The sequence below is a fragment of the Leuciscus leuciscus genome (genome assembly GCF_965113295.1).
Source record: "Leuciscus leuciscus genome assembly, chromosome: 5".
Classification (NCBI taxonomy): Eukaryota; Metazoa; Chordata; class Actinopteri; order Cypriniformes; family Leuciscidae; genus Leuciscus; species Leuciscus leuciscus.
Window position 1 is genome coordinate 47,233,472 of NC_138729.1, and position 144,179 is coordinate 47,377,650.

The following is a 144,179-nucleotide window of genomic DNA, read 5'->3' on the forward strand; positions in this document are numbered from 1 at the left end:
ACCACACACATTTGACAGCGGAAACTACAAAATATATCATGTGAAGCCGCAAAGAAAGCATTGAACCTGAAGCTTTTTTCAAAATAAAAGTCCCAATGCTCCACATTAAAGGCCCACTGAAGTGCCTTGAAACGCGCAGCATTATTCACTGTGTTGACATAATTTCTACTGAAACAGGAAGAAAGGGCGGGAAATATCGAACAGCCCCTCCCCTTTTTAAAATAGCCAATAGTGTTTTGTTTCACAGTTCGGTCAGAGCCGTTGAGCTCGTTATAGCCGCAGTTTCCTCCTAATCTCTTATCGTTTCTCCTCCTAATCTCCATACCACTTTAAAATATATCATTCTGAGCAGAATTCAAATGGGTCCGGTATGTTTTCTGATCCGCTCTGCATATCAGACTGTGTGTGCGCTGCAGCGGTTCACTACACTAACGCGAAACCAGACTTCATTCGCCCCAATGGACAGCATATTTAGACTGTCTGAATTGTTCCCTATTCCCTATATAGTGCACTTGGTGCCACTCACCATGTAGGAAATAGTAAATGTGTGAACAAGTGAACAATTAATAATATATAATCAGCATCTATTTATAATGTAGGGGGCGGAGCTTAAGATTCAAGAGAGCTTTTGATTGGACAGAAAATCTGATGAGAAGCTGAAGTGCAGAGAGATGTCATCAAAATCAATTATCCATATTTTTGGAAGTTTTGAATGCTTAAGAATTTTTTCATTGTTTTGGATCACACTTGCTTATAGATAACAGTAAGGCTAAAATATTCATACTAAAAGCCCCCCAAAAAACGTCCATTTTGATTTTATGGGGACTTTAAATTAGGGAGTTGACATGACCTCAAATAGTTACAGTCATATAGAGTTATCCAGTGTGACATATTTTTACAACATTTACAATCATAATATATCATAATATGTGTTTGATATATATATATATATATATATGTGTGTGTGTGTGTGTGTGTGTGTGTGTGTGTGTGTGTGTGTGTGTGTGTACATAACTGTACGTCTCTATATTGCATATCTGTTTACATCGTATACATGTAATTCTAATTTGTATAATTATCATTATTTTTTAACTGTACTGTATTATTTTTAATTGTATTTATTTTTATTGTAGTTTTATATTCATTTGTATCACCCTAATCCCTATGTATTTATCAAGATGTTGATAAATCAAGAACTCTTTAATGTTTCTTTACATGATGTCCTTGTTTTGAAATATCATGAATATTAATAGTGATGCAATTGCATGAGAAGGTTACAAAAACTACACGAATGGCTTTGCACACGATAGGGGGCTTTTATTTTGCCGGAAACTGAGTGAGTCTCGCCACATCAAGGATTTTCGTCGCTTGTTGTCGCTGTGTCCATGGAAAGTTTGTGTGTGTGTGTGTGTGTGTTTTTTTTTTTTCCTTCCTGAAAGTTTACGCAGGACTGTTGTTGCGCGCATCCAACATGACAGAGAAAGTAACGGACACCACGGCTGGCAGGCAAGTCATGTTTAATCATTACCATAGCTCTCTCTTCTTGTAAGTTAAGATGTTTAATAGGATTCTGCAAATGATTAACAGTTCGTGCTATATATCCTGACATTTTTGGCCAGAAGTTTCTTGGTCAGTGCAGATAACGCAGAACGTGAGAGTTTGAGTCGAGAGGGGGGGGGGGGGTCTCCCGTTTCTGCTCTCCGACAGTTATGACACCGCAGTAATTATTATGAAAGTTTCATATAACCCATATATTGGCTATTGAGGTTTTGCGATGCTATCTTCCCTTTCAAAGTTTATTGCAAAGTTATAATGAACTTGTCACGCGCAGAAGAAAGTTTAAAGGGATCACGCAGTTTCACAGCGCGTGCCTGGCTCGGTCCGAAAGATACGTGAATTACGTACGGATTCTTAGAATTTGCGTCATTTCGAACTGGCAATTAAAGAAAGCAGCGCAAAATTATTACGATAATTTGACAAGATTAAACTGCTCGTGCTCATGCGTTCACACCCGCTTCCAAGTTTCTTAATGGCATCGAATTAAGTCCAGTGATTACGTAATTTTTGTTACACAACATATACATTATTATTACTAATTATAAGAATGTGGCACGAGCTAATTTCCATATTCAGGATCGTGTATACAAATGTATTTTTGGAAACACCGCTTTTACTTTAGTTATGATGTATTTTATTATTATTATTATTATTAATAATAATAATATGCCATGGTCATTTGCATATACATGTGAAATGGGCTCGTGAACATGTGTATGCAAATGAGTGTATGCCAGATGTGCTTTTCATTATCTAGAACAAGCGACCGGAAATCCTGCCTGTACTTTAGTTTATAATGTATTTTTAATAATAATAATAATGTGCCATGCATACACATGTAAAATGAGCTCGTAAACATGTGTATACAAATGTAAAATATGCAATATGCAATATTATTTTGTATATATAAATACACACACACATTTAAGAAATATTTGCATGTATATACAAATATATATATATATATATATATATATATATATATATATATATAATTTATATTATATATTTTCTTATTATTATTTTTTTTTTTATTATTATATATAAATATTTGATATAAAAAAAAAATTCTACATGCATGTGTATGTATTTATATATACAAAATAATTATACACTGTACACACGCATATATTATGTAAACACAAACTTTTATTTTGGATACGATTAATCATCTCACACCCCTAGGCCTAGAACATTTATTTTGACCAATATTTTTTTTTAAAGATGCACACACACACACATATATACATGAACATATATATATACAATATTGTGCATTATCTATTAACACTGTCCGTAGATGCAAAATGTTTTGATGCAAAATGTAAATATGTGTTTCATTAGCTGATTATTTAGTACTTTTTAATTTACTTCTTTATATTTTATTGGTGTGATCAGGGTCTAAAACTAACTGTTGGCCTGTATTAACTGGCTGAAAATATTTCTTACAGCCCACGAAACTGTATTTTGCATATATTTGTAACCTTGTGACAGTGAAGCCATTGAGCTTCCTTAAAAAGAGCTGGTTGTGTCAAGCAGCAGATAAATAAATAACCAAATTAAAGTGTATATGGGATTATATTTTCGAATGTTTATTTCTATCAAATGCTTATTACTCTCGTATGGACTTTGGTGAGTGTTAAATATTTACCTTGGGTGTGATATTTATAACATGCATCAGTTCAGTTGTGGTTTTCTGTGCATCTCTGTGTATTATATTGATACGAATTTCACACATAGCTCAGAGCACATTCGAAAACTTTTCAATGTATGAGTATAGAGAAGCGCTGATGCCAACATGTGCATGTTCATGTATAGAACAGGAGATTCTGTTGCATCATGCGTTCGTCTCAAGCTGTAAGAATCCCCGTTCCCACACTCGCTGGCCCCTGAACTCCTACCCTTACATGGGGGAACAGTGTGTCGAGATGTGACTGCGTGATATGGTCGAAGGAGCCTTAAACACTCAAAGCAGCGTGCTACTTGTGCATGTGTGTGTGTGTGTGTGCACACGTGTGTGTACATGCACTTCCTTTTGATCAACCTCCTTCAGGTTCTGCAGCCTCATAAAAGGGCGCAAAGCCATACTTTAATGCATGTTTTCTGCCCCGCATCAGCGCTTCTGTCTGTTTTTTGTGCATGCTAGTGTCAGGGAGGGATAGAACGACTATTGAATGGGCTTGTGCAAACAGGACAGGGGAGAATTACAAGGTTGCATTGTATCTTGCTTGCGGTCGAGTCAAGAATGCTGTCATTGTGTGTTCTGAGACACTGAATATTTGTCTGGCAGATGCACAGACATCGTTGAGTGCCATTGAGGTGTTGAAATGTGTTTTTGCTTATTTGAAGACATACTTTTGGAATGACCCCCACAAAGCATGCATTATTATTAGTGCTCTGTGCTAATGCACCCCTGCCCCCCTAGCACTATAGGTCACACTTAGAATTAGGGGTTTGTTCAAAAAATTTGGTGTGTAACTTATGGGAGTTTGTGCTATGAACCTCAACTCAATTCTAAGCAATCAGAATCACAAGTTTTATATGGTGGATGATAAAACTTACATGGAAGGAGGAAGCTGAGGCATATCTAGGGACCAAGGGCCGGATTCATGAAAGTCTTTTTAAGATTCTTAAGAAATCTTCTTAAATATTTTGTTAAGATTGTCTTATTTGTTGAATATGCAATATTCTTAAAAGTAGATTAGGCAGTTTCAGAGAGGCTAGCAATAGCAAGCTAGCTTTGAAAGCATAGATCCCACCCTCCCTTCTGAGCGTCTCCAAAGCCACGCCTCCTTCAAAACACAGACAGCAGAGTCAAGTTAAATGACCTAATGTCTCAAAGCACATAACATTACAATAATAATACACATAAACAACTTACAGAGCTCTAGTTGTACCACCTGACTGCTGCAGATTCATTTCGGTGTTGATAGTGTTGACCAAGCATGTCGCACAAGTGCTGAAAAGTGAAGCCAAAGCGTCTCGATGCCCCCCAGTTATATGCCCACATTGTTATTTGATGCTATAAAAATGGGAATGTGACGTCATGATTGACAGCTGTGTGATTGACAGCTTTTCTAAACGAAGTAGTCACCAAGGCAACAACGGACTTTATTTTTTTATTTTTTTTGGTCGGAGATTAGAGCTTCAACGTTAATTTCTACATGTCCATTACTGTTTATTTCACACAGTAAACTTTGTACTAACCGTTTCTGTGGGAGTGAGGACGGGACCTTTATATCGCGGCTTTACTTCCGGCTCACTTCTGCGCAGAATCAGGTCTCGCGTTCACTACTGTGCCATATATGTGCCATATTAGGACTTTGGTGGCTTCACTTTTCACCAATGGAAGAGAGTGAAGGGGCATCGTCCATGTTTTTTTACAGTCTATGGTGTTGACATTGAAACGCATAAATCAGAGTCTGAGGACGTGAACAGCTCTGGGTAGAATGTCACGGGTTGCCATCTTGTAATTACGGTTACGGCACGGCGTAAACGCAGCATAAGCTCATTGTTCTGGTTCACGTCGAGATGTAAAAGGTGGCTGCTGCTTGTTTTTGGTGCTCGGTGCCTCTAGAGACTTGGGGTTGGGCACTTTTGATTTGGGCCTACAAGCAACCATTCACATCACCCTAGTAACCACCTAGCAACTTGCATGGCAACAATCTAGCATTGTGTCTGTGACTTTTTCACAGGCAAACTTCACATATTCTATTAGAAAATGTAATATTTTGCTGTTTAGAGCGGGTTTCAAGGATAATCCTCAATGTTTGTCGATGCCAGAGAGAGATGTCAGAGAGAATGCTCAGAAGTCCAGTATTTAAGTCTTAGTCTTTAAGTTTAGCTATATCAAGCAATTCTCAGAAAAAAAGCAGAATTGCGAGTTTATATCACGCAATTCTCAGAATGAAATCTGAATTGCACGTTTGTCATGCAATTCTGAGAAAAAAGTTTTTATTCAGTGGCGGTAATAAGCCTTCATAGAGCTGCATCATGTTGGGCAGACGTGTGATTGTGTAAAGCTCGAAATCTTACGCAAGGCCTCCGTTTTATGAGTGGCTTTCTGATTTAGGGCAGGTGGCAGTCCTTGAAGAACTCTCCTATAGTCTGCAAGGTAAGATTGATATTTATTTTGATAAATGGTGAATTGTTTTTGCATTTCTGTAATCCACAGTAGTAGCAACATGTGGCGAGACAAAAATAATGGTCATGGTCAATATGATATAGTTCCTAGTATTCCTTATGGTGTTGGCAACACCCCTGCCCTTCTTTTTTATTTTACTTACTTATTTATAACCAGTTTATTGACTAACTCTTTTGATTTATGTATGCTTTTGTTTTAGTGGTTTGTTTATGTCAAGTACATGATTTTTTTTATTTTTTTTTTATTCTTGTTTGCGAATAAGAAAATCAATGAAGTACAAATAATTTTTTTAAGTAATATTTTTATTTAAATTAAGCTACTCTGAAATGTAAAATTGTAAAAAAGATATATTCAAATATATATCATAATATATAATTAATATATTAAAAAATATATAATATGTATTTTTCTGTATTTCAGAGCACAATATGTGTGAGAATGCATGAAATGGTCGGCATAAACAATGTCTTGACCATGTGGCCAGCTAGGTCAACGGAAATGTGACATGAATGCACACATACGCAATGGAGGGGAAAACAATCCCAAGAGCCCCTTCTTTTTTGTATCCTGCTGCTCTGGCTGTTTGCAAACCATTCCTTCCTTGTGGATTACTTTGATTTAAATGGTAAAAAAGCTAATTAAATGAATGAATTAATCAAATAAATCGCAATTAATCGCATATATCAACATTTACTAACGATTAATCGACTACTCTGCGATTATTTGATCGATTATTCAGCTTTTGCAGTTGTTTGCAATATCTATTTATACATATTCTAACTATCAAATAAAACAAGGAAATCAATTCAAATGAATAGACCAATCTCCTTCAGGTTTTCTGTCCTTCTCTGAAGTCATCAATAGTTCAACTGCAACAATGACTGGTACTTTGTTTTTATTAAGGTAGTCCATTGACACAAGTTTTCTATTCATAAGCTTGCGACTCAATTCCGGTTCAGTATCGATTAATTTGGATGTATATCAAATATCAGTAAGTTGTACTGTATCTTTCAACATACCTTCTGATGGTCATTCATGTTTATTTCGTGCTATAACTAGTAGTAAAGAGGAAGAAGAGATGATCATTTATTGTTTGAATTTCATAGTAAAATGGACAGAATTTAAAAGCTGAAACTTTTTTTCATATCAAAAGTACCTTGCTTTGCACAAAAATGTGTCTCGCTCTGTTGGATTTGGTTTTATTCCGGTATTTTCATTTGCAAGAATGTGGCGATACCCGTTTTAAGTTTGGTGAGGTTAGTTGTGTGAGGACTCGCAAAAAGATGAAGTTGGTAGTACTTCAAACGTGAATTGCTCAGATGGTCAGTTTTGGAAGGGATATTCTTTATTATGGAGTAATGTATGAATCGGGGGGGGGGGGCATTATTAATTGAGTAAATGTTGTATTGTTGTTATTTCTTGTAATAATTTATCTGCATTAAATTAATGTGTTAAATTGAAAGCCGTGATTCAAAAGTAAGCATATGTCCTTTTTCTTTAGTAATTTCGTCACGTGACATCGTCCCCTCCTTGACATCTTAAGTTTTGCTTTAGCTACCATACCTTTCACGCCTAAAACTTTGAAGTCAAAGTTCATATCTGCATGTGAACGGTGTGTGTGTGTGTGTGTGTGTGTGTGTGTGTGTGTGTGTGTGTGTGTGTGTGTGTGTGTGTGTGTGTGTGTGTGTGTGTGTGTGTGTGAATAAGTAAGTGGTCACCAAGGCAGGGCAGGGTTTCCTGTCTCTGTGAATAAGCCCACTGCCTGTCTGCTTCCCGCACTCTTTATTTTTGTGTCTCATTATAAAGAAGTTCTCATGCTTGCGCGAAGTGTTTGTTCCGTGTTGTTTGCACGCTCGTCAAATCATAAGGAGGAAGCTGGCACGAGGTTTGCGATTTCTCTGATTCAGCAAAATTACGTGTATGAAATCAGTTTCTGAGAGTCGGTATCATCTGGGCACTGCTTTTATTATCATGACCCTACACTACAGGAAACTCTCTGTGTGTGTCGAGCTTCCAAAGACCCCAGCCGGGGAATTAGAGGTTGCAAATGTAATGGACTTAAAGTCGCATTGGAAAACAAAGCTCGGAAATTACACCAGAGCACCAAGTGTTTGGCTTGAATGATGATTCTGAGCTGTGTGTGTTTGATTTGGTTAATGTTAATGGAGCAGTTGATTTGTAGCGGTTCATAATATCTGTTAAACTAAACTTACACAGTCATCAACTCAGATTTAATATTTCATATTAGCAGCTTGAATCAAAATGTAACCAATTTTTGATTTAAAATGTGTTTTTCATCAGAAATGTCAAAACAATGTAGTTTTGTGAAATGATTACAGTGGAATTGATACGGTTGTTTATTAATATTTTCTCCACATTATAAGAGTAATGTTACAAATCTTGGTAAATTCATGATTTTTCATTCACTTAAACTAATTATCCCCATGTTTTCTTTTGTGCTGGAAAGTTGTTTATGAAATACCAGCAAGTACTTTTAGGTAACGTTAACGGTAGTAGGCGTTGCATGATTAGATTTAACCTAACAAGGCCCTTTAAAACACCATAGCAACTATTGCAACAACTAAAAACAATCAGGACACCATAGCAACCACATAGCAATGCCATGGCAACCAACCACAAAAGCCAATCATGGTTGTGACTCTCACCGTTCACAGCGTAACTGTTTGTTAGATAGTATATATTGATTTTTGAAGGCTGTTTTTTTATTTGAACTCAAGCCTTGTATAGTGTGAAGACACATTTGTACATATGCAAGACATATTGACTGTTCACCCATAACACGTTTTTGCATTCCACTGCACTGCTTTTCCATTGTTTTTCTATGTAAACAACACTACATGGGCGTCTTTGAATGTTGTACTTGCATCTTTTGCAGCCTCTTATGACGCAGCGTTCTAAAAATGTGGCGCTTAAGTTACAAGTTCAACTTTTTTAGCCTTTTTAAACGCATTTTGTGTGAACAGCCCTGCTCGTTTGCTCTGAATAATCTTGTCTTTTGGGTATGCATCCATTGAGTTCCAAATACAAATGGAAAATAACCAAATGAATTGTCATTTTTATTTGTAAAATATTTAATTCAATGGATTATCAGAAATAATAATAATTGGCTTTACTACATGGCTATTTAATAATAAAAAACAACAACTGTACTGTCATTTTATTAAATATACGCACACACACCGGCCACTTTATTAGGTACACCTTGCTAGCACCGGTTTGGACCCCTTTTGCCTTCAGAACTTCTTTTTGGCCTAGATTCAACAAGGTGCTGGAAACATGCTGGTTCATATTGACATGATAGCATCACACAGTTGCTGCAGATTGGTCGGCTGCACATCCATGATGCAAATCTCCTATTCCACCACTTCCGAAAGCTGCTCTACTGGATTGAGATCTGGTGACTGTGTAGGCCGTTTGAGTTTAGTGAACTCATTGTAATGTTGAAGAAACCAGTTTGAGATGATTTGAGCTTTGTGACATGGTGCATTATCCTGCTGGAAGTATCCATCAGAAGATGGTTCACTGCGGTCATAAAGGGATGGACATAGTCAGCAACAATACTCAGGTAGACTGTGGCATTATATCCCACACACCATTACACCACCAGCACTGCCTGAACCGTTGATGCAAGGCAGGATGAATACATGCTTTTATGTTGTTTACGCCAAATTCTGACCCGACCATCTGAATGTCGCAGCAGAAATCGAGACTCATCAGGCCAAGCAGTGTTTTTCCAATCTTCTATTGTCCAGTTCTGGTGAGCCAGTGTGAATTGTAGCCTGCTGTAGCCCATCTGCTTCAAGGTTGGACGTGCGTTATTTAGACATATCTAGGTTGTAGCGAGTGGTTATTTGAGTTACTGTTGCCTTTTTATCAGTTGGAACCAGTCTGGCCATTCTCCTCTGACCTCTGGCATCAGCAAGGCATTTTTGCCCACAGAACTGTCGCTCATTGGATATTTTCCATTATTGGCCATTATCTATAAACCCTGAAGATGGTTGTGTGTGAAAATCCCAGTAGATCAGCAGTTTCTGGAATACTCAGACCAGCCCGAACATGGCATAGCACCAATAACCATGCCAGAATCAATGTCACTTAAAACACCTTTCTTCCCCATTCTGATGCTCAGTTTGAACTTCAGCAGATCATCTCGACTATGTCTAAATACCTAAATGCATAGAGTTGCTGCCATGTGATTGGCTGAATAGATATTTGTGTGTATGTATGTAATTTTTTTGTTAAATAATATTTGTAAACAAATAAAATCATACTGTGATTTAAGACTTTGGGCTTACCGCCCAACTCTAATGCCAGAAAGAGCGTTATCACGCTAGTAAAGGCTACAAAGTGCATGCAAAGTATATGGAGAGGGGAAAGACAAGTGAGGATAAATAATAAGAATAATAAGAAGTGAGGAAAATGAATAAGCTTATGGTGAGAAACAGGAAATGGGTTAAAGTGAGAAAACAATGAAGTGGCTGTTTGGTTATGTCGAGGTTTAAAGATGGAGAAATAGGGCAGTTAGGATGAAAAGAAACACGAGGGATGTATTGCAAGAACGGGAATTTAACATGCATGCATGTGAAGGATGAGGAAGGAGAGAATAATGTGGAGAGAGAGACGGCCAGAGAGGAAATGATGTTAGTTTGTTTGGAGGTTGCTGAGTCATGAGTGGGCCGGATGATCACTGATAGAACGAACACCCGGGGGCCAGCGCAGGGGGCGGGACTACGTCACACGGCATGCGCTCTGATGCACGGGCCATGGTGTAAACACGACATATGCACTCACACCGATGACTTTCCTGGCTGGTTAGGTGCTAGTCTGGTGCTGGTTGACCAAGAACGTCTTGCTGGTTGTAGAATTGGTTCACCCTATAAACATTATTGCATGACTTTCCAAACCTCTATGACTGACTTTCTTCTGTGGAACACAAAAGTGGCTTTTTTAATATGATGAAAGAAAACCATACAGGTTTGAAGAGACGAGGGTAGGAGATTATGCCAAAATCTTCTTAAGAAAAAACGTTTTTTCCATTACACTGCCCCGTGTCTGGCGTTTTTGTAAATGCAAAAATGTGTTTTTGTGTGAACAGCCCCGCTCATTTGCTCTGAATAATCTTGTTTTATGGTTTGCATATGGAAAATAACCAAATGAACTGTAATTTTCATTTATAAAATATTTAATTTGATAGATTATCAAACGAAATTGGTTTTGCCTCATGGTTATTTAACAGAATAAAACAATTTGGGTTTGATTTCCATCAGAAATATCCAATGGACCCTTTTCAACTTTCCCACAGTTATTTCCATTGTAAATCTATCACAAAAATCGTGACTCTTGTAAAGTCACAAATTAAAATGCGATTTGTAAATTAAATAAAAACATACTGTGATTTAAAACTTTGTCCATGATACCAAAATTAGCATTTTTGAGCAAACAACTTCTTTATGCAAATTAGGAAGCCTTGTGTGCAAACCACCAAACCAGCAACACATCTTAAAGACGTTTGTGACCAGCTTTGCTCGTCTTTTTAGAAAGGACTTTGCACACCAAAGAAAACAGCTATACGTGTGATGGGTGTTCCTCTCCCTATGTAGGTTAATGCTTCCTGTCACCCAATAAAAGAGCAGAGTGCATGATGCCGTCTTATAGAATGCCCCCCTTCTCTTTTTTTCTCCTTTACCATGCGAGTGTTGTGGTTTTTCTGATCTGTTGCTTTCTTCATGTATTAAACCTTCATTTTGTCATGCTTCAGGGCTTCCAACGGAACTTTAAGAACAGCCCTTTACTTCTCACGCAGAGTTAAACGTTCACAGGCGTCCGAGAGGGCTAGTGCGCTCGTGAATGAGGATGTGGGGAAGAGAATGGGGAGATTGGCTCCAGTTGTGTCGCAACATGTCTGGTGCAGCGCAGCACCCATGTGCAGATTTTTTTTTTAGCCTCAAAAGAAAAATTCCCCAGCTGCAAATGGCGACTGTGATCTGATTCCGAAGGTGGTTTGCACCACGTGTTGAGGGACTGCGCACATTCATGAGCAAATTCGGCATCGAGAACCGTGGGCCCATCAGTGACTGGTATCAGATGCTTCTGACACTTTCAACTTCCTCAGTCTTCCTCTTCACATCAACAATGGTCTCACAGATATTTCTGTGTTTGACCTATGGTGTATTATAAAGTTGCATGAGCGATATTAGTCACTCTCTTCCTGTACTGGAGAGCTGAGTGAGGGAGTGAGTAAAAGTGAAGAATCTGTATTGTACCAGCTGAGTTCAGAAGACTGCGTCAGCCATGCAGTGATGAGCTAAACTGATACACTTTGTTAGCGTTCATAGAAAGCTTGATTCATTGAAGAGTTTCGGTACAGAGATTGCTAAGTCAGTAGATGCGCAGCGTGAACAAAGAGATCAATTGTTCACGCACACTAGAATACCTTTAATAATACCTTATATAATATGGTATTAAAACACAATCTCGCAAAACTATTGAAAAGACTAAATTTAGGATGGGACTTGGTTCAATTTATTGGGTGTTGGTTGAATGCTTGTGTGAATTGTAGCCTCAGTTTTCTGTTCTCAGCTGACAGGAGTGTCACCGGTGTGTCTTCTGCTGCTGTTGTCCGTCTGCTTCAAGGTTCAGTCCATTCAGAGATGCTCTTCTGCAGAGCTTGGTTGTAACAAGTGGTTATTTGAGTTACTATTGCCTTTTTATCAGCTGGAATTAGTCTGGCCATTCACCTCTGACCTCTGGCATCATCAAGGCATTTTCGCCCACAGAACTGCATATTTCCTCTTTTTCTGGCCATTATCTGTAAACCCTAGAGATGGTTTGTGTTTGAAAATCCCTGTAGATCAGCAGTTTCTGTAATACTCAAACCAGCCTGTCCGGCACCAACAACCATGCCACGTTCAATGTCACTTAAATCACCTTTCTTTCCCATTCTGATGCTCAGTTTGAACTTCAGCGGCTCGTAAATGCCTAAATGCATGGATATTTGAATTAGCAAGCAGTTGAACAGGTATACCAGACTTGCAGTCGATTGTAAGAAAGGGGTGGCATGCATCACCAGAGAGAGGTCTGTCATCAAATTACAAGGTCAAAATAAATAAATAAATACATAAAATTAAACATGCATGGATGGATCATTCACAATAAGATCAATAACATGCATTTTGAAAAAGATTGGGATTTCATGCCGACTTTGAGCGATCACGCTGACGCTTATGAAATCGCTGTCAAAACTCTCATTAGTAGTCCGGACATGTTGTTGTTGCTTATTTGCATAAAGTTGCACTCTGCTCAACTTTGTTGAATTGTGTTCAACCATATTTGCCGCTCGAGTCAGTGGAGATCAGCAGTTCTTATTAGGTGTGTTTATGTGCACTTTTTTTTTCCGAAGACCATAAACTTGAGACCGTAAACATCCGCATATTTGTTTACGTGTGCATTACATCTGTTCTGAGCAAAATTGCAGCCGTAAGCACAGTGCCCCAGTCGCCACATAAAAAACAAACAAAAAAAAACGGAACAAGGTTGTCACCAGAGCTACTGTGAGCATAAATAAACATGCACATTCGCTAGACGTAATATGTATATAAACATACACATCAAGACACTACACATGTGCACAACACATTTGAGAAAGTAGTTGGATTCAAAATTTACAAGGCTAAAACTTTCCTGTTAAACAGATTATTTAAGATCTTTACCACCTCTCAATTGATTCAAAATTTCATTTGAAATTCGAGCTCTTTTGAATTGTTTGAGGCATTTACATAAGACTTTTCAGTCCAATTTAGCCATCAGTCCAATTATAAATGGATTATTCATTTGCATTTAAATGTAGCTTATGAAAATTAATCATGTTGGTTGCCTTGTTGCTGCAAATTACTTTCTATATTAAGTCTGGTAACCTTAGCTTACATGTACTGAAGTAGCTTCACAAAATAAAGCTTAAATAAAATGTGTACTTGATATTTTTCATTATGCAGTAAGCGTTTTAAAAAAGCAACTTGAGTCATTGTTACATTGCAAATCCAGTCATACAGACTTTAATGTGCAATTTTGTGATGTTGTTCATCTGTTTTTCGCAGTGATTTCCTGCTGTGCTGGTTACTGCAATGAATGGTAACACTGTCCAGCAGACCACAAGCACTGCACTATCCATAGCACCCCCCTGTGGATGGAGGGAGTTCTGCGAGTTGCATGCCAGCACCACGGCCCGAGAACTTGCCCAGCACTACCGGCGCTTCATCAAAGAGCGTCCGGTACAGGATGTGGTCCCGCCGGAAAATTTCTCCAAGCAATTCAGTGCACTGTTCCAGCACCACTTCAGCTGTGAGGTGGCTAAAGATGCAGAAACCCCCCTGCGGCCACCGCCATTACTACCCATGACTAGCCGCTTACGCATCACTTCCTTCTCAGGGGTGCTGGATTACCGGGTGACCGTGCGGCCAGGAGCGTCTCCGCTAGTCGCCGCGTTTGCGCCCAAACCAGATGCCGTTGGCATCCCTAGGGAACAGGAGCAGTTGCAACGCTGCTCTCCTACAGACACTACACGCAGAACGCGGCCGCATAGCCAGGAAGATGAACACCCGGAGCGGAGGCCCGGGTCAGAACGATACACGCACCCTGCGTTTCCCTTCCCTTCCCGTAGTGAGGTAACTCACATTTCCGTCAGACGCATCAGAGAAAGCGTATGCCAACTCTTTAAGAAATCTCCGCAACTTGATGAATCTTCAAGTGGTTGCCCTAGGGACGATTCACTCCAGGTGGGCGGACCATCTGCGACTGTTGAATGCACATCTCAAACCCCACCTCAGACTGTGCAGGTAACCGCCCATCGCACCTCAAAGAAGGTTGCACTGTGGGAACGTTGGAATCCATTGCGAACTGTGAGACGCCGGCCAGAGACAGGAAGTGTTTGTAAAGAGGGGCAGCTGCGGTACCTGGAGGTGGATGACACTATCTCAGACACACCCCCGCATTGGCTGCGCTGCCGCCTGCAGGTCAGGAGGACCAATGACCACACAGCTAGCGAGAGGTACCAGCTAGAGCTCTATGACCCACCGAAGGTAAGGCGACCGGTTGAAAACCTAATGCATTTTTCAAGAGTGACTACTGTCATGTGTTTATTTTTTTTCCCTAATTTGTTAATTGTATCTCTCAGAGTTTGTAGTTGTTTCTGACTTACTCTAACTTGATATATTGGTCAGATCTATTTGATTAGATCAGTATCAGTAGAAGAAATGCTAAGGTATATTTCATGGAAATCTGGAAAATTGTCATCATTTACTTATTTTTACAGTATGTTGCTCAAAACGCATGAATTTCTTCCATGAACAAAAAAAGAGTTGTTTAGCAGAATCTCATTTGCGTTCTTGTATCTTCAAATATGGCACATCGGAATGTGTTGTACAAAATTTGATGTCAACCTGATGTGAATTGAATCACCTTAAGGCGTTATATTTAAATATATGCAAACGTGAATGAGATTTAAGAGCGAAGTCGTGCTTTAGTTAATAAAAATGTAAATTTCATTCACGTATATTTAAATATGACATATCATGATGAAGGTTGAAGGCATGAAGGTTGATGTCAATGACAAATCACACAAGAACCAATAGCATTGGTAAATTTTTCCATGAATTCTGGTGTGATTTGTCTTGATGCGTTACATTTAAATATATGCAATTGTAAATGAGATTTGAACGACGTATCATGTTTTAGTTAATAAAAATGTACATTTTATCCACAATTAGTCAAATATGGCACATCAAGATGTGTTGCACCAGTTTTGTCGTCAATAACACGTGAGAACCAAGCGTTATGTTTAAATGCATGCAAATGTGATTGAGATTTAAGAGCTATGTCATGTTTTAGGTAATAAAAATTAACATTTGATTCACCTATATGCAAATATGATGCATTAAGATGTGATTTGATGTCAATGAAACATGAGAACCAATTGGATTTGATGTTAAACATGGTGTGAACGATCTTGAAGCCTTACATTTTCATAATCGCGAATACAAATGAGATTTAAAGGAGCCGTATGTAAGATTGTGGCCAAAACTGGTACTGCAATCACTTTCAAATTACTGTAGAGTGGTGTATCCCCTCCCCCTCCCCCCTGACTCGAGGTTGCCAGATAGGCTGCAGGATCCAGCAGGAACGTATGCTGCTACGTAGCTGTGGTAACTAGAGCAGAGCTGGCAACCCCGATGCCGAAACACTACTGACTTCGTGATTGGTAGATAGGTGGCGGGTGGCGCTTCAGGCCAAAACACAAGATGACAACATCAACATCAGTTGAGGGCTGCAACTTCACTTTTGAAATGACAATATCCTGGCCGGACTACTGTTGTCAGTGATATAAGTATTTGCAATGAACATGATTTCTTAATGTCTAGTGGTGACATATCAGGGCCATTTTATGATTAATTGAAATACATTTCTTACACACAGCTCCTTTAAGAGCTATATGGTGGAGGGGAGGAATTTCAGTAAATAACAACTTAAAGTTTAAAACTTGTAGCCCTTACATTCTGCTAGATTTATCCGGCTCCATGGAGGAAAGAAATTCAGATGGGTTCGAAACATCACAAGGGTGTGTAAATGATGCTTTTTTTTTTTCTTTGCTTTAAATCAAAACCAACGATAGGCGTGATTCACCTAGTAAGTGATATGTTCACAGTAACTCTCATTTAACCTAACTATCCACCCACATGCAAGACAAACAGCCCATTTGAAACATAGTATGATTGATACTATCGTATGTAATGAAACTAATAAGGACACAATTACTGTTTTGTCTGCATTTATCTCCGCCTCGCTCCATTTCTCTGGCTGACACAGCATGATAGCCTAATTGGTGGTTTTGTTAGTTCATTCAGACAGCAAATGACGTCTGCTCACTTGAGGGGTTACGGTACGGCTATATCAAGGCACTGATTGGCTGCTGAGGAATCTTGGCAGAGATGTGAGAACTTGCTCTGAATGTCTATATAAGGGAACGGCAACGTAGACCAAGAAAGTTCAAACACTTAAAGTTTATAGACTCCAATAAATGTCAGAAGCATGCACACACATTTTAGCTTCAAATTAGCAACGCATTCATTGGGTTTTTTTTTCTTTGTTGACATTTTATTAGATTCATAATTTTAAAAGGAGAGAAATAGAAATGCATTTTCTGAGCATGCATCATACTTTATTTCACAGTATCTTATGTACTTGCATTGGTGTGTGAGCGTGGAGGCTTCATCGTAGAGTACACACACTAGTCCGTGCCTTGATTCTGTAACTGTGCGCTCTCTATGTTTGGTGTGTTCACTACAATAGCAGCAGCGAGGGCAGCTATGCTAAGAGAGGAAGCTGCAGGGTGGCTGATAATTTCTTTGCGTGAGAAACTTTGTTTCAGGGAAGTCCTAACTTTAAAACCAGCCTGTGCACAGCAGATAAATTAGTTTGATTATCTGCTTTCAGAACTCACAGAAGTGTTTTATTATTATCATGTTAAAAATGACTAGATAGGCCAGAGACAAAAGTGTTAGAATGTATGTATAGATATTAGATATACGTTTAACTTGTGTATCCAGGGCTCAACATCAAGCTTTTCGAGGTACAGTTTTTCAGCAATTCATCTTAAGTGCATGACATTTTAAAATCATGACCCATGAAGTTGCTAGATGATTCATAATTGCTGGATCTTCATGAAGTAGGCTAAGCTAGTTGTGTGTCTATCTATCTATCTATCTATCTATCTATCTAGATCATTCCGATTCAATTTCAGCGAGTGAAGGACAAATGCATACTCGCGTGCGTTATGTAGGCTATTAGGTACATTATCGCCTCAGACTTACAGTAAGTTGAAACTGCTCAGTCCACCATTTTCTCCCTCTTCTCTGAAAGCAAGCGATGACACAGTCAAAATATCCGGTAGTGTGTGTTTTCCAAGTAATGCGTGAACTCTCGCTGGACCTACTGGTAAATACTACAGAGTATTGTGCATGTTATTTTTTGACAGACATCGATGTCGTGATGTTCAAACGATGTGGATTTGAACACAGATGGATCGTACGGTATTAATTATTTATTTATTAGCCGGCAAGTATTCAGTGAAGTGATTGATTGCCCATGAGTGTGTTATGTCGATATTTTTAGTTCTAATATTCCATACGACAACCAGTCTAGGTTTTTGATATGAGGTGTCAACTATGTTTGATTTTTGGGCAATTATAAAATGTGCTGGAGAGGTTCGAAATGCTTCATTATACTTATTTTACGGATTTCGTGAGTTAAGTAAATTACATGTTACTCAGAGACTGACATGTTTGGCTTGTCAAAATTTTGTTGACTTTTGCAAATCAAGTTCATTTATTTATTTATTTTTACCAGGAGTGGTTTTCATGCACAAAGTTGTCTGTCTCTTATAACAAAAAATATTTAAACCCATGAAAATGCAGATCCTGTTGAAAATAATAGTGAAAAAATCACTTTTTTTTTTAAACTAATGTTCCATAACTCCATTTTACACCTTATTACCCCCAGATTTAGACTCATATGTGTGTAGAAAAACTGGACAGTTTCTTGCTTGTGTATGTGTATGTGTACGTGATGTTGTTTGGAAGGTTTGAGAAACATCTGTTTTGGGCTTCAAATGATAGTGTTCATTAAACAGGGCTTCTAGGGCTAGAGACCACAGACCTTTAATTGCTGATGTAGTCTGAACAAGTTTGGTCGAGCTCTGCTTCGAAACCTTAAATCAGATAGAAGACATACACAGACTCATATATATATATATATATATATATATATATATATATATATGGACACTAGAATAGCCAGCAGTTTGCAGTGCCTATGAGCCAATAGAGTATGGATTGAATAAGACCTTGTGTTTGTGTTGTGTGTTGACGTCTTCTGATGTGGCTTGTTGGTGTGTGAGCAAGCGAGAAGGAAGGCAGAGTTCAGATTTTGCTATTATTTTTATGTGTTGGAGGTGTAATCATGTCTTGTTTTGTTTTTTTTGGTATTATTTGCTGTAAAGCAATCGCATCCAGTGCTGTGGAAAATATTTCTAATTCTAGAAAACCGCATCCTCCCATCTGGAGTGTGTTAGAGCTTGACGGTGACCTTATGCACATGCAGATGCTCACACAAATACATCCAGAGTCGTTTTAACTCTTTAACAAGCCACTAACAACTGAATCCGATCAACACCACAATATTCAATGTAACCGTCTGCACTGATTTACACAGAACCTAATGACAAATTGCATAAGATATATGATCATTTTTGTTTATGTTTTATGCTTGCATTTTTTTTTGGGTCTTTGTAAAGTGAAATCAAGATGGACATTTTTTTTTTCTTGATGTATTTTCCCTCATTTATTTTTCCCATAAAAAAAAAAAAAAAAAAAAAAAACGTTGATAAATGAAGCAAGCTTTGAGATGATTCACAACATTTGCGAACTTTTGTTTTAAGCAAAACCGCAAAAAGACCATTTTCTATGGAGAAAATGAATGGGATTTGTAACTGTTGGGCTCTGTTCACGACACGTGCCCTCGTTTGTTTTTCATTCGCTTTTTTAAGAAACGCTCTGAAACTCGACTGAAACCCGGTCTGACTCAAAAGTTTAGTTTCTTAACGTAATCGAGCAGCTCTGACCTTGTACCCGGGTTTATCGATATGAGAATCTGCAGATTGATAAGTAGGCCACAGTCATAAGTCATAACGAAATCAGACATGTCCCTGTTTCTCCGAAAGCATAACACTTGACAAGTGTTATATCAAGAATTATATCACACACACAGATGCACACAGCAGCAATACACACTGATGCATTCTTAAAGATGTACTCGCACACACACACAATTGCAGACCGAGCACTGGTTCACATGATGACAACAGCGTTTTTTTTTTTCGAACAGAAATGCGAGTAATAATTTTAAATTTTTCAGTTTTTTTTATAATTGGCATGCCTAATTTAATGAGAGATTAATTGCATGCATTATTTTAAATGCATCACTCTTTTCTCATTTGTCAAATTGTAGTTTCATGTCACATGTTCTATTTTCTTTTTCTATTTCTATTTTCAGTTCTGATTCAAAACCAGCTGAGAACTATTGCTCTATACATTTATGGAAACATAAATGATTACTGATAAAATCAGTGTAGATTAATCAATACAAGTTCCAAAAAGTTGTAATTTTGGGGACATTATAATTCGAATTTTGGGGACATTATAATTCGAATAGTCTTAAATAATGTTAACATCAAATAAAAAAATTTGTAAACTTTTTTTTTAAAGTAATGCATCCATTTATTTATTTCGTTTTTTTTTTATTAATTTATTATTTCATTTGATTTGGTTTTCTTTATATAATTATGTTTATTTATTTATTTTGGATGTCTGAGCACATTGTTTGGCCTATTTAATAATTTAGTGTTTTTACACCTCGTGGTTTCCATTAACTGACTAGTTTGTTTTGATAGTTTTGCTCTGTCTGCTTCTTTTTTTTTTTACTGATGTAGTTCAATCATTAGTAATAAAGCAAATCTGTCAACATGACTGATTCACACCGGTACAGACTGTCCAAAGCCTTCACATCTGCAGAATCAGGACTGATAGGAGATCCATTGTGTGCTTTGCATTTGACAGTTCCTCATCTTTGGGTGGTTGTGTGTTTTTGTGTATAACACATTCACCCAATACCTCTGAGAGCTGTGCGCTCAGAGGACAAACACGGCCATGTTGGTGGTGGGTGTGAAACTTAAAATACTGTGTGTAACATAACAGTGTCGCCTGTAATTCAACAGCACAGCCTCGTGACGCCTGTGTTATGCATCATTGAATGCTTATTTTTTTGGACCCAAGCACTGTTGAAGGCCCCCAGTGTGAATATTCACAACAGCTGTGCAGTGTGTGAAAAATACATTGAGTTTTGGGTGAATTTCTTTAGTTCCTTTTACTAAAATGTGTCCAAACTACATGTTAAAACAAAACAAACAAGCATTTTTGTAACATGTTTGAATGTTTTTAAAGGGATACTTCACCGTTTTTTCATATTAAACTATGTTATTCCCTTAACTAAGACGAGTTGATACATACCTCTATCGTCTCAGTGCGTGCACTAAATCCCTCTGTCTTGCGGCGAAACTTTGTTAGCCCAGTTCATTTAATATGGGCCAAGCAGAGAAGATACCAAACACCTCCACGTTTTCCCTATTTAAATACAGTTACTCGCGAAGTGTAACTCGACCTAGGACGGTGACACAAAACAAAACGTTGCGCTTTTCTAAGCGTGTAAAATGGATAACTATTTTGTATGGCGGAATACCATAGCAAGTGCTTGTAAGCACTTCGACTTGGCGCAGTAATATCTTCACTCGTGAAAAATCCTCTCACCGGCCCCCGCTCCCTCTAGTGAAGATATTACTGCGCCAAGTCGAAGTGCTTACAAGCACTTGCTATGGTATTCCGCCATACAAAATAGTTATCCATTTTACACGCTTAGAAAAGCGCAACGTTTTGTTTTGTGTCACCGTCCTAGGTCGAGTTACACTTCGCGAGTAACTGTATTTAAATAGGGAAAACGTGGAGGTGTTTGGTATCTTCTCTGCTTGGCCCATATTAAATGAACTGGGCTAACAAAGTTTCGCCGCAAGACAGAGGGATTTAGTGCACGCACTGAGACGATAGAGGTATGTATCAACTCGTCTTAGTTAAGGGAATAACATAGTTTAATATGAAAAAACGGTGAAGTATCCCTTTAATTAAATGAATGTGTATTAGGGGTGTAACGGTACACAGAAGTCACAATTCGCTACGTACCTTGATTTTGGGGTCACGGTTTGATATGAGTTTACCGAACCCCCCTCCCAGATTTTAAATTGTAAAGGGTCCATTTTGATTTGTTTACACTCACAATAAAAGCAAAACATTGTGCTTTTGTAAAATAAAGAAAACAAACAGGATGTCGCTTTCTGCCATCCCTCCGTAAATCTTGTGGAACGCGACAAAAATGAATCGGATCTCAGCGTATAGGATACTAGCAAGCTCTTGCGTTCCATCTGAACTCTTGTTTTGGGTTGATGCATGTCTTTTTCCTGTCGTTGCGTTCGATTGAGTGCGTGACCATGAGCTCGCACAAATGCGACCACTTCAAATTTTAACTCGCACATTCTCAAATTTTTTTTGCATATTTTGGGTGCAGTCCAACCCTGGGTAGTGGTTAATCATGTCAGAATATTCTATTTGCTTTTTTAAATTGTAAATCGCTGTCAGTGTGAGCACCCCTTTTTAAAGGTCCTTGATCCGACATCCGAATTTTTCGCATGCGTAATTTCGTATTCGTGATTCGGTGGTTCTGAATTGTCAAAATTTTCGTCAGTCAGTCAAAAATTCGTATCAGGTTTGATTTTCTGCGTTTTTCGCATCCGTAGCAAGCATTTTGAATGGTGTTTTGACAATTCAGACAGAGCCATCGAATCACGAATACAAAATTACGCATGGTAAAATTTCTGACTCAGTATGCAAGGACCTTAAAGGTATAGTGGGGGATTTTCCCGAATTTTAGAAAAGAACCGCCCTCTCCTCTTTTTGAAAATTGCACATGCGCAACACTCTACCTGCTCCCGGAAGGGAACGCCTATTAAACGTGTGCACGAGAGACGGCTAGCATCGCTAATCATAGCTTACATTAACTTTTACTAGCAGTGATTTTAAATGGATTTCTCCAAATAGCATGCCAAACTTTACCTGTCGAGTAGAAACTTCGCGACTGAGGCATCAGTGGCAAGCCCAACCTGTGCTTTTAGCGCACGCCAGCGTGTGAAACCCTCAGACATTTTGAAAAAACCCGGTGAGAACGGCGAGCTTCAATGAATGGCTGAAACCATAGCTCACCACACATATACACCTGAAAGTGCGCATGCGCAGAAAGGACGAGCACGTACGACAGCCTTACGTAAACATCATCAGAATGATTGACAATTAGGAGGACCAATAGTCTTGATGATCCACCCGGAAAAAGAAAATCCTCCACTATACCTTTAAGCGGGATTGACATAACGTGAGGTCGTATTTATTTTTTAAAGGTGCTCTAAGTGATGTTGGGTGACGTCACTTCTTGTTGACGTTTAAAGTATTGTCAAACAAAACGGAGGCTAGCTAGACCCTCCCTCCTTCTCATCTGCGCACTAACTACCCAAACCCCACCCCAAATCCTTCTTGCCGGTTATTGGCTGGAACAGTTTGTTATGTTTCGTGGTGCAGGTTGGCCCAGTTTGTTTTTGTTGCCATTTGTGGAGCCTGGGCTGTCTGCAGAGATCGCCTTTTTTTACAGTGTGTTCAGGGGACAGGCAGCTAGCGGATAGTGAGGAGATGTTTGCTGTATGTGACAAAAAATGTTTTGGCCTAAAAAACGCGTGACATCACTTTAACGTGTGAAAATTTCGGATGCGAATTTCGGACTCAGTTTGCAAGGGCCTTCAGTCTTTTACAATTATTTTTGTAATCTTTGAGATACAAATCTATTATAAAACTATTATGCTTATACTATAACAATTATGACAGTACTTTGTTTCGGTAGGCCTATGTCAACTTGCCATCCGATATCGATCCAATCAGAAATCAAGCGACCACTGTTGTTTTGGTTACTGAAATGTAGTTTCGAAACACTATTGAACCAATTAATTAAATGAGTAAAATCAATTAGTAGTGTAGTTTTAGCTAACAAAATAAATAAATAGATAAATACATTTTATATTTATAAATTTAAAACGTTTTAGTAGAATTTTATTCAATATTTCATAAAATATATAGTTAACCCTAACCCCTCCAGACACTGTAATTTGCATGCTTTGGGTCTGAATTTTAATACCATTTTTTTTTTCATATACTAGTGTGTTATTTTTCTCAGAATTCAGAACCTGGCCATTTCAATCTGACCCTATGCATTGGAATGAAGGTGTGAATGCAATCTGGAAAAAAAAAAAATCCATATTCTATCCGAATACGGAATACATGGTAATGCCAGGTGTACAAGGCCTCATCCGTCATTACTGCATTGCATGCATCCGTTAGGATGAGCAGAGTCCATCTCATGCTTTTGTTTTCAGTTTTGGTCCCCTGACGTGAGCAAATGGTGTTTAGGTTTCGGTGCGTGGTTTTTCAGTGTGTGTTCATGTGGAAAGCATGTCACAGCTCTTCAATTTGTATATCAAACGTGTGTGCTATAGCAGCGTGTGTTTGTGTGAATCCAGTGAAGTGTTGTGCAGTCTGTTTTTCTCTTAGCTAACAGCTGTTTCAAGCTGTGTCTACACTGCTGGTGGCAACGTGACACTTCAGTTTTGTGGCGTCATATCAGCGTAGACCGTTTCGGTGCAGTATAGATGGTCAATTATTGCAAAAGTTCTAGTCATTTTTGCAGTAAACACGGCAACGTAATTTGAATATATACTGCGCTGGAGTATAGACAGCTTGGTTGATTCTGATGGGAGTGTTTTAATTTGTGATCTGCATTGATTTTAATGGTAACACTAGGTTTGTCGCATAATATGCATCATGTTTGTAATCTAGACAGCTTTGTTGATTGTAATGGGCGTAGAGGTGAGTAATGTACCGATTTAAACCATAAATCGGTTAAATAAACGATAAACCAATTTGCTTCTGCATCAAAGCTCTAAATAAAATAAAATATTAAGAATTTTTATATTTTATTATTATTATTATTAACTATATTTTATGAAATAAAATTCTACTAAAATGTTTTAGATGAATAAATATAAAATGTATTTATCAATTTATTTATTTTGTTAGCTATTTTATAGAATATACTATAGGATGATTGCATGTAATAAAAAAAGTACATTTTTTTCTGTAAATATGTAAGGTAAAGTAAAGAAATAATAATCTAAAGAAAGAGAGAAAAACTCTGAATTCTGATAGTCCTACCTTTACTTTGGACATTGTTTTAAAAGGACATTTCATTATTATTGTTATTTTTTAACAGTTCCTGAATCACTTTCTCATATACATTTTTTTTAAATAATTGTTTTTTTTTGTATACGATATATATAGTCATGCAAATTTTTGGCATATCGGATATTTTAAGAGCATCATGATATCATTTTCTTTACTTATCGCCTACCCCAAATGGGCGTGTTTTAGTTTCTCTCATGCATCGAGTCTCTAGCAGTGCAGACTGGGTGTGAGTGGATCATAAAGATTCTATATTGCGAGTGTGTGTGTGTGTGTGTGTGTGTGTGTGTGTGTGTGTGTGTGTGTGTGTGTGTGTGTGTGTGTGTGTGTGTGTGTGTGTGTGTGTGTGTGTGTGTGTGTGTGTGTGTGTGTGTGTGTGTGTGTGTGTGTGTGTGTGTGTGTGTGTGTGTGTGTGTGTGTGTGTGTGTGTGGGCATTGTTGCAGCTCTTTATGTTAAAACCTGCAACCGCTGAGCTGGTTGGTATACCTGACCTCACTAAGCCACCCATGGAAAGCACCGCTCGCTCCCCCTCAATCTCTCTCTCTCTATTCGTCTCTCTCTCTGTCGTTGTGTGCATGTAGGTGCTGTGGTTCACCTTCTCTAGTCCGTAAACAGGATGCTTCCGACCTGTGTGAATATGAAGTTGAATATGAGTAGCTGTGTGTGTGTGTGTGTGTGTGTGTGTGTGTGTGTGTGTGTGTGTGTGTGTGTGTGTGTGTGTGTGTGTGTGTGTGTGTGTGTGTGTGTGTGTGTGTGTGTGTGTGTGTGTGTGTGTTTTCACTAGTGTATGAGTATTGTGCCGTGTTTTGTCACTTTCCAGAAAGACAAACTGCATGTGTATTTATGGTGATTAAGCCAATAAATCTCTTTCTGTAAATTAAAGGGCCGGTGCAGTTCCTCAACATTATTGCAGGCGAACGGATGTTTTTTTAATCAATATTTACAGATATACTGCTGAAGAACTAAAAAGAGAGGAAAAAATGAACTTTTAGCTTTTTTTTTTGTGCTTTTTTTTTTTTTGCTGTGCTTTAAATGCAACAAGCACACGTAGCATCTTAACACAGCTAGCGGTGGATGACGAGTGGTTTTCTAGCTGTTTCAGATTACAGAAAACATCCCTTTTTTTAAAAGAAAAGTAAGATACTTGTCCATCTTCGGGAGATTTTGACTGACACCGGAAACCTGCTCTTTTTTTCATCTGCGTTTCTCCCTCTCCCTCGCTCTATCTCTGTCTTTCTTTCATGTGTATTTTCTCAGTACTGCTGTGGTGGGGCTTTCGAGAGCAGCAGTAAAGGTCAGAGTGATTGACACTCTATTTTAGTAGCGTGCAGGGAGGGAGATGGAGGTAAATAAATGAAAGGAATGTAAAAAAAAAATAAAGCCAGTGAAAACCATGAGCAAACCATTCTGACCTAAGAAGGGATCAGTCTTTAACACAAGCATGTGTACAAATGTGTGAGTGTGTGTTTTAAAAGCTGGGAAACTTGGATGTAAAAGACAGTTTTACTTTCTTTTTTTCTAAACTAATGCATTATATATAAAATATATATATATATACAGTATATAGCGAACAGTGACTCTCTCACTGTTGGCCCTCTTACTTTTTTGAGACTAAAATCAGCCTAGCCTAGCTTACTGTGTCCTCTTCTATGGGTTAGCATGAGAGTTATTACCAAAATAAAACAAAATGTAATAAAATGCAAATCCTCATTATAAATAATTGCATCATCACACAATCGGTGTGTGCTTTTCAACAGAATATGGTGATAACTGGCCACAAAACCACACACAATTTAATGTACGCCGACGCATCATGACAGCACGTTAGCGACAGACACTTCCGCATCATCATCATCGAACAGTGATCGTGACCACACACAAACAAGCAAAGCTGGTAATAAATGATATCATTAGACTGGCACAGCAGTCGGTTAAATGTATGTATCTTACCGTAATAAACTTATGATTTGGGAAATCATAATTACAGAATTACAGCAAATATGCATAATAGTCAATAGTTTAAATATACAGAGTAATTCTGCAAAATAACTGTTTTCTCAAATAAAGCTTAACATGTATAAAACAGTGGCAGTGGTGGCCAGAATATAATCAGTTGGCACGTAACCTATTCGATTTTAAATAACTTAGCCAAACAACCAACTTTTTTATTGTTAAAGTTTTTAAACTATTATTTAAAAGTTTGTAAATTTTTACATATAATTTTTTACAATAGTTTAGGCCCTAGAGGACCCTGATGGTTCCCATATATTGTGTAAAGATACATGACATACATGTTAATGCATGTTAGTTTAGAAAAAGATATAATATAATTGAAATATAATTATATAAATACATATCATAATTAATATATATATGTGTGTGTGTGTGTGTGTGTGTGTGTGTGTGTGTGTGTGTGTGTGTGTGTGTGTGTGTGTGTGTGTGTGTGTGTGTGTGTGTGTGTGTGTGTGTGTGTGTGTGTGTGTGTGTGTGTATAGATAGACAAAAACATTAGTTTAGAAAAATATGTACTTTTATTTATATTTATTGTGATGCTATGCTAAATATTTTACATTTAAAATGAATACTTTTATAATTGTATATATAATAGAAATATATATATATAATAGAAAAATTGAAATAATAGAAATATATCTAATAGAAATAGATAAATAGATTGGTTTCCTGGTCATGGGCTGGAGGACTGAGAAGCGAGGAAATGAGGACGCATCAATTTGAGTGTTGAGAAGCACCCATTATGTACACTCAATGGCTAGAGAATACCCATAATGCACTGTGAGGGTCGTACAGAATAAATTACAGAGTCTCGCCAATAGATGGCGCTCGCAGTTGAATCATCCATCCATCCATTTTCCAAACCGCTTGTCCAATATGGCTACAGCATAATAACATACAGGTATAAATTCCTTTTTAATTGATTATTAAATTGTTTAATTAAGATTTATTAGGGGTGGAACGGTACACAGAAGTCACGGTTCGGTTCATACCTCGGTTCAGACATCACGGTTCGGTACGAGTTCGGTACAATGGAGGGAAAAGCAAAACAAAAATGTAGAAGGCAATTTTTTTTTATTGTGCATGTCTGTAGGCTGTTCCACCAAAGGAAAATAAATGTTTTAAGCCTTGTATTTTTTAAATAAGTTTTATTAATAAAGTAAAGGCATAGAACCAGTTTATTTGTAGTGCATTGCCAATAGTTTTATATAATTAGTTTATTAATTAAATTAATAAAAAGACAAAAAGACCTTGAGATATGTTTGGTAATTGTACCTGAATGAATTTAAAATTCATTTGCTATATTTCAGATCAATATATTTGTTGTCCTTAAAATTTGAATAACACTAACTTTATTCTCATCTGAATTCTAAATAATTTATTTCTGTATAAAATAATACTACCATTAAAAACAAATTTGATTTTCTTTTAATCAATGTAGAATGTGTAACTTACTCACTGTGTTGGGTGACAGTTGTAGGTTACAGTTTGACAAGAGTTTACAGTTTGACAAAAGCACAATGTTGTGTTTTATTACGAGTGTACACAAATATAAGTAAACACTTTGCAGTTTGAATGATGTCCAATTAACAAAATGAGTATGTTTTTATGTTTCCACTGTTCGATCGCGCCCGCGCCTCTCTGAACACACACACACACACACGCGTACGTACGCACGCAGGCACACACACAACATATTCCAGCATTGCAAACTTGACATCGCAGCCTGTCCATTATAGCCTGTCTATGATTATAGCCATAGATATTATGTCTATGATTATAGCCCATAAGTTATAGCCACGGAGCTTCAGAGCTAAGGCGGAGCTACAGATTAGGTGTCCCTAAAGAACCCGCGTATCTAACAGTAGTTCCGCATTACATTAATTAATTTGCACGTGAGTTTTATTTATTTTTATACCGTGTATTCTCTGTGTGTATTCATGCACCGAACCGTGACGCCCGTACCGTCTCGGTTCAATACGAATACATGTACCGTTCCACCCCTAAGATTTATACATGATAGACTTTAGAGTTCAAGGTAAATCATTACTACTGAACCTGCCAGTTTGCTAAGTTCCAAATGATTATTAAACAGCAGGCACAGAATATGCAATATGTCTGAATTCACTCACTCGTTTAATTAATAATAATAATATTAATAATAATTTGTTACATTTTTATAGCGCTTTTCTCAGCACTCAAAACACTTTACATAGAAAGGGGGGGAAATCTCTTCAACCACCACCACTGTGCAGCATCCACCTGGATGATGCGATGGCAGCCATATTGCACCAGAGCGCCACACCACACACCGACTTATTGGTGGAGAGGAGACAGAGTGATAGGGCCAATCAGTATTCATGGGGATTATTAGGGGGCCATGATGGACAGAGGCCAGTGGGCAAATTTGGCCAGGATGCCGGGCTTACACCCCTACCCTTTCGAAGGAATTTTTAATGACCACAGATAGTCAGGACCTCGGTTTAACGTCTCATCATGACTCCTTCTACTGGATTATATTAGTGGAGTTAAGAGTGAAAGACAGCTTAGGTGTGTTCGATTTGAAGCAGTGCTGCACAGACTGATCGGTGTGTGACAAAGTACAGCGAAACCTGTCTCTAATCTGTCTCTCGCGGGACTACATCGACAGATCTGTGCAGCGCCGCTTCAAGTCGAACACACCTAACCTCTTGCTTTGTGTCCTGAATGAATCAGTCGTTTTGAACAAATCGTGTGACTGAATGATTCAATGACTCACTCGTTGGGGGAATGATATGTCGCCATATGTTTCAGTTTCAAAAGTATAATTAAATTTTTTTTCCATAATTTAATTTTTCTGTATTTATATTGCATGCCTGCGTTCCACCATACTGCAAGAAAGACTGTCCGTGTACTTGCTGTCATTACACAACGTTATGAGATTGCTGGATTAGTGTTGTCAAAAGTGGCGACTTCGGTACCAAGTCGGTACTGAAATTAAAAAAATGTGACGATACCAGCATTTCCCTCTAGCATTGTGAGCGCAGTTGAAAAGCAGATGCTTTCGAACGCTCCTGTATACCTGTGTAAGATCCCAGTGAAGACATGTTTTTGAAGCATTGATCATTAGGGGCTTTCGCACCTGATAGTTCTAGGAACTAGCCACCAGGATGGTTCCCCCAAGAACTAATGGTTCCCTTAGGAACGTTTTCTGGTTGCATTCACACACCGCCAGTAGGAACTCTGAAGTGTCGTAAGACGCGCTTGTTGTCGTGACTTTTATTTTGGCGGAGCTGAGAACGCCAGAGCCTGAGCCATACAGTGCTCGCATTCTCCATGTTCATTATTTTACGATCTGTCTAACAGTCCTGTCTAATACGTTATTATATAGAACTGTTACACAAAGAAAGTAGACAGTATATGAAAAGTTATAAGCGTATGCCGTGTGGTTGATGTTCAGAGTTGCTGAGCAGAATTGCATAATCATGTTTGGCTTGGTCCACTCAAAGTTGCGTTGGATTTTCTCCTCAGCGTAAAGGTTAAGAGGCCCATCTATCACTGGTTTCCATGTTCGTAGAGTAAGTTTGTGGAGTAAATATATAGGCTATATAGGTGTTTAGCTTTTTTTTTTTTTTTTAATGGCGGGTGCTGGTGTTCCGCGTGCGTTCGGCCAATCAGCGAACACTAATGTCACGGAGAGTTCATATAGTGCTGGTTTTAACCCTATTCTGAAGTAGGAGCTAAATTAGTTCCTCTAAAAGGAGTTCCTAGAACTAAAATCGTTCCTAGTTCCTGCGGTGAGAACACGACCAAAAAAAAACGGGTACTTCCGCCAATAGTTCTGGGAATTATGAAGAAGTTCCTCTGGTGCGAAAGCCCTTATTGTAGCCAATCACAGACATATATGTTGAGCTCGTGAACGCAATGGTCAATCAGAGGTTTTCAAGAATCCGTTCAATAGTGGGGAAATGCTGGTATAGTCACATTTTTTAAATGGAAACAAAGTCGGTACTTTTGACAACACTATGCTGGATAAGGATAAACTTGTCAGATCTGTTGCTGCACTCCGTCATCGCAAAGTTTATATTGTAATATTGTATTATTCTCATTTTTATTAAACATATATAACATTGTTAAATATAACAGAGATTAATTGCAGTCGCATTGCATACAATGTTTTTGTCCGACTCTTTTTCGTCATTGTGTTGGCGGCCTGGGAATTGCTGAAAGGCCACCTCTGGATCACAGCAGAACATCACTGAGACATCTCTTCCTAATGTCAAGTCATCTTTATTTATATAGCGCTTTATACAATAGAGATTGTTACAAAGCAGCTTTACAGTGATAGAAAAATGATGCATGTCAGCTGTTGTTCACCTGAAGTTAGTTCAGTGTTGATTCACTTCTATTCTAAAGATCATCAATTATTAAATCACTTCATTTCATCTATAGAGCAGGTCTGCAAAAAATCAAAAGATGAAGTCATTATAATATCCAACTCAGTTCTCATACAGTCAGATAAATAACATTGTTGAATATTAATTGATTCCCAGTGTCATTATTGTGTGTTGTCAGCGAAATGTTGTTTCTGGATCCCTTTTCGTTTTGTTATTTCTAATTTCATTATATGACTCATTTTGAAAGGTTGTTCTGAGAATGTGAGTAAAAGCAAAAGTAACAATTAGGAAGTGGAGTTATTCAGATGAATGGCATGGCTGTTTGTTGTGGCATTTTAAATTGCTCTCACACACAAACACGTGCACAATTAAACAGTGTTTAATGCGGTGACACCAGAGAACATCTGTGACTTGAAATGAAACTTTTGAATGTGAGGATGAGCCGTGAAATCCTTTACACGATATACAAAAACAAGGATTTTAAATGGATCAGGTGAATAACAGATCGACTGTGATGTGGCGTCTCCACATGGACTTGTCTACATTGAAACTCAAGTTGTCTGGACTTGAAAAACAGATAAACAGCTTTCTACACAGCCTAGCAAAATGTTTGTATTGTGTAGAGCGAGAGTGAATATCCAGCCTCTGACAAACAGAAACAGGGGCCAAATATGGTCATAGAAATCGAGCTAATGCGAATTTCTTCGTTTTTCGCTCTTTGGTTTAAGAGCCGTCATGATTTGTCACACTCTCGCAGTATTTAGTTTAGACTAGAGAGCAATTCCTGAAGTCATTTCACAACAGGGTTTGGGAAGCTAGTTTGAAAGTGTAGTTATTCATATCTTAAAAATAGTCAAGCTATATATATTAAAAAATATATATATACTCCACATGCTACTAACAAACAGTATCTAACCACCCTGATGCTACTAGACAATATCTTTTTGAAAAGTATGATTGCAGTGATAGCTATGCATATTTTTCTGGCACAAAAACAATGAAGGTATTTGAATGAGTGAGATTAAAACGAGATTAAAACCTTCATTTGACTGTTTTTGATGTGCATCACATTTGCTCCAGCCACTATATGTTCCATGTGCGCTTAAAATGAAAGGATTTTCTCTATAAATATGATTAATTGGTTATATTTAAATCATTTTTGATCTTTATGCTAAAGCTAACTCATGATGCTTCTGGTTTATGACCTACTGCATCTTTTGCTTGTATAGTATGTATTCTAGTAGTGTCTAGTGTAAATAATATTTTGTTCATTAGCGTATGGTACTAGTTTTAATCATCTTTTGTTCATAACAGTATTTATACAAATTTTAACCATCTTTTGTTTGTGGTATCATATGTATACTAGTTTTTTTGTAAATGTATACTACTAGTTAGCCTATACTAGTTTAAATAATCTTTTGTTTGTATACTTATACTAGTTTTAATCATCTTTTGTTGGTATGTTTATTAGTTTCATCTTTTACATGCATATACTAGTTTAAACGATATTCATTCATCTTTTCTTTGCAATCATATGTATATTATTAGTTTTAAGCGCCTTTTTTTGAAAAGGTATGTTTGCTAGGTTTAATAATCTTTTTTTCATAACGGTATGTATACTAGTTTTAATCATCTTTTGTGCATAGCAGTATGCATACTAGTTTAAGTTATCTTTTGTTTACTTCATAACCATATATATACTAGTTTAAATTATATATTAATTTAACTAATCTTTTGTTTACAACTGTATACTACCAGTTTAAATCTTTGTTTGTTTGTTTGTAACCACTGTAAAAAAAAATATTGTGACTTTAATGGTAAAATACTGTTAATTATTTAACAGTAAGTTTCCTTACTACAGTATGTACGGTGAAGTACGGTGTGTGTCTCATCACCACCGGTTTTTAGTGACAGCTGCCAGTGTTTTACCATAAATGTCACATTTTTGTACATTTTTGAATTTTTTTTGTAAAAAAATGTGTAATTTTTTTGTACAAAATTTTGTACTTTTTTTTGTACACAATTTTGTACTTTTTTTGTACACAATTTTGTAAATTTATTCGCATTTTGTATTTTAATAAACATTATGTATCCCATCCATAACATACAAACTGCGAACAAGTTATTGTACATTGTGTTAATGTTCAGTGATGATGAAGAACCTGAAATTGAACAAGAAACATGGACAGTTTAACAGTTTCAGACATATTAACATCCAGCAATTTGTAGTAAATCTGAGTTGACAGAGAAGCTGATTGGTCTGTGGTTCGTGAACTTCCACGACCTCAACGCTGATTCTCGGAAACCGTCTTCTTGAGTATTAAATATATTATAGAATTGCTTTTGTGGAAGTCTGCTCCGTAAGTTTAGCAGCCTTCATGCATTTGCCTTGGCGAACGTAATTGGAGAAGAGAAACAAGTCATCTGCTTTACTCTTTGTGTGTGTGGTGTTTAATACTTCAATAACTTCTTGTTCTCCTGGAATTAGAGCAGAAGTGTGCAAATGTGCATGCATATGCATGTGGACGTGAATGAGTCTGGTGTTTTCTCCTCTCCTCTCTGTGTGAGGGTTGACTGCCGTTCAAAGAGGAAGGCTTGTAGTATTATGGCACCGTTACTTTGGCACAAGCCAGAGCGTGTGAAGCTATTTTAAGCCGTGATTTAGCCTGACTCACTCAAAATGACAGATTTAGTTTAGAAGAGAAAGAGCTTCTTCATTTCTAAATCTGAATACATGCTGGAAATTCCTGCAGCTCAGAGCGTCCGGATTCATTTGCACAACTTCCCGGAATCCGCTCTCATTTTTTCCCAAGGAGATTTAGTGTGTGTGTGTGTGAGTGTGTGTATATGTGTGTATGTAGGCGTAGGTCGAAGGTTTCAGATCACGGGTCGTAGCTCTATTCTCTCTTAATTTCCAGATGAACATTCTTAGCTAATCCCAGTAGAACAAGAAAATCATCCCCCTCTCGTTTCCCTCTCTCTCTGCTCAAACCCACACTGGACGACATTCATGAAGTGTTTATCATCAATGACAGAGTTATTATTTGTCCGACTATTTGAGTGGTATATTATGATGTTTTATTGTCCTGTAAAGAAACTTGTTGGGTTTTTGTTTCAGTATGAGAGTCCAAATCACAGTTTATTGCTCTGTGTAAAATCTTACATTTTACTTGTATTCATATGGCAGACATTTTTATGAGGAACTCACAAATGAGAATAATGTAAGCAGAAGTGATCAATTCAAGCTACTGTACAACATTGAAATATGCATTTAAAGTATGAAGACATTATAGAGGCACGATATAAACAGTGAAGGAGGTTTTGGAACTTGTAAATGTTTCTAAAGACATGATGTAATTGTTATATGATTATATAAAGAGGTTTTGTTGCTTTTGTGTGTGTTTCAGGACTACAAAACGCCAAAACTCAACGTACACTGTTCGGACATCAAAGAGATTCGACGCTGTAATCGTCTAGAGATGCCAGACAATATGAACACATTTGTCTTAAAGGTGAACGAAGACACACACTGGTTCATTTTATTGAAAAAACTATTATATATTGACAAGGCCGATTCATTTGGATGGTATTAGGCCATTTTAAGATGATCAATTTTGGATGAGTGCATGTCCTGTTTTTAGTAAATTTTAGTAAATATTGCATGCAACATTTTTTTATTTAAATGTATTCAATTCATATATAATTATGGAATATATACAGTGGGGTCCAAAAGTTTAACATCACATTGAAATTTGGTGAAATCCACAAGTTTATAGGACTTTCATGTTTTTTAAAACACTGAAACCTTATTATGAATGAATATGAAATATTTCAGATTATGCAGTATTTCTAGGTGACTGATCAGATGTCATTGATCCGGTGACTTTTTGTACAGACGGCCAGATTATCTTTCTTTGAAGCTCGGGATGCTTCTTTGAACAAATCAAATCATGATGGAGAACGTGGTCATCATGTTTTACAATAAATAAATAAATCAAAAATACATTTGAAAATTGCAAAACAGAACCATTTTCACTTCTGGTCTCAGATCTTTAAAGCCCACTGTATTTGATATTTGAAAATGTGTGGTGAGTCTTTTTCTTTTCTTTTTTTTTGTAGATACAGTCATTTTTATAAATATGTATTTTCACAGTAATATACTGTATTACAGTATTTTCACAAACCAAAATGTCTGTTTGTGAATCCAAGTTCTATTTGTTGTCCCCAAATAAAAAAACATCTAGCACATAAAAGTTACAAAATGAGTCACATAATATACCTGTTCTAATCTGTCTCAGGTTAATGCTACTACATGGGAGTCTCGTCGTTTCAGAGCTGGAAAGGAGAGCTCAGTCTTTGATTTTGATTTTTTGCTTTTTGCTGAAGTCGTCATGATTAGTGGTCGACCAAAATGTTTTTTCCTTTGGTCTATGCTGATATCTAGAGAGCAAGGTGTCTGACAGCCGATATAAAGCAGATGAGAAGTCGATGGCAGCGCTCTGTGGTGTGACATGCTATTATCTAAAACTATTCAAACAATCTTTACAATTACTATGCATTGCAGTTTTTATGGCCTCATGTTAATTATATGTTAATAATATATAATAATTGAGAGATACATGGAATACATGGAATAGTAGTTGTTATATATTTAAATAAAAGTAATAAAAATTTTGAAAATTGTGAATTTATATTTATTTATTTATTTATTTATTTATATATGTGACTAGCTTGTCACCATTTTCTACCAGTTATTAAATTGTTTTTTTATTTTTTTTTTATTTACGTTTATATATATGTATGTGTGTGTGTGTGTGTGTGTGTGTGTGTGTGTGTGTATATATATATATATATATATATATATATATATATATATATATATATATATATATATATTTATCTATATATATATATATATATATATTTATCTATATATATATATATATATATATATTTATCTATATATATATATATATATATATATATATTTATCTATATATATATATATATATATATATATATATATATATATATATTTATCTATATATATATATATATATATATATTTATCTATATATATATATATATATATATATATTTATCTTATATATATATATATATATATATATATATCTTATATATTTATCTTATATATATATATTTATCTTATATATATGAAAGTAAATCTAAATAAATAAATGATAATTTAATAACTGTAGAAAATGGTGTCAAGCTAGTCACATATATAAATGTATTACAATTTATTACATATTATTTTTATTTTTATTATAGCAAATGAGAGTTATTTTTTAAAATCTCACTTCAAATTCAATAAAAAAATATCGTAAAACAGGACATGCCATTATTCTTTGGCAAAGCTGTCTTGAAACTGACACAACTCAACTACGGTTCATTAACTGATGCTGACAAACACAAAATGATCTGCCAAGTTCGTTTCTAAATCTTTTATCTTCTTGTGTTCTGTCCGTTCTCTCTCTCTCTCTCTGCTCAGGTTACTGGCCATCCTCGTAGTTTTATATTTGAGGCTGATAATGAGCAGCAGGTGAGCTCCTGGACCACAGAGCTCCGGGAGTGCATCACCAGCAGGTGAGAGAAGTGCTTTCTGCATTTGAGCTAAACTTACTTCTGAAGATTCCAGACATCTGCAAAAGTTCCTGACATTCCCCTACTGAGAAAACCCACTCACTTCCTCTCTCTCACACACACACACACACACATTAGGTTTTCATGTTTTATGGGGACATTCCATAGGCGTAATGACTTTAATACTGTAAAAACGATATATTCTATTCCCTATACCTACCCATAACAGAAACCCCTCTGCATTTTTACATTTTCAAAAAACATCACTTAGTCTGATTTATAAGCTGCTTTCCTCATGGGGACCAATAAAATACCCCACAAGGTCAAGGGTTTTGCCATCTTTATGGGGACATTGTGTCCCTATAACATAGGGTTTACCAGGACTACACACACACACACACACACACACACACACACACACACACACACACACACACACACACACACACACACACACACACACACATACACACACACAAAGGGTTACAAACAGCTCTATTTTAACAAGACTCAACTTAGTACCAAAGAAATCCACAGAGTTTCTCATGCATTGTAGTAGTTTAAAAAAATCTTAATATAGATATCACACTGTTTGTTTACTTGCAGACATGTCCGTATATACCATCTGTGTGTATGTCTGTCATAGAAGGTGTGTTTGTGTGTGTGTGCACACGAATGTTTCATTTCCTTTTATTGGTGTGAGGGTACTGAGAACTCAAGCCTGTGTGAATATATCAATGTGAGTTTTAGGAAGAGAGAGAGAGAGTGAGGTCTTCCTGTTATTCTGATTACTAAGAATCTCAAGAACTCGACTCAGCACATCTCATGGCCTCCTTTCTCTCCATGCCCCCCTGCTCTGTCGTTTTCTTTGCCTTGTTTTAGTTTTCTTATGTTTCTTTCTTTTTTTTTCTTTTTTTTTTTTACCTTTACCCTTTTTTTTTTTTTTTTTTGCTTGTCCAAGAATTACAAGACACATTTCCTGACTCGAACCAAAAGCTTTTGTGCTGCTCTCTCCCGCAACTTCCCCAAACGCCCCTCCCTGAGTCTTGCTTCTGCTCTCTTCCTCTGTTCTTTCCTTCATTTCGTCCCTGTAGGTTTCAAAGCGACGTCTGTTTTTCTGTCTAATAGCGTCTGTTCTCCTCTCTACCCAGTTTCTCGCTGAATTCACTGCATTCTTATTTGATTATTCGATTTATGCATTTATTTTCACAAAATCTCCCAGTTTTTCACGATAGATAGATAGATAGAAAGAGAGTGAGATAATATTAATATAATAAATCCTATATAGATTAAACTAAATAAAGAAATATTATTTATACATATGCACACACGCAGGCGCTGGACAATGAACCTGAAACACTGGCCAGTGTAGTGTGAAGGTTTCACGTCTATATATACATATGCCCTAAAACTACACTTTTGTGGCACATCTTAAATGTGCTTAAATAGAAAGTTATTTGCATTTTTAATAAAATTTTGTGTAAAATTTCTTCAAATAATCAAAACAGAGATGTTAAAGAATTTAACACAGTTTATATATATATATATATATATATAGGGCTTCCTTTTGCGGCCAATAGAGCCTCAGTTCGTCTTAGGAATGACCGATACAAGTCCTTCACAGTGGCCAGAGGGATTCTGGGCCATTCCTCTTCCAGAACAGCAGTCAGTCACGTTTTCTGACTTTCTCCTCAAAAATACCCCAAAGTGGCTCAAAAATCTTTAGATCTGGTGACTGTGCAGGCCTTGGGAAATGTTCAACTTCACTTTTTAATGTTCATCAAACCATTCTGTCACAAGTCTTGCTGTGTGTATTGGTACATTATCATGCTGATACACGGCACCACCTTCAGGGTACAATGTTTTAAACATTAGGAGCACATGGTCCTTCATGATATTGGGAAATGGTGGTGTGAAGTGTGGTCCTGGTGGTGTGGTCCACTGTGTCCTGGTGGTGTGAAGGTTCATTTTAGTGTGAAGGTTAACATCAGAGCAATAGCACAGCTGTACATAAAATATTGCAGTTCACACAACATAATGGGAGACAAATCAGAGCTCAGAAAAGGACAAATTGTTGGTGCTCGTCTCACTGGCTCATCTGTGACCAGGACAGCAAGTCTTTGTGGTGTATCGAGAGCTCTGGTATCCAGGGTAATGTCGGCATATCTCCACATACGACGAACCGCATCCAACAGGAGTAACTGTGTCCTGTCTGAAAGGGATGTCCAGGTACTAACCCGGATTGTATCCAAAAAACACAGCTGCTCAACTCCACAGAGTCCATATTAATGGTCGGGATGCTATAGCCAAACCTTTGGTCACTTGTGCCAATGCCAAATGTTAGTTTCATTGATGCCAACAGTGCAAATCTTGGGCTTAAACATGTATCGTATCCACATTCACTGTCTTTCCCACATCTGTGGAGGTTACGGTGTGGAGAATCCCCAAAGAGTCTGAACACCCGGACTGTTGATGCCCAGAGTGAAACACGACCGTGGATCAGTGATGTTTGAGCTGTAATATCATGACATTCCCGACTGTGCCTGATGGACTACCGAACCATTCTGAAGGACCATGTGCTCCTAATGTTTAAAACATTGTACCCTGAAGGTGGTGCCGTGTATCAGCATAATAATGTACCAATACACACAGCAAGACTTGTGACAGAATGGTTTGATGAACATTAAAAAGTGAAGTTGAACATTTCCCAAGGCCTGCACAGTCACCAGATCTAAAGATTTTTGAGCCACTTTGGGGTATTTTGGAGGAGCAAGTCAGAAAACGTGACTGACTGCTGTTCTGGAAGAGGAATGGCCCAGAATCCCTCTGGCCACTGTGAAGGACTTGTATCGGTCATTCCCCAAGACAAACTGAGGCTCTATTGGCCGCAAAAGGAAGCCCTATATATATATACAGTATATATATAAACCGTGTTAAATTCTTTAACATCTCTGTTTTGATTATTTGAAGAAATTTTACACAAAATTTAATTAAAAATGCAAATAACTTTCTATTTAAGCACATTTAAGATGTGCGACAAAAGTGTAGTTTTAGGGCATATGTTTTAGGGCCTAAAAAAAGAAAAAAAAAAACTGTTACCACGTGTGTTTGTTATACAAAGTTTCACTTTTTCAAACAATGTAGACGTGCCTTAGCATGTGGTGTGATGTTATTGACAGTGTGACATTGTGGGACCTCTTCATCATGCAATTTAAAGAAGTTCATAGATATTTATAAGAGTGTGTGTGTGATTCCAGGTCAGATAGTGTGGATGGAGAAGCGTTTCCTGTTAGTGACTCACTGAATGCAGTTCGCAGAGGGAGCACAGAGCCCAGCGGCCAGGGTGAGTCACGCACATACACACACATACACACACATACACACACATACACTTTCTCTCTTCCTGTCTTCTGTTTTTCTCTCTTATTTATATTAATGCAAGTACTCTAAACAGCTTCAAAAGCATTTGTTGTCAACTCGATCAAAACAGATCTTAATAACTGGTGTGAACGGGATCCAAAACTCTCAATTTTGATTCTTTATTGTTCATATGTTTTAGTTATACAGTTGAAACAGTGTCACAGTTACTTTTGCTGCATAGATTTCCACTGCAACACATTTTTCATATATTTTTAGAAACTAGCATTTGAGATGAAACTATTTTGCATGATAATCGACCGCTTGCTTTAGGTAGAAAATCAGATGAGAGTCATATTCAGATGTCTGTAAACACACTGTCTCGTGTGCCTCCACAGCCTCTCTGGGATTTGCACTCTCAGAGCACGCCTACAATAAAACGGATCACTTCCTGTCCTCTTACCCATGGTTCCATGGGCCCATATCACGTGTGCGGGCTGCCTACCTTGTACAGCATGCCGGGGTCAGCGGTCATGGGAACTTCCTGGTGAGACAGAGCGAGACACGGAGAGGAGACTATGTCCTCACGTTTAACTACCAGGGCAGAGCAAAGGTAATAATAACTCAACATCATCATTATCATGAATATTATTTTCATTAGGGATGTTCAGTATATCAGTCACCAAATGGTTATTGCTCAATTTTGTGTTTAATGTATTATTATTATTATTTTATATATTGTATTTTAGAATTTTGTGTTTATTTTAAAGGCATCATGTTTAGGCTACTACTGGAAGCAAATAATATCAGTGCTTATTTTTTCATATAGAGTCAGTATAATGTATTTTTGAGTGTTTTAAAAGTGTTTTATTTTATTTTATTTTTTACTGTACATTTATACCGTTTTGTGAAACACACACACACTCAAAAAAGCCAGAATATTATATTTTCAATTTAATTTATAAAACTGTATCCCACAATGCAGTGCTCAACCTAATCTTCCATTTCCATTTTTTATATCTCTGTATTTATTATTATTATTAGACATTTTACACAAATTTTTTATAAAAATGCAAAATAACTTTTTCTATTTAAGTGCATTTAATATTTTATTAATTAAAAATAATTATATTTACTTAAATTTAAATGCATTAAAATAATGTAATATTTTATTAATTAAAACAACTATATTTACTTGGATATAAATACATTATTTTAATGTAAGCATTTCATTTAAATACCATAACGTTTTCTATTCTAACATCAATATTACTGTTGCAAATTATTTTCTCTGTTTATGTCAGTATTTATAATGCATTTTCCACTGTTTTTCTTCCTTTGCAGCATTTACGTCTATCTTTAACCGAATGGGGTCAGTGTCGTGTGCAGCACCTGCGTTTCCCATCAGTCACGGACATGCTGAATCACTTCCGCAACTGTCCGATCCCACTGGAATGTGGCGCCGCACGTGACGTTACGTTGGCCAATTATGTGCGGGTTAACCCCACTCACACAGGTGAGACTAGAGATATTTGCACATGTAAATATATACAGTATAGCACAGCTTTTTAGCCGGTGTTATGAAACCCTGCTCCTAAGCTGTGCAGTGTGAAACGATGCGGTGTTAGAATGTTATCACTAGATGCTTAACAACCGACAACCAATCGCATGAATGAATTCACGTGCTTTGCACCGTCACAGAAACACACAGAAACTGTTAAATGGCGGCGTAAAACACGTAACCAGTTGAGAAGGAAATCAGATGTGTATCAGTATATTGATCCGTTCATTATGTCTTAAAGTGACAGCAGCCTATACAAATCTGCTGCTGTCCGTCATTTAATCAGTCCCTCCAGAAAAACACGATTATGCGATCGCATAATTCAATGCATAATCAGCCAAAGTCCGCATATTTATGCGGGGGCCGCATTTTTTCAAATACGCCGCATAAATTGCCGGTTTCCGCGCTCAAAATATGCGGGGCTTGCATGATTTCATAATCATGAAATGCAAAAAAGTCACATATATCTTAGCAGAAAGTTGAAAAATGTTGCGTTTACTTCACACAAGAGCAGCCATTTTTTTCAGCAGCACTTATTTTAACAGAAGATGTCTGTTTTGTATATAGCTACCTCCGTAAAACAGGAAGCACACATTTTATATTTTTATATTTTATTTATTCATTTTTACAGAAGTTGTAGCATATTCCTTTTGTAAAGCTACAGAACTTGTTTGACTCATGAATGTTTTGTAAGTTTGAGCCATGTGTTTATTAAGGTTTAAATATTCCCAGCACTTTCTGTGATGTAGTATGCTTGCTTATCATAGGAAGTAATAAGAAATGACTCTTTACATTAAGGTAGTAGCCTAGTGAGAACAGGGAATCGCTTTTTTTTTATTCTTTTTTTTCAAACCGCAGTTTTTGCAAGTTACTGCAATTTCATTGCATAAATATCCCGCATATTCCATCGCATTTTTTAAGAAAACGTGCCGCATAATCAAGGATTTTTGCCCGCAACAATCACAAAAAAAAAGGACTGTTTAATGTTAAACAATAAAACACATCTTCAACAAAGATTAATCTATATTTAATTTATACAGTGAACACTGTAGTGTTATTTTACAATTACCTGATTACATTTCTGTTCCTGAATACTACTGTTTTAACTTTATTTGTAACTTTGTTATATTGTATATATCTATGCATGTAATTGGTGTATATGTTCTTATTTTATTACTGACTTTTATCTTTAATGTTTAATTATTCATTTTATTGCTGTGGTATCGATGTACTTAAAGTGGTCTTTTAGTAATAAATGAAAAGCAAAGTTACATTGCACCCCCCCCCCCCCTTTTTTTTTTGCTGATCCGAAAAATTATCCAATCCGTGACTCAGAAACTGTACTATGATCCGAAGCGTGGGTTTAGGGATCCATTGCACCCTTACAGTCTGCAGTGTATAATATTAAGACGTGCAATATTAGAGCTTTTATATAAACAGGTCGCACACGTCTCTCCTCCAGTCAATAACAATGACACCGCAGATAAGGACATTAACCCAGGGTTTAGGAATGTACAGTGTGAGACGTCAGTTCATGTGAATACCGAGGATTCTTTGTTAACCCCGGGTTAAATTATGAGCATTGTGAAACATGGAGGAAGATAGCGCAGGATTAATGCAATTAATAATGCATTAATGCTTAATGCAAGCAATATAACATAACTCACATAAGCATCCTTTTGCACATACAATAAAATGCAACAGATGTTTTCTTAGTAGACAAATTGATTTGAATCACTTCTGAGTCATTTTTATATTTTAATGTAAACCATCTGATCGTAATTGTTATTATAAGTAAACATGTTTGATTTATTCACCAAAGCCAATTTTTTTCACATATTTGGTGCTTGGCAAGAATTAATTTTGGGCTTATGTATAATGTAATATATTGCAATGTAATGTGTGTAAACCACATTAAATAGCATAATAAAAATGTTTAAATAATCTTTGGCTAGTTTATGTGATCATACAAAGCAATAAAGGCGATATTTATCGCACTGTTAAAATACAATATATAATGTTCGGGCAGCTGAAAACATGCATACAATTTCTTTTTTGTCTCAGTCTGTCACACACTTTGAGCTCGGCAGGAGCGTTTCCCTCTTGTGCTTTGTGGTTTAGATGGCTTTTAGTAGTTCTGAGAGACCTGACACAAGGAAACATGCACTCTCTCAAACACACACACGCATCCATACACTTTTATGCATATCATCACGACTACAGACTAACCTGCCATCAAGTGTCTGTTTCCTGCTGTCCCACCCTCACAAGCTGTAATAATGTGGTCAAGCACAAACACACACATATACACAAAGCATAATACCATGTTTTATCACACACATTTACTAACATGCTCTATTTTGTGCTCATACTTCAATACACTTAAAGCACACACACTCTTACTGTGACACTCGCAGAGGGGGGCAGATGTTGTAAGTGTGAAGACGATGCCCTCTATGGGATACAGGGAGCATTGTATTTTGAGGAAATATTATTCAATACAAGAAATAAAATGCTGGGGGGGGAAAAGAAGTCGTCAAAACTAGTCAATCAATTTATGAATAACTAGTATACTTTGAGGTAGATACGATTTTTTTAATATTTTAGAACGAAGCCTCTTATGTTCATTAAGGCTACATTTGTTTGACTACTTTCTTACAGTATTTTACATCTTACATTAAATATTTCCTTACAATGTGTATCCCATAGAGGGCTTCGTCTTCACATTTACAACATCTGCACCCTGCAAATAGATTGACAGTGTTTTGTTCTATTCCTGTGATGCAAAGCTGAATTTTCAGCATCATTACTCCAGTCTTCAGTGTCACATGATCCTTCAGAAATCATTCTAATATGATGATTTCATGCTTAAGCATGAAGCATGTATTATTATGCTTAAACATTTATTAAAATGATGAAAACAATATTCAAAACGGTTGTGCTGTGCTTTTATATTTTTGTGGAAACTGATATACATTTGTTCAGGATTCTTTGATGAATTGAATAGAAAAGTATATATTTTATTTGAAATATAAATATTTTGTAAAATTATAAATGTCTTTACTGTCACTTGTGATCAATTTAATGCATCCTTGCTAAATAAAAGTATTACTTTATCGTTCAAAACATTTTTTTTTTTCGAAAGTGTAATAAACAGTAATATTAAACACGATATCTAACAAATGTAATAATAAAAATTCGTTATTTAGAGATGTTCAGCTCTAGAAATTGCTTTTTGTGATAGTCATTTTTTATTTTTGGGGGTAAAATTCATAGAAAGTAATTGGTCAAAAGGTGTTAACTGAATTTTACAAATAAAAATGTTGAACTTCTGAGTGTAGTGTTCGTCATCATAGGCAGATGGAGCAATTTGTGGTTCTACATTTATGTGTTCATCGAACCTTTATGAAAACATCTACCTTTTAAGACTAACTAAAATTAAACTGAAAACCAAAATGCTAAACTAGTGAATTTTTTTGATAACTGTGATAACTGTTGCGCTGATGAAGTGTTTTGTCTGTTCCATGTCTCTAGGTCAGAGTTCGGCTGTGGGCTCTCCGGTGCTGGTGCCCTTCTCTCGGTGGAGCTCAGAGCCGAGTCTGGCTCACTGTAGCCCGGATTCATGCCCTCACATGGCCCAGTCAGCGTTAGTCGAGCTCCCGCACCGCACGCCCCCTTCCCTTCCAGATCGGCCCGTTCCCGTTCTCGTTCCCCTGCGCCGGAGCGAGTCAGTGGGCCGCAGAAACCTGCTCCGCCACCCCAACCCGCTGCCGCCCCTCCTGCCCAACCGGGACTCTGACTATGAACTGGAGCCGCTGGACAGGGGGCGCAAGAGAGCCATCGACAACCAGTACATGTTCTTCTGACAGAGACGGGATGAAAAAGCGAACAGAAGAAGCCGCGGATGCTCCAGGACTCCCGCCCGGATGGAGACTTCGACAGAGATCTAGCCGTGCACCAAGACTCGGGGTAACCGTGCGATGCACGTGTGTCTGAACGATACTGCCAGAGCCCTGACATCTCACCATGACAGCTGTCTACCTTGTTAATGTATTATACAGATGTTTCACTATCAGATCTGTGTGTATTGTAGGATAACTAAAGTAGGAAGGAGAAGCGGGCAGCTGCTCATGGGGACACAGAGCATTTGTCGGAGATAGTGGAATGGGAAAGTTTCACAATGGCTAGTCAGTAAGTTGAACACAAACCAAGGGTCAATCCAAACACGTCTGTGTCTACACTGGAAGTGGCCGACATTGCGACAGCTTGAGGTCGTCTACACTGGAAGCGTTCACAGACCAGTCCGCTGCAAGCTTGAGACTACACTCGAGCCATTAGTAAAATGACAATAAAATCATTACTAAAAAATGAAAATGTATATTCAACAGAGATCTGTTATAAAATAGATTTTGCGTGTGATAATATTATACTTAATTTTACATATGTTAGTATTCTTACAACTGCAGATGCATATGGTTAAATTAATAAAAAATGATTAAAATTAGGACACTAGAACCAGAAACATCTCGAGCTGGCTTTGATATATAACGGTCAGAAGTTATTTAAACATGTGAAGAATACAATTTATAGATTTGAAACAAAATCACGTCATTTTAGATGTGGCTGGAGTTGTCGGAAATAGAAATGGAGAAACGGGGCATCCGCTTTAAGTGCTTACAGTGTAGACAGCTCTGATATTTATAACCGGAGCAACTTAGTTGTGTCGTGTTGCCACATGCCAAACGTGTCCGATGTAGATACTGTGTTAAACATCTTAAAGATCCAAATAGTTTAGTCTGGCTGCACACTTTCAGATTGTTTAATTCATGTTCAGTTGTAGTAATACACAGGTTTCTATATGTTTCGTGTATTAGAAGACCAAATTATATAGACCACATTTTGGTCGCATAGCCGAGGCCTTGACGTAGTACGTCTCTCAACACAGTGAGTCATGTCATCTTGGATTCTAGAGGTTTACATTTTAACTGACCAAAGAATAAAATGAACCAAAACCAATCCAGCATTATAGCCAATAGGTTTTGTTACACCTAAATTGTTATGATTTTGTTTAATCCTGTGAATTCATTCATTCTTTCTATCTGTTTTAACACATTTTAACCCCTCATGTGTTTCATGGCTTCATAAGCTGTGGAAATACTACTTTTAAACTAACAGCTAAAAAAAATCTGACGCCATAAATAGTTGATATTAAGCTATTTGTCTGTCGTTTTTTAGTAAATGCATAACCAAAAAAAAAACATTGCTCAACGTTTTCGGAGCTGTGTCTCCTTTGTGTCTCTTTGAATCGTTGTGAATGTCTTTCTTTGTGCTCAACACTACCATGATAGTCAAATCTGTATCAAGTGCAGATTATACCCAAATCACTTTATATCTCATTCATACATAATTTGGAAAATCTCACATTTCACCCCTAAGTCAAAAGAAAAGGATGTATATATATATATTTATGTATGTATGTACGTACGTACGTACGTATGTACGTACGTATGTGTGTGTGTGTGTGTGCATGTGTGTGTACCTGATTAATCCTACGTTGTGAGGACCAAATGACTCCAAAAGGATATTGCTACCAGTAATTTATATATTTTTTGGTCCCCATGAGAAAAATAGTAATAAGTAATGTTTTTTTGTAAATGTAAAAATGCAAAAAGGTTTTTTTATTAAAAAAGTAATTTTTTATTACAAAAAAATTAGGTTTAGGGGTATGGGATAAAGTATGCAATTTGTACAGTATAAAATTATTATGTCAATGGAAAGTCATCATAATGATAGAAATATGTGTGTGTGCGCGTGTATACGGGTGCTTAATATGATTTCTGAGGACAACATTTTGTATAACGACATTACACTGGTATTTCAACGAAAATGTGGTTTATGAGGACATGATTTATGGTTTATGATTCCCTGAGTCCTCGCAATTAAAATGGCTTAAAAAAACATACCATGTTTTATAAAAAATGTAAAAATGCAGTTTTCTGTGATTGTTTAGGGTTAGGAGATTGAATTTTTACAGTATAAAAACCATTATGTCTATGGAATGTCCTCATATAATGATATATGATGTGTGTGTGCGTGTGCATAATCATATATTTACTAATATATAATATTTTTACTATATTTATTAAAAAAAATTATATGTAATGATATTTTTCATAAAATGAAGAAAATTAGGCCTTCATTTTTAGGACCATAAATAATTCTCATAATACTTAATGATTATTTGCGTGTTTTACAATTACTGTATTACAGTACTTTTATACAATATATATATATATATATATATATATATATAAAAAAAAATTCAATGTACAATTAAGACTTTTCTTCTGGTTGTGGGGTGAAATATGACTGACATAATACAGACAGGTTTTGTGAATTCATACAGTTGTCAATGATTGATGCAAAGCAAGAAACTTTTCTATACTCTCTCCTCCTCTTCTGCTTTTCTGCAGAATTCGGTCTCTGCCACAGTTCGTTCCGCTCCTGCTACTCTTCATCGGCCGTTGTTTCTTCGTTTTCGTAACGCGTCTCGATACCACAAAGAACCGTTTCACACTCAAAGAATTGGCAACCACATTCTACACTCTATAATTCTATTGTTTAACATGATATGAGTACAAGCATACCTGTGTATCACTACCTCGCATTGCATTGTGGACTGTGTGTTCCAGGTGGACTGTTCATTTATGATTGGACGGTGTCAGAGCAGCATTGTGCAGATGGAGTCAGACTATTCAGTTGCTTGTGTCATTGACATGCATGTCCACTAATAAGTGATGTGCTCAATTCAATCATCAGAGTATTTAAATGACTATGCTGCTTTGCAAATGACCCAGAATGTCCTTTTGTAATTAGAAAACACTTGTTTTTTTTTTATGCAAATACGTTTCTAACACAATTTTTAACATGTACAGATTCAATTTCGTATTGCTGACTTTATCGGAAAACAACAGCTGCATTGTCTGGTAATGATTTGCTTACTCCAAACGTAGTGCTCAATGGGCTATATTGACAAAGTACATCTCAGAGTCATATAATGTGATGGAAATGGGAAGATCTGGGGCCGGTCGCGTAAACCGTTCAGACTAGTCACATTTTGTTTCTTTAAGACTGTTCATAACTGTTTCAAGTCAGTTATATAAAAACGTAGATTTGATAGTAAGTAAGGCTGCCCCTTTGACACTCTAGTTGGACATACTAGTACTTAAGACACAGTCTGAACATAAGGGCTATGTTAATGCAACCGGCCCCTGATCCTGAAGCTGTGCACTTTGAGATGCTTTGTACATACAGGCCCTGAACTGCACCTCACCCTCAAAGTTCAACTGATGAATGTATGTCCTCTCTCTCTCTATACTGTTGTTACTCTGAGACGTATAAGTGCACTGTAAACCCCTGGGCTTTACCCTCAGCTAGTTTAACTACTCCTCCACGGCTTTCTGATCAAACTTTCCTGTTACTTTCCATGTAGCAATATGCATATTAAATTATATCAACTGTATTTTTGATATTTTTAGGGGGGAAAATAAAGTACATTTTTCAGTCCACTAAGTATTTTTTGATTCTTTGTGATGGGTATATTAAACAAAATATAAGAAATATTGTTTTAGGCACACACACAATATTAATATCATAATGATTTAACACTTAAATAAGTTCATTTAATTTTGGAAAGCATTCATATGTTAAACCAAAACCTTCTGCTAAATGAATACATGTAAAAGTACTATGGTTCTGTTTGATTAACACTTAAAAAGCATCTTAAAAAATGTACCATGTTATAAGTCATACAGTATATATATATATATATATATATCCCTTGATTTTCACTTTTTACCATTACAGTAATGAGATATTAGAAAATGACTGTAAAACAATAACCTTATATTTAAAACATAAATATATCATTAAGAATTTGTTATATTATATAATGTTTTGCAGTATGGTAATTATAATGAATTGTAATGCAAATATTAAACTATTTAAGTGATGGTAAAATTAGGATATATGGTATCAATATTGATTGATACAGTATATAGTACTTGCATTTATCGCCCCAACTTATTATAGCCTATTGTTTTCAATCACTTATGCTTGCACTATATTCATAAGTCAATGGATAAAACCTTCTGCTAACTGAATATATTTAAGTTTAACAAACAACACTTCAAAAGTGCCACAAAAGTACCATGGTAGGCCTACTCTGCCATAATACTAAGGTATATTTTAAAGTATATCATAATATTACCATCTGATTCCACAACTTCCATGCTACTGCCACAATACTTTTGTGTGTGCGTGTGTGTGTGTGCGTGTGTGTGTGTGTGTGTGTGTGTGTGTGTGTGTGTGTGTGTGTGTGTGTGTGAGGGTTTACTACCAAAAAGTATGTTTATGGTAAGGTATTCTACATGTACTATGGGAGTTCCATGGTATTCTGGGACGTACCTTGCAGTAGGCATACCATAAATACCATGGTACACGACTTTCAGTACCATTCACATGCATCACTGACGGTGCCATTGTATTGCCACAGTAGCCTATTCTAGACTTATTCTAAACATCTTAGGTTTGCACGTCAATTAACTTTGATGGATGAATAGAATACATTCCACTTCAAAACCTACAATTCACCGACTTCCAACCATCTCAGTCACGCACATTTCAGATGTGACTGACAGACAGACCTGCCAAACCAGAGCAGAGTTTGAACGCGTCCCGTGTGCGTGACGTCACCGCCCCACGTCAGCACCTTGCGGAAATACATACCGCTGCGAGAGAACGGGTCGATCGGAACCAGCACTCGAGATGTTTTCACACTCCAATAGAGAGTTTCAAATCTAAATTAACGCATCATTATCTTGTCACGCCACTAGTTGAGTTTGTGCACTTGTTCTCCCATCCGGTGCCGGTTCCGGTTAACAGGCGCAACGGGAAAAAGAGGGACAAAATGTCCCTGTTCCAGTCAGCGCTCGATTTCCTGGCCGGGCCCGGCGGATCCATCGGCGCCGCAAGCCGGGATCAGAACGACTTCGTCGGGCAGGTGGTGGAGCTCGGAGAGCTGAAGCTCCGGATCAAACGAGTCATTGCGGAAGGTAAAAGAATCATTCAAAATAGCATCAGGCTAGTCATGCTAACCTGGGTTTATGTTATACTAACATGTATGTAATTTAACATACAGCTGTGAATTTGACTGTATAATGTCCATAATATATTATTATTCACACATATAAACATTGACTTTTGTGTATATGTGTTTATTTGGGAATTTAGCGTAATGACAATTGACTAAAACTCGCTGGCTAAGTTGTTAGCAAGTCACTTGGCTGTGATACACCTGACATGAACCCATATATTTCATAATGCTAGTCTGTATGTTCTTGAGGCATTTAGACATATGCATACAGTCATTCAATAGCACATCTATATAAATTGCCACGCCAGTAATAGTTCATATTTATGTTATTATGTTGATCTGTATATTTTAACTGCTCTTATATATATATATGTGTGTGTGTGTGTGTGTGTGTGTGTGTGTGTGTGTGTGTGTGTGTGTGCAGACTGCACCATGGTATTTACATGGTACTCTGTGGTGATTCAAAGAGTACTTTGATATATGTTCATAATAACATGACCTGACCATGGTATGTTTTGTTAGTGGTCTCTCATCCCTTTAAAAAAGCACTATGATAGTACCATGGTCTCACTATTTAGTGCTGTGATGCATTGAAATTTACACAATGGTACTGAATTTCACAAATTTACATCATATACAAAGTACTATATTTTCCAATAAAGGATCATGTGTGTCAGATGACACATTTTATAAGAGTTCTGTTCTCTTGTGTTTGAAAGACACATACATGCAAAATGATGTTAAAATGCCCGCCTCTGCAAGTGTGTTTGTAAAGTCATAAACACAGTCACTTATGGCTTATGTGAAATTGAAACACTGAGGGGAAAAAATGGATGCCTATCATTATATTTGGTCTTAAAGTGACAACAGCTCAATATTCCTGCTGCTATTCCATTAATGTTTATCATCTTAACAATCAAACAACAAAATACAAAGAGAAAATCACTTTAGTAGCTTTAACAAATATTCATTATATTTAATTTATACAGTTTACATTTGATTATACAATTTCTGTACCTGAATACTGTAAGACTTACCAAATAGAGCTGTTCAAGTCATCTGGTGAAATTGTTTTCATATTGCAGGAAAACAAGATATTGCAGTGTCAGTTGTTTCCAATATCGTGCAGCCCTAACGTATATAAGCTTTTCATAATGTCGGTCTATATTGTGTATGAACTGTATAAAATTATACAATATCGTTCAAAGGTTTGGGACTGGTTCCACTTTTATGTTTCTGATAGAAGTCTCTAATGCTCACCAAGGCTGCATTTATTTGATAAAATACAGGAAAACAGTAATATTGTAAAATATTATTACAATATTCTATATTATATTTGAATGTTTTAAAGTGTAATTTATTCAAAGCTGAATTTTCAGCATCATTACTCCAGTCTTCAGTGTCACATGATCCTTCAGAAAATCATTCTAATATGCGGATTTGCTGCTCAGGAAAAAAATTCTTCTTATTAATATTGAAAACAGCTGTGCTGCTTAATATATTTATAGAATTTTATGCATTTTTTCAGAATTCTTTGATGAATAGAAGGTTTGTTTTGACAAGGAAATCTTTGTAAGAGGACAAATGTCTTTGCTGTCACGTTTTATCAAATTAATGTGCCCCTGCTGAATAAAACTATTTTTATTTTTATTTTAAGTGCAAATTGTTGTACTACATTATATGATATATGTTCATATTTTGACGTTATATCCATATAGCCATGTTCATATATTGATTGTTGTGTATTTTGCTCAGACCATTTGAAATCTGTGAGATCCATAAACCCTCATATAACTGGCTCAGGTGTGTTGACATCTACAGGCCTTGAATGGAAACAGAGGGCATTCTGGGTAAACAGGAATGATTTACGTGGTGGTGGTGGTGGTGAGGCGTAGTGGTTCGAGGTCCAGGCTGGTAAACTGAAAGCTGGAAGTTTGAACGATCTCAACAACCTCAGGTTTCTGTCTGTGTGATGACTGAACCTGTTGCTTTGGATGAAAGCATCATTTTAAATGACAAAGTATCTGACTCAGTGTTGTTTGCATAGCCACAACAGGATTTTGCATTCATTGCACCACGTTCTTTGTATCATATGACATTTCTAGACTGTAATGTTGGCGGGAATTTGTTTCCAGAAAAGTGAAATGAAAATGTTTGGGCTCACTATACTTCATATGTAGCTGAGGTCTCTTGCTCTACATCTGTCACTGTGTTTTGCACCGTTCTTTTGTGCACTGTAACGTGAAACTCGAAAGCTTCTTTTGATTCGTGCAGCCTGACTCAGGCCTCCGCTGGTATTCATTTACTCCGTTGCCATGGTTACAGGTCGTTTTGGTCACTTGAGGATTGTTTCGCAAGTGTTCATAAATACCTGTCATTGTCACTTTTGTTCGTGTAAAGACATACACTCCTGTGCGTAGTTGACTTGATACAGTCAGTCAGCATCTGTTCATGGAGCCATACTTTTAATGTTTTATTATTGTTCATTTTAATAATCAGTCAGTCAGGCACATTCTCATATTTCTAAAAAAAAAAATTGGAGTGGAACAGCAGAATTCTTGGAAGATCTTTATGTATTCATGCATAAATTAATTGAGAGCCCTTTTTACTTTCTTAATACCTTAAAATCATTAGTGCATGCATATTATATTAAAATGACTTTCTTTTCAACAAACAACAAAGATCAGGGACTCTCAAACTTTTTAGTCAGCTGAACACCTTTGACCTAAAATATTTACTTGAAGTACCCTCTGCATTTTTAATCTAATATTTAAGTAATTTAAAGACACATTTCGATGTGTCTTTATTCTTGGTTCTCTGATGTCAGTTAATGGTTGCATTATTATGCTGGGAAATAAATACTATATATAATATATAAAAAAAATATATATTTTTTTTAAGTAAGTTTTGTTTTAATTATTTTTGTGGACACACTTTAGTTCGGGAACACATTCACTATTAACTATGAATTTTCCCTCAATAAACTCCTAATTTACTGCTTATTAAGTACAGTAGTTAAGTTTAGGTATTATAGGATTATGTTCAATATGATCATGCAGAATAAGGCATTATTATGTGCTTTATAAGTACTAATAAAGTGCCGATCTCCTAGTAATATGCATGCTAATAAGCAACTTGTTAATAGTGAAAATTGGTCCCCAAACTAAAGTGCTACCATTTTGATTTTAAAGTTATTTATTTTACTTTTACTTTTAAATAAATGTAGCTTTTCACCAACCCGTGTAAGCTATCGGTTAATAATTATAATTGGTTAATGTATTAGGAAGATGATAACCCTATAATCGATATTGTTCGACATATTCACACTTTCCTGCTTTTTTAATTTACACTTTTCAGTAATTAATTAAATATTGGATCTACGGATAAATGGCAAAAGTGTTGCAAATTTCCATTTGAAACACCACTTTGTCATAATTTGTATTGTTTGCTTACATTATTTCTTGTTTTGAAGATTATTTATCTGCTCTTTTTAGTTATGTTTTTACATTTCAGCCATAAAATGTCAATTAGGTGTTTTTAAATTCATTTATAGTATTTTCTCCACGGCTCTGACTCTTGGTGAAATGTTGTGTGAAATGGTTGCTTGCGCTATGCAAAGAGACAACGATCCTATCAGTGTTTCATTAATGTTGTGTCAAAGCTGCAGTCGTAATGAGATCATTCTGTGTGTCTCTCTCTGTTGAATAATGACTGCTGAAGCCAGACGTTTCTTTCTGTGTGAATGTTACATGTATAGACGTAAATGAATGAGTCAGTATTCCAGAGGATTTTATAGCGTGTCAATTACTGACTCTCACGTGCTTTTTAATAGACTGATTCTAGAGTAGTCTGTGTGTTCAGAAATCAGCTGTTTCACGTCCTGTTTGTGCCACAATGCCAAGTCAGCACAAAACTGAATCTGCCAAAATCTCATTCAGATTGGTGAACCTAAAATAAACCTAATGATGCCCTAAATGTTCCCTCTCTTTATAGGTGGCTTTGCGTTCGTGTATGAAGCCCAGGATTTGGGCAGCAGTAAGGACTATGCTCTCAAGGTATGATGACCTCATCACACACAAAACGTTAACATTCAGATTGTTTCAGATAATCAATACTGACTGCCATTATATGTGCTAATGAAGTTAAATATGCTCTACATAACAGTGAATTAATTAACGTGTCTTCAAAGAGCAATATCCTTGGAGAGTTTTTAAAAATCTGTATTTTAGCGTTTTTATCCATATGCGATCATATAACAGTGCTGTTATTGTAAACTTAGACTATTAAAAAATAAAATTATAATTAAAAGTCATATAATTAAAAATTAAAATAATTTCGGTTAAAGTTTTTTTTCTTGGCAACTAACTGAAATAAGTTGAAGCACTAAAATTACTTAAAACTGAAATAAAAATAAATTAAGCCTAAATATTTATATTAAAATAGAAAAAAATATATATATGTAAGAAAATTACAATTAATAATAATAATAACAAAGAATAAAAAAAAAAAATGTATATCTAATTCATAATGTGAATAAATACTATAATAGTATATAAATAATACTGAAATAATATGTCCATATAAGAACTCATAAAACATCATCCATTCATCTCAAGTACTTAAACCCATAATGCACGAGATAGGCCTAGAATAAAATAGTATATCAAAGGTTACATAACACACACATGAATGTGGAAATTCACTTTAGACTCATTTATTTGCCCTGATATTTTAAGCATTTTGGGAATTTTTGTCACTTTTTTTTGTGGTAATTTTGCCTTTTGTCATCAGGTTTAAAAAATATGTTTTAAAAAAGTATGTTTTTATTTGTTTGTGTGTGTGTGTGTGTGTGTGTGCAGAGACTTCTCTCCAATGAAGAGGAGAAGAACAAAGCCATCATTCAGGAAGTCTGCTTCATGGTAATAATTAAATGTTTTTAACCCTTAAATGCATAAATATTCTACCGGATCTATATCTTAACACTGATGACTCTCTAACTTCTGATATTATAAAAACAAATTACAAATAAAACACATTTCAATACCTTTTGTTACTGTGAAGTGTTCAATCTGTTATAAAATGTTGACGCATCACTGTCATCGTCAGAGCTCATTTCCCCAGTACATTCAGCATTTGGCTCCTATTCTCTCAACCATATTCTTAAAACTATTGTTTTCAACGTCTTCAAAATCAATATTTTGACAGCTTCTTCACCAGATCCACAGTCAAGTGACAGTGACAGCTAATATTTGATAGTGGTACAGTACTTGCTCTGGATTAAATCGCTGAGCTGGATTTGATCATGATAGTTGTCCATTCTTTTGTTTTATGCCTGCAGTAATTATGAGTGAAACATAACGTCACCATTGTGTTTCAGATATTGCCACCTTGAGTAGTAAAGGTGAATTGGACTTAGCGAGTCAACAGAGATTCAATTATTGTTGCGCAGAAGAAAATACTTATACTATTACATACCTTGGGTCGCTAGTGATCCTATACACTTTTTACAAACAATGAATTAGAAAACGGACATTCTTTTATAATTATTATTTTTTTTTCTTGTTGTACTGTTTATGATGAATAGATTGAGGAATACTAAGAAAGTTGATTTCTAACTTTTAAAAAACGAATGAGGAGGAGGGTAGGGTAGTGAATAACGTCCCGGGTCGATAAAGATGGTATGCGTTTACGGGTTCATTTATCAAGTTAACTACATTATTACTCGATGTCCTTACTAGGCACAGTTTTTGGTTATACTTTATCTTAAGGTGTCCATATTACAGTGTAATAATTATACATTTAATAACTGAGTAATAATAATTAACTACATGTACTCACTATAGGATTAGGTTTTGGGTTAGTTGTGTGTAATTATGCATAATTTATAGTTACTACTACAGTAATTACATGTGACGTGTAACAAGGACACTGTAAAATAAAGTGTTACCCAATTTGGTGATGCCAAAGCATCTCTTGCATTTTTCTTTCACCAGTTTGCAAGAAAAGAAAAGAAAAAAGAGCATTACCCAGTAAATTAAAACCTTTGTAAAAGCTATGTCCATGTGTTCTGTGTAGAAAAAGCTTTCTGGTCATCCCAACGTGGTGCAGTTCTGCTCCGCTGCGTCCATCAGTAAAGAAGAGTCGGACACGGGCCAGGCCGAGTTCCTCATCCTCACAGAGCTCTGTAGAGGTACGAGCACATCATCGCAAACACACTGAAAATCATCAAGAAAAACACTTTAATGGAAAATTCATTTATGAATCTATTTTTTTTTTATTTGCAGGTATCTAATTTTTTTTTTTTTGTATCTCAAAAAAATTATGTATTTTAAATATACAAATATTTATCATATAAATAAAAATAGCAATATTTAAAAAAATCTTTTTAAAATAACTTTTTTAAGAAATTGAAAAAGAAAATTATTTTCTGCATTTCTCCTGTTCTCTAGTTGTCTTAATAAACCTGGCATTGTATATTACGAATATTGTTGGCTCTTTGACACATTGCTTTTGTTCCTCTTTTGTAAGTCGCTTCTGTAAAGCGCCTGTTAAATACATAAATATAAATAAATGTTAATATAAGAAGATCATGGCATTAATCATGATTTAACTTGACAGCCCTGTGACACACCTTAGCACAGTTTGGTCTCCATTACTGGATGGATCTCTGATGTGCATTTAAACTCATATCTTTGGTTTGTAAAAAAGAAAGGGAAACTCTTGTCTGACTTAACACATTCCACTATCTCCCTCTGACTTTCTGGCACTGGCGTCGGTTTCCTGTGTTCACGTTGACCTCCGTCCTCTGTTTCCTGCAGGCCAGCTGGTTGATTTTGTGAAGAAGGTGGAGCAGAAAGGGCCCATGTCATGTGACACAGTGCTGAAGATCTTTTACCAGTCGTGCCGTGCCGTGCAGCACATGCACAAACAGTCTCCACCAATCATACACAGGGACTTGAAGGTGAGGCTCCTCCCTCTTTCAGGCTGCAGGCGAAATCCTTGAATATGATTTATTTACAGAACTTCAACGTAAGATATGATCAAAGAAGTGTTTATTTATTTGATTATATGTAATAGGACTTGTAAATGTTTTGCATAAAAAAATTCAACTTTATTTTCATAACTTAATTTCAGTTAATATTAAATTCAGCAAATTTTAATTTAATTTAATTTAATTATAAATTTTTTTTGTCATTTATATATTCTCAGCAGATTATTTTTTTACTGTATTTTTTATTAATTTATAATTAATTTGATTAATTGATATGTAATTTTTTTTAATCTATATACGCATTGTACAGTACAATGAAATTATATATATATATATATATATATATATATATATAAAATATAAAATAAGAGTTTATTGTGGTAAAAACACAGTAATACATTGCATTAGGTGATTTATTACTTTAATAAATATGCACAACAATGTGTATATTCTACTTTGACCTGTTCTAAATGATCAAGTACACATTTCTTCTTCTCTGTAGATCGAGAATTTGTTGATCAGTCACCAGGGCACCATGAAGCTGTGTGACTTTGGCAGCGCCACTATTGTGGCACATTACCCAGACTACAGTTGGTCTGCTCACAAGAGATCTATGGTGGAAGATGAGGTAAGAAATGCAACAAAAAAATATATCTTCTCCATGCACCCTTCCAGCTTTATGCTAGTACCAGGTTAACATCATCATGACATCGTTGTCCTCTGATTGGTTCGTTTTTGCCATAGTTTTGATTGTGATTCATGGATTGTCACAATAATTGTGGAAATTATTACATTGTTATGTGGCCAGAGAGAAATATTTTGCGGTGATTATATTAAAATCTCTGGCTATTTCCCGTGGAAGCCTTCACTGATTTAATTGTTTTTGTTGATTAAATTAGTTTGTTTGGTTTCTGCTCCTCTTAAATCAGTTATTGGTAGTAAATTGAAACCCACGCAATGCACAAAGCCCGCCATTTCTCTTTACATGAATGTATGTTTGTGCTTCTTCGGTGGATGTGCATTTTTGTAAGAACCCAATGAGGACCAATTTTAGCATTTTACAACCTAGCAAAGTTTAAAAAATGTTCTTGTAGTGTCGTGTTTAGTATGTAGATGCACATAGACACTCTGTTATGTAGTGGAAGATAAGAATTGAATACTTTTATCCCACAAGGATGCATTAATTTGTTTGCAATAAATATATTTATAATTATACAAAAGATGCTTTCAAATAAATGCTGAACTTTTTATTCATCAAAGAATCCTGAAAATATTTAATGCGGTTTCCACAAAAATATTAAATGACTGTTTTCAACATTGATGATAATAATAATAAATGTTTCGTAAGCAGCAAATCAGCATATTAGAATGATTTCTGAAGGATTATGTGACACTGAAGACTGGACTAATGATGCTGAAAATTCAGCTTTACCATCACAGGAATAAATTACATTTTAAAATATTCTGAAATAGAAAAAAAAATTAATAATATTTCACAAAATTCTTTCAGCAACAAAAAAAACAAACAACTTTTGCACAATAGTGTAAGCAGTTGAGCAGGGCCCATTTATTTCTCATAAATTATTTCTCTGAATCCACACACGCACATCTTTTAACATGAAGGCCCACTAAATTATAAATCATTTCTCTCTCTTATTCTCTGTTTATCTCTCAGATCACTAGAAACACGACTCCAGCATACAGAACACCAGAGATGATTGACCTGTATTCCAACTACCCAATAAACGAGAAACAAGACATATGGGTGAGTTATGAACTACAGTTATGAGCAGACCCATATGACTTTTCCCACATCTTCTTTGCTAATTTGGTGGGGGAAATCCTGCAGAATGTTTGGAAAAATAAGAAGTCTGAAAAGGAAAGTTGATTTAGTGACAAAGGAAGTTGATGCAAAGTTTTAATGAAAGATGACTTTTTTTCTTTTTCTTTTTTGGTCCAAACCAGGTGTGAGACGAGAAGGCATCAGATAATCAATTATTTTTAGTTTCAACAAGTGGCGCACAGCAAAAGTACATTTTGTCTGTTTCTCCACATAGATTAAATAAGTTAAATAAGTTCTGACTTCCAGGTTTTGATTTGGCGCATTAGCATTACTTGTCATTGCACCTGGTTTGGACGTGTAACAAGAACACACACTTTTTCTCTCTGCAGTTATTGTTGGTTGTTTTTAAAGAGTCTTGGTTTGTTCCCTATAGGCTCTGGGCTGCATCCTGTACCTGCTTTGTTTTAAGCAGCACCCATTTGAAGATGGAGCCAAACTTCAGATAGTAAACGGCAAATACAACATTCCACAAAATGACGTCAAGTACACAGTCTTTCATCAACTCATCCGTAAGTATCCCGCAGGCGCTTAGCTACATTCCCTCTTGCCAAAGATCTCTCCTACTTCATACTGTAATTTTGCTCCTGAATGCAGTTGTGTGAAAAAAGCCTTGTGTGTTTGTTCCAGGATCTATGTTGAAAATCAACCCAGAGGAACGTCTGTCGATCAGCGAGCTTGTTAACCAACTGCAGGAGATCGCTGCAGCCAGGAACGTCAACCCCAAATCTCCCATTACTGAGGTACAACCTGAGGGTCTCTTAGATCAAGTCTTCACTAGTCATTCATAGGCGGCTAAATATGTGATGCAAGAGTTTATAACGGGCAACCAAAATGGGTCTTATAATGGAATTACCTCTTCTGTTAATCTGCCAAGCGACAAGGTTATTATGATTAAAAAATGGCCGAACAGTGGAAGAATAGTTAATTAATCAGCCAGACTGATTAATCTGTCAGACTGATTAATAGTCATTTTGAGATCATGACATCAGCCGATAACTGTATCCACTTTGTAGATTAACCAAGGGCCTGTTTACACCTGGTCACTTCATGCGTTTTTACTGATCGGATCTGATTTACACATGGCCCAAATAAATGTGTCTCCGCCAAACGAGTATAAATACGATCTTCAATAACTATGCTATATTCAAATTTAACGGGGTTCACATCGACGAAAGCAACAGATATGAGCTGTATTTTATTTATCATCAGCTAATTTCAAGATCAAAGACCGCAATCAGAGAGAGAGCGGCATCAGCACTGGTAAGATCATTTAGTCTCTCTACTTTAAATGAAGACGATTGTGTGTTGAGCGTCTGCGACTTAAAGGCACAATATGTAAGATCTTTTAGATCCAAAAATCACTAGAACAGTGTTAGGTAACACTTTATTTTACAGTGTCCTTGTTACATATGTTACATGTACTTACCATAGTAATAACAGTAAATTATGCATAATTACATGCAACTAACCCTCAACCAAACCCTAATCCTACCCTAACCCTATAGCAAGTACATGTAGTTAATTATTATTACTCAGTACTTAAATATATAATTACACTGTAACAATGACACCTTAAAATAAAGTGTAACCCAATGTTATATATTTTGTTGACTTGTGTACTTACATTATCCCAAACGTTTCCGACAATGTTTAAATCCAGAGAAATCAGCAGTGTTGACCAGGAGCGTGTCTTTGTGTCGCCTGTCAATGACTTCGTATCTGCGTTACCTTCGATTTCCAGTTTTACTTTCATGGAAACACCAAAGATGCTTTAATATATTGTGTGCTTTATTAGACAGGTGAGCAACTATTTGGATACATTTATCAACGGGAAACTAAACTAATTGTTAAATAGCTCAACACTGTTAGTCTTATTGTTTGAATCTCTTTGTTACCTTGATTTTCCACGAGTAACATGTTTATGCCTCAGAGACAACACTATCTTGTCAAGTGGCTAGCATGGCAAAATCAGAGAGAGCTTTCTTCATCATAATGAATTGCATGTCATTTAGCAACAAGTCATCCAGTTTTTATTAATATGATATTCTGTATCGATCTAGCTTACTGCAAAGTGCAACAAGTGTCTCATACCAGCCACCGAATGCACAGAGTAACGTTCAGAGAACGGTGTTTCGTGCGGGTCTCTCTCATTAGAGAGAGCCTGTTACTACAGTAATGTTAATAAAACTTACATACATTAGCTCATCCATGAACATGATTTCTGCCCGAGTCCGTCGGATTGCTTTCCATCGGCTGTGGAGGTAAAGATGACAACTCCCGTGATTCCACTCTCACGGCATCATCAATCTACGCCTTTGTTTTGAACAAGCGACCTCTAGCGGCGAAAATTACATATTGTGCCTTTTATTTCCGGCAGTTGGTGCGTCTGCTTGCTGAAGAGATACTCGGCTACTCGTCTGTCGTATCTGGCTATAACATGTTATACAGCCTATAACATGCTCTCACATGTTTATTTTTGTAACATTTTGAGAGGAGTAAATATTTACATGTGTAAATATTTTAAATATGTGGTTACAACAACCAGATGCATTTACACTTGGAATGCGTCTCAGACCACCTCCTGAAGTGGTTTGAGTGGTCAGATTAAAGCAACACCAAAGATTTTTTGTACCTCAAAATAATGTTTCCAAAATCAACTCTTAACAGGGTGAACGGCTCTTCTGCGTTCGCTTTGCGACCCTCTATCGGCTATAACCGCACTATGCAAGTTTGCCAGATCGGGTAGCGGATTTGTAGTTCGAATGAGACATAAGAAACTACAAATTTGACTTGCTTTATGGCAAGCGTTATGATAGCAAAAAATAGCAAGCAATGACATTATTTAGTTTTTCTTCATTTCTGATGTCGTAATACATCATACTTACATAAAATCATACAATATGGATAATGGAAAACAAATAGCGTGTGTGCGATGGTAGGCTGCGATAGGCTAAATTATTTTACGACAGTGGTAATGGACAATTCCGCTTCCAACCTGTAGGGGGACCGAAGAGGAAAGTGCTTTGGTGTTGCTTTAAAGTCCGTCATTTACACCTGGTCTTTTCACGATTGGATGGCTATCTGATCAGAGAAAACGCATGAAGTGATCAGGTGTAATATAGGCCCCAAGATGTAAGCTGGTCTTATGTCAGTTGTAAAGATATAACCGCATTTTTTTAAGTGAAGTGACGTGAAGGCCAAGTTTGGTAATTGATAACCCATACTCGAAATGTATCCTCTGCTTTTAATCCATCCAAGTTAGTGCACACAATTTTTGAGTAGTGAACATACACACACTGCAAACTGACACACACCCCGAACAGCTCGGGCTTGGTGCCTTGCTCAAGGGAATCTCACTGGTATTATTGAGAATCGAACCTGCAACCTTCGGGTTACTAGTCTGACTCTATTCATTAGGCCACGACTGCCCTAATTTTAATGCATAATGTACGTTTTCCATTTCCTAGTGCATTAAAACTTTATATATATATATCATTTTAATGCACTAGAATGCACTAGAATATTTATTAATAACAACACCATATATATATGGTGGTGTTATTAATAAATAATAATAATAATAATACACAATATACACATCATATGACATTTAAATACATTACATATATTAATATTCTGTGTAAATAAAAAAAAAAAAAAAAATGAGCAATCATTCAATTATTGCAAGTAGTATGTATATATATGAAATCAAAAATCACCCTCTTGGCTCTCTATATATCAGCACGCGCGTGCCATTGAAAAAGCCACTATGATCTGCCACTACTGTCACTTCATCTTAATTTGAGTAAACTCCTTCCGAGCTCCCGTTTGATCACCAGACTGGTGTGGTTGTTTGAATGAGGCTCTTTGGGTGCTTCATTTAAAACAGACCCCTCATTCTTTCACACTCTCTCTCTCACACACACACACACACACATGCAGAGACGAGCAGAGTCCCACATACTGATCGCAACTCTCTGAAGGGCCATTTAGAGACACCGCCGCTCTCTTCCTTTCGAGTTCTGTCCTTCTTTCCTCTCCTCCCTCCATGACCTCCTGGAGACAAAGGAGCATCTCATCCCTCTTTTTTATCTCTGACCTAATGGCCGCTGATCTCACTACATAAGACAGAAACAGGACTGGTAAACAAGTGGGAGGACAAGAAAAGGATTGGGCTGTTCCAGCCATGTTTGTTCGAAAGAAGTCTGATTTGGACTAACAAATCATGGATTAATAATTAATTATGCATGTGTTTGATCTGGTTAAGAGCATCCATACAGCGTGTTTGCATGCAGAAGTCAGTGTAATGGTCCTATGTGCACACATATTGGAGAGGGCGGCTTTAGATGCATCTGATCTGGGTTAAGAAGGGGTTTCTCTCTGGATTAAAGTGATTACCACCAACAGCCAGAAGCAGAGACACACACACACACACACACACACAGAGAGCCTGCAGCGATCGAGTCGAGTCGATTGACTAGCGTTCAGATCCACGAGTTTTCTGGAGTCTGGTTTCCTGCTTTTCTCTTGATGTGTGTGTGCATCGGACTGTTGTCCAGATGAGTCTGTTAGGATCTTACTACTGTCTGAAGTCTGTGTATGATGGCTATGAATCCCTACAGCTCCTGGAGCAGAACGGAGGTTTCGGGAACAACAGTGCACAGCTTCCTTCTCAGATCAACAACATAAACAATGCTGGTGAGTTCTGCATTCAACTCATTTTTTGGCAAGGCATTTTCTTTTTAGGTTTATGTAGATTTGATTTGTGGCTTCCGTCTTATTCAAATGTCATTCTTCCTTTGTAATTGATGTGATCTGTTGTCTGGAGTGATTTCACCCAGCGGTGAAGACTGTGCTGTTCAATCTTATCCTGTTGCAGGATCTGTTGATGCGCTGACATCCTGTGTTTACATGCATGACATTTTGCAAGTTTCTCTTTGTTTTGTTGATGATGTTTTACCTTTTCAGTTCTTTAACACGCATATAGTTCATTATTTATTTTGGTTGGTTATTTTTTTGGTAATAATGTTTTTTTATTAATAATAATATTTTTTTGGTTATTTTTTTTATTATAAATGTTTATTTGCTTAATTAAAAATAAATAAATAAAATTAATTATTTTAATCAATGTAAAAAAAATCTTAATATTTGTTAGTTATTATTATTGTTTAATTGGTTAGTTATTTTTTGGGGGGTTATTTATTAATGTTTGAGTGTTTGTTTATTTTTAACTAACTAACTTTTCGTTATTGTTTGGTTTGTTGTTTCTTTAGTCTTGTTGATTGGTCATTTATTTTTTATTTGTGTTTGTTTGTTTGTTGTTTTTAGTTTATTATTCATTTTTTTTAAATGATTGTTAGAGGTATCGTTTGTTGTTGTTTTTTGTTTATATTTGTTAGTTATTTTTATTAGTTACTATTGTTTAATTGGTTATTTATTCTTTAGGTTATTAATGTATAACAAACAAACATTCAAAAACTAAAGAATAACTAACCAATTAAACAATAGTAACTAATAATAACAATAACAAATTGAACAAAATTGATTGTTTGTTCGTTGTTCTTTTTTACATACAAGTTAACTTTAGTTACTGTTTGGTTATTAATTTTTGTTAGTTATTTAGTTATTTTTGATTGTTTTGTTAGTCATGTTGGTTAGTTCGTTATTTTATTTATATATTTTATATATATTTTAGTTTAGTTTTCTTATTGTTACTTGTTTTTTGTTTTGTTTGTTATTAAAAAAAATTGTTAATTGTTATTCTTGTTAATTATTAGTTGGTTGGTTAGGTTTTTTTCTTTTGGTTTGTTAATGTTTTCTTGTTATTTTTATAGTTACAAGTTATATGACTTTTTAGGTCATTTTTGGTTTGTTAATTGTAGTTAGTTTAGTTGTTTTTGGTTATTTCTTTAGTTAATCTTGTTGGTAGTTTGATTAGTTATTTTGTGTGTTATTGTGTCTTGGTTTTGATTTAGTTAGTACATAAACTCTTTTGTGAAATATTTCATCACCTTGCTCTTTGTGAGTCCTTGTGTAGAGTAAAACTATTAACCTCTACTAATTATAACATGCCAGTGTATAATAATAATAATATAGACACGTTATATCCGGCTCAGCTGTATTTTAAATTGTACACTCTGTTAAACTACTAAAAAGCTCTTAATGCCACACATTAATGTTTTCAGGAACTGGCTGAGTTGTGTAAACACTGATTTCTGGCTTCAGACCCACCAGCTTTTGTGGTAATAAGAAGCACTTTGTTTGTGAGAGATTCATATCAAAGGGTATTGAAGCTTCTACAGGATACAGCGGCATCAGTCATGTCATTATACTTTTGTTAAAACCTCACACAGTTTGAATGAGTTCTTCATGACGGAGTTCTTCATGTTCTTCTCTTTGAGTTCATCGGCGTAAATTTTCACCTGACAGACATTCACACACAAGCACACACACCCTCGCTCATGCCTGCTCACACACACACCGCTAGACTTAATAGGCATCTGAGACATGTTTCATCCTTCAGAATGCTGCTAGTTTAACAAGTAACTTGAACAGCAGTGGACGGATTCAGTTCATTTTAAACTAAATTTAGCTAGACATTGTATTTCAGCCAACATGATGTTTCATGAGTGTAACCCTCCACTTACCATCACGCTGCCATAATACTGTACACAAACAGATAATGCCTCGTACACACCCCTGCCCCCATATTTACCCCAAGGGATGGTTTCTCTCTCCATGCTGTAAGAGGATTGACCTCTAGTCACCATCTGCTGAGTTTACGCTGATTTTCTAAAACGAACACAGTCAGAAAGTGATAATACTACTCATGCAACCGCACACGCGATCCTGTCTCGATTTCAGTCCATTAAAAGGGTTATATTCAACACTTGTGTAGCATTTCCTGGTCCACTTGTAATGTTAAGCAAGATTTGTTGCACCACAAAAACTCTGCTTACTTTTATTCTTAGCTTCTGTTATCTTTGCATACTAACATTTTGTTTGTTAAACATACAATTGTTCATTGTATTTTCATTTTATTTATTGTGTAAATTAACATTAATTAATTTGATTATTACGCTGTTTGTTCATGTTAACTAATTTATTTGTAAAGTGTTAGCAAATATACCTGAAGCTTATTTGATCAATGTTTGTTCATGTTAGTTAGCATGAACAGATTTAAAAAAATGTTTTTAGTAACTTGAAATTAGCTAAGATTAATCAATTGTGTTAGTTCATGTTAACAAATAAGACCTATCTGTAAAGTGTTACCAGTTAATCTTGTTAGTTGTTGGCTAATTGGTTAGTTAGTTGGTTCATTATTTTTGGGTTTGGTAATGTATGTTAGTTATTTGGTTTTGCATTTCATTACAAAGGTGTATGAATACTGAATAGGCATTTGATGTGAATGGGTTTTATCCCCTGTTACTGAATGTTAGGTTCAAATGCTAAGATGATGGTCATGTTACATATAGCAAATGTGTTCAACTTTGCAGCTTGTTCTGGTTAAAGGCAGTCTACATGGACTGGAAGAGACCATGAGATGCCCAAGCGAAGCTACATAGTTTTCAAAACTCTTAAATGTCTTTCCAAGATCTTATGTCATGAACCTCATAAACTAACCCCTTAAAGGGATAGTTCACCCAAAAAGTTAAATTCTGTCATCATTTACTCAACCTTATGTCGTTCCAAACCTGAACTTCAGAACACAAATGAAGATCTTTTTGATGAAATCTGAGAGCTTTCTGTCCCTCCATTGACAGCTATGCAACTACCACTTTGACGCTTCAAAAAGTTCATAAAGAGATCCTTATGAATTGAGTGGTTTAGTCCAAATTTTCTGAGGAGACTCGATCGCTCTATATGTTGAACAGATTTCATTTAGACTTTTATTCACATACAAATATTAATTAAAGCACACATCAGTTGTGGTAAACTGAAGCTCAAGCATGTTTGCTTGACGTGTGAGAACCAATGAGGTTCATTCTTGTTACGCAGCACGTTTGAGTTTCAGCAAGAACCAATGAGGTTCATTCTCGTGTTACGCAGCACGTTTGAACTTCTGTAAGAACCAATGAGGTTCATTCTGGTGTTACGCAGCACGTTTGAGCTTCTGCAAGAACCAATGAGGTTCATTCTGGTGTTACGCTGCACGTTTGAACTTCTGTAAGAACCAATGAGGTTCATTCTGGTGTTACGCAGCACGTTTGAGCTTCTGCAAGAACCAATGAGGTTCATTCTGGTGTTACGCAGCACGTTTGAGCTTCTGCAAGAACCAATGAGGTTCATTCTGGTGTTACGCAGCACGTTTGAGCTTCTGCAAGAACCAATGAGGTTCATTCTGGTGTTACGCAGCACGTTTGAGCTTCTGCAAGAACCAATGAGGTTCATTCTGGTGTTACGCAGCACGTTTGACCTTCTGTAAGAACCAATGAGGTTCATTCTGGTGTTACGCAGCACGTTTGAGCTTCTGCAAGAACCAATGAGGTTCATTCTGGTGTTACGCAGCACGTTTGGGATTCTGCAAGAACCAATGAGGTTCATTCTGGTGTTACGCAGCACGTTTGAACTTCTGTAAGAACCAATGAGGTTCATTCTGGTGTTACGCAGCACGTTTGAGCTTCTGCAAGAACCAATGAGGTTCATTCTCGTGTTACGCAGCACGTTTGAACTTCTGTAAGAACCAATGAGGTTCATTCTGGTGTTACGCAGCACGTTTGAGCTTCTGCAAGAACCAATGAGGTTCATTCTCGTGTTACGCAGCACGTTTGAGCTTCTGCAAGAACCAATGAGGCTCATTCTGGTGTTACGCAGCACGTTTGAGCTTCTGCAAGAACCAATGAGGTTCATTCTCGTGTTACGCAGCACGTTTGAACTTCTGTAAGAACCAATGAGGTTCATTCTCGTGTTACGCAGCACGTTTGAACTTCTGTAAGAACCAATGAGGTTCATTCTTGTGTTAGGCAGCACGTTTGAACTTCTGTAAGAACCAATGAGGTTCATTTTTGTGTTAGGCAGCACGTTTGAACTTCTGTAAGAACCAATGAGGTTCATTCTGGTGTTACGCAGCACGTTTGAGCTTCTGCAAGAACCAATGAGGTTCATTCTGGTGTTACGCAGCACGTTTGAGCTTCTGCAAGAACCAATGAGGTTCATTCTGGTGTTACGCAGCACGTTTGAGCTTCTGCAAGAACCAATGAGGTTCATTCTGGTGTTACGCAGCACGTTTGAGCTTCTGCAAGAACCAATGAGGTTCATTCTGGTGTTACGCAGCACGTTTGACCTTCTGTAAGAACCAATGAGGTTCATTCTGGTGTTACGCAGCACGTTTGAGCTTCTGCAAGAACCAATGAGGTTCATTCTGGTGTTACGCAGCACGTTTGGGCTTCTGCAAGAACCAATGAGGTTCATTCTGGTGTTACGCAGCACGTTTGAACTTCTGTAAGAACCAATGAGGTTCATTCTGGTGTTACGCAGCACGTTTGAGCTTCTGCAAGAACCAATGAGGTTCATTCTCGTGTTACGCAGCACGTTTGAACTTCTGTAAGAACCAATGAGGTTCATTCTGGTGTTACGCAGCACGTTTGAGCTTCTGCAAGAACCAATGAGGTTCATTCTCGTGTTACGCAGCACGTTTGAGCTTCTGCAAGAACCAATGAGGCTCATTCTGGTGTTACGCAGCACGTTTGAGCTTCTGCAAGAACCAATGAGGTTCATTCTCGTGTTACGCAGCACGTTTGAACTTCTGTAAGAACCAATGAGGTTCATTCTCGTGTTACGCAGCACGTTTGAACTTCTGTAAGAACCAATGAGGTTCATTCTTGTGTTAGGCAGCACGTTTGAACTTCTGTAAGAACCAATGAGGTTCATTTTTGTGTTAGGCAGCACGTTTGAACTTCTGTAAGAACCAATGAGGTTCATTCTCGTGTTACGCAGCACGTTTGAACTTCTGTAAGAACCAATATGGTTCATTTTCTCGTGTTACGCAGCAAGTTTGAACTTCTGTAAGAACCAATGAGGTTCATTCTTGTGTTAGGCAGCAAGTTTGAACTTCTGTAAGAACCAATGAGGTTCATTCTTGTGTTAGGCAGCACGTTTGAACTTCTGTAAGAACCAATAAGGTTCATTCTTGTGTTAGGCAGCACGTTTGAGCTTCAGCAAGAGGTTTATTCCTGCACATCAAGTAGGTTGAGTTTCTGTTTGTGTTCACTGATAAAGTTTTTATATGGATTCATGGATTCATATGGATTAGTTTTACGATCTCTTTATGAACTTTTTGAAGCGTCAAAGTGGTAGTTGCGTAGCTGTCAATGGAGGGACAGAAATCACTCTGATTTCATCAAAAATATCTTCATTTGTGTTCCGAAGATGAACGAAAGTCTTAACGGGTTTGAAACGACATGAGGGTGAGAAATAATAGACAGAATTTTCATTTTTGGGTGAACTAACCGTCTAAGATCTGATCATTTGAGTTTTAAAGAACTGTTCTTTGAGACGTGTTATGAGATGACACGAGTCATTGCATCGAGGCGTTTCTCGTGTGTGCATATGTCAAATATATTAAGCAAAACTATTCTTCTGTAAAATCACTTTTGACAAACGTTGGCCTGCAATTATGTGCATGTTTGAATCTCCAGGTGTGTATGAGAACGACCCGGCCATGGGTGGAGGCTTCCTGGATATTCTGAAAGGAGGAACCGAAAGATTCCTCACCAACATCAAAGACACTTCATCCAAAGTCATCCAGTCAGTAGCCAGGTGAGCGACTCATTCACACTGCAGTAAAACACCCCTGCGGCTGTCGCACCGTAACAAGTGCTTTGCTTGAGTATGTTTTGGCTTGCCTTTGGTTTCGCTATGATGCACACTTTACGCTGAGCCATTGACAGATTCAGCCGAATAAAGGAAGAGGTCGTAGTGGTGTACGAGAGAGTTCTAGTAATCTGCTGGTGGTTAATCTGATATCACCTAATCTAGCTCTCAAGCAATGCCACCCGCTGCTGACTCAGAGCGCGTTTTCTGAAGTCTGTGCTCTATTCTTGGTATTAATTCAGAGGCTCTTTTGCATGAGCTGTAGCATTTTAAGGCTTGCTGTCCTGACATGAAAGCTATTTAAAAAGGTAGGCAGAATAATTAGGAACGATTCATTTTGACAAATTCTGCACTACCGAATGCATCATTCACAGACCGAATGCATTGTGATGGAAAAAACAAAACATTCAAGACAGAGGATGAAGCAAGAGTAATGTTATAATTAGAGTTAATGTTAGTTATAAATATATTTTGCTTAATTTCCCAAAGACTTTTTTTTTTAAAGTATAATATTAAAAGTTTAGTATTTTACCCAAACATTGCACTTTATGCATTTGTATTTCTCAAATCAGTGTTACTTTAGCTATATAACTATAGTAGTTATTAATATTTTGCTTTTTTTTATATTTTCAGCAATTTTCTTTGCAATCTTTTGTCATTTTTATTATTTTAGTTTTTTATATATATATATTTCTATTTAGCTTTAATTGGTTTTTGTTTCAGTTTTTGTTTTAGTAATTTTAAAACTGCAACTTAATCTTATTTAAGTTAAGGCACCCACACACTACAAGATAATCGGGCTGATTTTGGGCCCACTTCTCCCCCTCTGACAATCCTAGGAAAAGTCATGCTTATCCTGATAGTTCTACAGATTATCTTATCAGATTTTCCTGTGGAGTGTGAAGAGTGTTAACGTCAGAGCCGCACCAATCTCAAAACGTAAAAATCGAACATCTGCTTGGGGGAATGCCTTGGACAAACACACACACACACACACACACACACACACACACACTCTGTAGAAGTTACCACGAAACGATAACTAATCAGAAATCGAGTTGAGGGAAGCTTAACAATATCCACGCCTTTATCCAAACCTTTTTCTTTTTTCTGCAAATTTTTGTAGTAAAAAAAGCAGTCCAAACACTGTTATCGCCATTTTGTCTTGTCCGTCATCAGGCATGTTTTGTTTACTCTAAAATCACATTTTGAAAATCTGATAAGATTTTAGTGTGTTCCAGCCTCCCATTTCTAACTTTCGTATTTCATGTAATATTTATATTTTAATTCAGTTTACGAAAACGTTAATGTAGTTGTAGTTTTAGTCAACGATATAAAAAAAAAAAGAACAAAAAGACATTTTAAAATGTTGTCATCAGATATTACCTCATTCAAATGCGTGCTGCAGAATTATTCCTCTACAATGAACTTGTGATGCATGATATCAGATTTTATGAATAATTGATTCGTATGATTTTTTCCGGGGCGCTGCTTTTGTATGTTCTTCTGTAGAATAACAAATGCTTACTCTTCATACTTGATAAAAACGAAGGACATTCATAAAAGTAAATAGGTCATTTCTGAGTTCATGTTGATTTGATCATCAGAAGGTAAATTTGTTCTGTCTAATTGTAGTGACTGGATGTTAATCTCTTGGTTAACTCAATCAGGGTTTTGTTTATGACACACACTGATCTACCAGATCATAAATTCCCCTCCATAATCCGTTTGCATTTATTGATCTTGTTTAATAATTATCCCCCTATCATCCCCACAAGTCTGTCGTGTTTATTTTCTCCTCAGTTTGCCCAATTTGCTTTAATTTCCTTGTTTTGTTCATTGTCTTGTTTTGTTCATTTTGTTCCTGAATCACATTTCTCGGTCTCAAATCACCAACCCCTTTCAGCTCCAGGTAACTATGGGACAGCGCCTGTGTGTCTGTGTGTAGCGTTACACGTGTGTATGTGTAGAGATGTTGTGTGAACTTCACTCCATCTTCATCTCATGGCTTTGTATGCTGTTTGTTCATAACCACAGTCTCCTCCCATCAGCAATAGTTTCTCAAAAGTTTGAACAGCTTGCCTACTAAATACATATGTATGAATGCTACGTTGATATGACATTAAAGGAATAGTTCACTTCATTCCATACTATATCATGGTATATTCAAATTCTTCTATATTTATATATAAACATAGACCTTATGTAGCCCCGCCCCTTTTCAGTGCTGCGCTTTTTGTGTTACGTCTTCGGTTTGTATTTCGACAGCATGACGGTAAGATCTTATGGATTTATGAATGAACCGCTCATTTTAATATCTTCCTGATATGACATCCACTTAAACATTACAATGCTCATGATAACTTACGTTAACTCTACAATAAGTAAATCCTCTTCTCCAACTAAATTTACTCTTCGACAGCGATGCCATAGAAATATACAGAGCTACCGCAAAAACTGAAGTTCAAACACAAAATTTTAAAGATGGCTGCGCACTTGAGATCTATACAGTACCTTCAAAAAGTGTGGGGTTGGTAATATTTTTTTTATGTTTGTGAAAGAAGTGTTTTATTCTCACAAAGTCTATTTTTACTTGATCGTAAAAACAATAGGATTATGAAACTGTTTTCTTTTTTAATATATTTTAAATGTAATTTATTCCTGTGATCAAAGCTGAATTTTCAGCATCATTACTCCAGTCTTCAGCATCACATGATGATACATAATATGCTCAAGAAACATTTATTTTTATTATCAATGTAGAAAACAGTTGTGCTGCTTAATATTTCTGTGATTTTCAGGATTTATTTGATGGATAGAAAGTTAGAAAGAACAGCATTAATTTGAAATAGAAATATTTTGTAAATGTCTACTGTCTTGCATCCTTGCTGAATAAAAGTATTAATTTCTTTCCACAAATAATAAACAAATCTTACTGACCCCAAATTTGGAATGGTAGTGTAACAGACTCAGACTTTTCTTTTTGGGTGAACTATCCCTTTAACTGTTGTCTTTGCTTTTTTTTTTTTTTTTTTTTTTCATATTTCCACGAAAGTGTCGTAAAGTTTGATGACTCTTGAGTTTTGATATAAGCCGTTACTCATATTCCTCTCGACAGTTTTTCTGCCTGTAATCTAGACGTTCTTCTTGCTTTGCTGTTGTGTTCACACATGTGTCCTATCCTGTCTCAGTTATGCTAAGGGAGACTTGGACCTGTCCTACATCACCTCCAGAATAGCAGGTACACTCACCCGTGCAATAGGACTTTAGATTCATGTTGGATGTCTTAACCCTAATGGTGTAAAGTGAATTACTTGTCTCTTTGTGTGTTTTTGCAGTCATGTCTTTCCCAGCTGAAGGAGTTGAATCCGCCATTAAGAATAACATTGAGGACGTGCGTCTGTTCCTGGATTCTCGACATGCGGGTCATTATGCAGTTTACAACCTCTCCAAACGCTCCTATAGACCGGCCAGGTTTCACAACAGGGTGAGAGTGGATAGCAAAGCATTTCGCTTTTTCTCAAATACAAATGATTAACAGATTACAGTGACCTAAATTGACGTCTTTCCAAATGTCATGAAACCAGTGTTGTAAATAAAACTAAAGCTATTAAAAATCCTTTTATTTAGTAAAATATAAAAATTTGATGAAAAACTTGGATTTCAAAAACTTACATAAAAACTTACTTTAAATGTTGCCTTGGCAACTAACTAAGTTTAAAGGTAGGGTAGGCAATTTTTTTTATAAACGCTTTTTGTTATACTAGTTGAAACTCTCTTCACATCCTGATAGCAATCCATAATAGAAGTGGTCTAAATATTAAAACATGTACATATATCTTCTGTGGAAGTCTCAGGGCCGAAAAATGTCTGTGTAATACGATGTCCTACCTACCTGTCAGCGTATGTATTTCCATACCTCCGCGCACCTGCTCGCGCAGACATCACACAATGAGCTTTTAGACATGAGGTAATTCAACGCCGTCTCTCGTGACGCTTCGCAGACTCTGCTGTGTGTGTTCATGTTTTTTTGGAGGAGGTGTGTCTTTGGAGACGCTCTGAAGGGAGGGTGGCATCTATGCTTTCAAAGCTAGCTTGCTATTGCTAGCCGCTGTGAAATTGCCTACCTTACCTTTAAGTTGAAGTATTACTAAAACTGGAATAAGCTAAATAGAAATACATTTAAAAAAACTAATGAAAATGACAAAAGCCCAAAATACTAAAATTAAAATATGAATTATTTAATTTAATTTTTAAATATCAATAAATACTATAATTGTAAATAAATATAATATAAAAATAACTAAATAAATCCAGAGTTGATGCCATACTTAATTTGATAAATATGAAAACAAGGCTAGATAGAAGCAACATTGATTCAACCAATGGCATAAGTTTGTGGCTGGGCTAAATTCAGTTATTTTGGTGATATTATTGGCAAGGTAATGAAACCCTTCACTTTTAAATGTGGTGTCTAGTCTTTCTATTGTCTACACATATTGTAATTGTTTTTCTGTGCCGTACTGTACTTGATGAAACTCATAATTGTGTTGTGTGTGTGTGCAGGTATCAGAGTGTGGATGGCAACCTAGACGAGCTCCTACTCTGAAGAACTTGTACAGTATATGTAAGAACATGCATCAATGGCTCAAACAGGACCAGAGGAACATCTGCATCGTACATTGCCTGGTGAGCACACACACACACACACACATACACACACACACACACGGCTCTTTTCCACCAATATTACTAGCTACGTTTACATGGACACCTTTTGTTTCAATCGGAATGAATTGATTCTGATTGATGAATCCGAACGTTGTGTTTACATGACCGCTAGATAAAGTGATCGGGTTGATGTGTGCGTTTATATGTCACAAGCTTCAAATCTGATTTATTTTTTTGTGACATGCACACACTGCATAAATATACACACTTTCCCGCTGTTTGTGCATACTAACCGTTCTCCTACATTGCTGCTTTTCTTTGTTTTGAAAAGAGCAGACTTAATATTTATCTATTTCGGGTCATAATTAGGAGACTCGAGCACATGAACCGTTGTGCTGTGCTGCTTTATTATTTATCAAGCATTAAAAACGCCCAAAACAAGGACTGGTGGGACGTTGTCCTGCTCCACTTCACAGACGATGAGTGACACGACAGTCATTTATAACACTTCATTCAACAACATTACGGCATTTCTACGTCATTTTACATGCGCAGTGCTTTCCAGTTTCGCTTTTCAACCCGATCAAGTGTTCATGTCCTCTCGATCGGATTCGGAAGTGTTTAAACCACTCCTTTCAATCTGAATGAAATGTTTTGGCCAATTCATTCTGATTGACGTTGTTACTTGTGACTTTTTTTATTCTGATTATGCTACTAGTCCGAATCAAAGCACGAGTTGCACTAGTGTCATCTTCATATTGTGTTCGTGTGTTTTTGTATGCAGGATGGACGGGCAGCGTCGGCTGTGGTGGTTTGTGCGTTCCTCTGTTTCTGTCGCCTGTTCTCTACGGCCGAGGCTGCAGTGTACATGTTCAGCATGAAGCGATGTCCACCGGGCATCTCGCCCTCACACAAGCGGTAACAACCTCTTCTCTTTTTCTCTCTTTGCTCCTTTGAAGTAAGACACACTTCAAGTAAGACACAAGTTCCTTTGAAGTAAGACACACCAAAATGTCAGGACAGATTGTTCTAGAACAGAAATGGATTAGTTCAGCAGCTCAGACGCATGAACATGAGCAGTGAGCCACAAGTGTGACCGTTCTTTGGTGCTGAGGTCACTTCCTTCCACAACTGTTCTTCGGCTCGCCAAGAGCTTCTGCCGAACTTCGCAAGCTCATGAGACTCTTTTGACTCTAACCAAGTGTGAATGTGCTAGATGTAAAGGAAGTGACACAACCTTGAACAGTTCTGTTGCTCACCAGAACCAGAGCATTGAGCTGCCATTAAAAGAGTGTCCCAGGCAGTGTTATTTAGGATTATTTTATACTATTTTTTTATTTACTTTCATTTTTATATTTTCAGTTTTTGTTCAGTTTTTAATAATTGTATGTGCTTTTGTCATTTAATCTATTTTCTACTTAGCTTTAATTATTTTTATTAATTTTTTAGAGTTTTAGTAATTTTAGTACTTAAACTTGTTAAGTTAGTTGCCAAGGCAACAGTTTTTGTTTTTTTTGTTTTTTTTATATATTTTATCGGATTTCATGTGATATCTAATGGTGTCTAACATTTCAGTTAACAAATTTTTTTTTTTATAGTTTTAGTTAACAATAACCAGGGTTATTATCATTAAATAAAACTAATACAATAATGAAAACATTTTCATTACTTGAAATAAATATAAAAACAAAAATATTAAACTTACATTTCATCTATTTGCCAAGTTGAAGTTGAAGTACTAAAATAACTAAAACTTTATAGACACATTTATTAAAAAATAAACAAATAAAATGGTTAAAAACACAACAAATTTTAAATCAAAATAATTAAATCTAATTCAAATAAAATTCTAAATATTAACAAAAACTACTAAAGTATATAATTAATACTAAAATAATATTGACAATAACAACACTGGCTCTGAGGTTAAATATAAGTTGAGCTTTTGTATTTATGTATAGAAAATCAATTCAACTTGTGGATTAAAAGGATTAAAAGTTGAAACGGACACTTTTAAGCAACTTACAGCAACACACATTTTTGTACATATTTCAGGCATGATATCTCCTTATGTGTGAGATCTGCTTGTGAGGATGTGGGGTTCACAACAAAGATCGTAATGATCTCAGTTTTCGCTGTTCATTAGAGCGAGGTCAGACTTCTCATCCCACATCTTACATGTCAGATGATGAACCATGATGATTTTGCAGGTTGTTATTGGTGTTTGCTAAGCAATCATCACCGTTACTGTACATTTTAAAATGTTCACTATTGCTTTTTTAAAACGTCTTTGTTTGAACCCCTGGTTCACTTAAATAGTGTTTTGGCTCAAGAACCGAATGTGTAGTTGTTCAGCTGTAGATTTACACAACCGGTCAAAAATTATGAATAAGTAAGTTGTTTTTTTAAATGTCTTTGAAAGAAGTCCCATATGCTCACCATGGCTGCAGTTATTGGATTAGAGATGCAGTAAAAACAATAATAGTGTGAAATATTACCATTTAAAATAAGTTTTTTTTCTATGTTAATATATTTGGTAACACTCTTATTTTTTACAGTGACATTGTTACATATGTTACATGCAGTTACTATAGTAATAACAGTAAATGATGCATAATTACATGCAACCAACCCTAAACTAAACCCTAATCCTGACCTAATGTAGTTACTTAACATTACTCAGTACTTAAATGTATAATTACTGTGTAACAAAGACACCTTAAAGTAAAGTGTAACCATATATTTTAAATATATAATTAATTCCTGTGATGCAAAGCTGAATTTTCAGCATCATTACTGCAGTCTCAAATCTTTATACTCAAAACTGTATCATGTTACATGATCCTTCAGAAATCATTCTAATATGCCGATATGATCAAGGTTTTCACAAATATTAAGCAACAAAAAAATAAATTATTTCCATTATTAATAATTGAGAACTAATAATAATCGATATCAATTGAGCACCAAATCATCATATTACAGTGCAATAAAAACAATTATCAAATAAATACATCCTTGGTGAGCATAAGAGACTTAAACACACCGGTAGTGTACTACTGTATGTCATAACTGTGTGTTAACGGATTGCATTAACCTGTGACTGTTGTTGTTGTTGTTGTAGGTATATTGAATACATGTGTGATATGATGGCAGAGGAGCCCATAATCCCTCACAGCAAGCCTATAACCATCCGCTCTGTCGCCATGACACCCGTGCCACTCTTTAATAAGCAGCGAAACGGCTGCCGGCCGTTCTGTGAGGTTTATGTCGGTGACGAGCGCATCGCAACCACCTCACAGGAGTATGACAGAATGAAGTAAGTCACTTCCACACTGTGATGAAACTCGTCACATGATCCAGTGCTGATAGACATGATGATTATCATGTTCCCAGCGTCTTCATCTCTAACTAACTAATGCCGTTTCTGCAGGGATTTTAAGATGGAGGACGTGCGAGCGGAGATTCCTCTGAATATAACCGTGCAGGGTGACGTCGTGATAGTGATTTATCACGCGCGCTCCACGCTGGGCGGACGCCTGCAAGCCAAAGTAAGACAAGTGACCAATATTTGTGTATATTCTCCCAGTACAAGATCTGCAATATGAACACATGCAAATTAAAGGAACCGTATGTAAGAAATGTATTTCAATTAATCATAAAATGGCCCTGATATGTCACTAGACATTAAGAAATCATGTTCATTTCAAATACTTATATCACTGACAACAGTAGTACGGCCAGGATATTGTCATTTAAAAGTGAAGTTGCAGCCCTCAACTGATGTTGATGTTGTCATGTTGTGTTTTGGCCTGATGCTCCACCCTCCACCTATCTACCAATCACGAAGTCAGTAGTGTTTCGGCATCCGGGTTGCCAGCTCTGCTCTAGTTAACACAGCTGCAGCTACAAACGTGTCGGATAAAAAATGCCAGCCTATCTGGCAACCTCGAGTCAGGGGGGAGGGGGAGGGGATACACCGCTCTACAGTATTTTGAAAGTGATTGCAGTACCAGTTTTGGCCACAATCTTACATACGGTTCCTTTAAATGGAGTTACTGATCAACGGCATGATTATGATATAAACGGCAACGTAAGAACACTAGTTGGACCCTCACTGATGATTTGAGCAAATCAAAGACAAACACACCATTGCACATTTTTTTTAAATGTTTTTTATTTACAAGAAAGAATTTAACTATTTGTAATACAGACACCGTACTCTTTACATTTTCAATCTCTCCCCGACTAACCCAGAGCAAAGTGCCTTGGAAGAAATGAATTAAAAGTTATAATTATAATAAATAAATCAAATTAAAATAAAAGTAAATAAATAAAAAATAACCATTCTGCATCTTTAACAAATGGTACCACATTTGTCATAATTCCACCCATTTTAAGGCACCATAATGTTTTTTTGCAGATGGCTTCCATGAAGGTGTTTCAGATTCAGTTCCATACAGGCTTTGTGCCCAGAAACGCCTCCACTGTCAAATTTGCGAAGTAAGTTTCAGATTACTCTTACAATGATCTCATATCAGTTTCGCTTTCGGTTGTATGTCAAAATGATGATGCTGTGTGTATTTGCAGATATGATCTCGATGCGTGTGACATCCAAGAGAAATACCCTGACCTCTTCCAGGTACAAGTAAATGTGGAGGTGGAGCCTCAGGATCGCCCTAGCAACAAGACTACGCCCTGGGAAAACTTTGCCACAAAAGGACTTAATCCCAAGATCCTTTTCTCCAGCCGAGATGAACAGCAAGAGATCCTGACAAAATTTGGTGAGTTTTCTCTTTATTTTGTTAGTTTTTTTCCCTGATTCTTCAGGGTTCTCATATGTTTTTATAAGAGCTATTTATGGTCCTTAAGTCTTGAGATGTCTTAAATTAATTTTGTTCAAATTTAAGGTCATAAACAGTCTTAAATATCTTACATGGTATAGCAAATGTCTTAAATATTTTAGGACGTCCTAAATTTGGGCATGGAAAAACTGGAATCACGATACGGCCTAATGTAAGTTATATAACTTCAAAAGGCAATGATTTAATTAAAATGATTGTGAGACATTGCTGATCTACTGTTGATGAATTATGGCAATGTTTACTTTATGGTGTTTATATTGTAATTTGTTGCAGATGGTTGTAACTTGTAAGAGTGCATCTTTTTTTTTTTTTTTATCTATTTGAATGAGCAGCTGGAAGTAGTAAAACGTAGACATTTCAAAATAAGAGTCCTGATCTAGTTCGGGATTATTTATAATTAAATATAATTATTTATAAAAAAAAAAATCTGGATATTATTGCTATTTTGGTTACACAATAAACTAGGGCTGTGCGATTAATCGTAATTGATTTTTGATTTTGGCTTCCAATGATTATGAAAACAAGGTTATCGAGATAAAACGATTGTTCCGCTGCTGCATTCTGTCCAGCGCACCTTCCTTTCCTTCACAGCGCCGCGCTTTCGTTCCTCCCTAAAAGCCCGAACTTAACATCCAAATCACCCAAATAAGTGAGTGTGGTAAAATACAGTGTACTGTTGCTAAACTGCGGGACGTGTTTGATATTAAACAGTGCTGTTAAAAGAGTATTAAGCCTCAAAAGAGACACTGTTCACCAGGAGGCGTTCTGTGTGCGCGCTCGAGTCAGAGCCGAACGCGGATAAGCTAATGGACTTCAGATACGTGCACACACAAAGATGTCAAAATGCCTTTTGTGAGAGTATTCACGTAAACACAGTCTTAAATAAATGTGCACAGTTGAGAGAGAACGCATATATCAGTATATTGGATACATCTACACTAGATTTTCTGTCCAATCAAATGCTCTCTAGAATCTAAAGCGTCCACATTATAAATAGACGCTGCGGTTAAAATTGTTCACTTGTTCACACATTTACTATTTTCTACATGGTGAATGGCACATAGTGCACTCTATAGGGGATAGGGAACGATTCAGAAAGTGTAAATATGCTTTCCATTGGGGCGAATGAAGTCTGGCTTCGCATCAGTGTCACGTGAACCGCTGCAGCGCACACACTGAGCTCTGGTCCAGAGACACGATAGCACAGAACGGATCATGTGCGTGAGTCGGCACAGACCACAAAACATATCGGACCCTTTTGGTTTCTACCAAGAATGTTGTATTTTAAAAAAGAGACCGTGCAGCAACACAAATGACTCACTTTTCAAACTGCACATCCTCAGCATGATGATGATCACTGTTTTGCTGTAGTAACAGTTCTACAGGGTCTTCCTGTTTCAGTGGAAATTACATCAACACTGAATAACGCTTCAAGGAACTTCAGTGGGACTTAAAGCTCTCTTTTTCTCTTTTTCGTCTGCATTATGATGTTATACTTTTCATATTAGTTTTAACCTTGATTTGTATTAATTTTTTTCTTAATCTTTCCGGTTGATCAGGTAAACCAGAGCTTCCACGTCAGCCTGGTTCAACAGCCTGCTACGCCTCTGAACCTTCTCAGCCGGAGCATTCGCCTGAAGGGCCACAGACCGAACCAGATTCCCCTTCTCCTCAAAGCATTGACACCAACGCCAACAGCTTCTTCCAGATGCTTGACTGGGAAGGTATACAGCACATTTATAACACGTTCAGTTAATAAGAACACAATCTCCATACACATTTCCCCCCTGATTGTTTGCTGCCTCTGCACATTAAAGGGGAAGTATGTAACTTTTTAAATATTAAAATTAGGGATGTCATGATTCAGATTTAAAATACTCTATCTTAAAAAATCCTTGATTGCAAATTACTCAATTGCAATTTTACCGTTTAACCAGCAAACTTAACGGAAGAGCGGTTCACTGGTGTTCCATGGACAAGAATCCATGAACCGCATTATTTGACTGTTATCCAAGGCTGCACGATATTTTAAAACCATTTAAAAATCATAATATAGCGTAGCGCTATTGTGAAATTGATTTATGTACTGTATTCTGGTGTATTTACAGATGGCAGTCAGCAGTTCGATCGTGACAGCCAATTGGATGACCAGGAGGACTTGAGTGGCGGCTCGGAGGAGGAGTCAGTGTCTTACTCCGCCCCCATTGATGGGACTCTGTCACGTGACACCAGTGAACCGCTCTTCGAGGCGGATTTCACAACCACACCGCCTGACCCCCAGCCCGACACAGAGGACCTGCTCGGCCTGAACTCTGACCCCTGTCTTTCGGCCGAGAACATTTCTGTGGTGACGGGTTTGAAAAGTTCTGCTAGTAACAGTGATTTACTAAACGATCTGTTCGCCCCTCCATCCAACGCTGCGCCTCCAGCTACCACAGATGACCTGATCGGAGAAGGTACGGGAGAAGATCTGTTCTTCCCCAACACGTCCAGCCAACCGGCACCAACGGCTAATAAAGGTAGAAGAGATTTCCTGCAAGAGTGTTTAAATATAGTGTTCAGTATCAAAAGGTTGCAAGTTTGACTCCTGGAAGGCATGATTCACCTATAATAATAAATATAGATAATAAAGATTAAAGATAAAAAGTCAAAAATCTAAAGAAATGTATATTTTGGTTAAAGAAAATGAAGCCTGTTTTAGGAACAATATTATTTTTGGCATTATGAAAATTTTCCTGACAGCTAATTGATTATTTTTCCTCTGAAATTCTCATTACTGTAATGATAAAAAGTGTATATATTGTATTTATACATTTTTATAAAATTTAATAAATTTGTACATTGTCTTTTATGTATTATGCTGATTTAATTTTTTTATTTGTAATTTATTTGTTTTCTTATTATACATACAGGGTGGGAATGAGCAACAACATCAGCATTACATTTAATTTAATTTAATTTAATTACATTTAATTTAATTGTAGATAATGATGAATATTAATGATAAAAATGATGAAATATTAGAAATATTATAGATAATGATGAAATATTGCCATAGTATTATTTTCATTATTGTATTACAAAAATGAGAATCATCAATGAATATAATGAAAATAGCAGATCCACTGAACACTATTTTAATATAAAAATAAATTAAAATAATTTGACCAAAATTAGCTCTTTTCTTTTATGTAAAATAAAATAAAATAAATTATTTTGATGTTTGGGTAAATATCACCCAGACATGTTCTTTGATATTTTAATAATAAATTTAATATTTGTATAATTTTTCATTTTTCTTTCTGTAGACTTCTTTGACCCCTTTGGTGTGGGGTCAGCGTCTTCAGGGTCAGATCTGTTTGGTGACCTCTTGGGGTCAGACGGTGGAAGTAGTGGGTTCAAAGCTCCGCCTCCTGCATCCAACTCCAGCCTCTTTAACCTCAGTGAGTTCTGCTCCGATTTACATATGAATCAAAGTAGTGTACTAATAAATCATTGGTATCACTTTACAAGAAGGTTTCATTAGTTAACATTAGTTAATCATTTTAGTTAACATGAACTAAGAATGAACAATACTTCTACAGCATTTATTAATCTTAGTTAAGGTTAATTTCAACATTTACTAATACATTATTAAAATCAAATGTTGTATTTGTTAACATTAGTTCATGCACTGTGAACTAACATGAACAAACAATGAACAGCTGGATTTTTATTAATTAACATTAACAAAGATGAATAAATACTGTAACATTTGTATTGCTCACGGTTAGTTCATGTTTGTTAATGCATTAAATAATGTTAACAAATGAGGCCTTATTGTGAAGTGTTACCAAATCATTGTTTTATTATTTTAAAAAAGGACAAAAAAAGTTGTGGTTATTAAGAGCAATGTTTGTTTTGAGTTAAAGGGATACTCCACTTTTTTTGGAAATAGGCTCATTTTACAACTCCCCCAGAGTTAAACACTTGAGTCTTACCGTTTTCGAATCAATTCAGCCGATCTCCGGGTCTGGCGGTACCACTTTTAGCATAGCTTAGCATAGATCATTGAATCGGACAGGACCATTAGCATCTCTCTCAAAAAAATGACCAAAGAGTTTCGATATTTTTCCTGTTTAAAACTTGACTCTTCTGTAGTTACATCGTGTACTAAGACCGACGGAAAATGTAAAGTTGTGATTTTCTAGGCTGATATGGCTAGGAACTATACTCTCATTCCTGCGTAATAATCAAGAAACTGCGTCATATCATTACGCCTGCTGGACTCATGGTACGGCCGCAAAGTTTCTTGATTATTACGCAGGAATGAGAGTATAGTTCCTAGCCATATCAGCCTAGAAAATCACAACTTTTCATTTTCCGTCGGTCTTAGTACACGATGTAACTACAGAAGAGTCAAGTTTTAAATAGGAAAAATATCGAAACTCTTTGGTCATTTTTTGAGAGAGATGCTAACGGTCCTGTCCGATTCAATGATCTATGCTAAGCTATGCTAAAAGTGGTACCGCCAGACCCGGAGATCGGCTGAATGGATTCGAAAACGGTAAAACTCAACTGTTTAACTCTGGAGGAGTTGTAAAATGAGCCTATTTCCAAAAAAATTGGAGTATCCCTTTAAAAGGGATAGTTCACACAAAAATGAAAATTTTCAGAATTAAAATTTTTGGGTGAACTATCCCTTTTTTTTTTCTTTTTTTTTTTACTATTTTACGTATAAATAAACATTAGTTTAAGTTCTTTGGTGTTTTTAAAGTAAATGTCAGGGTGTCTGAAAGTGTCTTTCATAAAATATTTCATAAAATTAATATTTATAAAATATTTTGCCAGATAAGTTAGCAAGCGAGACTCCGAAGATGACATCATCAGCGAGTCAGCCTGACCTGTTAGGTGGGTGGGACAACTGGACCACAGGTGGAACCAGCACGACTATTAACATGACCACCGCTGCCAGCAAACCTACTATGAGTGGTAGTCAAACATTCAATCATTCTTTCATTCAGACAACCAGACCTTAAATCAGTCAGAACAGTTACTTGGTTAAGTTGGTAACGCTTTACAGCAGACTAATTTGTTAACTTTAGTTAATACATTAACTAACAATAATATCAGCATGAAAAGGAAGTTTCCTATTGTTTTCTTCTTCCCTATTGATGTATATCCGAGTAAAACAGCTTCTCGAATGATGTAGGGACTTGACTTTGCTCATTGGGTGGTTGATTGGATGGTTGTGGTTTGCTATTGGTGGATCTCATGTGAGTGACAGGTTGTCCCGCCCTCACGCCAGTAAACGCATCATCAGAGAAGAGAGGAGTTGTCCGTTATTTTGATAAAAGATTACGAGGGCATATTTTTTTTTTTTTTAAATAAACATGTTGACAGATAAAGCATTTATAATAAACACTGCAATATTCCATGAAAAATATAAATTTTCTAGTTTGATTTCATGGAGACTTTAACTAACAAATATATTTTACTGCATTTATTAAACTGTCTATGTTAGTTAATAAAAAATGTACTTGTTCATGTTGGTATTGGTAACAGTAATAACTTTTGATCTTTAACTCTTTCCCCACCATTGCCAATTTCCGTCATTTGAAACAACTTTTTCCCGCCATTGACGGAAATTTTCCGGCTTTCCGTGTTGTCACTGTTATACGGTAGGGGGCGCTATTACGCATCTTCTGAAATAATACGGAATCTCCTGCTCAAAAGACTTGTGAAGAAGCGGAAACAAGCGATATCATATGTAAGCAGATGCATATGTAAAATATGATCATCAACATTAAAAAGCATGTAAATCAAAACTACCTAATGTTACCAATGAAATGTTGACCCAGGATAAGCTATAGGACTGTGAAGCTTTGGGGGTGTTGATGGACTCGATCTACTCCATCTGTGTTTTGATCATCGATCTGAATCTGATCCACACGTGTGTTTATTTTCCTGCTTTTTGCTCATTTCATATTTTATTTTTATGAAACTTGCCCACATTCAAGTGTTGATAAAAAAATAAAAAAAAGAATGCATGAAGCTAGAATAAAAAGCAGAGGCTTTGTTCTTTCTTTTTATATATATATTGCATGTTCAGATATTCATTCAACATAATGTTCTGGGGGCCATGACAATTTTGTGAATATGATGTAAAATGCTGGCGGTGGCTGGCAAGTTTTTAAAAAACCCTGGCAGGGAAAGAGTTAAAATCCACAAAAAAAGTAATGCACAGGGAAAAGCCATTACAAAGTCTCCATTGAGCTCATTAATTCTACATTCACTTACTGCATGATTTAATCATCGTTCTGAATCCGATCTGGATGTAGTCTTTGACAAAAACTTGTTTTTCTCAGCTTTTTGCTCAAAATATAGCTTTTTTTTTTTTATCAAACTCACCCACATTCAAGTGTTGATAAAAAAAGAATGCATGAAGCTAGAAGAATGCTTTTTTTTTTTTTTAAAGCAGAGGCTTTGTTCTTTCTTCTGACATATTGCATGTTCAGATATACAACAAAATATTCTGGGGGCCATGACATTTTTGTGAAAATTATCAAAAATGCTGTCGGTGGCTGGCAACTTTTTTCCAAAACACTGGCAGGAAAGAGTTAAAATTGAGATTAACTTTAAGAAGAATAAATGCTAGATAATAGAAATAGATTTCATTGTTAGTTCATGTTAACTAATGTATTTAAAGAATTTGAACAAATGAAACCTTACTGTAAAGTGTTACCATTAAATGTAACAATAACCCTGTTCATACAGTCAAACACTTCCTATGTTTACCGGTCAATCAGCTAATACGATGTTCTGGTTACTTGTTAGAATACTCATAATCCAGTCATTGCAGCCCATAAAGTGTTTAAAAAGTTTATTTTTGAACCCATCTTTCTTTGTGCAGCCTCAGGACTCTCATCTTTCTCCAAGGCCAAATCTCAGAGCTTTGACCCCTTCGCAGACCTGGGCAACCTGCCCTCAACACTACCTGGTATGTTTTTCTGTATTAAATGTCAGTGTTGACCCTTTATAAGACTACTTTGTCATATATCATATCATGTAACTAACACTGATTTGTGTTTAGGCTCGTCCAGCACTGGTTTCTCTGGTCCAGGTTATAAAGCTAAAGCGGCGCCCTCTGCTGGTGGCCCAAAGAACTCAAGTCAGCAGTGGCAGCAGAACCCTCGGCCCTCATCTGGCCCGAATAAACCCTGGATGCCTCTAAACTCAGCGTCCAGGCAGCAAACCCAGCCCTCCAAACCTGTTCCCCAACCGGCTAAACCAAACTACGTCCCCAGCTTCAGTGTGATCGGTGGCCGAGAAGAGAGGGGGATCCGTGGGCCGTCCTTTGGTAAGGCTTCTGAACAAATGCATGAAAGTTGCAATTTTGAAATTATGCCATTTCTAATAATTGTTTGAGCAAAGAATATTCAATCTGTTTGTGCATGTTTCTGCAAAGTTACAAAGTCCATGGCAAAAGATGTGAATGCCTGAAACGCCTCGTTTGTAGTCCTGCCATTATTTCCGTGACTTAAGGCCCCGATATACTCATTAGGAAGTTCTTTTTTGTTCTTCGCTTAGGGATAAAAATAAGTTTGAAATACCTTAGCAGTGGTATAGAGGGTATGCTCTGACGTCTCTTTACCGCAGGAACACGCAGCCTCAGCCAGACTGAGTGGTAAAAGAGCTGCTGCATGACCCGAAAATGCGAGTAAAACAAATGATAATCAGTCTAAACTAAAGGTTAGACTTGATAGTGTTCCTTACAACTCACCAAAGATCCAGTGATCCATGGATATTGACATGCCACCAGGAATCGTGTTTCCTGACATTTATATGTGCCTGATTTCGACGCCAGGGAAATACATAAAGCAAATTTGCCTGTGAATACTTTATGTAAATACGATGTAGGTTGTTTCTGTGACAGCGGCGAGAAAGCATCTGATCATAATAGATCATAAAACAATGTCGCTTTCAATTAGTATAACAACTTCAGTTTCTACTAAAAAGCAGGTCTCCAGTGTTTTTACTTGTGGGCGTCTGACGGACTGAACCGGAGAAATGAACTGGAAAAGATTTCCACGTCAAAGAAGGCGGAGCCTCAGAGCCACACCTATCTATTACATAATCGCCACAGAGCAATGGTATTTGAAGGTGTTTACCAGCTAGACTAGAGCGAACTTTTCAAAAAATTGGGCCTGATTTTGTTCAAAATGATGGCAAACCATAGTTTATTCTTCAATTTCACTTGAAATATATAAGGCTCTTTAGCTACATCACCTTGTTATTTGCATAAAACTTGCCTTCTCACTGCTTTGGACCGCACTTGTGATTTTTGCTATCGTTATTGGGTAAAGTAAAGTAGGTAAAGTAATGATAACACCACTGCCACATTCTGTCCAGCGCACCTTCCTTTCCTTCACAGCGATGCGCTTTCGTTCCTCCCTAAAAGCCCAAACTTAACATCCAAATCAGCCAAATAAGTGAGTGTGGTAAAATACAGTGTACTGTTGCTAAACTACGGGACATGTTTGATATCAAACTGTGTTGATAAAACTGCATTAAGCCTTAAAAGAGACACTGTTCCCCAGGAGGCGTTCTCGAGTCAGAGCCGAACGTGGAGAAGCTAATGGACTTCAGATACGAGCCTAAACACACACACACACACACATTTTTGGAGAGTATTCACAAAACACTGTGGTTGATGTCTTAAGTAAATGTACACAGGAAGATTTAATTTGAATCGTTGAGCTATATATGCATAAAAAAGACAAGTAAACAGTAAGTAATAAAAGAAGAACAAATAAACAAATTGCAAACAATAGCACAAATAAATAAAAATAAATATAAAGAGGCTGATCAAATAAACATGGCTTTACGTTTCTCAGGTGTGTCTAACAGTATATTCAGGAGAAAAAAATACCACAGAAATGAAAGTAATCTAATGTAAAATAAGTAAGGGTTAATGCCCTTCGAGGTGTCCATTGTCAGGTATTAATGGACGATGGCGAGGCGTGAACCGTCCGACGGTTAAGTGTAAGTCCATTAATACCTGACAATGGACACCTCGTCGTGCATTAACCCGCTTATACCATGGTCACTTGCCAAATAACACATTTTTAAAACATTAGTTTATATTTTAATTAGTTTTACAATCGAAATCTAAAGTTTTTACAAACAATAACTTGGTTTCCCTGGTTACGCCTGACGGTTTATTTAGCAACCGGAGATATTTATAGTCCGCTCAGCTCGTAGAACCCTTCAGTTTACTGCCTGTTGCTATGGTTACTCACAGCTGATGTAGCCAGCGCATTTATTTATTAATTTCGAACGGTAAACAGTCAGTTTCACCAGAACTCCTTTACTAGGTGTCTTTTTAATGGACACCCTGCAGCCAATCAGAATCGAGTATTTACCCAGACCATGGATAGTTTTCATTTCATACGGATTAATGCTTAGAATTAAAGTTAAAAGTTATTCAGTCAAGAGCAGCGAGTGATTTTCTGTCTTTTGCAGCAGGTTTATTAGGCTGCCGTCACTTTAAGAGCGTGCGCACGGATCCAATATACTGTTACACAACATGCGTTTTCTCTAACTAGTTACATTCCAAAACTGACTGTATTTTCCTGAATACTTTTTGGCATTTTTACATAATTTTGTATGTATTTGACCGTTTAAGCGCAATAAGCCACGAAAAAGAAGTCAAGTTTGTACTCGAGAGCTGCTTGAGAGACGGCTTTATGAGAGAGATCTTATATAGATCATGATGATACTCAGAGAGTACGTGATTTCGGATGCAGCGAGAGCGTTTCATGCAGAGAGTGACGTGAGCAATAATTGCCATGGGCGATTTGGAGCGTTTATGATGCACTAATACATTTCATAAATGTGTTGTGGTTGTTATTGTCTGCTTTTGTTGTACAGACTGTTTCTGTCCTTTAGGTCCGAAGCCCAAAGTGAAAGAAGACGACTTTGAGGATCTTCTGTCCACACAAGGTTTTGGCTCCAAACCTGACAGGAAGACGCCCAGAACTATTGCTGAGATGAGGAAGCAGGAGCTGTCTAAAGACATGGACCCTCTCAAACTTCAGGTACAGATGAGCGTTTAGCACAGTTTCTCAAGAACAGATTTCCTGGTGGATGTGGTTTGGGCTTGATGATGATGTTTGTACGTTAGATCTTAGATTGGATCGAGGGGAAGGAGCGTAACATCAGGGCTCTGCTCTCCACACTGCACACGGTCCTGTGGGAAGGAGAAACCCGCTGGAAGCCCATCAACATGGCGGATCTAGTCACACCTGACCAGGTGAAGAGGGTCTACAGGAAGGCTGTGCTTGTTGTGCACCCAGACAAGGTATGAGATGTTTACATTACAGCAATGCTCAAAAAGCAAGAAAGTATGAGAATGTGTTTCATTTTTTTCATCAAAATGTATAAACTTGGTCTCTGAAAAAAAAAAATCTGCTGACAGAGATAATGCTATACGGGCGGAGAAAATCTTTTTAAAGGAACACGCCAACTTTTTGGGACTTTAGCTTATTCACCGTATCCCCCAGAGTTATATATGTCCATACATACCCTTCTCATCTCCGTGCGTGCCGTAACTCTGTCTGACACCACCCACCGCTAGCCTAGCTTAGCACAAAGACTGGAGGTAAATGGCTCCAGCTAGCATACTGCTCCCAATAAGTGACAAAATAACGCCAACATTTTCCTATTTACATGTTGTGATTTGTATAGTCACAGCGTGTACGAATAACAAGGTCACAAATAATAGTGTCAGTGCAGTCATATCAATAATATTTCTGAATATTAAGTGTCTCCTTCAATTTAAATGTTTTATTTATTGCCTGGATGGATGCATTTCAATTATTTGTTTATTATGTGTTTTTTTAATTTATTGTTTTTCTTATTGTTTATTTAGTTTTAAATAATTTGTTTTTTTTAAGCAATATTTTGATTATTATTATTAAGCATTATATGAATAATTTGTTTGGATAAACATATTTGACAGTAATACAAATATAAATGTATATGAATACAAGTATTATTTTCATTTCATTTTAGACATGATCGTTTGGGGGCGGGGTTTGTCAAGAAAATAATAATTAAAGAAATATGTTAATTATAGTTAATGTGTTAAGCAATATAATTATTGCAAATCTTAATTAATAATAATAAAAGTATTGTTTCCATTTCAGACATGACCATTTGTCAAGTGTTTTTTTGTTTTTGGTCAAGAAAATAATAATGAAAGCAACGTTAATTATAATTAATATACTAAGCAATATATTTTTAATCAGTAATACAAATCTGAATTAATATTAATAAAAGTAACAGTTTTATTCTGCATATTTCGAGTTTCGCTCTTAAACTGTTTACTGGAAGCAGTTTAAAGTTGCTTATTTTGATTAACAATTATGAAGGTAAAAAAAAAAAACCCATGTTTTAAAGGATTAATCGTTCACTATAAATCCAGTTATCTGCATTAAGAAAATAAAGTCAATTTTGATTTGATTCTTACTTGATTCTCTCTCTCTCTCCGGTCTTCAGGCCACAGGTCAGCCGTACGAGCAGTACGCTAAAATGATCTTCATGGAGCTGAGCGACGCCTGGTCCGAGTTTGAGAACCATGGATCCAAAGCCCTGTTCTGAACACGCTCAGTGAGCGTCTCCCCTACAGGCACAGCGCTCTCTCTCTCTCCACACACACACACGCACACACACACACACACACACGCGCTGAGAGAGAGGCTGGCTGTGGAACAGATCAATCACAGGAAGAAAACAGACCTCTTATGTTTGAGGAACGGACAGATCTCTTCCTGAACTACCACACACTCTCCTGAGTGAAACCTGTAGCGTTGGAGTTCTCCTCCTTCAAAAGGGGACCGTGCTAGCATCCTTTTGGCAAACACACTAACACACACACACACACACACACACACACACACACACACACACACCTGAGACTACAGTCTGTGTCTTGCACTTCAAAAGAGCTTGAAAACTGATGGTTTCTGGGATGAAGACCGACATGATTATCGCTGATCTATTTTATGCCATTCTATGCATCACACTTTTGTCATTCTTTTGTTTTCACCTTTTTGTTTTTCAATCAGTGTGGTTTGTCGATTAACTGATGTAAATATTCACTCGACTCCTGTGTGTGTGTGTGTGTGTGTGTGTGAGGGTGGATCGTGTTCATGTGAAGCGAAAGCAGAGGTTTTGACGTCTCTGTTGGACTTTTCATCACTTTCACTGCAGTTTCATCATGTTTTCACTGATCTCAAGTGTTACTTCTCTCCAGGCGCCTCATTGGAAGGTGTTGTTTGTGTATTTGTAGGTTCAGGGCTCATTTTCTGCAGGTATTCCAGTGACCGAGAAGAAACTTAACTTCAACAAAACCTCGGAGCTCTCCATACATTTTTTTTTTTTTTTTTTTCTCAACAAGGACCAATCAGAAATGTCTGTCTTATTTATTGTTTTGAAAGCTGTACATGGCTAATGGATGGATATAAAAAGGACTAAAATATCAAATTTATTGTAAACGATGAAACAAGCTGAGCATTTTGCAAAACTAAAATCATTCCAAAGCATCTACTAATATGAATGTGCTTTTTAAGATTATTGCTGGCAATTTGGAATGTAATTGTCTTTCTTTTTTTTGTATTCCTTGTACTATTATCCTATTTTCAATGTGTTAGCAAGTCTTCACAATATTTTATTTGATGTTTCCACATCCTCTTAATAATGACACTAGAAAGGTCGCACCAATCCCTCGGGGTCATCAGGCCAAATTCAGATGTACCCATATCCAAATGTTTAAAAAAAAGTAAAAAACTTATTAGACAATGATGTTAGGGTGGAAATTAATTAGTGTTGTTTTTATAAATATAGCTTCCAATATTTTTGTTATAGAAAAATCTGAGGACTGGAAGAAAATGCTCTATGATTTAGACCGGGACCTTCTGAGATTGTCCACGTACGAGACTTGCAACACAAGAGGCGATACAGTCGGACTGAACAAAACCGAATCCTTCCATCTGTTACTGGGGGTTTTTGCGGCTGCTGTTGAGAGGACTGATTGGCTGGTTCAGATTGTCGGTTCGTTTTGTGTGATTTTTGGAAACGTTTCAACTTATTCACCCTCCACCAAAGTCATAAATGGTCATAAATGTTTCAAACTGGAGTGTGGCGTTTCTGTTCAAAATCTGTACTGGTTGTGTTTAACAGGTTCGGAATTAAATGAATGACTTTGTTCAGTCTAAATAAATGTCCTTATACTTATGGGTAAGATAAGTATATATTCGCAGAATAAGAATATGTAAGAAAATAAACAATGCTGCTGTATTTTGGTGGAGAGTGAATATTTTTTTGTTAATAATGTCACAGTTTTCTTTCTCAGCTTTCCTTTGGATGTAAAACTACTGTTTCTCACCAGATGCCTCCTGCAATGGAGAACAAAATCATAACACCACGGTCTTAAAAGATTTTTTTTGTCTTTATTTTCTTTTGACCAATAAACCATAATCATGGTTTTGGGTTTAGATTGTCTTTTATTTTATTTCTTTTAAGCATTAGTCTGTATGTCACCTAATGATACAAATGTGAGTATTTATATAAGTTAAATTCCTTAATATCTTCAAGTATGGCAATACGATATGCATTTTATTAATACAGTTGAATGTATGCAGAATTGTGCACATCATGCACGTTGTCTAAATGCATGAATTATATTTCAATATATATTTACCTCAGTTGATCAGTTTAAACATTTGACATTGATTTTAAAGTATGCAACACTAGTACACCGTGTGGTCTCAGGTTCACGCAGCATCACACGTCATTTGCGTCAGAATGCGCAGATCTGTGACATCATCATCATTGACCACAGTGCTCTTATTATGAAATTAGAAATTTACATAATTAAAACATCAAATCGATTTAATCCGCTTAACCTACAACCAACATAATTTAACTTTAATCTATAACTATTGCCAAATTATAATACTATCTCAGATGTATAACCCATACATACAGAATAATTTTAATCAAGCTTGGGTGAACGAATTACCCATTCTAGCAGTTGCGCTACAAGTCTATCAATACTACACATCCAAAATGGACTAGCGTTAAATGTAAGACCATCATCCATGCAGCAGATCTCTTGATCACCAAACCTGCTCTAATCATCTCGGGTTTAACCGATCATATAAGGAAAACTGACAGGATCACATGAAGAGTTCGCTTGCTTGTTGATGGTCGACTGGTTGTTCGCGATGTGTGAAGTAAACTACTAAAGCAGGCATTAGGCCTTTATATAAAATAAAAGTCCCGTTGCAATGATTTACAACGACCACTAGGGGGCAGCCACGTGTTACTTACTGATGAATGCAGAGTTAACAGAACGAGAGCGTATTGTTTTTCCTCTTCATCGTTCTAAATATAAATGTCCTAATGTTTAAAAACGTATATATTCTGATTTATATCCATTTATATCACAGTCATGTAGCAGTCAGTTTATTTTATCCAGTGACTTACAAATGAAAAATAAGTGCAAGACCGAACAATATTAGCGCTACAATATTGAATTTCAAGAGTAAACCACAGTACACACGCAAACAGCTTGTTTTATTTGTAAAATACTTAATTCAATGTTTTGATCATATTGATTTGGTATAGTGCTTTTTAAAATATAGCACATTCCAAAATGTAAAAGGTGGGGATTATAATTATGATTATAATTAAGAATTACAGCATTCTAGTTTAGTATTGTGAGATGAGAGGACATCCAAAGTTGAGTGATGTGACAAGGCTGTATGTCAACTTTTTTTTACACATAGCACTGGTGCTACAGACAGAGGTTGAAAGTTCTGAAAGTACAGAGGTTCAAAAATAGTTTTTAGACAAACTTTTTATTTATTTGCTAAAAATGGAAGAGTGCAGAAACATAACACCTCTTGCACATCAAAGTTGAACAGATCTGTGGGCAGACATCACTAAATAAAAACTCTTGTTTGCAAGCTAGCACTAACCCATGACACTCCTCTATGAGACTAATACTGTCAACAGTTGCATCTTTTCTTTAGTTTAGTGCAGTGTGTGTGTGTGTGTGTGTGTGTGTGTGTGTGTGTGTGTGTGTGTGTGTGTGTGTGTGTGTGTGTGTGTGTGTGTGTGTGTGTGTGTGTGTGTGTGTGTGTGTGTGTGTGTGTGTCACAGATCTAGCATGTCTGCTGGCCACTCCACTGGACAAAATGACTCAATGCAGCCGGGACACGAGTTTTAATCACACAATAGACTACAGCTACCAAGTATAATAGCAGTGCGCCATCAATCTCACACGTAAACAAGCACTAGCCTATCTCTTCACACTATTAAGCGGCTGTGTTATGAACGTGCAAAACTGTATCGCACGTGTGCTACAGTGGAACATTTATTCATCGCACAGACCAATTTTTTTGACATATATGTCACACTGTACAGCCCTGTGTGGTGATGAGGAACATCCTATTGACAGCTGAAGTTATAGGTGGAGAGTTGATAGGATATTTTTTAGCTCAAAAAGACCATTGTGTGGGTGGAGACACAATGTTTAGTGCAATAAGGCTTAAAAAATAAAATAAAATAAAAAAATCAATAAAACAAAAGTCACTCTTTTTTTCTTTTCTGCTTTGATCTAAAACAGCAACGCATTATGAAGAATTTGCTCAATTTAAAGAAGACGTAGAGGACTACAGTCAGGATAGTGAAAAGAAAAGCGAACACATCCAGACAGTGGTACTGGTACCAGGTAAGGTTGTGTGCTTCTACACGCAGGTGTTTAGCGCCTTTATTGCGCATGACGAACTCAATCCAGAACACAGACTCGTCCAAAGGCTTCATTGGTCGGTCGTGATGAATCCTGGACAGACGCGTTGCATTCTCTTTATACCTGCAGAGATTAAGACAAATACAATAATGTCTGTGTTTACTGTGTCTGTGTAGTCGTGCAACGGAGAACATAGACTGACAAGAGTCAGATATGATATGAGTGACTCACGAGGGGTCGTTAATGACGGCATTGAGTCCATCCACCAGCTCTTGCGGCTGCATGGTCTTTATATTGTCTATAACAACAGCAGCACCCTTGGCCTTCATATGAGCTAAATTATCTGGCTGGTCACCAAACATGGGGATCCCAACCATTGGAACAGCATGATATATGGCCTCATATATGCCATTAGTGCCTCCATGAGTGATAAATGCTCTGGTTTTGGGATGGCCTGAATCAGGAGACAAATATGGATAAACAAACAATGAAAAAGCAAAAGTTGTTGGGACAAACTCCAAATTACACAACCAGACTCAAAAAGAACAATTTAGACAACTCAAATAATAAATTGCTGTATAACCTACTGAATAATTAACGTAAGGGCTCCCATTGTTACCTTTAGTGTATTTTTTTTATTATTTTTTTTTAAATAAAAAAGTCGCATACAATCACAAATTATAATACAAACCCAATAAATCATTCTGCGGGATCCACTTATAGGTTCTGGTGTTTTCACCAAGAGTATCTGGCTTCTCTCCACCGTATCGCCATAAGACCTGCAACACACACACGTGCAGAACCACACACTCAACTGATCAAGTGAGATTATAAAGAAACAATACCTGAGTAAATGTGAATATTCACATTGAATTGTGAAAAATTAAACTACCTTCCCCCATTCCAATCAGATAGAGAAGCAGTGCTTGTGTGTTCATGATATTTGGGTGTTAAGTGTGTAAGAACGGTCAGTTACCTTCTGTGGGATCTGGGCCAGTGCAGAGGCGATCCTGTTGGTCATCTCTTTGGGAATTTTGTCTATCAAGGACCCTAGAGTGAAGACCACAATCCCATCATCCCCTGAGCTCTGTACAAACTCCTCCATGTCCTACACAAAAAACATCATTAACTTGTGCTGTGAAAAAGTGACATTTTTACATATATTTCTACAATTCACAGCAGTTTCCGGGTAAAATAATGGTGCTAAAAGCAATAGTTTTTCCTCACAAATTTCAGGCAAACAACAACAAATGACTTGAGTCATTTCTTTTTAGTAAATCAAAAACATACAGCGCTACCAGTGTAGTTTGATTACTTCCTATGAACCGGTTCTTTTAATGTATAGATTAGAAATATTCAGTTTACTTGAACAGAATCCATTCAGACTGGTCAACGAGTCATCATTTGACTCGCTGAACTGCAAGTTATTTTCTAAACTCCTCTTGGACTTATGATTCAAATGATGCGGACCCTTTTTGTTTTAAGAAATTCAGATCTCCTATCTTCTTAACAGCAAATGAGGTTGAATCTTTAAAAAGACAGATGCACCTTGGGTAAAGGCTTGGCAGGGGTGCAGTGAAGCCCTCCAATGAATTTGAAGTTGGGCAGGAATGGCCGTGGAAACTCAAAATCCCAGTAGGTTCGGATCAACCAGATATCAGCTTTACCCATCATCTCACAATAGGAAGTGGGCCGTCCTGAAATGAAAGATTTAAAAAAACTAAATTAGCTTTTATTTGATGTACAATCATTTTTTCCCCTCCAGCTTATTCAACTCACCAAAATATTCAGTGTAATAGCTGTCCGTTTTTTTCCACAGACTAATGGCCAAAGCATCTTGAGAAAGGTAGAACAGCATATTGAGGATTCGCTCGGTAAAGCTCATCTTGTCTGTGAGTTTACTCATGGCTCCAGGAACAAATGATGGTGGAGCTGGTATCTGACCACACATGCGCTCTAAAGTGTGAGCGATGGAGAATCGTAGCGTGTAAACCAAGGGAATGTCCAGCTTTTCAGCCACAATATCGCTGCACTGGTAGATCGGATCTGACAAAACAACATCAAACTTTCCATTCCGCAATTTGTCCATCAACTTCGGAGATTTCAGAATGCCGTCACAGTGTGCCAGAGACATAGCCTGATGTTTGGACCCAAAGTCGTAAAATTTTATTAGAATCTGCAGCAAGTTTAGCTGATCCATCTCATACACTGAGAAATGCAGAAACTCATCAATGAAGTTTCGCATCTCCTTTACATCCATGGACACGTTAAAGGGCTGGTAGGAGAAGCGATCCGATTCTTCAGCTTTCATGTAGAGAGAGGCATCCGGCACCAGCACTGTGACATCATGTCCCCTGTCAATCAATGCTTCCAACACAATCTTCAGATTGATCCAGTGACTGCCCTCAGTATACCAAACTAAAATATTCCCACACTTTCCAGTTCCAAATACAGTGAGCAGAGAAAGAAAACAGACTATGAGTCTCATGATTGCCAGTGATAAGATTGTGAGATCTTTAGTCTCTTGCCTTCATGTGCTGGACTGTCTGGTATAATTATTAACATTGTAGATTTTAACAAGTCAGGAATCATAAATCAACAGGGTAAAAGGTAGAGGCTAAAGTGTAAAGCAGATAAAGCAGATTCATTCACGTAGCTTTAAAGGGTTCATGAACTGAGAAATCAAAATGTCCTTGAGCTTTTGACATTTAAGAGGTCATCATACTAGAATATCCTGTAAGTTTGATAACTGAAAACGTCCTTGTTAGTCCAAAAACAGGTTTTATTGTAACCAAGCTCAGCGAACGACTCATTGTGGAATGTGCCTCTTTATGACATAATGGTGTAACGAAAGATGGCCTCGGTGGGGAAAAAAACACGCATACTTCATTATTGCAACTTTGGCCCCGCCCACCGGCGTGTTAGTAAGATGTAGGATCACTCCACTAAAACAACATCACCTTCCAAAGGATCCTAATGCTAGGATTGTGCTTATTTATTAAGGATTGTGCCATAAATGTGAAAGTGTGTTTCGTCGGGCCGGGGAAGAGCGACAAGGTAAACAAGGAAGCAGGAAAAGACTATGTTTTTCTAAACTTGCATGTATAATTATGAAACAATCTTTCACTACTTGAAATTTCATGTCAACATATTCACAAATTCACTAAACATTTCTGACAAGAAATCAAGGTAACACTGTAATATTACAGTCCTTATTACACGTTACATGTAGTTACTATAGTAATAACCATAAATTTGTGCATAATTACATGCAACTAACCCTCAACCAAAACCTAACCCTTTACAGGTATAATTATTATTACTCTGTTCTTAAGTGTATAATTACACTGTAACACGGATGCCTTAAAATAAATTGTAACTGAAATTGATTAGGTACTGAAGTCCTGAACCGCAAAAAAAAAAAAAAAAAATCTGTAATTTTTTTTTTTTAAATGCTATCATTTCGAGATTAAAGTCGAAATATTTCGACTTTATTCTCGAAATATTTCGACTTTAATCGAAATATTAAAAGAATAAGAATAAAGTCGAAATGTTTCGAGATTAAAGTCGAAATGTTTCGAGATTAAAGTCGAAATGTTTCGAGAATAAAGTCGAAATGTTTCGAGATTAAAGTCGAAATTTTCGAGATTAAAGTCGAAATGTTTCGAGATTAAAGTCGAAATGTTTCGAGATTAAAGTCGAAATGTTTCGAGATTGAAGTCGAAATGTTTCGAGATTGAAGTCGAAATGTTTCGAGAATAAAGTCGAAATGTTTCGAGATTAAAGTCGAAATGTTTCGAGATTAAAGTCGAAATGTTTCGAGATTAAAGTCGAAATGTTTCGAGATTAAAGTCGAAATGTTTCGAGATTAAAGTCGAAATGTTTCGAGATTGAAGTCGAAATGTTTCGAGAATAAAGTAGAAATGTTTCGAGAATAAAGTCGAAATGTTTCGAGAATAAAGTCGAAATGTTTCGAGATTAAAGTCGAAATGTTTCGAGAATAAAGTCGAAATATTTCGAGATTAAAGTCGAAATGTTTCGAGATTAAAGTCGAAATGTTTCGAGATTAAAGTCGAAATGTTTCGAGATTAAAGTCGAAATGTTTCGAGATTAAAGTCATTGAAAGGAGAAAATTGAAAATAAATCAAAAAAATGCATCAATACCTTTTACCTGAACAGTTTATGGATCGATCTCAACCATGACTTTGCTCTTCTAGGGTTAATAATTACACAGTACCTGCTGGTTGTGGGACACTGAGGGATCACACTGTCGCTGGCAATCATGAGATTCATCGTCGGTTTTCTTTTCTTACTCACTGTGCTCAGCCCTGCAGAATGTGGGAATATTTTAGTTTGGTATACTGAGGGCAGTCACTGGATCAATCTGAAGATTGTGTTGGAAACATTGATTGACAGGGGACACGATGTCACAGTGCTGGTGCCGGATGCCTCTCTCTACATGAAAGCTGAAGAATCGGATCGCTTCTCCTACCAGCCCTTTAACGTGTCCATCGAAGCACAGGACATGCAAGACTTCCTTGAGGATTTTTTACATTTCTCAATGTATGAGATGGATCAGTTAAACTTGCTGCAAATTCATATCAGATTCTACCAGCTTGTCTCCAAAGATCAAGACTTGTGTCTTGCATACTGTGATGGTGCTCTAAACTCTCCAGAGTTGATGGACAAATTGCAGCATGGGAAGTTTGACGTCATGCTGGCCGATCCGATCTTCCCATGCAGTGATATATTAGCTGAAGAGCTGGACATTCCCTTGGTTTACACGCTACGATTCTCCATCGCTCACACTTTAGAGCGGTTGTGTGGTCAGATACCAGCTCCACCATCATTTGTTCCTGGAGCCATGAGTAAACTCACAGACAAGATGAGCTTTACCGAGCGAATCCTCAATATGCTGTTCTACCTTTCTCAAGATGCTTTGGCCATTAGTCTGTGGAAAAAAATGGACAGCTATTACACTGAATATTTTGGTGAGTTGAATAAGCTGGAGGGGAAAACATGATTGTACGTCAAATAAAAGCTAATTTTGTTTTTTTATATCTTTCATTTCAGGACGGCCCACTTCCTATTGTGAGATGATGGGTAAAGCTGATATCTGGTTGATCCGAACCTACTGGGATTTTGAGTTTCCACGGCCATTCCTGCCCAACTTCAAATTCATTGGAGGGCTTCACTGCACCCCTGCCAAGCCTTTACCCAAGGTGCATCTGTCTTTTTAATAGTCTACCAGCTCAAAATCTGAAATTCATGAGACACATGCTTTGAATCATCAAACCAGGAAAAAAAAAGAAAGAAACAAATCTGTATGGTAAACCTGACAGGAATAGTAATAACAGAGGTCGCGTTAGACTTCCGCATTGTCAGTCATTTTGACGGACAGGGTCGTAAAAATTCCGTCATAATCTGTTATTACCGGTTATTTTAATGTTCACATTTTAATGATAATAAGCCATTTAAAAGGCTCTGTTTTGGTTGACATTTTCATTTTTATTCACGTACAGGACAAGCATATACGTAGGCTAGATTATGCATTTATTTATTTATGAAGAGAAAGTTGAACAGGGAATGTGCGTCACTTTTCAGGTTTCATCATGAATGTTTGTGCAATAAATCGCAATAAGCTTTGTGCTTTGTTACTTTTGATATGAAACGAAGTCTCAGCTTTCAGATTCTGTCTATTTTATCAAACAATAAATACCGTTTTAACACTCTTTGATAGCGAGAGATCACTGTAGCGCCTGAGTTCAAGCGAAGTGAACACGATCAATTCCTTCCTCTTTACTACGTTACAGAACGAAATTAACATGAATGAACATCAAAAAATTTGTTGAAAGATACAGTACAATATACCGAAATCCGTATCATGTCTCTCATGTAATCACTCAATCAGTCTTTCAAATGCAGAAAGACAAGAGTTGGGGATAATGGGTTTTTTGAAAGATTCATAAAAATAATCATTAAAAAAAATTAAGTAAATGCTTTGTTCAAAATGCAAAATTTTCCATGTAATTACAGCCTTATAACTAGTTACTTATAACTAGTGGCTGGTCTGTGTGCAACTTCACAAAACTAGAAGACTTTCTGAATGTATATAAGCGATATGCTTTTTACAAAGGAACATTTAAAACATGAAAAATAATAATTAGGGACAATCATTAAAAAAATTTTTTTGCAAACTTTTTTTTACTCACTGTATTTGGATTTACTTCCATTATGTGAATAATATGTAATCATCTAATCAATAAAGTAACTGTAGTCTGATAACGAGTATTTTAAAATGTAATCTAATCTAATTACGGGTGGTGGTGGCGCAATGGATAAGACACATGCCTTTGGTGTGAGAGACCCGGGTTCGATTCCACTGTGAGACACCAATGTGTCCCTGAGCAAGACACTTAACCCCTAGTTGCTCCAGAGGCGTGCGACCTCTGACATATATAGCAATTGTAAGTCGCTTCGGATATAAGCGTCAGCTAAATGAATAAATGTAAATGTAAATGTACAAGTACTTCAATTTTGGAATTTGATCACGTAATCCAGATTACATGTAATCAATTACTACCCAGTAATGCCAAGGTCGTACTTGATATTAAAAACATTGTCGCAAAAAGAGAAGGTACTGAACATCCTTTTTGTGTGTGTGTGTGTGTGTAGGATCTAGAGGAGTTTGTACAGAGTTCAGGGGATGATGGGATTGTGGTCTTCACTCTGGGGTCCATGGTAAACAACATAACCAAAGAGAGGAGCAATACGATCGCCTCTGCACTGGCTCAGATCCCACAGAAGGTTATTTTACCATCCTTACATTCTTCTTTTACGTATTTCGTTCTTTATCATTTCATAGGAGATAAAACACTTCAAGAGAACTCTACCAAAGAAGAAGTCATCAAGTGTGAAATAAAATTAATACTTTACTGAACAAATGGCAAACGTTTCGGTCACATTTGTCAAGCGGGAGGAAGGACGGAAAGAGGAGGAAAAAGTAGAAACTTTGACATGCACTACATTTAACATCAGTCCATCAGCTTGTGGTTCTCTAAAATCTCATTGTCTTTATACACACATCAGTTGTGAGTGTGGTTCTGTTTTTTTATTTGCAGGTTTTATGGCGATACAGCGGAGACAAGCCAGACACTCTTGGTGAAAACACCAAAATATATGATTGGATCCCTCAGAATGACTTATTGGGTTTGTGTTATAATTTGTGATAGTGTATTTATTTAATTTTAAGAAAAATAAAGCAACAATTAGAAGATCTAATTCTAATTTGACATTTACTGCTAACTAACTGAATAATACTACATTCAGTTTAATGCCACAGTCATTTGAATGAAACTCTGGCGCTTCCTACTGAGGTTTGTGACCTTTTGCCAAACATCACAATCTTCTGTGTTTGTCTCCTGATTCAGGCCACCCCAAAACCAGAGCATTTATCACTCACGGAGGCACTAATGGCATATATGAGGCCATATATCATGCTGTTCCAATGGTCGGGATCCCCTTGTTTGGTGACCAGCCAGATAATTTAGCTCATATGAAGGCCAAGGGTGCTGCTGTTGTTATAGACTTCAACAGTATGCAGATTCAAGACCTGGTGGATGGACTCAATGCCGTCATTAACGACCCCTCGTGAGTTGACTGTCATTGTACAATAATGACGAGACTTCAGTGTAGATATTTTGAGGAGTCAATGCTGGTTCTCTTGTTAATACTCAACATTGACAAAATAGATAGATGAACAGTTTATAAAGTATAAAGAGATATATTTGTCTTCATCTCCGCAGGTATAAAGAGAATGCAACGCGTCTGTCCAGGATTCATCACGACCGACCAATGAAGCCTTTGGACGAGTCTGTGTTCTGGATTGAGTTCGTCATGCGCAATAAAGGCGCTAAACACCTGCGTGTAGAAGCACACAACCTTACCTGGTACCAGTACCACTGTCTGGATGTGTTCGCTTTTCTTTTCACTATCCTGACTGTAGTCCTCTACGTCTTCTTTAAACTGTGCAAATTCTTCATAATGCGTTGCTGTTCTAGATCAAAGCAGAAAAGAAAAAGAAAAAACGAGTGATTAATTTTGACTGACACAAAAATAAAGTTCATATATATATATGCATCTTGTTGATTATATATTTTTTTTGCTTTAGTGTGCCAGTAAGAAACATCAGTTTATGTCTCCAATTAATTGTAATAATCCAGATGCTTAATTTCAAAGAAGAAAAAGTGAAACCGGGACATCTGGACCATATTGCCCTGAAGTGTGTACTTTTGAATGAATACGTTAGCACTTTACATGACTCATTTATTGGTTAAAGTTTGTATACTTTGGTAAATTATGATACCTGGTCTCACAGACTCTAAATCTACTTACCGTGTTCAGCCCTATAGAAAGTGGGAATATTTTAGTTTGCCCTACTAGAGGCAGTCACTGGAACAATCTGAAGATTATGTTGGAAATGTTGATTGGCAGGGGGCACAATGTAACAGGTCTTGTGCCAGATCCTTCATGGATACCAACGAATCGGTTTGCTTTTCCTGCCAGCGCTTCGGTGTATCCGTGACTGCACAGGACATGCAAGACTTCCTTGGTGAACTTTTTGCATTTCTCAGTGTATGAGACTCATCAGCTAAACTTGCTGCAGATTCAAATGAAATTCTACGAGATTCTCTATGGCAGATTACTTTCACATATTCTGGAAATGTCCAACGATTCAGCCATTTTGGTAAGAGATAGTCACTGAAATAAAATTGATACTGGGATTCGAGACGGAGTACAGTTTCAGTACTATATATTTAGGAAATATACCAACTAATCTTAATACTCAAGACAAATACCTACTTAATGTATTATTAGTTGCGAGTAAAAAAAAACAATAACTAAGAAATGGCTCCATGAGAGTCCACCAACAAAAGATGAGTGGATAGTGATTGTAAGTCATATATATGATATGGAAAAGCTGACCTTCTCTTTACGATTAAATATGGATACATTTTACAAGTACTGGTCAAAATGGCTAATGTATAGGAGTAGGGATTGAGCATAAGGAGATATTGTGAGTGTAATGCAAATTATTATTATTTTTATTTCATTTATTATTTTCTCCTTTACATTTTATTGGTAATACTATATTGAGAACCTCTTTTTTTTTTCTTTAGTATGTAAAATACTTATCCAATGAAAACATTCTGGATTTGTATGTTGTATGATGGGACCTTGAACCTTTTATTGACTTGAAAGGACAAATACAATTATTCTCCTCATATTATAATAAAGGAAGGAAAAGAGGGGGGGAAAAAAGAAGGGGAAAAGTTCTTTCTCTCTCCTCTCACTCCTTTGAGACTATTGGGAGAGTAACCCCTGATTTGACATTAACAGTTTATGAACAACATAATTGTATGTTATACCCCTAGTGACCTGTTTGTTCTGTTCTGTTCTTTTGTGTAATCCATATAAAACAATAAAAAATAAAAGTTGAAAAAAAGAAATTCTACGAGATTCTAAACATGAGGACGTAAAGTGAAGAACAAATTGTGGAACTGAAAGTTTCATGATGTTCTGTCAGATCCAATCTTCCCCTGCAACAATAATCCCATTGTTAACTGATCACTGGAGAGAAAGAATGAATAATTAGAAGAATTGGAATAGCGTACATAATTATTTTATGGTGGGTGTTTTTATTTTTAGTTTTTTTTTTGGTGCTTGACATTGGTGATCACTGAAGGGTTTGGTGCGACGTGAGGGTATTTTATTATAGAAATGTCATTTTTGAGTGCACTATTCCTTCAAGCTGTATCAACAGCCTTTGCTGCATAATCTCAAATACCCCAGATAATAATAGTTGTAAACTGTATTAAGGCACTAAGAAGGGAAGTAAACCAGGGGCCGGTTTCACAAAGCTATTTTAGACCGGTCTATAGTGTTAGAAAAGTCAAAAATTTGCTAATGCAAGTTAGACTGTTTCACAAAAATTTAAAGACTTAATTTAGACCAAAACAATTAGACACCTTACCCCCAGGCTAACTTAGGTCTAAGACTCTATGTTATCTTGGCAACCAGCAGTAACAATCAGTTACATTACAAACAGCCAAAAGAAAAGGGAAAATGGCTCATAATTTAAACATTTCTTCTTGTTACTACATTCTCCGCTAAATTTCCCAAGTAAAATGTCCTTGTAACTGGTATACTCCTCCAACAAACACATATTTTCCGCTGGGGTAAACTGCACTGAGCGGTTGAATGCGCTTACTCGATCCGCCATGTTTTTTGTTTTGAAAAGTGTCTTATTTTACCCAGAATGCATTGCAGTGTAGTCCTACTTAAGATAGTCAAAGTCTTTAGTGCTTCGTGTAATGGTCTGATTTTGATGTCTGTCTGAAGTCTGACTATCTACTATATCTAAAGCCATAGTCAAAGTCTATCTTTGTGAAACCGGCCCAAGAACTTGTTTGTGCAAAAAAAAAAAGAAAAAAAAAGGTCACAATTATACTACGAACCCCACAAAAAATTGTGATATGGATAAAAGCGTCTAATAAATGTAAGAGTAACCTGCCACCGACTTTGCAAAAGCTCTTTAATTTGATCATATCCATTTTAAACTATTCCTTGTGAAATGGGCTTACATTTTTCACAATCTGATGTCTTTGGAATCACATCTCCGATAGTCATTAGAAATTTTCCAAAAACAGCAGTTTTGATCCTGTTTATTTATTTTGAAGGGTAGTTTTTTTTGCTTAATGAAGATACAGTTGGGGTAAAGTAGGCCAATTATACCATTAACCCATTTTTATTTAGGCCCTATAAGCCATCCCATGTAGCAATGAGCAAGTTTTGCACATGTAAAGCACAGCTTATACTACTATATACTATATATTTCTTGGATGAGATACATTTGTATCATTTATATTAGTCTCTTAACACTAGAAGTGCCATGGCGGTCATTTTGACCGTTTTGAATTTTATATCTGCAATAACTTTGTTGAAAAAATAAATAAAATCCTGCCGGTACCTGACTTTTCCTAAAAGTGTCTGTATTTTCATGTAAAATGTTTTTCATATAAATTGCACATAAGGCAAAAAAAACAAATGAACATATTTACCTATTTCGGCCATAGACGGTCATATTGACCGCACTGAATTTCGCGGTATTATTATAGGCTATACCAGGGGTCGGCAACCCAAAATGTTTAAAGAGCCATATTGGACCCGAAAAAAAATAAAAAATCTGTCTGGAGCCGCAAAAAATTAAAAGCCTTATATAAGCCTTATAATGAAGGCAACACATGCTGTAAGTGTCTATATTAGCTTTATTAGCCCCCTAGTATCAAAATGATAAGTAGCCTACAAATACATAATGAGCATTCATGATTAAATGTTTATTTTCCCTGCAGCGCATCCTGGAGAGAATGACGCACCACGTGACTACTCTGCTGTACGATGGTGCTTTAAGTTTAACTTCCATTATAATTTTAATGTATTACGTTTTATTTATTTGTGTATTATTTTTACAACGTGGAAAAACTTTAAACCTTTCACACGTAAGTTTAAAATATTTTTAAAAGTTTTTCAAGGCGACCGTTATTTAGAATGTGTCACTTTATGGTTTCCAAGGTGACGCGTCATTTCGTGTCACGTGACAAACCGCAGCAACAACAGAGCTGAATGAATGATGATCTGCTTTTATGTCATTTTTCCTTTTTTATTCAAAATTTGCACAAATTTGTTAGATATGGCATGAAATATCTGATATTCCGATTGTCAAATATATGCAAGTGGAAGTGTTTTGTTGTTTAAACACCATAACGATCGCGTTAGTTGAGCTGTATGCGCGATGGCCGCAGACGCAGTTCAGAGAATCGGATCTGTTGGATTTACAACACGTGAATTCATCCACTTCTCCCGAAATACATCAAAGTAAGTGGCTGGTAAACTGGGAGAAGAATAGAGTAAACTTTAAAGTTACTTACACAATGTGTATCTGATATGAATAAAACGTGTCTAATTATAATGGAAAGGATTATTGCCTCTTCCTTTAACATCAGTGTGTATTTTACAAACTCTAAATGTATTGTTTTTTTAGTACTTAACGTTATATGTCTGAAACCTAAAATAAACATAATGTGGTTGAAAACACTGAAAAGTTGTGATATAGCCTATGACAGCTCTGAGCGCGCCTGTCTCTGGCTCAGCGCCAGCCAACGCGCGAGAGCACATTTGAATTTAGCAGTTGATCACGTCATGCACTGACTGTTCTGATCACACCGATGCGATCGTACGTGCGAAAGGGTTAAGAATGTTTGTCATGTTTTTCCTCCTACAGAAATTATATTAAAACAAAAAAGATTTTTTCCATTTTCATATTTTTGAAAAAGCTCCAGGGAGCCACTAGGGCGGCGCTTAAGAGCCGCATGCGGCTCTAGAGCCGCGGGTTGCCGACCCCTGGGCTATACCAATATACACAACAATAAAATGTGGTAAAAATACACAAAACATATTCAACAACAAATAATTTAAATGTAATGATATTCAGAACAGAACAAGAATGAAAACATAACTATAAACAAGCCAAAATGAAATACTTTATAAGCGAAAGTGAAAGTAAGCGGCGTTAGGCTCACGTAATTCTCTAATTAGAATCAAAATGTTTCAACATTTGCGATGTATTTGGATGGTAAACTATTTTAAACTAAACTACTTTATTATAGGCTTTGTACTTCACTCACGTTCCAATATCGACGGAAAAAAATCATCCTCTTCACACGTGCAAAATGGTACGAATTGTACGAGGCTATACTGACTATATAAACAGAGCAGTGGAATTTTTATATGTTAGGTTGACTATTTTATTATGGCTATAATGAACAGGCTGCAATGTCAAGACTGCAATGCTGTAATATGGTGTGTGTGTGTGTGTGTGTGTGTGTGTGTGTGTGTGTGTGTGTGTGTGTGTGTGTGTGTGTGTGTGTCGGCGGGCGCGATCGAACAGTGGAAACATGAAAACATAGGCTACTCCGTTATTTTGTTCAGGACATCTACAGATATTATTTATAAATGTATAATTAAACTTGTTTAAATGTAAAGTTTGGTGTTGTTTTGTTTTTAAAATATATCCTAATACAATAAATGCATTAATCTCTCAATTGGGTATGTATCATTAAAGATATAGAGTTTGGAATCTAGCGGTCAAAATGACCGCTTGCGGCAGTTCTAGTAGTTATGGAATTCTGGCACTTCTAGTGTTAATAATATGAATATATTTAACATTATAAAATATAAATATTTTCACAAATAAAAATAATCTGTCTATCTATCTGAACAGATTTTAAACCACTAGATATCATTGCCGACTTATAAATGATAACTTGGAATTATACAGTAAATTGAACCCAGAACATCAAACTCACACAGAAATAATATGCACCATGTTTGCATGTCAAATGAAAACAATGTGTTCTCAATCAACTCAAAATATAATGATATCCTCCCGACTGGCTGGATTTATAGTCGGAAGCTAAAAAATATTGCAGTATGTGCCAAACACTGCATGATTTTCTGCAAAATCTGTCAACCCTAACGGAGCAGAATAAAAATAAATAAAATGGTTTCACTTTGAAACAATTTTACCCAGAAATTGCTAGTAAATATTACACATAATTGCAAAGAAACTGCCAATAACACATTTAATTAAATATGACATTTTGTAGTAGAAAGACTGACCGTATTTTCTTTTAAAACACAATCCACTAATCTTAGTTTTATCTAAATAAAAAAACAAACAATTTTGACAGTAAAATGTCAACTCTTCCAGAACCTTAACGCATTACACTGGGATGTGACAACATATTCATCAATAACATCTAAAATATTACAATACCAAACATTTAGAGCCTTCTCCATAGAATTGGTTTCAGAGGTTTTACTTTTTCCCCCTAATCCAAAAATGTTCTAACTCTTCTTCCTCAGTAAGTTACAGCATGATGCTTTTTGAAGTATAGATTTGCCTAATCTGATTACAGATCATTGGATTGTCAGCGTGCCATAAAAAAAAGTGCTCTAGAGGAGAGAGAGAGAGCCGCTGTCCGGCCAACAATAGTGTCTCTCCAGCCAGCAATGCACCTGCCAGCTCTCCTGTCTCACACAGATAACACTTTCTACCCTCTCTTCCATGCGAGCCCTTATTTATTTTTTTGAGGAGGGGGGTGCAAATATAAGGATTTATGACCCCTCTAGCCCTTTTTTTTTTTTTTTTTTTTTTTTTGGGAGACGGGGGCTCAGACAGTGGGAAAAATTTAGCATGCAGCATGTGAATTGGTTTAGACGTATAAAGAGATCAGGGCTAATCGGTTGGCACCAGAGACACTTCTGCATTCAGCCTTCTTTCGGGGAGGGCAACGGAGCGCGGGAGTGAATGCATGTGAGAGGGGGAGGGAGGGAGAAGCCCATGATCTGCTCCATTGTGATAACAGATTTAGGCAGAGTGTGGGGTTCCGATAAGGAAAAGCACACTCAATAGAAGATTAGCCGCATACTTGGAGTAGAACAGTGAAGGAGAGGAGGACACTTGGAAAGAAGAGGAGACGTGGGATGTATTAGTCATGCTGAAACGGAGTCTGTTTATTATTTATTATTAATAATTACTCTCTTTTCATCGCTTTAAAATTTGCTTTAAATATCAGTCGCTGTGTTATAGAGCTCGGGTCTAATCATAGCAGATTTATCAGTTTAAACATAGCACAGCACAATATATTGATGTAAGGAGTCTTAGATATGCATCGTCCAATTTATTTATATAGCGCGTTTCACAAAATCGTTTCAAAGCAGCTTCACAGAAAATCATTATGCTTTATAATATCTTAAAATCTTCATGCTTTAAAGTCGCATTTTAAGCAGATTAGAGCTGGGCGATAATATAGTTTATTTTGTGACGATACAAGCAATCAAGCAGTTGAGATTTGCTATATAGTTTATATCAACCTATATGTATGCAGATAAAGTTTGTACTTATAAAAAGCTGGGCGATAATATAGTTTATTTTGTGGCTATATAATATATATAGTTTTGCTATATAATATATAGCCAATAATCCTACATGTGTGTACTGTATGTGTGTGGATAAAGTTGGACATACTTACAGTATAGATCCAACTTTATATAAAGAGCTGGGCGATAATATGATTAAATCATTTATTTTTGCTATATAGTATATATATGCTTTATGTGAGTATACTGTATGTATGCAAAAAAGTTGGAAATAGCCTATTTCCCACTTTATATATAGAGCTGTGCAATAAATTAATAGTTTATATGCTTGGTATATATTCGGAAAATTGTTGGTAGATATTAAAAGTTATGATGCATGATGTGTGTTGTTTGAACATTAGATCTAAAACAGAAGGGTTAGGTTAAATAAGCATTAGCAACTCGCACTCGCCAGATGAGCTTTGCTTTTCGTGTTTGGTTTTAGGATCACAAAGTTTCCTTTTTTGTGTGTTTGCGGTTGTGATTGTGTGTTGTGTTAAATGGTGATTAGTACAGAGGGCAGTCAGCTGCTGATTTCAGACGGGTAAAGTGGTATGCACAGCTGCCCATAAACTCACTCTTCCTCTGTGATGATGATTCGAACAAGGCTAAGAGGGATTTAACAGAATATTTTTTTACATTTAGGGTCAAATGTGGCCTTTTGACTAAAGTGATCTGAACATAAATGATGGATATGCTCATTTGCAGTGTTACAGTACATGCATGTATCCAAAATCATCTTATAATAGGCTGAATGTCACTAAGTAAGGGTCAGATCATATTTCACCCCAAAAATCCAAAAGAAAAATTTAATTTGCATGAGGAAAATCGAGCCTTTTTAATTCGACCTCCTGGCTTTAACAAAAAATGTATCCCCCCAAAAAATATTCACTAATATAATGCTAAAAACCTTATTCTTATACTGTAAGAATAATAAAATAAAATAAAAAACTGCATTCATTATATTTAAAACAACATATATTACCATTGACATTGAGATTAAGAGCTCAATTGGCATAAAAATATCACAATGCAAAATAAAAAAAGAATGGTCCTAAACTAGACTATTTTCTTCATGCAAAACATAATTTCTGGCTTTTGTTCTCCTGGTTTTGGGGTGAAATATGACTTTGGATGTGTTCTTTACGTGTCTTATGAGATCCGGCCAGTTACTAAACGTTGAATAGTCTTTCTTCTGCGTCATCTGTGTATATGAAACTTGTCACTCTTTTAAATGTCTAATTAAAATAAGATCCATTTTCTGTACTGATGTTCAATACACCCGATTGGTCACTGACGAGTGTGGATTTTGACTTCAAGATGACCTCTGGCCTCGGACCAAAAGTTAAGCTGTGTCTACAATCCGCTCTCTCATGTGGCTTGGACACTTCCAGAGGTCATCGCTATGGTCACACGGCTCTTAAACTGCCACTGCAGTGAACAATTATCTGACCACAACATAAAAGCCAATCAGAGTCTTCAGAGCAGACCAATACATGCTCACATAAACTGGTTAGGACGAAACCACCTTCACCGAATTGATGTTTGATCGAAATATTTTAGTGAGTTCGAAGAATGTTTGAATAAGCCTTTTTTTCTTATTTTAATATCAAATCGACTAATAAATGAATACAATAAATAATAATTTTCAAGTAACGCAATTGTTTGATTCACGAGGGGGAAAAAAACATTCTACAATTTTTAATAATGAATGCACAAAAATAATCTTTGGCAAAACATATTTTGTATTTGTGAATGCAGAGTAGTTTAAACAATAACATTTTCCATTTAATAAATTACAATTTAATGTACAACTAGTTGCATGTGCTGAGTCCATGAATAGCATAAATATTAAATAAACACATTAAATACAATCAAATAAATTAACATTTGAAAATCTGAGCTTGTTACTGGCTTCAAATCTCAAACAAAACATTCTTGAGTTTTTAGGAGATTAAATTATATAAATACTAAAAAGTATTGGGGAGATGCTTCCAAAGTGCATTCTTGACGATGCTTATGTTGTTCAGGGTTTTTTCCATGGATTCCATGGTTTCCAGGATTACGCGTGACAGCAATTTTTAAAGTACTGGTGAATAAAGTGTCTCTGGGTTTCCACAGATCATTCATTTCCAAACAGCATGAGTGATTGTGATATCATAATGAACATGAACATTCCGAGTTCCGGAAATCCACTCCAGCTTTGTGTCTCCATGGCGATGGAACTTTCAAAAAATGTCACAGTCACAGAATCCTCTCTCACAGAATGCTCACGCCTCAGTTGAAGAGCGTACGTTGGTGTAGCTCTACCACGCTTCTGAGCCGTCGCAGCTGGACCCGGGCGATGGCGGGTCGGTGTCGCTGGTCCAGGTGCGATCGGTGCGCAGGTTCTGCATGTTCCCCGTGAGCAGCGTGAGGAGTGCGGCTTGCGAGTGAGTCGACGGCTCTCCGCCCTGGCTCTCCAGCAGAGTCACCAGGAAGTTGATGTAGCGCATGGCCAGACGCAGGATCTCGTTCTTGCTGAGCTTTTTCTCAGGCGGGTGCGTGGGAATGAGTTTCCGCAGCTCCGCGAAGGCTGTGTTGACATTATGTTGGCGCCAGCGCTCGCGTGTGTTGGTGAAAACCTTCCTGGTCATGATACTGCGGTACTTCTGCAAAAAAAAACAAAAAAACAGACGGTCATGCCAATGTATTATACATTGGGGAAAAATTATTATAATTCCATACAAACAAATGATATCTTACCACTTTCCGTTGTCTTGAAGCTCTATGAACGTTGGGGCATCAGGAACAAATTTTCTGCTGTGAAAAAATCCAAAAATAGTCCCGACGGCAGGTGAAAGCAGCAGTGTTTAGGAAAGATAAAACGCTGTCAGGTAATAAACCCACATCCGTCCTCTCACTCTCACTGAACCCTTGAACAAACTCCTCAAGACAGAGAACAGGGTGAAGGAGAGAGAGCATGTGAGGGAGGGGTGGGGTTTGGCTTGTGCCTCTCGTTTTTATAGTCCTGCTGCTGTGTGACGTCGCAGGGTGTGAGTGGGGGGGGAAGATTTTTACATCTGCCATTAATGCGTTTAAATTGATTAACATAATGCATCATGTATCCATTCACAGCTATAGCATTCGGGGGCTAAATACAAGGAAATCCAGCTTTTGACCAAGTGAACATGTAAAACAAAATGCCGTCTAGTGTTTAAACCAATCAGGGCACCAATAATATAAAGCTTTTGTCTCATGTATCATATCCTGGACCTAATCTTGACTTCACAGCAGTGTCAAAAACTCTTTATTCTATTCTATTCTTTTATTTTTACACTATTAAATGTTTCAATTATATAAATTATATTACTTTATAATTCATATTTAATCTTGACTGCACAGCAGTTTCAAAACTATATTAAATACTAAATAATAGTAATATTAAATAATGATATTTAACTTTATAATTAATCAATTTAAATGTCCATTTTCAAGGCAATAAAAAATACTAAATTACTAAATAGTCACATTTATAAAGAGCTTGGTTATATAAACAGGTTAGACAAATTAAAAGGAAGGTATGATCCAATGATTAACACTCTTAAGATTGTATTTTACCAAAAAGTCAAGCTTCACTATGCTTCTAAATATTTTTGACAAATATTTTAGTTTTTTCATGTTCTCATTTAATCCGCCATTTTAATATTGTCCTCTCTTTAAATGTCAGCTTATAAATCTTCACAATGCAGATCTTTTCTAATAGCACTTCTCTAATGGAACTAAATGACGTGAACGAACCAGCATATACCATTTTTATTGATGCGAGTTTAAGTTTATTCATTATTATTATCTTAAACACTTCCACATTCAACCCCATCGGGCAACAACAGAAACTACGGACTATTCAAAGCAGACTTATAGCCTATGAGCTCTAACAAATACGTGGCCGTTGTACAAAATGTGTTTCTCTCTATTGTTGGGATGCTGGACGTCCACCTGCTAACAGATCTATTACAGCGACTCTGTCCAATAGTGAAGTGACATCATAATGAAAACCTTCCTCTGATTGGACAACACTTTGCCAAAAAAAAAAAAACACAGCATATTCACCCTGACAGAGAAATAATATGGGTTTTGTCTGAATGATGGTAATCTTGTTTAGCATGTCCTGGGGCTTCACATAAATTACACTAGGTTATGACAGAGGCAAGCTTGTGGATCAGCACATTCTTTGGGGCCAAGGTCTCCGAAGCCCCCTCTCGCTCTCTCTCTCGCACTCTCAACCTCCCTTCAGATCAAAAGCTGGTGTCTCGCTGCAGCAATTGTTGCGTTAAAAGTCTCTCTGAGAATTGTGGGGGATTTGCATAATGGGATTATGGAGGGATTAGGAGTCAGGCAGAGGACGGACACAGTTAGAACGGAGTTGAATTCACGACTTCCATTCATACAGACTCGACCGCTCAACACTCCCTGCACCTGCAGGGCTGCCTTTCAGATCGCCCAAAAACTTCAACAACCCGCAAACCTGCATGCAACCAAACTCTCAAACTTTTACACCTACCTGAGCTCCGGTTTCTCGTGGCATATCGCAATTGTTTCTCCAGCAATGCAACTAAATGAAGACTTCTGCTGCACAGATGTTTCTCCTGCGAAAACACTCCAGTAATCTCTCAGATTCGCTCCAAAGTCTGTAATCGAAAGTTAGAGCTGTCAATATGAATTCAGATATTCCTCATCAAATTATTATAATGATGCCAATGAACAGAGCTGTGCGATCCAAATTAACTATCAAATGTGTCTTATTATTTAGCTTCAAGAAATTCTGAGACAAAGCTGATATTTACATGAATTAAATGTAACTGAGAACTAAATTCTCATGAAATAAGAGAAAATTATGAGAAATACAATTTTGCTTAAAAAATATATATAAAATAATAATATCTAAACATCACCCACATTTAATTAAATATAAACATTTGACTAAATCTTAACATATATGAACTATATTGAAATTCTATTAATTTTATAATTCATATTTTTACATTTTCAGCCACACACACACACAGTATATATATATATATATATATATATACACACACACACATATATATATTTATTTTAAATATAAATAACAATGTAAACCAAAAAAGTATATACACACACACACTTTTTAGTATATATTATTTAGAATTAAACTATATATTTTTTAATATATACAGTATATTATATTATTTGTATGATTTGTGTGTGTGTATATATATATATATAAAACATGGGTGGAAAAGGGAAAAAATAGCCAATTAGCAACAATACATTTTTAAATAAAATAAAATAAAGCAAGTAACTTACTGTAGTGTTAGTGGTTTGTTCAGACTGCCTCAGAAAGGACCTATTAAAGGTAGGAACCTTTCCCAACGGTTCCTATTTGAGCATTTAGTACATTGTTGACAATGCAGTAAGAGTGACAATTGATTTGACCTAATGCTTGCAATGAACAGTGGTTAAAAAGGGTCAGATTTGAACAGCATGCCCTGTTCTCACAGCTTTTTTCCATCTGAAAGAGCGCTGTGATTACGGTCACATTACAGACGTGTTTATTTAAAGCGCTGTGTTTTACTGCCTTAGACTGGACACACGTCTTCCCCCAGTGTCCGAAAACTGTGGTTTTATTTGCTTTTGTTTGTGTAGGCAGACGTGGCGGTTCAGATGGTGTTGGGAGTTATTTATGGAGGCTGTTTGGTGTTTTACAGAGGCTTAGACTAACGGGGGGTGCAGAGAGAGTGAAAGGGAGCGTGATGGAGAGAGGAAAATGCCCTATGGGAGTGTGTTTTCTCGAGCTCATTCCTGCGAGGGGCTGCAGTCAGACTGCTGGCGCGCTGAGATAAGCCCCCCCGACCCCCATCACTCTCCCTCTCTTCCTCCTCCTCTCAACGTGCGCTGCTTTCTCTCGGCTCTGACTGTCAGCGATAAGAAGATTGTCCTGTAATTGAATGACTATCTTTCTATCACGCTCATTTAAGAAAATAGCGAGGGGCTGGAAACGTGCATGGTGTGGGAGATAAATTAATGGCCACTGTCAACACAGTCGCCAATCAACATCCAGACCGGTAATTTGGAAAATGTTTTTTTTTAACGCCAATCAATTCAGCTTCACATGCCAAATGATTTATTCAGTTCCAGACCAGTACACAAATGCGTAGCAGAAGCGTGACCTCCTCTAAATAAGCAGGAGTAACGTGTAGCAAGAAATGAACGCAGTTGCTTGTTTGTCAATAAAGTGCCACATCTGAATAGAACTCTTGCGTCTGAATGCAGATGCATTCTTCACACATGCTTCTGTGTACAGACTATAAAGCTAACAGATGCATGTGTGCTCACGTTCACTCTCAACTGTAGGTTAAAGGTCAGTAGATAAAGGAGCCACGTAAAACTGCGGACTGTACTTAGAGGAAAAAAACAACAAGGCACTAAATACTTTTGAGCAATCAGAGTGATATCAGACCCTCTGCTGTGCACGACGTACATTTAAAATGATAAATCTATAAAAAAAAAAAAACTTAAACCCCACAATTATAAAACAGGGTTCGCACATTTTGACTAGTAAATTTCAATGACTTTTCAAGCTGCTCATGATTTTTTTTATACGATTTCTGTAAGATATTTAAAAAATGTTACAGAAATTACATTATTAGAGGTAGTCGTTAATAATCATATATTCAAAATTATTTTATAGTTGACCATTATAAGAAATATTAGAAAAATGAGAAAAAATACAAATTAGAAAAATTTATAAACTATAAAAATGTCCATGTCTTTTTTTTAAAAAACATGACATTTCCAGGCTTTTAAAAAAAAAAAAATTGTTTTTACTTTGCGATTCCTGGGAAAATCAATCAATAAAAAAAAAACTAAATCTAATTTAATTATAAATTATATAAATTATTAAAATCATTTTAATATAAATAAAAAATATTAAGGGCCAGCTTTACTAACAGCTTTCTCCAGCGCAAACCCTTTTTTGGAGTTAAAAAACTACTGTCAGGATTTACTAAAGACACGCAGTGAGAAATCAGCGCTGAAAAGGCGTGGACTGGGTTATTTTTGCGGATGATCTTATTGCATATGCATTTGTAGGAGTTTCCCTTTCAGAAGCAAAATGTATGGGAGGAAAGTATTTAAATGAATCACGCAAGGTGATTTACTAAGGTTTGCGCTAGTCAATTTACTGATATTTGCACCATTATTTATGCCCCCAAAAAAGCATGTCTTAAACCAGATGGTAATTTGGTAGATTGCGTTGGTCATTATGGAAATTATGGAAATGATCCGGCTGTGTAATTTGCGTCGTCAGTAGATCATGCGCATAACTTTCTTTGAGAAGCTTTTTGGGAATTGCGCTTCTACACTAATTTTGTCCTTTTTAGTAAATCTGTCCCTGAATCAAAAAAAAATCTGCAATTTTAATGATTTTATTAATCGAATAGATTTTTTTTTTACATTTAGTTAAATAAACATGTAAATGTATAATATATATTAAAAAAAATGTTTTGTAAATGTTATTGTAATTTCAGTTAACTGTTCTCTGAACCAAGAATACTATAAATACAGCTAAAGGATGATAGGTTAAACTTTAATATGAACAATATCTACAATATTAAAATATATGTTCATATATCCATACGAACATATGGATGAACTGTATTAATTTTACATTATATTCTACATAAAAACTAAATATACATATGAACATGAGAAATATTCTGAAATTTCGAGTGATAAACTGAAGAGAGAAAGAAGCAAAAGTTTCTCAGAAAAATCTCAGTCTGGTCTGTCCGTCATTCCTGCCTGGAACTCGCTCATACAGCAGTTTTCCTCTCTTGCAGAGTGGAGGATCTGCCAATAAACACACAGACAGAAAATAATGGAGCAAAACTCTCCTGTCCTCTGGAACTGGTCTTTTGTGATGGATTTCGGTTTAAAATGTCACATGACATTCTGTCAGAATTTCTTCACTATCGTGTCGTTCCAAAACTGTATAACCTTCTTTCTTCTGTGGAACACAAAATATATTTAGAAAAATGTCTGTTTTTCAACCATACAGTGAAAGGCAATGAAATCTACAGGCCTATGGAGCTAAATTAATTCATTTAGAAAATACGATTCACAAATGCTTATAAGCTAATTCACATTCACAAAATACGATTTTCAAATGCCCAACCAAATTTACAATCCCAAATGCAAGGCACAATTTCATAAATTAGCAAGTATGTATGCACATTTCTGAATGTTTTGTATTTTGCCAATATGATTTAGATTATGATTTTGTGAATTGCTGTTTGCAAATACATACACACTTTTTGTTAAATGTAAATTAGCTTATTGAGACCATTTTAGCTCCATAGATCTAACGTTGTTCAAAATATATTTTTTGTGTTCTGCAGAAGAAAGGAAGTCATACAGGTTAGGAATGTGTGTTGCTGCATGCATTTGTGTGTGTGTGTGTGTGTGTGTGTGTGTGTACCACTGTGGGCGTCTTCTCCTCCTCGCCTCTTCCTCTCCTCTCCTGTCCTGCGAGGCGGATCGTTCTCAGGTGAGCTCCGGTGAGTCTGACCCTGCGGCCTAAAGCTGAATGCACCTGCAGTGTTCCTGTACCCCAGCACTTCAGGAGTGGGCAGAGGAGCCAGGGGAACACGGGCAGACCCTCGGGGAACATCACGGCCTGGCACTAGATTTGGGTTTTGAATGAATCCTCCACCCTGCGGCTGCCAGACGCTCGCTGTAGCTGAAGCTTGGCTGAACGGACTTGGCAAAAAGGGGTTGAATGAGTGAGAGTGAGTTGAATCTGGAAGAGATAATTCGTTTTTTCTCCATGTTTCCTCTCCTCTTCTTCTGTTATGACCTGCTAATGTGATAAAGAAACCATTAAAATGATTGCTCTGAAAAAAATATTAAATTTTTACCTGTCCAAAATTAGTGTTTTTCCATAGCCACATCTACCAACACCTACCAACCATATATATTTCCAACTGGGCAGTGACCTGTATATGACTCGAGTCTCTCTGTATAGTGACATACTTTGAATTTGTCCTCTGCATTTAACCCATTCAAGTTAGTACACACACAATAAGAGCATTGGGCAGCCATTTTGCTGTGGCGCCTGGAGAGTGATTGGGCTAAAGGCCCTCAGTCGTTTCCTGCGGTTATTGAGAATCGAACACGCAATCTTCGGGTTACTCTCTAACCATTGGGCCACGACTGCCTCCGACTGATAATGATAAACTTTATTTAGCATTGTCATTATTGTAATAAGAGTATAAGCAATCAAGTACAAATCAATCAGTATTTATCTATATATTGTGGCATGGTGAGATAGTGTGTCATAGAAGGAAGGTATGTGCCGCATAGTATGTAGTATAACAGCCTGACCAAAAATGATGTCTACATAATTTAGCATTTTTCATTGTGTTATCACAAATAAAACAATTAACTCCAAACACAGCTATGCAATATGCTTACAAATTTAGTTATTAACATTTATTTTATATATTTAGACATTAATTTTAAATATTGATTTATTTATAATCTTATCATCATTTATTTTCATAACCTTTCTATAAATCTTATGAATTTAGTTATCAACATTTATATATTTAGACATTCATTTTAAATATATATTTAAAATCTTATCATTATTTTTATAATTTATTTTCATAAATATATAAATAATAGTTATAATGACCAAAGCATTCTTTTCTCACATTTGGTGCTTGGCAAGTATTCATTTTGGATCCCGTCTGTAAGGTTTAAGCTAATTTGTCTTTTCTAAACACTAAGACTGACCAATCAACTGGCTACGTGGCGTCTTATCCTCCATATGTAATGTATCAAGATCCTGAGTCCAGAGAGGCAGATGAGGATGAGGAGGGTGAGCTGGGCTGCTTATGTGTGAGAAGGGTGTATTCTCACTCTTCAAGGTGGCCATTTTGACTTTGGACTCAGCTGTAATATCACTGAAAAGCTGCGGAAAAACAAAGAGAGTGTGAAAAAAGCCATATTTACATATTTTTAAGCAAATTTTGGGATATTGCATAAAAAAAACACTGGATGGAAACGCCAAGATGTGCATAAATTCTAAAAATGAGCATAAAACACATATGCGCTCAATTTGAGGCGGACAATCTTTTTATCTAAAAAGAAGACATGCACATAAACCACGATGGGGACCCATTTAACAAATACATTCCTTTTTATGCGAAACAAAAAACTCACGTGACTTTGCGTTAAAGCATAACTCTCGCCAAAATGCAACCTAGGGTCTTTTTGTGAATCTACCCGAGGCAAACTTTCGTTTAAAAGCATAATTAGGATGGAAACGCCACTTTTAAGTTTGACCGTATTTTCGTTTTCGGTCAAATTGCCTTTTGAATGGGAGTGCTTGGGGCACGACTATGATAGCATCAAAATCGCTATTTTTAAAACACTAAGAAGGCTCGACACAACATGAAACTTTGCCCGAAGTATCACCAGAGGCTCTACACATGAACTCCAGCATTGAGAACATTGTTTGTGTACACAGAGTTTACTAAAAAGCAAGGTTTTGAACAACTCACTGTAGCTGTTGTTGTTTCCGGCTGCCGGCATTTTGTCGGTCAAAAATAGTCGATCTCCGACTATAGTGCAAATGATAGTGCAAATGAACTGACTCTGAATTTTTGTATTGCTTCTTATATGAGCATCCTTTTTCAAGTACAAGGTCAATATTGATTACTAACGACAAAACAACAAATTATCCGTGAATTTATATGGAACTAAGCTTTAGGAGCTTTCCATCTTTACTCTCCTCCCTGTTAACGTTGCATTCGGAGATCGACTATTTTTGACTGACAAAATGTCGGAGGCCGGAAACAATCCGGAACCGAAAATTCTTTTTTTCTTTTTTTTTTACCGAAAACGAAAATCTCAAATCTTAGAAGTGCCGTTTCCATCCTAATTATGCTTTTAAACGAAAGTTTGCCTCGGTTAGATTCACAAAAAGACCCTAGGTTGCATTTTGGCGAGAGTTACGCTTTAAAGCTAGGATTTACTCCCATATAGCGGTGAAATTGTATATGACTACTAGAGTTGAGCCGGATACTCGGCTGAAACGAGTATCCGGTACGGATAAAGCACTTTTGCCGAGTACAAGTATTATACGAGTAATACGAGTCAATATCTGTGCTCGGATAAAAAAATAAAAAAAAATAAAAAAAGTTATGTTGACTTGAGATTAGGGCTGGGCGATATATCGATATAAAGAATATATCAATATATTTTTTAAATGCGATATGGAATTAGACCATATCGATATCGATATAGTTCAAATTTGCGCTGTGATCCTTGCTCCAAGCAGCTTCTGACCCGGAGCTCTCTGTCTGCACTGCTCCCCGCGCCCCCGCCCCTCCTTTTCCACTTTGCGTGCGTGTTTAGAGCATGTTATGTTAACATGAAATAAAGTCTTTCACCTCAGACTTTCTTGTCCTGTCAGCCGTTATACTGTAGTCGTAGCGCACACTCAATTGCACGCGCAAATCCGGCGGCGCGCGCTGTGTATCGCCTCAATGTATATAAAGTGCAAAAGAAACTACGAGCATGCAACGCCGTTACGTTGTAAATTACACGAAATAAAAGTAATGCATGTATGATTTTCATTCTATTCACCAGGAGCAGTTTCCATGTTTCATTAACAGTTCTTGTTAGTATTGTGTATTCACCATGGTAACTGTCGTTTCCTTAATAACCCCAAAATGCCACTATTTTTCTTTGTGTTATTTTTTATATTTTTAAATGACTGTAGTGGCTCATACCAACATTGTATTAACAAAAACTAGTTTGGGACTGCTATTTAATAACTTTAGCATAGGCCTAATGTTTATTTATTAGTACTAGTCTTTACTATTAGTCATATTCTGTAAAGGGGGACAGTACTTGTGTGTGTGTGTTAACAAATTTTGTGTAAACGTGTTATAATTTGCCTAATAATATTCTCTCTCTATATATAGGCAAATTATAACACGTTTACACAATTTTTTTATATATATTCAATGTAAAATTTGATAATCATAATTAATAAATCGCAATTACAATTCCAAGGGAATAATCGGCAATTATGATTTTTGTCATAATCGTGCAGCCCTAAGGTGAAGAAACCTGTTTATTATTTATTCATTTGATTTTGCAAATGTTCACTGAAAGAGCCGGTTTCAATAAAACTACTTGTGACGTCATATTTGGCTTTGACTTTGACTGAACATTTGCTCTCACTTTGCGGAAAAAATATCGGGATATATATCGTATATCGATATTCAGCATAAATATATCGCGATATGACTTTTGGTCCATATCGCCCAGCCCTAGTTGAGATGAAAACTCTTGTTCATTACATTTTACTTCATAATTGCAACCGCATGTGTTGTATTTATTGTTGCAAAACTTGTTCTGTATATAGTTCGTTTGTTATCGTGATCAAAACCATTGATTTGAAGCTCAATGCTGATGCTGTCATGTAAATAGTTTTCTAATCAGCAATAAATATAACAATTTCTGATCAACCCATATCAATTGCATGCTTAAAATAACATACCGGTTAAAGCCCCGCCCATTTCAAGACAACGCGACCCACTTCCGGGTTAAATCCCGCCCACTTCCGGGTTAGGCCCCGCCCAGTCCGAGTACAGATACAGATACAGATACTTCATATGGTTAACAGATACAGATAATGCTGTACTCGCTCATCCCTAATGACTACCAACTGAATATTACTTTCTAGCCCCTCCCATTCCGAGGGCGTTTTAACTCCTACGGTGGCCGTATTATTTCAATTCTGCCGGCAGTCGCGAGTAATCTCCCTCTCGCATTCGTCTCGGTGCCACTGAGTGTAAAAACGCGAAAGGCGAAGCTTGAATTTCCAGGTATGTCCCTCTTTGTCTAATATATTTTCAAGATGGATGCGCAACATGGCTTCCGCCATTCGAGCGACTCGCTCATATGTATTCTAAATGGCAGATTATACACTTACGAGAATACTTAATTAGTTGGTTGAAGTGATTACACATTAATGAGAACGTATAATTTTGAAAGAACAAAGTGTTTTTTGCTAATAATCGACTTAAAATATTACACAGTGTAGCTTTAACTGAGGATGTGATTAAAGTGGACTAACCAGTGGATCAATCTCATCGCAGAGAATCTCATATGTTGGTTTGGTCATTCTGAAATGCCAGATCCAAAGTCTGTCATACATTTATTTGGTATAATAACCACCCAGATGCATCTCACAAGATTGTGTTCCAAAACACCAGGCATCCGCCTCCAAACGCAAGATAACATGACAGTGTTTTTTCCGTTTCATCTGCAGTGCGCTCTGAGGCGTAAGTCATTGATGTACAAAAAAGAGCCACAGTGGCTTCCCCAAATCGGTAAGCCCCGCCCCCCATAGTTACTGTTGCTATCTCGGACAAACAAACGGAGTAGCTAACTGTCTTACAATGACAGCTGTCAGTGTGAAAACCTTGTCCCAAGCTGTTTTTGATAAATTTTGGACACAGAAGGACCACCAATCGTCGGGGAGCATTCAAGTGGGACTTAAATATGCCATGGAAGGATATTTTAAAATAAATATTTTAAATGCATAACACGATTCATTTGAAAGTGAGGGTTTACAGATCACAATGCAAGTGGGAGAAGCCTCATGTTATGGTTATGGATCGCAGACGGCTGTTTTTGAGCCATCAGGTGTTTTTGACCTTTATTGTACATGACCTGAGAACAGTTAACGTTAGCTATTTAGGTTTGTACGTTAGCATGGACTCACTAACTTTAATTGTAACTTAATGAGAGTATGACAACCAGAAAATGAACCTTTTCATCTTCATTGGGATTGGGGAATACATTAACACATATGCCCATCCTGTCAGGATACATGGAATCAGTGTTACAATTACAAATACCCCAGGGCACATCGTTTTACCATTTTTGTAGCATAAACACCATAAAACCCACGAGAGCTTTGGATCTTCCAATGTTTCTCTATGGCCCTGAAACCTAAAGATGTCTGAGTTCCGGTCCCCGTGCAACTGATACTCAACTGCCTTTGGCTCATCTGCGTTCAAGGGGAGGGGCTTACCGATTGCAGCAACTTTAATTTTTATTTCAGATATTTTGCACAAATTTCCTAGGAAGTGACAATTTTGTTCTCTTAAACACATGGGATGGAAACGGTGCTTCATTCGCAAATGATTTATGCAATATTCCAATTTTGCTCAAGTTAAATTCGCAACTTTGGATTGTGCCCTGTGACAATTTGATCTTGGATCAAAGATTTCACTAGAAGTACCTTAATGACTTTGTGAGGGATCTGTGGGAACATTTCCTGCAGCTCAGAGGAAGAAGCTCCCAGCAGCCACTGCAGCGATGGAGCTCTCCTCAACATCAGTTGAGCAACCAGAGGATTAATGCAGGGGAACTGCAATAGGAAATGCTCTGCCTAAAATAAACACACATTAATGTGTCAGTGAATTAAGCACACAGAATGATATTAAACTTTCAGCTCCATCTATTGGAAGAAAATCTTGTGAGGTTTCATAGTTGTTGATAATTTTGCATTTGTCACACTCATATTAACTGTGTTACTAGCTACTTAATTACTAGCTACTGATGGGACATACTCAAAACATCAATTTAGTTTACAATTAGGGTAATAACTTGAAAAATCTTGGTTGTAATTAACAAAATAAGCATAATTATCTAAAATAAAATAAAAAGCTTGTGTGATTTTGTTGAAATCATTCAGAATGAAGAATGACTCTGATATTGTCTGATTTTATAAATGTTTTTATTTTTTTACATCTAACAGTGTTGACAAATAGTAGGGATACAGTCATGAAATGTTATCTTAGATAAAATACTGTATTATGAATATCTTAAGTATGTTTTAACTTAATTGAAAGTAAAATGTTCTTTTTTTTTTTTTTTTTTTAAACTGTATTAACCTACCATGGTTCCAGAGACATGGCTCTAGTTCTCATTCGAAAATGCGGGAGAAACATTATTTCTAATTTAATCAAGGACAACTCGTACATAAATATTTTTTCAATATTAATTTGTGCATTTTTTAAAATGTGTAATTTAAGGTGCAAAAAGTTAAAATAAAAATCTGAAAAGAACTCAATATTTCATTTTGTGTTCTCGGTTCTAATTTATAATGTATACAACAAAGCATTTTAAAAATACAACAACGGTTCTTTTTTAATTTTTCTTCTCATGGTTAAAATAGAAATGCACGCAAATGTACAGGGACCATTTCCATTTATCTTTAATTTAATAAATATATTAATCTATATTAAAGTACTGAGTTATAGAGGACAGATGATTTAAGGGACACTGATGATCAGTGACAAAAAGTCATCATTTTGATGTAATAAAGAAAAATAATAGTAAATACAAAAAATGTTATGTTATGAACATTTTAGACCTGTCATTCACCTTTGTGGGCTGCACACTGAGCCAGTCTCTATCCAACCAGCTCAGTCCATCTCTCTCTGAATTCATCAGCGTATGTAAGGAGATCTGATAGATGTAGCTAGCTATCTCTTCTTCCTCACACACCATTAACACCTGAAACAAACATACACCACATGCCATGGTCAACAAATATACACAAAGTATTTTTCAATAGCATAAAACAGAAAATGTCAAACCTGACATTGGTATCACCTTTAGAATTTCTTTTAAGATTTGTTATCCGCTATTAAAATTGCCATAATAAATTAGGAAGAAAATACCTTGACATCAAACTTCTCAGACTTGCTTCCGAACAACACAGATGCAGAGTAGATGTGAACCAGATTGATATAGATGTTACTGGAAATCCTAAAATTGGAGGAAAATAGTGTTTAGTCTTTGAATCTACATAAATTAAACAGTGTGTCAGTCACGGTTGCTGTTTTGTCTTCTGTCGGCTATGAACAGGAATCAACACATAATGCTTCGCAGTACAGCTTCTGAATAGATGGAATAAAAAAGCACAACCACAATTCAGTATGCAAACAGTGCAGTATTGAATATTACTGTATAATGAAAAGTGGCAGTCCAATATTTCAACCAGGCCGATTAATTAGCTGATATTTGGTCATTTAACAGAAGTACCCTAGTGAAAAAAACTATGACAAAATGTATTTAAAAAAAACAAGTATTTCATATAAGTATACTACAAATCCATTAACATATTTACTGACATATCATTTGAGACTTACTGATAAAAATATTAGAATTAAACTTTATTTGGAGTACTTCTTTATTGCATTAAGCCTAAAATGTGTTTTAATGTCACTATTAGTAAGGACAGTATGATATGATACACTCTGTATAATATCAGTCTTTAAATGCAATTTAAAGTGTACCTATACTTTAGTACACTGGTATACTAATGGGTATTTATAATAAGTACATAAATATGTAATGTATTTGGAGTATACTGAGCATAACAAAGATTTATTTCAAATACATTTTGGTATATTTATTTTTCACTAGGGTAGTTATTCCATCGTGTCAATTCCAATATCTATCAACAACCTTGCAACAAAAATATTCATAGTATATCAGTATCATCTATATTTGTATTTTGAGCCAATATAGTGTAATATAAATGTTCAACTGCTGTATTTCATATCAGTATTCTCTGGATACTGGTTTTGGCATCGGCCATTATAGCAACTAATCAGGTTTCAGCAATAAATATGGCTTGTAAAATTAAAGATATTCACCTGGCACATAAAATCCAAGGCAAACAATAACATTTGAATTTTGTACAATTATTATTTTTTGTGCTGGGGTCAATGAAAATCAGAATCAGAAAGAGCTTCATGTTGCCATCGCAAATTTTGCCATTACAAGTAAATAAATTAACTACCAGCCCAATTGGGGCTTCAGAAACAAATCCTTACTGTTGAGCCCTGATAATAATGAATGGAAACATGATCACACAGATGTAAATGTATTTGAAACTGACAGCGCCCTGTGGTTCTCGGCGCAGTGCAGGATGAGCCAGCAACGGCTGAACTGCAGAGATAGGGCTGAGAGTCTCTTGACGACACGCTCAGATGCTTCTCCAATCTTCTTCTCCAACTCACTCAGCTCCTGAACACACACACACACACAGGATTTACATGTTCAATCCAGGGTCACATTGTGAATGGTGGTCTAGTGAGCAAGTGTGTATTGAGCGTCACCTGGATGAGGATGGCAGTGGTCTCATCCACAGTGATGACATCATAATGGGTTCCGCCCAGCTGCAGTGCAGATGGAGAGTGTTTCCTCTCCAGAAGAACAATATTGTACCTGCAAACAACAGTCTCTGTGCATCAGTATTCACTCTTTATAAAGGTTCTTAAATAAAGGTTCTACATTGGCATCTATGGATCCATGAAAAAAAAGGTAGGTTAATCGTCGATCTAAACTGCCGCTGCGTTACGCACACACACAGAAGCGCGCATCAAATGTATTGTAAATGTATGTTCTGTGATTTATCAATAAAATAGCTTAGAAACTGAAAAGTTCTCGCATACATTTCTTAGTAACTAAAAACCACAGCTTCACTATTTGTAGAGACATGCTGCCAGGTGCAATTCACACGCAATCGCTCTCTCACACACTAATGCATTCATATAAATGTAATCTTTACTGTGCTACTTTATCTATAACTGACTTAGAACGAGCAGAAATCTGATAAAGACGAAGAACTGATAAAAATAAGCTGTTATGTAGGAGTGCTGTCATATGCCATATCTGTGCACAAGGCAACCCGCGTTCGAGTCTCAGCTCGAGGTTCAGGCTTATTTTTCATCAATGACGTCATCTGCGACTAGTCGACTCTCATCTCATTACATTAATGTCGACTTTAAAAAATCTGAAGTCGTTCAACCCCATATACACACTCACTACATTGAGTAACTCACGTTGTCTCCAGTGTGCGCTGCATCTTTAAGCGGTTCAGTAAACCATCAGTGAAGAACAACACAAACGGAATAGTGTCCAGATATGATTTAGCAGTTGATTCTTCTGGGATATCTCCTACAGATTATCATAAAAAGATCATAACAATAAAGAAGCTTATTATAGAATCAATCATCCATAATTTAAATATTTTATCAGCCAAAATTGGTACCTATAATTGTATTTGAATGTTTAACATAGTGTTTGAATGCTGTGTTAAAATATAGGAAAGATATCTCTTCCAAGCTAATTCAACCAGCCATAACAAGCAACAGGAAATCTGACCAAACACTTGGATTCTATTTCTGCAGCGTCAAGATGAAAAGGCCAACTAACACTGAGATCTCATTGACTACGTTTACATGCAGCCAATAACCCCTTCAAAACCGGAATATTAGCAATAACCCGGTTGCGCACGGCCATGTAAACACCGGCAAAAACCCGAATATGCTCATATCCCGGTTTTTAAAAACCTGAATATGATCCCTGGGGTACCCCTTTTCTAACCCGAATATTTGGTCATGTAAACGCGCATCGGCATATCCCCATCAAAAGGAACATTGATTTGTGTTCTGCGCATGTTCTATGCGCAAAGAATCTTGGTCTTCTGAGTAGAGACGGCGCATACAAAAACCTGCGTGCAGTATACCGGAAGTAAACAAGAAGTAGAGGTAAACATGGCGAGACGCAGCACAGCACCACACTTTTGGAGCGAGGAGGAAAGCGCAAACAAAGGCGATCGCTATCTGCCCCGAACTATTCATTATCCGCGTGCTGCTGCTGTTGTTGTTGCCTTTGGATACAGGAAGAAGAATCGGAAATGACGCATATTGCGTCTTAAGGTTGTCCGTACGTCCAGACGCTAACCGTGCGTCGCCGTTTACATCGGGATATTGCCAATTGATTACAAATTCCATGTATACAGGAGTAACTCTCTCTGCTCATGCATGTAAACGGGTTTTTTGTTTCAGAAACCCAAATAGTGACCTTAACCCAAACATTACCCGAATATTGACAGCTTGTAAACGTAGTCATTGATAAAGAATCCCGCTCCACATAATTGTGCATTAAACATCAAAAATGTTTTAATTGGCTGTGATTACTGATGTTACAGCATCATGTGAGCATGAAGGATTGTTGGACTGACTGGTTTCAGGCACTGCAGTGGAGAAGGAGATAAAGTTGACGTTTCTCTCTGAACACACACTGCCGAAGGGCGAGTGGCCCACACAGGAAAGCTCAAACACCACGCTGAAACTCTGCCATGGGAAATCAGGACCGATGTGCTGACTGCACACAACAACACACCTACTGTAGGACAGTCTGAGGAGAAAGGAGATGGACATAACACATTAAATCCACACCTCATGTATTTAGTATACACCTTAGAGATAAGGACAAAAAGAGACCTGTCCATCACTTCTCTGCTCGCTACTTTAAGCTTTCCTTCATCCGGGATGATTTCAGACACAGCGTTTTCTAAACACACACACACACATAGAATCAGGCAGGACAATCACTGCATAGTAACAATCTTGTTCTTGAGAAAATAACTCACCTGATACCTGGTTGAGAACTGAGAGCAGCTTTTTATTTACACTGTTCACTGTCAACACTAGAACCTGCTCACATGCAACAACAGTCATTAAACATTCACATTCTGTAAAATGTGCTTTTCACAATACATATTGTTTTAAAGCAGCTTTACAGTAAATCATGATGTTAATTTTCTATATCTTAATATCTTAATTCCTCAGTCGAATTTAGTAGATAAGAGCTGGGCGATAATATAGTTTACATTTTAGTATATATCACTTAACGTGAATGTACTGTATGTTTGCAGATAAGGTTGGATACACATATACAGTTATTGTCTGTTTCGAGCTGAAGCACAAGTCTTAACTCTACATAACTCTGTATTAAATCTCACTCTTGTGTTGTGGTTGGTGTGGGAGGTCATCCATGTGTTGATTTGTTCCTGGAGCTCCAGTAGTTTAGGGTTGGACTCCTGCCTCTTCTGACTCAGATACTGCAACACCTCAAACTTCCTCAACAGCTCAACCAAACAGCTCAGAGTACAGGAGTCCTTCGCCTGAGCCAGGTACTCTATTCAAAGACAGATTTTACAGGTGTGTGAGTAAAGCTATGCAAAAGCCACGCTGTAACGATCAAATCACAAATGAGATCTCAGTTGTTTGTGCCACACTGATGCTGCTTCTTAGAAAAAAAACAAAGCAATCTCACATGCATCTCCACTAGAGCATGAGGGAATAATGTGAATTCAATTAATCGAAATGAAACTGAAATCACGTTATAGCTTGTGCAGTTATGAAATCTAAGGCTGTGATTTAAGTATATAGTCTACGAGCTTCAGACTGAAGTGAAAGTGAAAGTGAAAGTGACACGTAACGGCCAAGTATGGTAACCCATACTTGGAATTTGACCTCTGCATTTAACCCATCCAAGTTAATGCACACACATTAGGAGCAGAGTAGTGAGTAGTTAACACACACAGACACTGCAAACGTGGATACACACACCCAGAGCAGCGGGCAGCCTTTGTGTGGCGCCCGGGGAGCGATTAGGGGTTAGGTGCCTTGCTCAAGGGCACCTCAGTCATTTCCCACCGGCTCTGGAATCGAACCAGCAACCTTTGGGTTACCAGTTCAACTCCCTAACCACTAGGCCATGACTGCCCCTACAGAGTGGCACTGTCTTACATGCATGCAGCTAACAGTGTTTTTTTTACCATCAGAGCACCTCACTTCAAAGTAAATGCTGCTTTTCAAAAAGCCTGATGATTTGAATGTTTGAAAATGAAGAATTTAAGATGAATAGGAATATTTTAACTTGCTGTTTAAAACAAAATAATTATTATAAAAATTTTCTTTTTTTTTTACAGTACAATTGTAATTTACAACAGTAATATATTTATATCTTAATTATAATTCATTAAAACATATATATAACCAACATATATATATAACAATAACAAATCAGCCCTATATATAAATAATTTTAAAATTAAAACAATCAAAACACTTACTAAAAAAAGACAAATATTTTATGTGCACTTGCATGTCATTAACAAATACCAGAGAACTGTGAACATGCAACGCGTGTCGTTACATTGATGAAACATTAATGGAAAATCTCAGGGGTTGCTTCAAGTAAATATTTTACGCCTAAGGGGTTTAGCTGACAAAAAAAAAAAAGGTTTGGGAAACCGTGCTCTAGAATTTTATAAGAGATCTCAAGAATGCCTCAGATAACAAGATACAAAAGTCTGCAATCAAACGTCAAAGATTGCAATATGAACATGTATCATCCAATCTTCCAAGACAAATTATCTGAGATATGCTATCCACGTTCATTTGAAAGCTCTGTGTTAACAGTTGACTCATTTGTGTCTATTTTATTTAAGGAAAAACATTTGATGCAAAGTTGATCAATAAACGAAATCCAGTGGTGGACGAAGTACACATACCATGTACTTGAGTTAAAGTAAAGATACTCAAGGTAAAATATTACTCAAGTAAAAGTAGAAGTGCTGCCTTTAAACATTCACTTGAGTAAAAGTACAAAAGTATTTGCCTTGAGATGTACTTAAGTATCCAAGTACTATGATATTTTTATTGCTATAATGTCCTATTATAATTTTTGTCACAAGACTCTTGCTTAACTCAGTCTACGTGAAGACTCTGTCACTCTTGGCACATCAATCTATTAATAAAATGACATTAATTAGTCTATATATATATATAATTATATATTTGAATTGAATACATTTTTTGTGTGTTTAATTTTGGACGGAAGGGGACTGATCCCATAAGGTATAATACATTTACAGTATTTACTGTACATATTTTTCACAAGCGTCTATGGTCATAATTATAAACATCCTAATGTTATGATACATTCACATAAACCTGCACAATGCCATTGAATATATATATATATATATATATATATATATATATATATTTTTTTTTTTATATATATATATATATATATATATATATATTTTTTTTTTTTTTTTTTTATATATATATACACACTACATTATGGGAGCAGCCAATTTCCCTACAAAATTAAACACCAAAACGTATTAATGCAGTGTTTCTGCTACTCCTCAGAAAAAAAAAAATGCTATGCAAGTAATTTTAGTGTAAAGGTAATAAGCAATGTTCATTATGTGTCAGTATTTACCGATAATTGCTGCAATAATAGCTGCTGCTCTCTGCCCCGCTTAAAATTATTGGCAACACAAATTGTTTGGAACTATTGAGAGCTACACGAATCACGTGACCGCGCGGCGGCGAGATCACAGTAGGCTTGTTCGACTTGAAACGGCACACTGCACAGACCAATCGGTGAATGACATTAAAATACCGCAAGAGCGATTAGAGAGTAGACGGCTCTGTATGCTTTTCAATCGCTCTCGCGATTTCGCTCTATACTTTGATGTCATAAACTGATCGGTCTGTGCAGCGCCGGTTCAAGTCGAACAACCTTGTGTGTGTCGCAACCTCTTATATACTGTCTATGGTCGCAACTCTCATATTTAACGGCTCTGGTTCGCGCTTAGTAGATACCACCAAGGCAAGTTCAAAACAAAGCGCGCACGGCTACTGTGATAGGTGGCTCGTTTGACCAGTTAAGTTTTTATCCACTCATAAATAAAAAGGAACGACTGATTTTGAAAATGTAGTAGAGTAAAAAGTAAGATATTTGACTTTGAAATGTAGTGGAGTTAAAGTAAAAGTCTTCCCAAATTTAAATACTTCAGTAAAGTACAGATACGCAAAAAAGCTACTTAAGTACAGTAACGAATTACATTTACTTCGTTACTGTCCACCACTGACGAAATCCACTCCTACGCAATGAAAGAGCGACCTCTCAGTAATATGAGATCATAGCTATGAGACATGAGTGTTTTTCTTCTAATATTTACCAGTGGCTGCGTTGAGGTCACATCTGAACAGGACGTGTTCCTTCAGCATTACCAGAATATGTAGCAGTGCCATCTCATTAAACACACTGTCAGCATCTGCCACATAAATAATACAAAACCATCTTATTTAAAAAACGATCATGTGGTGAGATATGGATCCACTACAGACTCCTGTACATTCTTATAATGTGTGAGAAAGTGTCTCCTCTGACCCTGTTCTGTCCGAAGCATTCGCTCTTGCTGCTTCAGGAGGAATCGTGTGAGTTCGGAAGACAGAGTGCCAAAGTCTCTGTTGTTCAAAGCAGTGATGCTCAACTTCTGCATTTTTCCCAGAGAGGGCAGAGCCAACGCATGCAGCTCCTTATATGCGTCTCGCTGACTCTCTACAGGAATACACAGAGAAATACAGTGAATCATTTCAACTAAACAAACAAATGATTAAGAATATACACTACCGTTCAAAAGTTTGGGGTCAGTAAGATTTTTTATGTTTTTAAAAGAAGTCTCTTCTGCTCACCAAGGCTGCATTTATTTGATTAAAAATACAAACAAAAACAGTAATATTGTGAAATATCATTCCAATTTAAAACAGCTGTTTTCTATGTGAATATACAGTAAAGTGTAATTTATTCCTGTGATCAAAGCTGAATTTTCAGCATCATTACTCCAGTCTTCAGTGTCACATGATCCTTCAGAAATCATTCTAATATGATGATTTGATGCTCAAGAAACATTCATTATTATTATCAATGTTGAAAACAGTTGTGTACAAATTTTGTTCAAAATTCTTTGATGAATAGAAAGTTCAAAAGAACAGCATTTATCTGAAATCTAAAGCTTTTGTAACATTAAACACTACCCTTCAAAAGTTTGGGGTGAGTAAGAATTTAAATTGTATTTTTGGGGGAAAGAAATAAAATAAATCAATACTTTTATTCATCAAGGATGAGTTAAACTGATCAAAAGTTACAGTAAAGACATTTATAATGTTAGAAAATATTCTATTTTAAATAAATGCTGTTCTTTTGAACTTTCTATTCATCAAAGAATTTTGAAAATAAATTGTACACAACTGTTTTCAACATTGATAATAATAATGAATGTTTCTTGAGCAATCATCATATTAGAATGATTTCTGAAAGATCATGTGACACTGAAGTCTGGAGTAATGATGCTGAAAATTCAGCTTTGATCACAGGAATAAATTACAGTTTAAAATATATTAAAATAGAAAACAGTCATTTTAAATTGTCATAATATTTCACAATATTACAGTTTTTTTATTTTTTTTTATCAAATAAATGCAGATAAATAAATCTTACTGACCCCAAACTTTTGAACAGTAGTGTACAAAAAAACATGTAGTTTGTGCTTACAACAATTTGTTAATCTAATGTTATTCAAATATTTCTGATGTGCTGATACCTGTGGCTTGGACGAATACAATCTTGCTGATGGTCTCTTGTATCTCTTCACTGGGCAAGCTTTTCTCAGTGGCAATGACAATCCTTCCTGTATCTGATGCGTGATTCACTGCATTTATTCTGTTATCTAGCAAAGCTTTTCCAGTAGGATTCTGACACCTGGTTACCTCTGAAAGATATTAGACTTTATCACTTTAAGACAGTTTGCAATAATTGTGATCTCAATCTTTGTCATCTTTTTTTTTTTTATGTACTTGTGTCAGTATTCAATATAACTTTCAGAGTGCAAACCTTCCTACCCAGTCAAAAAAATGTTTTTATTAAAACTAAGTAGTAAAAATTACTAAAGAAATCTTTCTTGTGGAGTCCCATGTTAATAAATGAATTTATTAACACATGCCTGTCAACGTCATCATGACCTATTCTGTAACGAGCTGGATAGATACTAAGCAAAATAAGATACTTGTGTTCCGTTTGTATAACTAACACTAAAAGATGTCAGGGAAGACCTCCAAACGTTTTGCAGTTCCTAGACATGTGTTAACAAAACAAAAAAAATCAAATATGATTGAATCACTTTAACTTTTGTTCACCCAAAAATGAACATTTTAAAGGGTTAAAAGGGTCAAAAATTAAAAAATTTAAAGCGGTCTTTTTTTTTTTGCAAACAAAACACTTGTTATTAACACAATTAATAACAGAATTTTCATTTTTGGGTGAACTAACCAAAAAATTCTGTTATTAATTTCTCACCCTCATTTCGTTCAACACCCGTGAGACATTTTCGGAACACAAATGAAGATATTTTTGATGAAATCCGAGAGCTTTGTGTCCCTCCATTGGGAGCTGCGCAACTACCACATTAAAGGTCCAGAACGGTAGGAAAGACATTATTAAAGTAATCCATGTGACTCCTGTGGTTTAACCTAAATTTAGTGAAGCGACACTAGGGTTTTGTTTGCGAAAAAAATAAAAATGACCGCTTTCAAAATTTCAATTTTTTGGGTGAACAAACTCTTTAAAATCACCATGAAACAGAAATAGACTATTCTTATTTTTTTAATGGAATATTATATATGATTTATACGTGCACATCATTATTTTGTTAAAATTCATGTGCACTCCAGCAACCTGTCACTCACATGAGATCGCAGGAATTAGAAAACAGTAACGATCCAATCAATTCCCATCCAACTTTTTTTTTCTCATTCAAGAAACGCGTTTTACTCTGATATACGTCACAATAGGGAAGAAAAGTCACAATTTCTGTGTCATGCTGACTTTAAACACTATTAATGAAAGTCCTGGATTCACTCTACCTGCAGATGTTGGACTGCTCCGCTGAGGTTCTTGCATCGTTCTCAATGTCACAAAAGACAAGAAAGGGTCCAAATCTTCGTTAAACTGAACTACAGAATTATTTCCCTTTCTGCCTCTCAAACAGTTTGATAACAGAGATGATTTAGGGGTTATGTTTTCTCTTCTCTGTTCTGACTTCTCAGGAAGTTTGTGTATAGCGGATATCACTTCAATAACTTTAACGCAGTGCTTCAATGGGGACGACCTGGACATCTCGACCACTTTAGAAAAGCGGTGTTGCTTTTCTGAAAGACATGTGGAGGAATTTGTCTGACTCTCGTCTGATTGTTCTGGTGGACTAGACATGCGTTTCTCCATCTCTGCAGCTTTACAGTCTCTTCCTCCAGCTGTTGTCACTGCAGAACCGTCTCCTTGGTGAGACATGCGCTCCATTATAAAGAACTTCACAGTCGTCTCTCTCTCCACCTGTGTAGGTACGGCTGACTGCAGAGGCTTACTCTGGGAAGGGTGAACCGCAGTGGGACGGCTTGAAGGTGGCAGTGCTGAGAAACCAGAGTAAAACATTTAATTTGAGCTCAATCAACAGCATTTGTGGCATAATGTTGATTACCAACTTAAATTTCTTGTCATTTACACAGTCGATTTAGGCTTTATGGTGTTGTGTTGTCATGAAAACAAAGTTGAAAAATTCCAACTTTACACAGAAAGGGTTAGGAATTGTATCACTGAAGTCATATTAACATGCATATTGTTTGTTTCTTGTTGCTATACTAATAAAACGATGAGTATTTTAATTTATTGGCCCCTTTTCGCTTTTAAAGGAAAAGGAGGGTGGAAAATAATTGTTGAAAGAGTCCCTTTAAGGCTAATAGTGAACACAACAGATTTTCCATTTTCCAATTTGCTCTCTTCACGCCTCAAATATGCATAATCGCAATGTTTGCAAATTGTCATGACTGAAAATATATATGTAGCTCATGATTAAAACGATGAGAGAAACTCAAACAGCTCACCCGCATCTGAAGGGCATTCACCCGACAACTCTGTAAAAACACAACATTAACATACAGAACTTTGAGTAATATTTAATATAATACCTTAAAACCATTATATATAAAGAGTAATATTCCAGTGTCATCTTTTACATACAGGCATACTTCACTATAAGATCTTACCATCTATTTTCCGAATGGACAGTGGCGAGAATGTTTCATCTATGTGCGACTCTCTCAAAGCTGTCTTGCATTCTTCTGTGGACATTTTCTCAGTACAGATGAAGAGATTTCTGAAGTTTTCAGGCAACGTCACTGTACTGTCTGTGAGATGAAACTGGCCCATGTTGTCTTTGGGTTCTGGGACCGGTTCAATCTCCACCTTCAGTGGTGTAAGAAGCTCAGGAAGTGACTGAATGTGGACCAAGGGCTTATTTACCTGTGGTTCTGTACACACAACACAATGGAGTTCAAGGACTATACACACTTTATGGATATAAACCAGTGCAAGTTTCTCACATTACTATCCACATATCCACATTACCAGTAAGTAAAGACTGAGACACACATTGGAGATTTTTCTCAGCCATCCAAACTGCTTTTTCCATATTTTCACAATGACTGTCTGACATGAAATGCCTGGGGAAAAGTATAGTACATATTATTTCCTGCGTTTTCATTGATCTCAAGTCCACATGAAATGAAAACAGACCATATTTACTTTATTAATTCCCATGCATGGTCAACTTATTGTGAACAATTCAACGTTGCACATTATTCCCCCAAAATAATTGAAAATGTCACATTATGGAAGCAAAATTGATTGTAAATGCCGTATCATGTTGGCTTGAATAATGAAAACAAACCTTTTGTAGATGTCATGGAACATCTACATGTTGAAGTAAAGATATATTTGCTGCAACAAACATTCACAGCCATTCTTCCTTGTTTTATCAAATGCAACAAACTCACTGCTTATAAACTGGTGACAGTACTTCAGCTGACAGCTGTCTGGTGGACATACACAGGTCTGGTAGACACAGCGTATGATTACAAGGTGAAAGAGGCAGGTCTAATTCCATCTCAGCAGAAGACCTTGAACCAACTGGAATTAAAGGTTTTGAAGTCACTGGAGATTAGAAGAGCAATCTACAGAAGGAAACACTCTTTGATTGTGATTAAATATGAACAGTCAATACACACTACCTGGAGATTTTGGCTCCTTAAAGGTCATGTTAGCAAAGCTGCTTTCAGCCATTTGCAGGACCTCCAACTCAGTCGTGTTTTTATAAGCAAAAGTAGCTATAAAAAAAATAAAATAAAAGATTATTGACATTTTATGAAATACAAAGGCCCCAAAAAGTCACACTTATAAGTGTAAATGTCTGATTGTAATTGCATTAGATAACAAAATATAAAAGCAAGTGGCATTTGCACTTTTCTGAGAAATATTTGCAATGACTTTCAATTAACTGGTGTTTGAACAGTGCACTTATTGTTTTATTTAAAACCTAACAAATGTCTTTTTGTCAAATGTTTTGCTTGGAAGTTGTACTTGTGCTTCATATTTTGTTATCTAATGCAATGATAATCAGATGATTTTATTAAGCGTGACTCGTTTCCAACTACTCTTCGGGGCCATTGTATATTTTTTGCAATGTATAGGTCAAGTTTTACCTTCTTTAAGAAGATCTTTTAAGGGTAAACATTCTTCCATTTGTTCTCGGGTGACATTTAGAAAATCTTGCATTTTTGCAAAGGGAAAAATGGGCTCTTGTCTTCGGGAGGAATCCATACAAACTTCAACAGGCAACAATAGTGACTGTGGAGAAATCATAGGCTGGTATATTTGAAATACTAAAAATACTAAAGATTTTTTCATTAAGATGATTCAGTTTTGTAGTTTACGTCTTCGTTCAGTACTGCCTCTTTTTTGAACTCCTCTGTAACATTTCCTCCAGTAATCGTGGCGCCCGTTACTTCATCTAAACCTGCATTGTATGAGGCACAGTGTCTAGGAGAAGGAAATATGGGTGAAAATATAATTTCAGTGCATACATATGCATAATAAAAAAATTTAAGTAACAATCCTCTCTTCGCAGACTTTTCTTTAGGGCTGTTTTTAAAATTCTTTATGGGAGAAAGAAATATATATTGTATGTTATACCTAAAAACAACCCCTTCTAAAAGATTTACTGATGAATTGAGAACAGGATCCGAGACAGCTATGATCTTCAGCCTCTGAAGCATCGTTTGAAATGGAGGCATGTGGCTTTTGAACCGCTGCAGATGATCACTGAATATCACCTCCTCTGGCAGAGTGAGATCTGAGATTTCGGAAACAAGTTGAGGAAGGATTATCAATCCTTTCATTGTGAGGCCATCAGAAGGACTTCTAAGGACCAAGAACGTATAAAGATCCTTTTGAAATCCCTTTGAAAGCAAGCCATGTGATGTGCTGGGAATTTTTAGCACACATCTACCCCTTTTTTTTAGGTAGAACATCAAAGGCAAAAATCGACTGGACTGATATAAAGTGGTGCAGTATTCAGAAATGACACAAAAAATATAAACAAATTATTACTAAATACTCCAAATCCTACCATCACTGGTAAAGCAACATGCGTCTGGCGTACATGGACTGAAACTCTCTTCCCAAAGTGATCTGATGGCACTTCTCTCAACTCCATCTAAAAGCCAGAAGACTTCTGAGGTCCCAATACTGCACTGAGAGGCAGGATTAGAGCTGGGAACCACTTCCTCTAGTCCTCTTCCTGTCTGCAACACATCGAGCCTAAACACAACACAGCTCAATTTGAAGAACCTGTATTTAAACACAACTGAGAGAAATTCAGGGGCCGTTTAACACAACACCGTTTTCAACTAAAAACGGAAAACTTTTTAGCATTTTGGCCGTTCATTTACACGACAACAGCGTCTTAGGGACCTGAAAACGCAAGTTTTTGAAAACTATACCGTTATCGTCCCCATGTAAACAACAAAAACGCGGAATCGTGAAAACGGTGACGCGATATGACGATTTTTGATCGTGGACGAAAATGTCTCCACGATCTGCTTTTGAAGAAATATCGTAGTATCGTGCATTCTATCAGTTGCTGTTCTGGCGCCTCTGTCCCAACATACTTAAAGGTATAGCGGAGGATCTTTCCAAATTTTAGATAAGACCCGCCCTCTCCACTTTTTGAAAAGTTTGATTGATTCACCAGAATGATTGACAATTAGGAGGACCAATAGTATAGGTTACCCACCAGGAAGTAAAACATCCTCCGCTATACCTTTAACAACGCGACGTATATTCACATAAAATGTTAACGCAGCGGAACGGGACACTGCAGTTCACAAAAGTTCATAATTTGCATGTGCTTTAATGCCTTGTCGGTTAAACATTTAATTTGCGTGCTGATGTGCTGTTCAAACGTGTGCGTTTCTCAGCGCGTACACGTGAAGCTCACATGCACTAAAAGCCTGTCTACCAGCGCCTGGATACTGGTCTAAGTTATCTTTCGAGTCTTATTGTGCTAATACTGTCAAATACACACAAGGTTTACATAAAGTCGGTTATAAAGTGAAAGCAAACTTGAGAAAATTGAGAGAAAATCTGCTTGTCAAATGCGTGTATATTAGACGCGTCGCGCACAGCTCTTAAAGAGACAGTAGCAATAGTAAACACGCTGCCGTTTGTCCTTAAAGGGACAGTTCACCCAAAAATAAAAATGATATCATTATTTACGCACTCTAATGTTGTTCCAAACCTGTATTAATTTCCTTCTAATATTTTCTAATATTTTTCCAATATTAATATTTTGAAGAATGTGGCTATCCAAACCAATGGGGAATGTGGGTCCCCATTGACTTCCATAGGATAAAAATATACCATGGAAGACACTGGGGTACATCAACTGTTTGGTTACCCACATTCTTCCAAATAACTTTTATTTTCAACAGAAGAAAGAAACTTATTATTTTCGAGTTTAAAATTATGACAATTTGAATTTTTAGGAGAACTATCCCTTTAATGTTAATTTTCATATTTGTTAATTTAATTACTTTCTTCAATGCTACTGTTAAATACACCTACTGTAGCTGAAAACATAAAGCACTGTTTATTTAATTTGTATATTAAGTTGTGTATGTGTAATGTGTATCTTTGATCTTAATATTTAATAACAAAGAAAATAATGACAAATATTTTTTATCTTTGCCCCCTGTCTGCCATTCATTTTTATTTTATATTTTGTTACCTAAGGCTTTGTTTTTAAAATATGGACATTAGTTTGGCTGTAATGCTCAGTAACAAAATAGTAAAACCAAGATAAAAAAGAATCGTGATAAAATCGTGAATCGTGATTTTCCTGAACAAAATCGTGATATGATATTTTTGCCATATCGCCCACCCCTACGTCATGCGCATGCATATCACATGTTCAGTTTATAGGCAGGTAGTGTTTCTTTACAAATTGACATTGCCAACACCTGGCCTGACCTGCATAATGCAGCGTTTTAGTCATTATTGCAGATCCGTGTGAACGGGGATCGTTTTGACAACGTTGTCGTCTCTACGCAAAAAAATAAAAAAGTAAAGGAAGACTTTTCTGTCTTAGTAGATCGTTGTCGTGTAAACGTACCCTTACTCTCAGCTGGGTGTGGACACAATCTGCAGACACAAATATGAAAGCATAGATCATTATCAAAGGGCATTATAGAAACAGTTCAAACCTTTCCAAACAGTCACTGAAACGTATGTTGGCCTTCAAGTAATCCATTACAGATCCAGTCACTTGTAACGTACCCATGGATACTTTGTTCGCTGTTATAAATGACATAAGTCAGTGTTGATATGTTATCATTGAATATAACAAAAGGTATCTGGGGGTGAGATAGCAACACGATGAAAGTGAATTTCCTATTCAATTAAACTCTTCTCCATTGTAAATCACTAAAAGAGCAAAACATCTCCATTGCATTACACAGAAAAAAGAAAATCATTTTGAGTGAGGGACAGTTCAATCATTTTAGGGCTGAGGTCTTCAACCCTGCTCCTGGGGACCCGCTGTCAAGCAAACTTTATTTCCTAACTGGTTCAGCACACCTGCCTGTGATTCTCAAGCGATCCTGAAGAACTTAGCCGGTTAAGTTGTGTTTGATAAGGGTTGGAGAAAGTTCAGAGCTCTGCAGGTCAGTGGGTCCCCAGGAGCACGATTGAAAACTTCTGTTTTAGGGTAAACAACAGGATCTAGATATTAGGCCTGCGTCCGAAATGCTGAAAAATGCTTCCAAAGTAGGAAGGCATCAAGGCACATCCGAATCCAATGTTAGCTTCACCAACCGTAACTTTCAGACGCCATCTTTATATTTTAGCTTAACTGCCACAGAATGGAAAGCACAGGACTGTGGGATATCAAACACAGCGAACGGATACATCTATGCTGCCTTCAAAAATCGATCAGATGAAGGTATCTCAGGAGGCAAGAAGTGAAGCTAACATTGGATACGGACGTCCCTTGATCCCTTGATGCCTTTCTACCTTCCAAGGGCAGCATTTCCGCAGCCAAACTTGCCACACTTACTCCATGGTACTCGGTAAGCGATGTCTTTCAGGTGTCCATCGTGAGGGTAGATGTTACTGACTAGCTGGAACGGAACTGGAAGTTCCAACATGTTCATTATCAGTCTGCGTCTGACTGAGGCCTAAAACAGATGACACCTCAATATGTAAAAGTTTGTGAGCTTGTTAAAGTGTTTCATCATGTATTGTACCCATATTCAGATTTTTATATTATTACCCCCTCCAGAACTTTTGAATATTTTATTTAATTTCATCATCTTGTATAATCTTACATAATATAATTCCCTTTTCTGTTTAATTTTTGTTAAATTGCACATGTTTATTCAGAAAGAAAAAAAAATACATCTCAATATAGGTTAACTGTATTATAGTAAGTTAACGTACATGAATGGAAATCAGTGTAGGAACTCACCTCAGTGATGTAATCAATACCTTTATACCTGACAGTCATGAAACTTGCACTTTGTTGTGTTTGACCACAGGAATTAGACATGGTGTGGTTATTCATATTGAAACCACACCAACGGATCTTTAAAAAAAAAAAAAAAAAAAAAGCCCTAATACATTACAATATATCGATCAATATTACGATCGTCTCCTTTGTTGTGGATTCATCTGAATCGTTATGCGATTGGGAGTCCAGTGTCAAAGAAAAGTGCAAATTTGTTCCTCAGTTGCACGGAATTATGTGAAATGAAAACTGCTACGAAAACTGATTTTGATGTGGCCTGTCAAACGATACTACAATATATTGGGAAATGTCGCTTCTTTTGAAATGACGAACGATGACGAAAAGATGGATTACATTAATTTATACAAGATTATAGAGTTAAACGGTCACCTGTGCAATTAAAACTGATCTTGGCTATAAATCTAAAGTCTGAGGTGAGATATTTCTGCCGCAGCGCGCCTTCACTCGGTCTGGGTGATTGACAAGATGAGGAGCTACAAACCACGCCCACCGGGCCTTCTCTCAAGATAAATCAAATGTAAAAAATCCTCTCTTTCTCTCTTTGTATATAATAAATATTATACACACACACACACACACACACACACACACACACACACACACACACAGACTATGTATATATAAGTA

General features: G+C 36.6%; 6 protein-coding genes and 2 long non-coding RNA genes across 11 annotated transcripts in view; 4 read left to right on the forward strand and 4 right to left on the reverse strand.

Annotated features, from left to right (window-relative positions):
* The first annotated feature begins 1,344 nt into the window (after positions 1-1,344).
* sh2b3 (SH2B adaptor protein 3) lies at positions 1,345-49,188 on the forward strand. 2 transcript variants are annotated; one of them, XM_082170822.1, is made up of 8 exons: positions 1,345-1,506; positions 13,816-14,796; positions 34,506-34,610; positions 36,611-36,705; positions 39,960-40,045; positions 40,458-40,672; positions 41,404-41,575; positions 45,155-49,188. In XM_082170822.1, the coding sequence occupies exons 2-8, from the start codon at positions 13,843-13,845 to the stop codon at positions 45,484-45,486; spliced, it is 1,959 nt and encodes a 652-aa protein (XP_082026948.1). In that variant the 5' UTR covers positions 1,345-1,506; positions 13,816-13,842; the 3' UTR covers positions 45,487-49,188. The 2 variants fall into 2 exon arrangements, with proteins under 2 accessions (XP_082026948.1, XP_082026949.1); XM_082170823.1 differs by lacking the exon at positions 1,345-1,506 and adding an exon at positions 2,789-5,671.
* Positions 22,176-27,857, forward strand: LOC309499587. The gene is made up of 2 exons (XR_014206295.1): positions 22,176-22,255; positions 22,784-27,857. It is a non-coding gene; the product is annotated as an uncharacterized lncRNA (long non-coding RNA).
* Positions 49,189-50,368: 1,180 nt separating the features above from the next.
* gak (cyclin G associated kinase) lies at positions 50,369-93,483 on the forward strand. 3 transcript variants are annotated; one of them, XM_082169478.1, is made up of 28 exons: positions 50,369-50,733; positions 54,768-54,829; positions 55,634-55,693; positions 56,850-56,964; positions 57,593-57,735; positions 58,268-58,393; positions 59,441-59,530; positions 59,982-60,117; positions 60,236-60,348; positions 64,231-64,306; positions 70,246-70,366; positions 73,612-73,661; positions 73,759-73,907; positions 74,987-75,109; positions 75,876-76,009; positions 78,216-78,410; positions 78,525-78,642; positions 79,515-79,594; positions 79,682-79,875; positions 81,516-81,680; positions 82,065-82,475; positions 83,265-83,399; positions 84,787-84,927; positions 86,849-86,935; positions 87,029-87,295; positions 89,869-90,035; positions 90,122-90,298; positions 91,498-93,483. In XM_082169478.1, the coding sequence occupies exons 1-28, from the start codon at positions 50,589-50,591 to the stop codon at positions 91,597-91,599; spliced, it is 3,882 nt and encodes a 1,293-aa protein (XP_082025604.1). In that variant the 5' UTR covers positions 50,369-50,588; the 3' UTR covers positions 91,600-93,483. The 3 variants fall into 3 exon arrangements, with proteins under 3 accessions (XP_082025604.1, XP_082025606.1, XP_082025605.1); XM_082169479.1 differs by having other exon boundaries at positions 50,370-50,733; positions 89,887-90,035; XM_082169480.1 differs by lacking the exon at positions 84,787-84,927.
* Positions 65,355-69,545, reverse strand: LOC309498640. Its single transcript, XR_014206000.1, has 4 exons — positions 69,505-69,545; positions 69,352-69,455; positions 68,485-68,588; positions 65,355-67,670 (listed from the first exon to the last, which is right to left on the reverse strand). It is a non-coding gene; the product is annotated as an uncharacterized lncRNA (long non-coding RNA).
* LOC309498638 (UDP-glucuronosyltransferase 2C1-like) lies at positions 92,063-98,413 on the reverse strand. Its single transcript, XM_082169482.1, has 7 exons — positions 97,535-98,413; positions 97,304-97,452; positions 96,732-96,863; positions 96,447-96,534; positions 95,987-96,209; positions 93,940-95,878; positions 92,063-93,905 (listed from the first exon to the last, which is right to left on the reverse strand). Exons 1-6 carry the CDS (start codon positions 98,241-98,243, stop codon positions 95,596-95,598), a joined length of 1,584 nt encoding a protein of 527 aa, XP_082025608.1. The 5' UTR covers positions 98,244-98,413; the 3' UTR covers positions 92,063-93,905; positions 93,940-95,595.
* Positions 98,414-98,675: 262 nt separating this feature from the next.
* Positions 98,676-103,888, forward strand: LOC309498637 (UDP-glucuronosyltransferase 2A2-like). The gene is made up of 7 exons (XM_082169481.1): positions 98,676-98,812; positions 99,973-100,746; positions 100,829-100,977; positions 102,431-102,562; positions 102,877-102,964; positions 103,186-103,405; positions 103,561-103,888. Exons 2-7 carry the CDS (start codon positions 100,038-100,040, stop codon positions 103,847-103,849), a joined length of 1,587 nt encoding a protein of 528 aa, XP_082025607.1. The 5' UTR covers positions 98,676-98,812; positions 99,973-100,037; the 3' UTR covers positions 103,850-103,888.
* Positions 103,889-112,519: 8,631 nt separating this feature from the next.
* Positions 112,520-114,174, reverse strand: tal2 (T-cell acute lymphocytic leukemia 2). The gene is made up of 2 exons (XM_082169483.1): positions 113,540-114,174; positions 112,520-113,445 (listed from the first exon to the last, which is right to left on the reverse strand). The coding sequence occupies exon 2, from the start codon at positions 113,428-113,430 to the stop codon at positions 113,101-113,103; it is 330 nt and encodes a 109-aa protein (XP_082025609.1). The 5' UTR covers positions 113,431-113,445; positions 113,540-114,174; the 3' UTR covers positions 112,520-113,100.
* Positions 114,175-118,231: 4,057 nt separating this feature from the next.
* Positions 118,232-144,179, reverse strand: part of shoc1 (shortage in chiasmata 1) — a 26,479-nt gene continuing 531 nt past the window's right edge. Inside the window, exons 1-27 of the mRNA XM_082171056.1 lie at positions 142,231-144,179; positions 140,097-140,287; positions 139,661-139,820; positions 139,402-139,507; positions 139,171-139,315; positions 138,700-138,795; positions 138,466-138,598; positions 138,038-138,132; positions 137,677-137,940; positions 137,515-137,544; positions 136,501-137,043; positions 135,183-135,350; positions 133,970-134,140; positions 133,758-133,853; positions 130,734-130,909; positions 130,362-130,425; positions 130,213-130,282; positions 129,951-130,126; positions 128,767-128,881; positions 128,041-128,149; positions 127,821-127,948; positions 126,595-126,682; positions 126,296-126,427; positions 125,148-125,297; positions 120,617-120,794; positions 119,298-119,678; positions 118,232-118,669 (exon numbers count right to left, since the gene is read on the reverse strand). The exon at positions 142,231-144,179 is cut by the window's right edge and continues 531 nt beyond it. Of these exons, the coding sequence (XP_082027182.1) occupies positions 118,584-118,669; positions 119,298-119,678; positions 120,617-120,794; positions 125,148-125,297; positions 126,296-126,427; positions 126,595-126,682; positions 127,821-127,948; positions 128,041-128,149; positions 128,767-128,881; positions 129,951-130,126; positions 130,213-130,282; positions 130,362-130,425; positions 130,734-130,909; positions 133,758-133,853; positions 133,970-134,140; positions 135,183-135,350; positions 136,501-137,043; positions 137,515-137,544; positions 137,677-137,940; positions 138,038-138,132; positions 138,466-138,598; positions 138,700-138,795; positions 139,171-139,315; positions 139,402-139,507; positions 139,661-139,820; positions 140,097-140,287; positions 142,231-142,337 (4,158 nt within the window). The 5' untranslated portion in view covers positions 142,338-144,179 and the 3' untranslated portion in view covers positions 118,232-118,583. The remainder of the gene's footprint in view (positions 118,670-119,297; positions 119,679-120,616; positions 120,795-125,147; positions 125,298-126,295; positions 126,428-126,594; positions 126,683-127,820; positions 127,949-128,040; positions 128,150-128,766; positions 128,882-129,950; positions 130,127-130,212; positions 130,283-130,361; positions 130,426-130,733; positions 130,910-133,757; positions 133,854-133,969; positions 134,141-135,182; positions 135,351-136,500; positions 137,044-137,514; positions 137,545-137,676; positions 137,941-138,037; positions 138,133-138,465; positions 138,599-138,699; positions 138,796-139,170; positions 139,316-139,401; positions 139,508-139,660; positions 139,821-140,096; positions 140,288-142,230) is intronic.

Bases quoted from the DNA above. Each gene is read 5' to 3' on its own strand.
- LOC309498638 (XM_082169482.1), bottom strand. From the start codon at position 98,243: ATGAGACTCATAGTCTGTTTTCTTTCTCTGCTCACTGTATTTGGAACT. The intron at 96,864-97,303 runs GTGCATCTGTCT...TTTTTTGTGTAG, and splicing joins CTGCCAAGCCTTTACCCAAG to GACATGGAGGAGTTTGTACA. The intron at 95,879-95,986 runs GTGAGTCACTCA...TAATCTCTGCAG, and splicing joins GCCGTCATTAACGACCCCTC to GTATAAAGAGAATGCAACGC.
- LOC309498637 (XM_082169481.1), top strand. From the start codon at position 100,038: ATGAGATTCATCGTCGGTTTTCTTTTCTTACTCACTGTGCTCAGCCCT. The intron at 102,965-103,185 runs GTTTGTGTTATA...CTCCTGATTCAG, and splicing joins CCCTCAGAATGACTTATTGG to GCCACCCCAAAACCAGAGCA. The intron at 103,406-103,560 runs GTGAGTTGACTG...TCATCTCCGCAG, and splicing joins GCCGTCATTAACGACCCCTC to GTATAAAGAGAATGCAACGC.
- gak (XM_082169478.1), top strand. From the start codon at position 50,589: ATGTCCCTGTTCCAGTCAGCGCTCGATTTCCTGGCCGGGCCCGGCGGA. The intron at 55,694-56,849 runs GTAATAATTAAA...TGTTCTGTGTAG, and splicing joins TTCAGGAAGTCTGCTTCATG to AAAAAGCTTTCTGGTCATCC. The intron at 60,118-60,235 runs GTAAGTATCCCG...TGTTTGTTCCAG, and splicing joins AGTCTTTCATCAACTCATCC to GATCTATGTTGAAAATCAAC.
- sh2b3 (XM_082170822.1), top strand. From the start codon at position 13,843: ATGAATGGTAACACTGTCCAGCAGACCACAAGCACTGCACTATCCATA. The intron at 40,046-40,457 runs GTGAGTCACGCA...GTGCCTCCACAG, and splicing joins CACAGAGCCCAGCGGCCAGG to CCTCTCTGGGATTTGCACTC. The intron at 40,673-41,403 runs GTAATAATAACT...CTTCCTTTGCAG, and splicing joins ACTACCAGGGCAGAGCAAAG to CATTTACGTCTATCTTTAAC.
- tal2 (XM_082169483.1), bottom strand. From the start codon at position 113,430: ATGACCAGGAAGGTTTTCACCAACACACGCGAGCGCTGGCGCCAACAT.